The sequence below is a fragment of the Ascaphus truei genome, chromosome 19 (genome assembly GCF_040206685.1).
Source record: "Ascaphus truei isolate aAscTru1 chromosome 19, aAscTru1.hap1, whole genome shotgun sequence".
NCBI lineage: Eukaryota > Metazoa > Chordata > Amphibia > Anura > Ascaphidae > Ascaphus > Ascaphus truei.
Window position 1 is genome coordinate 32,268,638 of NC_134501.1, and position 134,809 is coordinate 32,403,446.

The 134,809-nt window shown below is 44.9% G+C and overlaps 2 protein-coding genes across 2 annotated transcripts; both read left to right on the forward strand.

Annotated features, from left to right (window-relative positions):
* The first annotated feature begins 3,346 nt into the window (after positions 1-3,346).
* On the forward strand, positions 3,347-42,094 carry LOC142470141 (chymotrypsin-like protease CTRL-1). Its single transcript, XM_075577098.1, has 7 exons — positions 3,347-3,422; positions 8,315-8,418; positions 17,963-18,042; positions 20,293-20,374; positions 25,743-25,923; positions 31,502-31,635; positions 41,902-42,094. Exons 1-7 carry the CDS (start codon positions 3,365-3,367, stop codon positions 42,061-42,063), a joined length of 801 nt encoding a protein of 266 aa, XP_075433213.1. The 5' UTR covers positions 3,347-3,364; the 3' UTR covers positions 42,064-42,094.
* A 10,293-nt stretch (positions 42,095-52,387) lies between these two features.
* On the forward strand, positions 52,388-89,381 carry LOC142470142 (chymotrypsin-like protease CTRL-1). The gene is made up of 7 exons (XM_075577099.1): positions 52,388-52,494; positions 53,339-53,442; positions 56,185-56,264; positions 59,787-59,868; positions 67,123-67,300; positions 78,005-78,138; positions 89,058-89,381. The coding sequence occupies exons 1-7, from the start codon at positions 52,437-52,439 to the stop codon at positions 89,220-89,222; spliced, it is 801 nt and encodes a 266-aa protein (XP_075433214.1). The 5' UTR covers positions 52,388-52,436; the 3' UTR covers positions 89,223-89,381.
* Positions 89,382-134,809: the final 45,428 nt, after the last annotated feature.

The following is a 134,809-nucleotide window of genomic DNA, read 5'->3' on the forward strand; positions in this document are numbered from 1 at the left end:
TTCACTTACCTTTTTGCTTTTGGAGCTGATATTCGTTTTTTTGTTCTACAACTAGTTATGCTCAGCAACGTAACACAGGAACTGCAGGATATTTAAAGCACACAGGAACCAGTCACAAGAGAGGTGGAACGGAGGTGCAGCCTCCGCGGAGGCAAGGATTGGCTGCAGGAGACAAGTGGGCTGTAAGTACTTGCCACGCAGCTGGGGAGCGGTGCACGACGTAACGTGCGTGTGCCGCGCGAGAGAGAGAAGCGTGGCGCGTCTGAGGGGGCGGAGCTAAGCTCCATGGCACTCTACAAGAGCTGCGCATTCACGCGAGCTCTGTAAGCAGAGCGGGGGGGTGCGCACATGCTGGTGCCAGAGTATAGGACTGCGAGACAACAGGTAAGGAGGGAACACGTCGCAGACGACGTGTTCCCTGATTCCTTACATTATATATATATATATAAAACAAATGGGGCAGCCGGGACTCCCAATGCCATAAACAGTTTGCGGTGCATGTCCTATACCAATAGTAAGAGAAAAGTAATCCACTCCAGCAGGAGCAGACACAAGACAGCGCTCAAAGGTAAGTAAGAAAACTTGTATTCAAAAATAAACATAGCACAAACATGACCACCGTTTCGGTCCTCGTGGGACCTTCCTCAGGTCCTTGATAAAGTGCTGTTGCACGAAACGCGTAGGTGCGTTTGTGTGGTCCTGTTATTGTTTGTCTAGCCTGCAATAAACCTGACCTTATTGCCATTTTGGAATTGCTCGCTTTTTTCCTTCTCTTCGGTCAAGTCTGAAGTTGGATTCCTCTGGCTGTGCTGTTCATCATCTGCAACTATCTAGTTAGATACAATGGGCGCGCTTCAGAGGGACCACGCTAGTCGGAGACCAGGAGGCAATTAGAGAGGTAGTGTCCAGGGAGTAGTGCTTCCCTGGACTAGGCCTAGTTTGCCCCTTAGGCCCCAGCTAGGCCCTGAGTCCCTACCAACTTGTGGTTGCATTGTCTTTGCTCATGGGTGCACCACCTAATTATATATATTAGGTTTTAGGGATAAATTCAATTATCTGGTAGTAGAGCTCATCTCAGTCTCTTTTTTGCAACTTGTGGTACTGTAGGGAAGGCCATCAGATTGCAACGCTCACCTTAGCCCTGATAGTGAGAGGCACAGCAGCAGTGAGAAGTGCCGCGCGGTTACTTGTGGCCTGTGGTCTGGGACCAGACCATCAGTTACTAAGAGACTCTTTGTGGTGAGACCCGCCTTCGCGGACGGACCGGATTAACATATCTCGGTGGATCAGACGAATCCTTTGTGTTGTTCAGTGGTACCTGGGTACAGGACTGCCAAGGGAGGTGTCTACAAGAGCACCAACGGCCACACACACACTGTGGATAGCGCTACTCCACACACCTTGGGTGGGCTTGACTCTGTTGACACCAGGCGGTTAGGTGCCCAGGGCACCTCAGTACTTTGGGGGATTTCACCGGGGTATGTAGATGTATTGTGCGTGGGTATTGTATTGTGGGGTCTATACTGTTATTATGTGTTAGAGTTAAGTGTATCAGTAAAGATCAGTTATTATACCAGTCTGTGTATAATTATTTACTGCATGTATTGGGTCCTGTAACGGGTTATCCAGCTGTGCTAGGATCCCTTGCAGGTGGAGGTGCTGTCACCCGATAGAACACGAACACTACAGGCTCCCAGTGGCGGAGGATCAGACCTCTAGACAGGTACGCAGCATGCATAGTTCCCTTAGACACGGGGAAAAGGTGGCTGCATGTGTATATGCGTGTGGGGGAATTTTGTGTGTGTGTGGAATTGTGTGAGGGTCGAGGTTGTGTGAGGGAGGGGGGAGGTGGGGGAGAGAGGTAGGAAGAGTAAGGAACGGAGTGAGACATGGGGGGGGGGAGATGAGGACAGTAAGGGTGGGGGAAGTGTGAAGATGAGAGAGGGGACTTTGAGGGGGGGGAGAGCAAGGTGTGTGACAGGGGGTGTGCTTGCAAGGCATGGGAACCCAATGGAAATAACATTATTTAATGTTTTTTGTTCAGGGGGCACTTTAAAAAAAATAGCTGGGAGCCCCAAAAAATGTAGTAATGCCCCTGGTTTTTTGCATCTTTTCTAGTTCCATAATGTCTTTTTATGGAGTGGTGCTCAAAACTATACTCCATTTTCAAGGTGTGGTCTTACTGATGCTTTATAAAAGAGGCATTATTATGTTTACTTCCCTTACATCCATTGGCCGTTTAATGCAAGATAAGATCTTGTTTGCCTTTGCAGCTACTGCATGACTTTGGGCACTATTGCTAAGCCTGCTGTCTACAAGCACTCCTAAATCCTTCTCCACCAAGGATTCTCCTAATTTATCCCCATTTAATTTGTAAGTCGCCTGTTTATTCTTGTTTCCCAAATGCATAACCTTACATTTATCTGTATTAAACCTCATCTGCCATTTACCTGCCCACGTTTCCAGTCTCTCCAAGTCCTTCTGAAGAGAAATTACATCCTGCTCTGATTCTATTACCTTACACAATTTAGTATCATCAGCAAAGATGGAGACTTTGCTCTCGATCCCAACCTCAAGGTCATTAATAAACAAGTTAAAAAGCAGGGGTCCCAGTACCAATCCCTGAGGTACTCCACTCACGACTTTAGCCCAACCTGAAAAATTTCCATTTATGACAACCCTCTGTTGTCTGTCCTTCAACCAGTTTTCAATCCGAGTGCAAATATTTTTACCGAGTCCAATTTGCTTTATTTTTTATTCTGAACTCTTCTGTGGAACCGTATCAAAAGTCTTTGCAAAATCCAAGTAGACCACATCAACTGCGTTACCCTGGTCTAAATTCCTACTTACCTCCTCAAAGAAACTAATAAGGTTAGTTTGGCATGATCTATCCTTCATAAATCCATGCTGTCTATTACTAATGATTTTGTTTTCCATGAGATATTCCTGAATATTATCCATTACTAAACTTTCAGGTAGCTTCCCCACCATTGATGGCTTCTACAGATAGGTCTGTAATTCCCCGGTTGTGATCTAGCTCCCTTTCTAAATACTGTATGCTGCCGCCGTCATTTCTGATTTTAAGAATCTAAACGCCTGCCTCTTCCTTTCCATTTCCTCCCCTACCTGTTTATTTAGCCACATTGGGTTATTATGTGCAAAGATGGGACTACTACTTAAATAACATGTACATTTGGAAAGCGTTTATCAGCTCAAGGTCCTGGAGCAGGTGGCATAGAGGACATTTCTCTGGGCAATGTGGCTATTAATGTTACACTGAAGGTCATTATAACTTTACAGGACTATAAAATGAAAGGTGTTAGACTGAGAAAGAGTATTATCAGGATCCTGCCAGAGAAAGAACATGAGCATGGGATTTCTGTGGCTTTTTTCTTGTTTAGCCTTAATTGGCAGCTCATACGGTAAGACCCTTTGATTACAAAAAAATAGTAATTGCTAATATTTTCATTTTAGTAAAAACTCTGAATTTAGTTTAGTCCTTACAGAGCCTTTAATAAGGAATTTTGGCTGAAACCGACCTGCTCGATTGCTTCGCTGGATATAGAATAAGCCCCTTTATCAATTGTGTTTGACAAAATGGGCACCATTTACTAAGTGGTGCTTTTCCATAAGACACCTTCCATTCACTTGTATGAGCTGTAAGGTGCCTAACAGCACTAGAAATAATGAAAATGCCTGCTAGCTGCTGCACTCAAAGCACCCACATTAATTTACTAGACAGCTGCTGCTCAATTGTATCAATCGTAGTGTGTGTGTATGTGTATATAAGTACAGTATATATATATATATATAAAATCCAATTAAAGAAAAAAACAGAAAGGTCAAATTGTCTCCACCAGAAAAAATATATGCAAACAAAGAAGGTGTGTGTTAACCCATAACACCCCCAACCTTTCTGTCCCTATAGGGACCTTCTTACCTTTACTTACCTTTAATTATACAGTGTATATATATATATATATATATATATATATATAAATATATATATATATATATATATATATATATATAGTTATTAATGCAGTGAATAAATAATGATTAATAGTATTTGACAGCTGTTGAGAGAGTCATTAAATGCCTAGTTCAAATGCTGTCACCACACTTGCAGTTCACTTAAAAAAAAAAGTCTAAATATTATTGTATACTGTATACTGTACCAAGAAAGGAATATGTTCTGTAATATTATCTTTTCATGTGGGTATTTTTGCCCAGTTGAGTTATTTCCACAATGATACTAGATTGTGTAATCTTATCCCACTTTACTGTGCCATGGCTGGAGGAATTTAACATAGGTAAGTCATTATTGGCCAGTAATTCCCTGTTCTTTTATGTGTTTTTTTCCCATTAATAATATAGATACGTTTATATTTTTATTTGTACCTTAACTGTACATAGTGTTATTGAAATAAAATTGTACACACACAGTCAGCACCGACTCCACACACATACTGTTCAGCCACCCCATCCACACACAGACGCAGGGCCACCGACAGGGGTGTGAGCCACACACCCAATCCAGAACACCCCCCCCCCCCCCGAATTACACACAAAATTGTCCGCCTCACTTTTATGGCTATTTACTTTTCTGCCCCTCCTTACATCTTAGCCCTAATTTTTAACTATATACCATCCAGACTCTTGTGTTCTGCTCAAAGATGTCTTCTCTCCAGGGTCAGCTTGGACTTTTGTGGGGCTCGGTGCAGGGTATTTTTTGGGGTCTCTTACCTTGTCCGGCGTGGCATCTCCTCAGCATTATGACATTGTCAAGGCAAGGCAACACCATGTGACATAACGTTGTCATGGCAACATGACACCATTTAACATTGTGGCGCCATATCAAGGGGACATTACAGAAGGAGATACCACCAGACAATGTAAGAGAGTTACAGAGACCCCGCACTCTCTCCCAGCAATCAGTTTAATTGTTGTGGGGAAGAGCCGAGGCCTCTGTAACCGCGGGGCTCGGTGCAGTAGCACAGATGGAACCACCATCAAGCCGGTCCTGCTTCTCTCTACCCCTTTCATATCTAAAGCCCTCTCCTGCCTTAAACCTTTCTCACTCTCTGCCCCACACCTCTGGAATGCGCTTCCTCTCAATATCCGAGTAGCACCCTCTCTATCCACCTTTAAGACCCATCTTAAAAATACACCTCTTTAATAGAGCATATGGGTACATAGCTAGATGGCTGATACTATACAACTCATTCATCAACCTTGGCCCCTTGCAGACACACTTACCAGAACACCCTCCTACTGCCTCTGTATGTTCCTCATTCTAAAGACTTCGATTGTAATCTCTTTGGGGCAGGGATTCCTTTTCCTAATGTTACTTTTATGTCCGAAGCGCTTATTCCCATTATGCGTTATATTATTACATATGTCCCGTGCATTACTGCTGTGACACGATATGTACATTGATGGCGTTATATAAAGATATACTGTCGCGGCCGAGTTTATTCTTACCTTTGCCCAGTCTCGGCCGTGACAGTAACCGGGCGCGCGCCGAGGTGTCCCGGGCGCGCCGGAGCCTCAGAGGATCGGTCCTCCGATCAGGGCTTCCCCCTCCCCTCTCCGGGTCCGCCGGAGCCCCCCACCGCATCCCCCACATTAGGAGCAACCCAGGGCTCCCTCGGGGAGCCCTGGGCACGCGCGCACGCTCCCGATGAAGCGTGACCGCGCATCGAGGACGCGCGGCACGCCGAGGGAAAGCAACGAGCAAGCCGGGACACCTCCCGGCTTGCGGTACTAGCCAGGTAAGAATAAAGTGTGCCGCCAGTGTACATACATACTTACATACTTAAGAAAAGTGCTCTGCCAGTAACCACTGACTGCAAACAATAAAACAACCTCTGCCCTTTAGTAAATGTAGTCAATTGATTATTGTTTGTCTCCCTTTTGCTAGCATGATACATAGGCGCACATCCACTCATTTAATATGATGCTAAACTAAGTTTACGCCAAATAATCATACTGTAGTATTCACTATATTAAATAATGTGACAGTCAGCAGGGTTTACTCTCATGGAAAGAATGCTGATACAGGTGCAGCCACGAGTATTCTAACACTTGCCTTGGAAAATCTGCGGCAATCTCCCAGTAATGCTGCAACATTTCTGCAGACAGACGGTCCATCGGATTAACACAGCGGGGGTCCCTGGCAGTCCCATTAAAACTGACCAGGGATCCCTGCTGTGTTAATCCGATGGACCATTAGTCTTTCTGCAGAAATGGCAGAGAAATGTTGCAGCATTACTGGGAGATTGCCCCAGATTGTTCAAAGCAAGTGTTAGAATACTCATAGCTGCATCTCTATTTACAACAGCGGTTAAGCGAAGTGATGTGCAAATTAGCCTAAATGATAAACATCCCGGATTCCCTAAGCTCAGTTAAGGAAAGACTGGGAAATAACGTATCATTATTTATGTCATACCTAATTCTGGAGCTACTCCCACCCAGACCTTGAGAGAGAGTAAATATTGATACAGTATGTGCCATGCGATCCAGGTAAATACCAGGTGAGCTGCGTGCTCGTGACTTGAGTATGACACAGATCATTATTTAATGAATCAGCCGTTGTTCTGTTATTCTGTGGAGAGAACTGCTTCCCCCCCTCTCTCCCTCCACCTCTCCCCTCTCAGCACCCTTTCCCCCTCCACCCTCTCCCCAGCCCTATTTCAGGGTCTGGATTTCAGCCCTATTTCAGGGTCTGGATTTCAGTCATACCAAGACTTAAATAATATCATGTCATTAGACAATAATGCAGCATTAGCCTGACCCAAATGAGGCATTAACCAAATTCTAACGAGCTAAATCACGGCTATCATTTTTGCATAGAAATATTTTAGTAAATACAGTAAGTAGTTATAACTCATGGAAAATACCGGCCATTCCTGTTTTAGGTAACATCACCTTATTTGACCTGATTTAATGGAGCTTAGTGATTCCAGGCCTTACAAATGTAGTCAACGTTATTGTGAACCAAAAACGTTTCGATGTGAATAAAAATGTCCTGGCACATAGTAATGTGGCATCTAATTGTTATACATTATTTACTTGCAATACCAGTGTTGGCCACTCAGTGTCCCATGGTCACTTTATGGTCTTGTGCTAAACTCCATGTTCTTCAGTAAAATGCATATGCGTTCCCGGGAGATGCGTGCGCGCAGTGCGTGCTGTACATACTGCAAGTAAGTGTTTTATTAATCACTGTGGGAATATGCGTGCTACGGCTCCCTGCACAATAGTGCCATTCTGTGCAATCCCGGGTTTAAAGTTGCATTAACGTTGCCTACATTTATATATACAGTATAGAGAGAAAATGAGGAGTTAGTTCTTACCTGGCATAAGGTGATGTCAAATTTGTATTATCGTTATTTCTTTACACTTGTCCCAGATCCACAAAGTATAGTCCCAAATGACTTTTTATACCTCCTCAAACGCACCTTTATAAAACACGTGGAGCAAATACTGTGCATAACAGGGAACACACGTGAGATATCTAGAACCAGAGGTGGATTTCCCATTAGGCCCGATAGACCCGGGTCTAGGGCGGCAGCATTTTGGGGCAGCAAATTTCCCTTCTTTCCCCCCATATACAGAGGCCCTGCTCTCTTCCTCACGGATTGCCGGGGGAGAGAGTGGGGCCTCTGAAACGTTCTTACCTTCTCCTGAAGAGCTGCCCTCCTTCAGCATTGCGGTGCCAAATGACGCTGCGACGTCACATGGCATCACTTTGCCATGCAACGCAACTCCATATGACGTCACGTTACCAGGGCAACTCAACGCCATGTGACATTGCAGAATCATTTGACACCGCAACGCTGAAGGAGGGTGGCGATGCAGGAGAAGGCAGCCCTGGAGCCACCAAGGTAAGTGCCTTTCAATCTGCCACTGCCTAAGGACATATTCTAATTTGGATATACAAAGGACATTCAAATTATTAATGATCACATTATTACCTCTCACTTTATCAAACCCCATATTCCAGGATCTGGATGGGAGTAACGCCATCTTTAGGTAAGACAGGAGTAACATGAGGCATGTTATGTAAAATGAACGCAAGGAAGTGGCAATGGATATTTAACGGCTGTTATTTTTGTATATAATTGGCTTTGTGGATATGCATTAACCTCAAGGAAAATAACGTCTGTTAATTATTTTTATTAGGGCCCATTATTAGCACTGACTCTATAGTATGACAAAGAAATGTGACATATTTCTGACATGTGACACCAATGTATAAAGAGAGAATAATGGGCATGTTTAACAGGTTGCTTTTGATCTTTATCTCTAGCCTGTGGAGTCCAATCCATTAGACCATCTATCAGTAACTATAACCGAATCGTTAACGGAGAGAATGCCGTTTCTGGATCTTGGCCGTGGCAAGTGTCCCTTCAGGTAATGTTCTTGTACTTCATAATGGCTCCAATTCATTACATTGTAGATACTGTAGTTTATCTTGATGCCTGACATTTGTTTGTTGATGCCTTTTTTCCTTTGCTGGACCAATCTCTATTGTACCTCTGCAGCGGTCATTCCACTTCTGTAACAAGATATTCATACATTTATTAAGCATGCCAAGCATAAAAAAACTAGCTACAGTACATAAAAAAGGCATATATATCACATATTGTTTCAGTATCCGGCAGCACATCTTAGGTAACTGAAATATACTGTACATAAAACCTATTCTCACAGCGCAAAGGTACAAATAATGTCATTTACTGACATACTCGGTATGCTATTTTTTTTAACAATATTTATTAATACAATAATTCACAAATCCGCAACAGCACGAATTAGAAAAAAAGTAGGTCCAAGAATAAAATGAGGTGTTAAGTGAATAACAAACAGCAAGCAGCAACAAACATGTATTGGTGTGCTGTAACAAAATGATGATTTGATGCAGAGTTATCTATGTTTTGATGTTTCTAGAGACAGGGTGGAAGATATATAAAGAGAGGGTAGCTAAAAATGGGAGGGGGCAGCAAGCAGAGGGTGCCGGGAGGGAGGCATGAGAGGGTGGAAGCAGTAGGGGTAGCTGAGGATGGGAGGAGATGCATGCAGCAGAGGCTAACTGGACGGTAGGGCAGCAGAGGCTAACTGGACGGTAGGGCAGCAGAGGGTGGATGGGTAGAGGGCAGCAGAGCATGGATAGTGAACAGCAGAGGGTGAGGTATAAAGGGCAGCAGAAAGTGTATGGAGAGGGGAAGTAGATGGGGCAAGAACTGTAGGTGTGCAGTAGAGAGTGGACTTACCTGACACTTGGGAGCACAACATGCCTGTCCCCACATACCTGCTTCATCATGTGCCAGTCACTCACACTAGAAATGCTGGACTGCAAAATCTCAGTGCTCTACAGCAAGTGACAGCCACCCGGTGCCACGACATCATGGCCCACCCAGCACCGACATCATGTCCCACCTAGTGCTGAGGCATCATGTCCCACCCAGCACCGACATCACATTCCATCCAGCGCTGACATCACGTCCCATCCAGTGCCGAGACATCACATCCCACCCTGTGCTGGGACCATGCCCCACCCAGCGCCGACATCACGTCCCACCCAGCATCGAGACATCACATCCCATCCCACCCAGTGCTGAGACATCACATCCCACCTGGCACTGAGACATCATGTCCCACACAGCTCCAAGACATCTCATCCCTTCCAGTGCTGAGGCATTACATCCCACCCAGCGCCGAGACATCCCATCCCACACAGTTCTGAGACATCACGTCCAACCCAGGCTGTGACATCACGTCCCAGCCAGGGCTGAGACATCACATCCCACCCAGCGCAGAGACATCACATCCCACCCAGCGCTGAGACATCATGTCCCACACAGCTCTGAGACATCCCGTCCCACCCAGGGCTGTGACATCACATCCCACCCAGGGCTGTGATATCACTTCCCACCCAGTGCCGAGACATCACTTCCCACCCAGTGCCGAAAAATCACATCCCACCCACTGCTGACATCATGTCCCACCCAGCTCTGACATCACGTCCCACCCAGCTCTGAGACATCACGTCCCACCCAAAGCCGAGACATCACATCCCATCTCACCCAGTCCCGAGACATCATGTCCCACCCAGTGCGGAGACATCGCTTTCCACCCAGCGCCGAGAAATCACATCCCATGCCACCCAGCGCCGAGACATTACGTCCCACAAAGTGCTGAGACAGCTCATCCCACAAAGCACTGAGACATCACGTCCCATCCAGCACGAGACATCATGTCCCACCCAGCTCCGTGACATCACGTCTCACCAAGCGGTGAGACTACACATCCCACCCAGCGCTGAGACATCACGTCCCAACCAGCGCCAAGACATCACATCCCACCCAGCGCTGAGACATCACGTCCCACCCAGCGCTGAGACATCACGTCCCAACCAGCGTCAAAACAATATGTCCCACCCAGCGCCGAGACATCACGTCCAAACCAGCGCCAAGACAAGATGTCCCACCCAGCGCCGAGATATCACATCCCAACCAGCGCCAAGACAACATGTCCCACTCAGCGCCGAGACATCACATCCCAACCAGCGCCAAGACAACATGTCCCACCCAGCACCGAGACATCACATCCCAACCAGCGCCAAGACAACATGTCCCACCCAGCGCTGAGACATCACGTCCCACCCATCATTACAAGCAACAGGACACTGGTGGTGGTAGAGTGTCCTGCCACATTGATTTAGGGGCCAGCCAATCTCACAGATTACAGGCGATACAGCCCATCTCCCATGAGACTGGGAAGAAGGATATGAATCCAGGAAACTAACAGTAAATCTGTGAGACAGGGCTGTATGAGCACAAATCTGTCTTATTTATAAGAAATTAGGAACTTCAGTGTAGATTTGTCTACGCAATCTCAGGGACTTTTATATTGTGGGGAAAATGAGCAACATTGCTCTTTGACTTGTGATATCTCTCTCTCTCTCTCTCTTCTTTGTGTTTTAAAAGTCTGTCATTTGTAGAGATCGGATTTTTTTTTGCAGAACTTCAAATCCGCCGCGGATTTCTGTGGCTCTGTCTGAAATAGGCCGGTTCAGGTTTTTCTACAGTAAATCCAAATCCGTTTGCGGATTCCGAATCCCTTAAATACTCTGTATGGCGAGGGAGAAATAAGTCTCTCTCTTTCCCTCTCCCACCCGCAAAAACAAAAATATTTCAGGGAATTTAGATTTTGGGAAATCCACAATCAGATGTATGTATGTGTGTATGTCTTGAATTATATAACGCCATTAATGCACATACAGTAGCGCTTCACAGCAGTAATACACATGATAATCATATAAATAACAAATAATATAAATAACACATAATGGGAAGAAGCGCTTCCAGATATAAAAGTGACATTTAGGAAAAGAAGTCACTGCCCCCGAAGATCTTACAATCTGAGGTTGAAAATCAAATCCGATAGAGGATTCAACAAAATCCGCGTGGAACCGATCCTATGGTTTTAGTTTGTTTATTTTCTGTTCTGTTTAGGAACACAAGATTGCAGCTGCATATAGAATCATATTGCACATTGTACATTTAACCAGCCTGTTGCTAGGCAACCCTGACTTGTTTGCTATTCCGACAAAGTAACAACTTGCCCGCTTGTTATTCCCCCCAAGTAGAAGTGTTTGAAGTTGTTTGTTAGATTGTATGCTAACTTCTTTGAGTTACAGCTCCCTTTAGCTCCTGAAAAGAAATATCTTAACCCTATCTTCCCTGTGTGGTTATCAGAGGAAAAATGGGACACTGTTACCCAGAGGTGTTACAAAAACATTTGTGAACATAGCCAATGCTTTCCTTGTGTGGTTATTGACTTCACATGTAAAGTCACATGTAAAATATTCTGATACGTAATATATTTAAGTAATAATCCCCTCAGAACAGGGCATTACTGGCCAATAATGCCCTGGCTGGAAGAGATGAAGGTCCGAGGCGAAGCCGAGGGACTCTAATCCAGCCAGGGCATTATATAACTTTTGTATAGTTATCTAATTTTTTTAATTAAAATAAAATGGTAAATACATGAAACCACCTCTATATACGCTTACACTGCAGATATCTATATCCACACACTGCCGCCCCCTCTGTGTACACACACACACACACACATAGCAGCTCAACACACAACGCAGCAGATCTACACACAAACTACTGCTACATACACACAAACAGCACTGTAACAGGGGAGTTATCCCTGTTCAGGTAATGTGCCTCGAATCGAGCAGTGTGGTGGTTAACTGCTGGTAGTGAATTAACAAACACCACCTGCCTGATTAGATTGCTTAGAAAAGCCTGTCTTTTGAGACAGGAAGTGAAACTCCTTAGCTCACACCTGAGCTGAACTTGGACACAGAGCAGAGATTGTTCCTAAATCTCACACAACTTGTGAGACTGACATGGGGACAGTTGTCTTGAGCATCTCAGAAGAAACGGCAGTGCTGCTTTCAAGACACAGGGGAAACTTCTAAACCTGAATGCTGACACACCCTGAGGAAAAGGGAGCAACCAGGGACAGAGAAGATTTTCCCTCCAACCCACTACAAACAGATAAGACTTTCATTTACAAGACTTTTTATATCTGTTCATTTCATGCTATATGTTTGGGGCTGGGAGACATGCTTATCTAAAGGGAGTGGTGGATTGCATAGTATTTCACTCGAAATACTAAGTGAATAGAAGCTTTGTTTACCCCTTGTTTGGATGGTTTCCTGATATTAAGGAAACAGGCGCAATAAAAGCCTTATTTAATTTCACTATAACCAGTCTCCCTTGCATACCTCTGTGAGCGTCCGCCTACAAGCACACCACACACAACACAGCAGCTCTACACACACAAACTGCTGCTGCACACAAAAGCACACCACACACACACAGACACACACACAACTCAGCACCTCTATACACACACACACACACACACACACACACACACACACACACACACACACACACACACACACACACACACACACACAACACAGCAGCTCTACACACACAAACTGCTGCTATACACAAACTGCTGCTGCACACAAAAGCACACCACACACACACAGACACACACACACACACAACTCAGCACCTCTATACACACACACACACACACACACACACACACACACACACACACACACAACACAGCAGCTCTACACAAACACACACACACACACACACACAAACACACACACAAACACACACACACACACACACCAGCTCTACACACACACACACACACACACACACACACACACACACACACACACACACACACACACACACACACACACACACACACACACACACACCACAACAGCTCTACACACACAAACTGCTGCTACACACAAACTGCTGCTTCACACAAAAGCAAACACCACACACACACACACAACACAGCACCTCTACACACACACACACACGCACACACACACACAACACAGCAGCTCTACACAAACACACACAGCAGCTCTACACACACATACAACATAACAGCACAACACAACACACACTGCTGCTGCTATACCCATAAACACTGCTACTGACACACACACACAATCAAAAATGCAGCCACTTACTAAATGTTGCAGACTCTCTCCCCCCCAATTCAACTGAATTTGCTCAGAAAATCTGTCAGCTCGGGAGGGGGAGGAGTCAACCCGTGGCTGATACGTCCTGACCAATCCCCTGCCCTGTCTCAGAGCTGCTACTTCATTCAGACGAATCTCCTGCCCTGTCTCAGCTGTTCTGAAAGCTGATTGGCTGGAAATAAACACATTGAAAACTACACATTGCAAGCTTCTTAAATTCCGGGCATTACTGATTGGTTAAAATTCCGGACATTATCCAATCAGAGAGCAGGGTTTTCAATAATACCTGGGATTTTACTGCTTTAGCCTATAATTATAGTTATTGTATGAATTACTATAGGTCTATTTGGCCACTCTCGGGATTTACAAGCCCATTTCGTTGCTGGCTCTGCCATTTAGATTATTGATATTGTACTCAGTCAAAAACGGTGGACTGACCGCTTTATACTGGTAATGTATTCTTCCCTAATTGACCATCTCTAGCAAAACCAAACTCAGAACTATTCTGCTTTATATATTGCCACATGAGGTTACTTGACCTTAACACACCTCATACAACCATCATGTACCAGAAACTTCAGAGATGTCTGCAGGCAGGTGTGTGCTTCATCTGCAAAACTTCACACAGATTACCTGTTCTCCCTGTGCCAGCTTCCACTCTTCCTTTCTCCAATTCACAAGCCGCTCCTGGTCTGTAGTTGAAGTTACCTTTTTAGCATGGTCCCTCTTGGCCAGGTTATCGGTCATTAAAACCCACATAGTTAAATCCAAAAGACAAGATACAAGTTACTAAAATAACAACACTGCACCAAATGTTGTATCAAAAAGGAGAAAAAAAAACTATATGAAAAACCACACAAGTGGCCTGCACAGAGGAAAATAATACAGTGTATGACAATATAAAGCAATCAATCATCTATAGAAAAACCCTTACATAAAAAATGGTTTTTGAGTTCCATTCTCAAATAATGCCTCTTGTCAAAGGTACGTTGAGTTAGGGGTAACCAGCATTTGAATACCCCTCAATAGCTTCCCAGAAGTACACACTAGCTTGGCAGCCACGTATGACATCAAAGCGTCCGACAAATGTCATGGTGTCAACATGTGCATAGGAATGAACTCAATGTTAGGCATGTTAAAGTCAAACAATAGTGTAAAACACACATATAAAATCAAGTTTAAAAATAACTTGTGCAAAATCTACAACCAATACACTGTAAAATCGGGACATTATCCAAAAGGAGTTGCACACCTATACAGTTCCATATTCAAAAGTTGTTAGATTTACAATACATCCGCAAATATTCTAGTGATGTGTATTGGTTAGGTACAATACTGCACATCCTCAAGTATCCCTAGTGATGTGTCCTGAATATATCACAAACAAGTGCTAAACTAGAGGTGGAGGAAACAGAAAAGACAATAAAAAGTAATATTAAATATATGCACCAACCATATAAATTCACAGAATGTAGGGGTGCATATCCCCCAAAATAAACTACCTGCCGGCATGCAGATCTTGCACTAACTTGTGTGTCCCAATGGGATAGGGAAAATTAGTATTTACATGTAGACATGAGCGAATCCGTCCATATCCGTTTCCTGGATTTTCGCTGATGTTACCCCAACAATTAGTTTCACGATGTAAAATCCGCATACGATTTGGATGGTGTCAATCCACAAGGATTCATCAAAAAAACGCCATTAGATACAATCCATGACAGATTTGTAGCACCAAATCTGCGGATTCAGAATCCGCCAACGGATTGCTGAATCAGCGGTTTATTATCTACAAATCCATCCACAGGGACCGGGATCCGTAGAGTGTATTGGTCATAATATTTTTCTTTTTTTTTTTTTAAATCGTCAAAACGCGAATTGCCCTTTTTGAGATTGATCCACTGAAATCCGCGGACCAAAGGAACCGGCAGATCTGCCGTGGGTCTGAATCCACCCGAAAAATTTGCCCATCTCTAATTACATACAGGTATACCCCACATTAACATACGCAATGGGACCGGAGCATGTATGTAAAGCGAAAATGTACTTAAAGTGAAGCACTCCCTTTTTCCCACTTATCGATGCATGTACTGTACTGCAATCGTCATATAGATGCATAACTGATGTAAATAACGCATTTGTAACAGGCTCTATAGTCTCCCTGCTTGCGCACAGCTTCAGTACAGGTAGGGAGCCGGTATTGCTGTTCAGGACGTGCTGACAGGCGCATGCGTGAGCTGGCGTTTGCCTATTGAGCGAGATGTACTTACTCGCGAGTGTACTTAAAGTGAGTGTACTTAAACCGGGGTATGCCTGTACATCTTATTTTCAACCCATTTGGCTGAAAGAATATATGTATTTAAAGAAATCAGTATAAATCCTTATCACCATTTAATCCCAAAGGAGTCATGAAATCAAGTTTGTTTATCCACCCCCATCCCTCTGTTTTAGTAAAACGTGTCTGTCATCACTCCTGCTCGAGGTGAGAACCTGCTCTATGATCTTGTAGCGTAACAGGTTAACAGAATGTTTAAAATCCCTGGAGTGTCCCTGAGAACGGTTCAGATTGATGCCCAAACTGCAACTAAAAAACTCTAATACCAGCGTCTCTGAGACATGTGTCTCGGTTGCGCCACTGACATCACACTATCTGACGTCAGATAGTGTGATGTCACGAGCGCGACTTAGACACAATTGTGATGGTTGGGGGTTACCTGGCTCTCAAATAAAGGTTAAGCCCGTTTTGGTTACCCCTAATCCGTGTATAAGGGTCCAAGAGAGTTAGCTCTTGGGCCCAGTAACATTGTATCTTTCCAATTTATTACCAGTAATAAAAGTATTTTTGTGTTTTTCCCTTTCCGGGCATGCCATTGAGCAGGGATTGCTAGAGTGGGAGTTTTAAGGTTTTTTTTTGCTGAGGAACCGTTTACAGAATGTGTCTAGGAGGTTGGGGTCCGGAGTTGTCGGTTCCCCTATAAATGTATCCGGGAATCATGCCTGATTCCCGGATACATGTAGGCATTTTGGTCCGGCAATACCTCCCCTTGAAAAAGCAAGTGTGACTCACCACAGGATACCCTGCTTCAGCATAGCCCAGAAAGGTGAATGAGGCACATTGGTGAACAGGTATCCACGTATCTGAGGGAATCCCTAGGTTAAGGGGGGTACCCCAGCTAGTGCCAAGGTTGTTTTGCTCGACCAGATTGAAAGCGAACAAGTGTTCATGACATACCTGGTACTGTAAGTCATAAGGGCACCTAAATTACCAGGGCCCATGCTATGACCGATACATAGTTTGGCATTCTAAAAGTTAACATATTTCAGGAACAAAGCAAGAAGGAACATGGGACATCACATAAGTGTGCATAACTTGTGCAAAACATATGTATACTGTAGATACACTTTACTTAAACAACATTATAATGTTTACTCATTCCTCATGTGTGGTCATAATACTTGCTTATAGCAGTATCATGTTACATAGTTACATAGTAGATGAGGTTGAAAAAAGACGTACATCCATCAAGTTCAACCTATGCTAAAATTAGACAACAGATACTTTATCCTCTATCTATACTTATTCATTGATCCAGAGGAAGGCAAACAAAAAACTCCAGTGTCATATCATCCAATGAAATCTCATAAAGGAAAAAATAAATTCCTTCCTGACTCCAAGAATTGGCAATCGGATTAATCCTTGGATCAATCCCTTCTCATGTATACTTATTTGGTATATCCCTGTATCCCTTCCCTTTCTAAAAAAATGTCCAACCTTTTTTTGAACAAATCTATTGTATCTGCCATCACAGTCTCCATGGGTAATGAATTCCACATGTTAACTGCCCTTACTGTAAAGAACCCTTTCCTTTGTTGCTGGTGAAATCTCCTTTCCTCCAATGTTCCATTGGTGAGAGCATTCACCACCCTGATGCGTTTCGCAGCATCACCCCCACTTCACAAAATGTTTGTAATCTCCCATATTGACCCTACTATATGGCATTTTTGTAGGTCTGTTTCTTATAAGTAGTCCATGGGGGGATGCAGGAACTAAAGCTTACTGTGGTTGCATGGCCTCCATTTCTTTCTTTTATTTGACTAATTTCTTTGTAACGCTCTGAAGATGCATATTTATTACACATGTATGTATCTTCTTCATGCACACTTCTATAGTGAGAGGTTTTGAAATTGCTATACAGTACATACTGTTAAATCTGTGAAGGAAATATCTCAAAGTCCTTTAGAAGGTATCACAACCTTCAATGAATCTACAATTCTCCAAGACCAGTACAGCTGCTAGAACTGGACACTGCATAGCAAATAATAATAATGTATTCTCTTGCTTTTAAGGATGGATCTGGCTTTCACTTTTGTGGTGGCTCTCTGATCAATCAATACTGGGTTGCCACTGCTGCTCATTGTAATGTAAGGTAAGGCTAATTTACTAATTGTGAGCTATTTATTCTGGTTTTACAATGACAAATGTCACTGTATATTTTTAGATTGTAATAAAAGTAATATCATATTTTTAATCAAAGGTAACATAAAATTACTTCATAATTTACTTTGAGGTGTGAGAACCATTGACATATGCAATCGTTTTGTCAATATGAGTAAATATGGGGCTTTGAGATGTATAAACAATTCTTTTGCTTGCACCTGCCTTATAGTACATTGATAAATCTGAAATATAAAGGTGCAATAACAATTTTCCAAAGGAAATCCCAAATTAAAGGAAAAAAACACGATGATGCTTTGGCCGTCTTTCTCAGACTATAAGACATATGGAAACGTTACAAATCACAGCACTTTTTAAATGTGAAATATGAATTTGTGGGAATACATTTAATTTAGAGATTTTAATTCTGGATTTATTTTTACAATTTGTGTTTCTGAAACTCCATGTTTAAGTTTTTCAATACTTTATCAGACACATCTCACATACATGTATGGAAATGACCTAAAATAAAATGGTCTCTATTTTGCTATCATTTTTGTTTTCAGAAACAATTTAATTCCACTGTGCCTAAGTAATTAATTAAGTCAAATGAACAATCAGTCTCTAACTTGATGGATGGGTGCTATAGGCAACAAGTACAGTAGCCATGTACACTCTTCATATTGTAACGGCCACTATCCCTTGTTTCATTCCCCTTAAAAAGTTTTATTTAATTTTCATTATTTGGTGAAAGAAAACTTTATCTGATGAACAATGATAAAAGTAATGTCCAGTCCCAGTTTAAGCATGGACCATCATAATATAGTCAGTCTCAGCTTTTTCTTCTTATAAATAAAACATACAGTATATGGCCTGTAATCCTCTGGACTAATTTTTTCGGTAAATTAATTAAGATAAAAACGTTGACTCTGTAAGAGATGTGCGCAGAGGTACATATAATGGAGACCGATTTGGGTGAAATTACATCTTGGTTTTATTGAGCCTGTTCCTTTATCCGGGCAAACATACAAAAACAACAAAATAACAAACCCCTTTCCCTTTGTAAGGGCTAACTTACTGCCCCAGACCCTATCTGCAGGACTGGAGGGATATTCCCATTACCAGCCTATCACCCCAAAGTCTCAGGAAGTACCTTAAGCAGGTGGCCCTCCATGTCAGTCTCTGGCAGGTTCCTGGGTCCTCTGTGTCCAGGAAATATAGGTCTCTGGTTGTCTCAGTGTCTTGATCTCAGCACAGCCTTTGTGCTCAAGACAGTGTCTGTGTGCAGGCTTCTCTGCTCTCCTTCTGTCAGCCCAAATGTGAGCTAAGGAATCTCTCTCCTGTTTCTCATATCAGGCTTTTTACAGAGCTCTCATTATTCCATGTGAAGATTAGTTAATTGAGTGGCTGCAATTAACTAGCTCTCTGCTGGATTTAGAGGCAGTGCCTCTCAAACAGTGATAAGTTCCTGTTACAGACTCCCTGATATTTTTTAACCAAACTAATGTGCTTCTGATTGATAGATCCACAACGTCACAGGGAAACTGGGAAAGACCAACATGACTACCAGTGAATAGACCACTTCCATGTCACCACCTTGGAATGCCTACGGCTATTCTCAATAATTCTATGTGTTTTTAGGTGTCTAAAACCAGAATTAGTCAGACAATGTCTATGTTATGCAGTGTTCAATAGTTACATAGTAGATGAGGTTGAAAAAAAGACATACGAGTACGTCCATCAAGTACAACCTATGCTAAATTTAGATGACAGATACATTATCCTATATCGGTACGTACAGTATATTGATCCAGAAAAAGGCAAACAAAAAGCCTCAGTGACATATCATCTAATTATATCTCATAAGGGGGAAAATAAATTCCTTCCTGACTCCAATAATTGGCAATCGGATTAATCCCTGGATCAACATCATTCACATATTTACTTATTTGGTATATCCCTATATACTGTACCTTTCCTTTCTAAAAATATGTTGACCCTTTTTTTGAACATAGCTATTGTTTCTGCCATCACAGTCTCCATGGGTAATGAATTCCACATTGTAACTGCCCTTACTGCCTAACTGCCTTTGTTGCTGGTGAAATTTCCTTTCATCCAACCTTAAGGGATGACCCTGTGTCATTTGTATTCCCCTTGGGATGAATGGTATTAAAGAGTCAGTGATTATTGCTGAGCACAGAATAATTTATGTCATACTTACTAATTCGTTATGTTGCTGCAGCCCAAGTCGTCATTATGTCATTCTGGGTGAACATGACCGCTCCTCCAGTGCAGAACCAATTCAAGTTAAAAATATTGCAAAGGTAAGCAAACAGCGGAATACATGTATTTATCTTGTGATAGTAGTTTAAGATACATTGCAGTTACACATATGACTTAAAACATTATTGAACCATTACTAATTATTCACACTTTATCATGAGACATTTGTAGACTTGTCTACTGCACCGACACACTTTATTCGAGCAAATACCCGGTATGTACCTGGCAGATACCTGGAATGCGCCGCTCCTCACCTCTGACAAGCCCCGTTGCATTTGCCTTCCCAGCCTGGGTTCATGCCTGGCTGACGGGCGGCTGATCTGTTAAATGTTAATGATTAGGATTTAATAGGCTGCAATGCTTCGCGTGTCTACCAGATGGCATAAATTCATGAATTGTAATGCAGTATATATATATGTACTGTGCAGTATTGCAGCCAGCGAGAATAAAATGCTTCAATCCCTGCCGGAAAATACCTCAATTCACTCGGGCAGAAAACAGTCATAAACCTCAATACACCCGGGTATACCCGAATTCGTGGGACTAGCCGAGCTCGAATAAAGTGTGTCGCCAGTGTAAGTCCTATTGTATGTAGTATTGCTCACCATCATTCAGTCCCACTTACCATCATTCAGTCCCACTTACCATCATTCAGTCCCACTTACCATCATTCAGTCCCACTTACCATCATTCAGTCCCACCTACCATCATTTAGTCCCACTTACCATCATTCAGTCCCACTTACCATCATTCAGTCCCACTTACCATCATTCAGTCCCACTTACCATCATTCAGTCCCACTTACCATCATTCAGTCCCACATACCATCATTCAGTCCCACTCACCAAAATACAGGGATACAGTATGTTAGAGATGCAATCAAGGTAAAAGCCATTGAACATATTCACTAAGCGTTGCAATATTTTAAGATACTTTCTGGCATCAGAAGACAAAGAACTTTGTGTTCACAGCTGCATTCAATCTGTGTTGCCCCAAAGGTGGACAGCCTGATGGGGCTCCCCAAAAGCTGCTCCCCTCTTCACAGGACCAGCGTGCTAAGGGTTAACATTTGCTTGCACTTTGTGGAACATCAATCCCACCCACTGGAATGTCAATGAGTTAAGAATACAAAGAATGTTGTGTTCAAAGTTGCATTAAATCTCAACACCCCCAGTGTACATCTGCTTTGCCCCAAAGGCGGACAGCCTTTGGTGCAGCTAAAGGGTGTGAGCTCTTTGCTTTCGTTCGTTGATGTTTGGTGATGTTAAAGTAATGTTAAAGTAATGTTAAAGCTGCTCTATTTCAATCTGAAACTCACCAGCCCCTTTATCCCCTGTATCCAATTTCCAACTTTATCTCTCCATGAAATGCCTGTGAATTGAATGTATAACCCTGTTCTTTTAATGTAACCATGTAAATTTATAACTCTGTGCCCAGGACATACTTGAAAACAAGCGGTAACTCTCAATGTATTACTTCCTGGTAAAACCTTTTTATAAATAAATAAATAAATAAAATCTGGTGTGTAACAGTTACATACACCTATAATAGATACTATCTATAACTGTGCATGCCTGTTCACGTATGTAACTGTATTTGTAACTACTGTATGCATTATTTGTCATCATAACTCTATGCCCAGGACATACTTCAAAACAAGCGGTAACTCTCAATGTATTACTTCCTGGTAAAACATTTTTATAAATAAATCAATAAAAGAAGTCACCGTGGCCCATATTTATTAAGCAGTTGATTGCCTTAGGACACCTTCTGACTTTGAAAGACACTTATTTATTTATTTAAAAAATGTTTTACCAGGAAGTAATACATTGAGAGTTACCTCTCATTTTCAAGTATGTCCTGGGCATAGAGTTATGATGACAAATAATACATACAGTAGTTACAAATACAGTTACATACGTGAACAGGATTATACATTATAAACAAGACATTGCATGCACAGTTAGAGATTGTATATATTATAGGTGTATGTAACTGTTACACACCAGATTAAAATGTGAGACATTTTTACTTTTGAAAGAACTTAGACTGGTGGTGGCTGTGAGAGTCTCTGGTAGATTCTTCCAGTTTTGGGGTGCACGGTAAGAGAAGGAGGAGCAGCCGGATACTTTTCTGAACCTTGGGACCACAGTATTTTGGAGTCAGATCTCAGATGATAAGTGCTGCATGTGGTAGGAGTGAGGAGCTTGATCAGACAGATGGGGAGCTTGCCCATAAAGTATTTGAAGACAAGACAGGAAATATAAACTTTGCGCCTAGACTCAAGTGATGACCAATCTAGTTCTTTGAGCATTTCTCAGTGATGTGTGTTGCATTGAAGAACAAAAGGGCACATTGAATTGAAAAGGGTATCAAGTTTGCTAAGGTGGGTTTGGGGTCCCGAGCAGTATACTATGTCCCCATAGTCGATAATTGGCATTAGCATCTGCTGTGTGATACGCTTTCTGACCAGCACACTTAGGGAGGATTTGTTCCTATAAAGTACACCTAGTTTGGCATAGGGTTTGGATGTCATGGTATCAATGTGCATCCCAAATATTAAATGGGAGTCAAACCATATGCCCAAGTATTTAAAATTAGTAACAGGAGTTAGGGTGGTGTTAGCGTTGGTTCGGATCTGGAGCTCAGTCATTGGAAGCTTTAAAAATGTAACCTTGGTCCCAAATACCATTGTTACAGTCTTGTCAGTGTTTAAAACAGTTTGTTTTGGGAAATCCAATTTTCAAGTCTCAAAAAGTCAGATTGAAGTATGTGTTCAAGGACAGAGAGGCTATGGCTGTGTGCATATAAGATTTTGTCATCTGCATATATGAGTATGGAAGCTCCCTTATAAGCTGTAGGAAGATCATTGATAAACACTGAGAAGAGTAGGGGTCCCAGAACAGAGCCTTGCAGGACACTACAGGTGATATCAAAGGGGTGGAGTTAGAGCCTGAGACACATGTTGGGATCAACCTGATTGGTAGGAATGAAACCAGTTTAAAGAATTCTTCCCTATTCCAGAGCACTTGAGTTTGTTAAGCAAGATACAGTAACATGATCAACAGTATCAAAAGCCTTTCCAAATATAGGAATATTGCACCAGTGAGTTGTCCCCGTTCCATTCCACACTGGAATTCATTGAAAACTTTTAGCAGGGTAGTTACCGTGGAGTGTTTGGGGCGAAAGCCAGTTTGGAATTGGCTTGGGAAATTTGTCTTGGTATAGTAATCGCTTAATTGGGAGTGGACACATTTTCCCATGACTTTGGATAGTATTGGGAGAAGAGAGATTTATTGACCTGTAGTTTGAGACAGTGTTTTTGTCCCCACTTTTGAAGATTGGGACAACTCTGGCAGTTTTCCAGGTCTTAGGGATATGGCCTGCAGACAGAATAGAGTTGAATATGGAAGCAATTGGTTTAACAATGGCTGGGGCACCAAGTCTTAGGAACTTAGATTGCAGTAAGTCAGTCCACATTGGTTGCTTAGTTTTAATTTGAGGAGCGCTTGTGTAATCTCCTCTTCAGATACTGGGAAATTGAAAATTGTGAGCAGTGTTGGGAGACGGTGGGGCAATAGGGGTACTCTCAGAATGAGGTTCATGTTTGTGGTTTGGGTTGTGTTTTGCTAATAAGTTAGTAGCACACCCCACAAAGTAATCATTGAATGCATTTGCAATGTCAGTGGGGTTTGTCTTAATAGTATCCTCCTTAGTGATATTACTTGGTTGTTGATGGCTAGAAGGCTGGAATATGTTGTTGATAACCTTCTAGAAGTTAGCTGGGTTTAATGTATTCTGGCGAAGATTGTCAGAGTAATATTTTACTGTTGCATGCCTTGTTTGCCTTGTGCACATATTCCAGAGGGAACTGTAGTTATTAAAATCCTTGGTAGTGCTAGTTACTTTGTAGCTTTTTCAGAAGACATCCCTGAAATGGTAGAACGCTATAAGGTCAGGTGTAACCCATGGAAGGTGGGCTCCCATACTCTTAATCTGCGTAGTGGAGCATGGTTATCACACAGTTTTAAGAACTCGGATTAGAAATAGTGGAGAGCTGAATCGGTGGACAGGAATTAAGTCGATTCTGTACCAAGGGCAGTGGGTAAGGTCAGCCAGAAACTGTTGTGGGTTAAAGTTTCTAAATGTTCTAGTGCGGAGAACTTTAAGACTCAATTAGGGTGGTTTAATGTTCCTTACACTGTACACTATTGCATGGTCACAGAAAATGTCAGGAAGGATGCCAGAGCTCATGGAGTTGAATAGGTTGGAAAGTATCTTATGGCAGACAACCGCTTCATAAATATGCCCTATTACTGTATGTCCCGTTCAAGTGAGTGAGCCAGAAGTGTCTTCTGGTAAAGTTGTAGCTAGGGTGGCAAAGGAGTTGCTAGGATGGGAAAGGCATAGCTAGGGTGTGAGAGGCGTAACTAGGGTGGGAGAGACGTAGCTAGGGTGGCAAAGGCGTAAAAATGCATGAGTTAAAAATGTAGTCTTCAGGGTTGGGTCGATGCATAGTTGGTGGAATAGGAGGAGGAGCTCATGCGGAAAGAACCTCACCCTGTGCTCCTTTGATGCCAGCCCACAACTGTAAATGCCCCAAATAAATGCCCTGCCCTGCCTCTCTCCACACCCCTGTTTTTCTGCTTTTGCCCCTCTGCAGCAAACACCTCCAATCATCAAAGCAGGCAAAAAATGGTGCCCCACCTTATCTAAACCCTGTATTCTGGTGCTGGAAGGTGTCTTGTAGCATAGCCCCACCGTCTAAATATGGGCTAAAGCGTTTTCAGTAACCCTGTCGGGGTTGTAACCCTGTCAGCGAAGTGGCAATGTCATACCCCAATTACATAATGGCTTCCTTGGCTTCCATTGCTGGCCATTTTGATTTCCTGAAAGGAAATATTACATGCACTTTAAAAGGCAAAAACCAGGAGTTCCTCAGAGTACAATTCTGCCCTGAACACCATTCCCCACCCAAAAATTCTGAGATAAAATGAAAATGCAACATTTAAAAAGAAGAGGGTTTAAAATCATTATGAGTAGTGGAAAACTAGTTGGTAAAAACTAGTCAGAAGCCAAAAGTAAATGTAAAAATTACGGTGACATTTTGCTGCAATTAAAACACCTATTTTTTACTCAAATGTTTACTTACAATTAGAGTGTTACCATTATTTAAATGTTTATAAGTATACCTGTAAATTCCAATTTTTCCTTTTCTTTTTCAAATACAATGCAAAATGCTTAATCAACAATTCAATGATATAATCTGTTTTCATTCGGGAACCCTATGGGAATAAGGTTACTGTGAGATGCCATAGGTGACACATGTTGAGAAACATTGTTCTCCTATATGAAAAGGGTGCAGCGCATTAATTTTCAACATTGCATTGCTGGATTTATGTCTTTCAGGCCATTACTCATCCATACTGGAATTCCAACACCTTCAACAATGATATAACACTTCTAAAACTGTCCACTCCTGCCACGTTGAACACTCGTGTGTCTCCTCTCTGCCTGGGGGCATCCAGCGATGTCCTTCCATCTGGCATCGTATGTGTCACTACTGGCTGGGGACGTACCAGTGGCAATTGTATGTATTGTCTCTTTACTTTATCTGTATTTACATTTTTCATTGCAAGAAAATGAAACGGAAAATAGATTTGACTTAGCGGGTATCTCATCGGGTGGTTAACAATTACTTAACCTTGTGTCCCATAAAAGCCATTAAAAAATATATTGTGACCTACAGGTGCGCCGACGAGTATTCTAAAACTTGCCTTGGAAATTCTGGGGCAATAGCCAGGTAATGCTGCCAACATTTCAGTGAAAGTTCTGCAGATAGACTAATGGCCCATCGGATTAACACAGCGGTGGTCCCTGGCAGTCCCATTCAAACTGAATGGGACGGCCTGGGACCCCTGCTGTTTTAATCCGATGGGCCATTAGTTTTTCTGCAGAAATGTCACAGAAAATGTTGCAGCATTACTGGGGTATTGTTGGTGATTGCCCCAGATTTTCCAAGACAAGTTTTAGAATACTCGTCGGCGCACCTGTACAGTACATACAATTTTTTTCAAATAAAGCAACCTGTAGTGCAGCTTCGAGAGTTTGAGCTTAGAGAAGTTCCCCATCAGACTTGCACCTAAAATGACTTTTAGGAAGTCCAAAGATATATTGGGGCCTACGCTAGAAGCCTTAATAATCCACTTACAGTATCTAGGCTTTTTAGCTGTTATCGGCCAAAAATGCCTAAAGCAATTCAGTAAGCGTTGATAAGTGGGTTGAATCGTCAAATTTTTCTGCCGTCAAAAACAAATCGCCAAGTGTGCAGTGATAAGCCACTTATTGGCAGTTTTTGAAACTCATGCAATTCTAGTAGCCTTGATAAGGTTATTGAGGCTTATCAAGGCTCTAGGATGGTGATTTCGTCCCAAAATCCTCTTGCCAAAAAAAAGTTGGCGTGAGGCTGCCAAGAAACTTCAGAGGCGGCAGGGAGGGAGAGACAAAATGCATTTTTCCTGCATAGGATTGATGCCGGGAGTCTCCGGAGCTGATACACATTAATACCAGCACCGGAGGCCCCCGGCATGAATCCAATGCATGAAAAATGCATTTACAGGCAACTTCATTACCTTAGCGGCTAACCGCTAAGGCAATGAAGGGGTTAACCACCAGTGCCATGCTTATTGTGGGTAGCAAGGGTGGGTGAAGCTGGTATTTGGCCCTTGGTGGACGTTTAGGCCATGCAGGGGGGTTGCGGGTAGAGTAAACGCCTTCATTACCATAGCGGGTAATACCGCTAAGGTAATGAAGGGGTTAACCCCCTCCCACTAATACCGGTAGGCCTAAACTTCCATCCTTGGGGCTACTACCCCCTTCACCCAATCACCCACAATAAACAAAAAATAAACACAACAACCCTACTACCCACCACCTCTACCACCAACAACCCCCCCTAACACATACAGTACACTAATGGGCAAAATTACTATTATCCAGATATGGGTAATAGCTAATTTGCCCATTCTAAAATCAAACATTAGTCAGCCAGCATAAATAAAGTAAATAAACCTTTCTACTTACCCCTGCCATCATGAAGGGCGTCCTCGTCGGCATACTTCAGGTCCATGTCCTCTGTTGACATGAAAAAAATACAATCTAATGGCCCCTAACCCCTTATACACTTTAGCGATATAATAACCGCTATAGTAATTAAGAGTTTAACCCCCCTCCCCCGCTACCCACCCGGGAGGCCTAACCACTCACCCCGACCCCACTATACCCACCCTCTACCATTGACTGGCACAGTGGTTCATCTATAGCAGCCACTATAGCAGTCAATGGTCAACCTAATAAAAATCATTAAGGCCAAAAATACACAATAATAAAAGAAATACACAAGCACCTAAACACCCCAAAATAAAAGAACTAAAAAGCTGAAAGTACACATCAATAAAATGAATCTATCACCAAAACAGCCAAAGAATTAATTAAATAAACATCTATCCGACAAATCAATTTAAAGAAATAAAATCACTAGCCAACAAATCAATTAAAGAAATTATAAAGCTAACCAACAAAACAAATCAAGAAGATTAGGCGATTATCACGTCATCACGAGAGGCGATTATCACGTCACTGCTCCTTACCAGTTTTGGGAATTCGGAGCTTTCTGAATACCGTGATAGCAATGACGAAAAAACTGGCAGCGTAACAGAACCAGCGAGTTGGTTTATGAAGGCTACTAGCATAGGCCCCACTGTATGACTGATCTGGTGTAAGCATGGGCCTGGGTGTATCGTATCTCGATCGGTGTGGATAGATTGGCTAAAGGTGCTAAGAGACAAGACTTGAGGGAGTAGGCAGTATCACCTGAAAATATATTGGGAAATTGAAGCTTTAATGTGGGGCAAATAATATAAATTATTAGTAAGGTGTGATGGGAAGAACAATGAGTTCACACCTCTAGGCTCAACAAGTGGGTCCCCTGATAAGCGCCAAGCTTTTCCTGACTTTGGTAATTATTTAAGCCACTGGTCTTGTTTAACAAGATTATATCAGCGTGTGAACACCATCTCCAGTGCGAAGCCAATGTAACTTCACATAGGCAGTTTTCTGAATGAAAAGATTAAATCCATTTTATTTATTAAACATCATAATGTAGCAGCAATGAGCGCGGACTTACAAGTATAGCGGTATCACCACCCTACACGTTTCACAAACACAAAACACCTTGTGGGGGCGTGAAAAATGTAGGGCACGGGGGGTCAACTCCAGTCCTCAAGGGCAAAGGTTTTAAGTATAACCCTGCTTCCTCACAGGGGGCTAAATCAGTGGCTCAGTCAATAACAGCCACCTGTGCTGAAGCAGGGTTAAAACCTGACCTGTTAATGGCTCTTCAAGACTGGAGTTGATCACCCCTGATATAGGGTCTTGATACAGCTGTTATTGTAATTCCACACCTATTGCTGCTATGATGTGAATAAAGAAGATTGATTTAATCAAGAAAACTGTGTATGTGAAGTTACTCAAAAAAAAGTATCCAATCCGAATGTGCATGCTAATATCAGGGTCTAATTTTGACAAGGTGCCCCCATTTACCCCCATTTAGCGCGTGTGCACTGATATTTCGCTACAACTCAACAATTGTTACCCAACTCCACTTTGTGCATTGGATATTCCCTTCGTAATGTTTCCTGAACCATTTGGTCTCTGGAAGAAGATAGCAGCTGCCCATTTATTCATTACACATTGCACAGCGCGAGGGGCATGACCTTTATAAGTGCGTCAGAGGCATGACCTTTATACTGTAAGTGCGTCAGAGGCATGACCTTTATAAGTGCATCAGAGGCATGACCTTTATAAGTGCGTCAGAGGCATGACCTTTATAAGTGCGTCAGAGGCATGACCTGTATAACTGCATCAGAGGCATGGCCTTTATAAGTGCGTCAGAGGCATGACCTGTATAACTGCATCAGAGGCATGACCTGTATAACTGCATCAGAGGCATGACCTGTATAACTGCATCAGAGGCATGACCTGTATAACTGCATCAGAGGCATGGCCTTTATAAGTACGTCAGAGGCATGACCTATATAAGTGAATCAGAGGGTGGTGACAAGTGCTGGCTTTTTTTTTCAGGCTGCACATCTCAAGGCTAAGTAGTGATAGAAAAAAGAAAAAGGGGGAAAAAACCCTGAAATGTGCAGATTCTGTTTCTTCTCTTAAACTTTGTACAGATTGAGCCACGAGTATTAGAACTCTTGCCTTGGAAATTCTGGGGCAATCTCACAGTAAATGCCTCAACATTTCTGTGAGATTCTTAACTTCTCTAAAGTTATTTTAAGTTTTTCAATTGAATTATTTTGGTTTCTTAATGGTTTTTATGATTTATACTGGTTTTAATGCTTTATTGTGCCACATTTTTGTGCCACATTTTATTTACTCTTGTGTTAAAGTTAACAAACTCATTAGTCCTGGATAGAGATGGATGATTTTATTTTGCGGATCTGAACGCACCTCGGATCGTCCGGTTCCTTTCGTTGGCGGATTTCCGCGGCCCAGTCTCAAAAGAGGGAAATCCGACTTTTCTGAATTTATTTTTCATTTTTTTTTATCACTGACTGATTAATTTGAACCAAAAAAACATAATCTGTGATCAGCAGATGAGGAGGAGAAGCCAAGGAGGAGTATAATAAAAGTGCACCCCAAGGACATACGTTTATTTTTTGGAATCATCAAAATTATTATTATTATTATTATTATTATTATTATTATTATTATTAATGGGTTGTTGTAAGTGTTTTAGAAGATTAGCATTTTTTGAAATGCTGACCTGCTATGGGACTTTTAGTTAATCCCTGGGTACCGCCTACAGGAGTCAGACCGTCTAATAACTACCTGGTTCTAATAAACGCTTCTGGAGCTGGAATTACCGCGGCTGGCACCACAAATTGCAGGGGTTAATTATCTCCTTGGCTAGCCTGCAGTTACTTACTTGATCTTACCCTCTGTCATATGATGATTCACAAACCACAATGCCATCATCCACATTATCTTATTGCCAAAACAAGCCATTTTGGCATCATATATTATTCTATCCTATTTGAATGTTGAACATCTACCAGTTGTGGTCCCGAACAAGCCAGCCACTTAAGTGCCATGTGTGCTATGCAAGGCAAGAAGTGCTACACCCATCCCTAACATCTTTGTCAGAATTGACAATTGCCATCTGACAGCCACCCACCAACTACATTCCATCCATGTTCTATGTAAAAAAAAAGAAGGTCAGTGTCTGCATCAGTAACACATTCAATAGACATGTAAATCTATGTATGCATAGTTTTGATTAAAAAAATACCCATACAGCTCTGAGTCCTGATGATATATTTAAATTATGACATAATGTGATAGAGCGGTTGCTAACTCCTACACTCCCTCCCAGTCCCAGGGCACTAGAGCTTGGATATGTGGTGGGGTATAACGTTTAAAACTAGCAGTAACACTAGGCAACAGGCAGCATGGTTGATACACTTTTCTTGTCTAGCACACGTACTCTATTTAATTAATAGTCACATGTTTCCTAGCTCAATGTAGAAATGTGAGTAGCATTTATTTGATTGTTGACGTAAAAAAAAATGTGCTCACTGTAGACAATGTTAAATTTTTTATTACTAAAATTATGTTACACCGGATACAATTTTTAATCCGCTAACATTTTTTATCAATTTTTTATTTCCTATGACAGATTAATCCATCATACTTTTTTTCTTAAATTACAACGACGGGTTAGGAGTAAACAACTGTGAATGAATATACTGTAGGTTAATCCTGCCGGGGGGGAAAGAGGCTAGTCATTCAAGCACAAGTTCTCCCTAGGCACTGCTGGGCTTAATTATCATATTCAATATGGGTTTTATGTGCACATACAGTAGTAGAATTGGTTACTCAGATGTCCTCCTTAGTATAGGTTGAAGTCCTTTAATGTGTAATGATTAAGAACTTAAGAAGCCATTTGGAATTTGCCACTGTGAACATAATTTTTTTGTTGGCTAGTGCCACTGGACCTGAAGTTGTATGCCTTATATGCTAAATTCGGGGGGCGGGGGGTATTGTTGCTTTAAAGTAAAATTAATTACCCTTATGATTTTCTCTTTTTCCCAATGGAGCAAACACAAGCCCTGCACGTCTGCAGCAAGTTGCCATCCCGTTGGTCACTGTAGCACAGTGTAAGCAGTACTGGGGCAGTAAAATCACCGAGACTATGATCTGCGCTGGAGGTGCTGGAGCCTCCTCCTGCCAGGTAACCCTCAACTCACAAGAAGAGAAAACCTCCAGCATACAATATGGACACTGCATATTTATCAACTGGGTGCAAACCTTTAGGGTCGTTTGTTCCAGTCCTTCATTTTAAACTCACATCCCATTCCTTAGCAATCCAGAAAATCCTGGATTTGGTATTTAAAAAAACAAAAACAGGACTATGAATCCCAGCAGACTTTTTTGGTAGGATTAAAAAAAATCAGAACTTAAGTATACTGTTAGTTGAAAAGTATGGAACAGACTTGTCTTCAAAACAAATGAAGCACTGTAACACATTACAAAACAATGTTACATCATCTAGCTGTCTAGTAACTGAAGTGGGGTAGTGCCACTTGCTCATATAAACATGTCACTTGCCTGTGGAAAGAATAGGTAATCACACAGTGATATGAGACAAAAGAGAGATGCAGGAAAGTCAAACAGTCCCACGTTTTAGCTTACTACTGTATATCTGCACACTAAAATTATATCTGCACACTAACTCTGGAAACTGTTACTTTCAGGGGTCTAATTAAATATGGTCAAATTTGCCCTCGTAACATGCCACTGCTGTAAACCTATTGTCATCCTAAAATTGGCCTGCACAAGGGAATGAAAGTCTAAAACTGGTTCCAAGGTGCAGCCAATGGAGGGGACATGCGTAGCCCTTTAAATTTACAGAATGTTTATAGACTTTCTGACCATATTAACTAAACAGTGCTACTCTATAAGTCACCTTCCAGCAAAGCTACATAAATCGTCCCTTGTAGCCCCTTCAAGTAAATGGTCTGTAAGATGTCTTCCAGTATGTACAGTAAGATGTCTCATGGATTAGCAGTTCCTCGTAAATATGGCCCTCTTGTCTTCAGAGCCATGTGCTCAACTATACCATCAGTCATTTCATCCTGGATCCAGTCCTCTGTAGTCTTGAACAGAAGAGGAAGTCCTCCTCTTCTAATTAGATTGTGGCCTCGGAGGCACTCAGGTGAAGGACTGCAGAAAAACGTAAACCATTTTGGGAACATTCTTAAAACAGCACAAGAGAATCATAGCAGTTAAATATTGAAGAGCCATATTTACTAAGTAGTCTTCAACCACAAGACCCATTCCCATGCCCAAAGCCACTTTACAGCCCTTTCAAGTTAAGGAGCAGTCAACTGTCTTAGGTGTTTATTCTGTAAGCTCCGTTAGCGCTGAACCGAGTGATCTGCACGGAAAGTCCCATTGACTTGAATGGGGTTTTCTGTGAAGAACGCATGATAAAACACTAATGGAGCTAACAGAATAAGCCCCTAAGTGCCAGAAGGTGTCTTGTGGCAGAAGACTTCTTTGCATATATATGGGCCTAAATGGTGGGGGTTACCGCCATTACAAAAACCAATCTAATAACGATCAGCATTTTAAAATACATTTACTGTATAGTTTCTAAACATGGTAACCAGAAACGTAGCCATTTCACTTCCTTTCGTTTGCACCTTCTGTGTGATGTCACTGTGTTTTGGTCATGACCGGTTTTTCCTTTCCACATGGTGTGTTATTTAATAGCACTGCTTAGTAAAAATTGATCAATGTCTGTGTTTCTTGTAGAAACACTGCCCTTCACATTAGTATGATAACCTAAGGGTAGCAACTAGCACCGCAGAATTGGCTTCCTGTGTGGTATTTAAACCTGTTTTATGGTATGAATTGCACGTGTGTTTTGCAATAAACTGTGTTCCAGGCAGCAAAGAATTTACATATAAAGAAATCTGAGATGGAAAACGTACTTGTAGAAACCAGGATCTATGGTTTAATTGTTTCTTTTACAAAGTGAACAGTTGAAAAGTATGTTTGTACAGGTATGCCAGGGAAGGAAAATGTTTAAGTAGTTACAGATGATGATGCCTTTAAAGCATGGGCACCCAGTTCAAATGCCAGTTTCAGCTCTTGGGCAAGACATTTTAGGGGATATTTATAAAGATGGGGTACAGCAAATAAAAATCCCACCAGTGAGCACATTCACAAGTTTCAGACAGTTCCACAAACCTGCCTTCCCCCATAATCTCTAAGCATACAATGCTTCCACTGCAGCAAGGGATTCTGGGTAATGACATGCAAATGAGCACTCACCGGGTGTATGTTTTTGCTTCTGATCCATTTTAACATGGATTCCTATAATCGTACGCCTGCTGTATTGCACAGCTTTTTATTACAGCCTGGGTGAAAGAAGTATATGGCTAGTAAACCCACTCACAGACAACTGTTTTGACCTAGCAATGTGAATCTGGTTGCAGTGGTAGTACTGTATGCTAAGAGATAATGGGGAAAGGCAGGTTTGTGGACCTGTCTGAGATGTGAATGTGCTCATACTGTAAGTAGTATTTGTATTTGCTGCATGCTGTACGTTGCAGGGGTTTTGCCACTTGTTTACTCACCTAACTTACTTTGTATAAAGATGGCATAATCTAGTCCACCTGATGAAAAGTCCATATGGGACCTGAAACGTTGTTTCTCCTCTGTTCTTGGCTGTTACAATACTAGAAATGAAGAATTGCATTGTGAGTTTGTGAATAGAGCTGTACTTTGTACCTCTGTTTTAGAGGAGACCTGTATTTTGAGGAGTTTGATAATCTAGTCCTTGACACAAGAAGTCCTAGTGCTTCTTTTCGCACTCTCATCAAATGTATGGAACATTGTTATTCAAGTTCCTTACATCTGGCACTGATTTCTTATGCACATATCTCACCTGAAACTTGGCTGATACTGTATAATTGAGTATAACTAAGAAAAATGATAACTTTAATAATTGACAGGTGTATTTCTGAGCAACCTCACACGTAAGTGCTTTAATAACCTTTTCATAATAACCACTCACAAACAGGTACAAGTTGTTGCAAAATACCTTGATACATTTCATGCTAAGGTTGGGTCCATGGTGGGTCCGTGCGTGCACGTGACTGTGCGAGGGGCTTCACGCTTGGCTGAAGCGATTTGTGCCCTGTAGTTGTACGTGATGAGGGGGGCGTGCCGTGGGCGTGGCCATGACATGGAGCTGGTTCAAACTCATTGGGTGAGACGCTCACGTGACCCGGCGGTTGCACGAGGAAACAAATGAATGTGTTTCCTCGCGCATCGCGAGCGCCGGCACCTCTGGTCACACGCTCAAAAGACAACCTCATAGAGGCACGTCAATGTGATCGCGCCGCGCGCGCTCCGATGAGCAGTCGCGATCACCATGGATGCGACCTAAGAGGTGCAACATAAAGACGATATTATCAGGACTCTCCATTGTCCTCATACATTTACTCCTCTATTTCCCTGTGGATCAGGGACCAATATTAAGTGATTTTTTTTTTTTTATAACTTTCATTTTATTAGGTGAGGCAATACAGACATGTTAACACAAACCATTGGCTTACAATGCGTCACCTTGTTTCCATACTTCTCCTCCAATCAACATACAAAACATAACGTGACAAACCGGACGAACAAAGGAACCAGGGACCGGGGGGGGGGGGAGGAAGGGAGTGGGGGTGTGGAGAGCGACACTGGCGGTTTGTGGGCTATGCTAATTGAGGCCTTCCTAATTAGGGTCGGGATCGCAGCTCTTTACGTAGCTATACGCCTACTTGCCTTTATTAGTTCGTGATATCCTGTAGTGAATTCTCCTTTTCGACTTCGCTTACCCCAGTACCTAACGTCCAGGATCCATTTCGCCACCGGAGAACGCCTTTGCTAAAAATCATTGCAAAATGTTGGTAAGATCAACCCCCGGGATGTCTGTCTGTGTCAGCCAAGGTGACCAAACTTTTAGAAAAGTTGTGCCGGTGTCGTTGACCAGACTTGTCAACTGTTCCATCCGGCAGACGAACCAAATTCGATTTCTGATTTTGGGTATAATTGGAATTTGTGGTTGCTTCCACAGTGCTGCGATCTCGCATCTGGTGGCAGTGGCAAAATGCGCCACTAGTCTGTGTGTTGCGTTTGAGAACCCCTTGACCCGCCGGCCTAACAGGAACAGCCACGGGTCCAAGGGGACCTCGATCTCCAGTAGACGCTGTAACCACGTCTGTACTTCTTCCCAAATCGGGGCCACTTTTGCGCACGACCACAGCATGTGTAGCAAGTCCGCTCTCTCCCCGCACTGTTTGGGGCAGAGCGGGGAGTAGCCTCTGACAAATTTCGAGAGTTTTGTTGGGGTGTAGTACCAACGCATGAGGACCTTATAGGCGTTCTCCTTTAGCGTGGTACAGATAGAGCTCTTCGCTGCTGCCTGTAGGATCCTATCCCAGTCGTCGTCCTCTAGTGTGTCCCCTAAGTCGGCTTCCCATTGCCTCATATAATTAAGTCTAGGAGTGTCAGCCGTCTCTGGACAGATCACTTCCCTGTACATTCGAGAGGTTAGTCCCCGTGTGTCCGTTTGTCTGGCACACAACTGCTCAAAATTTGTTCTCCGTGGCCGAGTTGGGGTCCTGGAATAGAAGGCCCTGATCTGCAAGTATCTAAATAATTCGGTATTCGGAATGTTTTTTTCCTCTTTTACATGAGCGAAGGATTTAATTACACCCTTGCTGCCGAGATCATAGAATCGGAGATAGCCTGCTTGGATCCACTTTGTGAACTGAGCGCTATTTAGGCCAGGAGCGAAATCTGGGTTGCCCCATATGGGGGTCATCAATGACCGCTGTGTTGTAAGAGAACATCTGAATTTAGTGGCCCCCCAAACTTTCAGGGAATTTTTCATGGCCTGCAGTGGTGTAGACATCCGTATGTGACTACTCTTAGGTAGCCATATCAGGTTCTTCAGATCTACCGGGGCGCAGCACTCCCTCTCCAGTGCCACCCATCTCCTAAGGGTCGGGTCTGTGTGCCACTGCAGAATCTGCGTTAATTGAGCTGCCTCGTAGTAAGCGAACAAGCACGGCACGCCCAGCCCCCCTCTTGAGGTTGGCCTCCTCAAGATATCTTGTCTAATTCTGTTTTTTTTTTTGTTCCAAATGAATTTTGTTATTGCGGACTGTAAAGAGAGGATCTCTTCTCTTGGCAGGGGAATCGGGAGGGTCTGGAAGAGATACAGCACTCGTGGGAGAAGATTCATTTTAACGCTTTGTATCCTGCCTATCCACGAGATGCTATATTCTGCCCATCTCCGTAGGTCCTCCTTTAGTGTCTTAAATAACTGTGGGTAATTTGCCTTATATAAGGTTTTGTAATCTTTGGTGAGGTTAACCCCTAAATATTTAATCGAAGAGGGCTGCCATTTAAAATTGAAATTGAGTCCAATTAGTTTTTCGGTTGGTTTAGGCAGATTTAGATTGAGAGCTTCTGATTTGGCCTGATTAATTTTGAAACCCGAAATTTGGTTAAATCTTCCTAGGATTGAGAACACATTGGGTAGAGAGGTAAGAGGCTGTGATAATGTCAGGATCACATCATCCGTGTACAGGGCAACCTTATGTGATTGCTCTTTAAAAGTTATGCCCTTGACATCTGGGCTATTCCTAATGTGTGCCGCCAAGGGTTCTATACATAGGGCGAACAGCAAGGGGGACAACAGGCAACCCTGCCTCGTGCCACTTTGAATCTGAAAAAGCTCTGAAGGGAAGCCCTGATGCCTCACCCTAGCTGCCGGCCCCTCGTACAGTGCCATAATGGCCTCCAATAAGCTTCCTCCGAAGCCAAACGCCCCCAGCGTCTCTTTTAGGTACGGCCAGTCAATCCGATCGAACGCTTTTTCGGCGTCCAGACTGAGCACCATCGAAGGAATATTTTGCTTTTGGGCCAGATCAATAACATCAATTATTCGTCTGGTGTTGTCTGCCGCCTGTCTGCCACTAATGAACCCCACCTGATCTGGATGGATCAGCTTGGGAAGGACGATACCCACTCTATTAGCTATGAGTTTTGAGAAAATTTTAATGTCTGTATTGATTAAAGAGATGGGCCGGTAGCTCTTACAGTCTGCCGGGTCCTTTCCAGCTTTGTAGATCAGTGAGATGGACGCCTGGAGCATCTGCGCCGGGAAGGGAGCTCCCTGTAGTACCGAATTAAAGAGTTTCAATAGGTATGGGGCGAGTAGTTTTATGTATTTTTTGTAATAGAGGTTGGAGTAACCATCTGGACCTGGCGCCTTGGCTGGCTTAAGAGACTTTACGACATCTGTCAACTCTTCCAAAGAGAAGTCTACCTGTAGTGCCTCTCTTTCCGCTCTACTCAATTTGGGCAAATTTGCCTCTTTCAGGAATTCTCGAAGATTTTTGTTTGTTTTTTGGTTGTGGATAACCTTACCCCCATCGTACAACGACTCGTAGTAGTGCTTAAATTCCTCTACGATTCGCGTAGGGTTGGAGGTAAGTTCCCCTCCCTGCGTGCGGATTGATTGTATTTGATAATTTGGTTGTTTATTTCGAAGTTTCGTCGCTAGAAGTGTGTCTGGCTTGTTCGCTTTCTCAAAGAATCGGCGTTTCGTCCAGCTCATTTCTTTTTCAGCGTGAGATGTCAGTTTTAGATTTAGTTGCTTTTTGGTATCTTGGATCTGGGTCAAGATTGCCTCGTTTTTTGAGGTTTTATGTATTGCTGTCAGGGAGGTCAATTTCCCCTTCAGTTCCTTAATCTGACTCTCTTGTTCTCTCTTGCGTCTAGCAGCTAGGCACATGAGAGAACCGCGGAGGGTAGCCTTATGGGCCTCCCACAGAGTGGCAGGTGAGGATACACTTCCCTCATTCTCTTCAAAGTATTCTCTAATTTTGTCTGCAATTTCGAAATCAAATTTAGGTATTTTTAGCAATAGTTCATTTATTCTCCAGTTCGCTCTCGGTCTATCTCGCAGCTGTAGCTCGCACCGCAGCTCTATGGGTGCATGGTCTGACCACGAAATGTCGTGTATGCCCGTGTGGGAGACCATCGGGACCAGTCTGTTGGATACAAGGAAGTAATCTATCCGGCTGTAGCAGTCATGGGGGTGGGAGTAAAAAGTAAAGTCTTTGGTCCGTGGATGTTGTTCCCTCCATATGTCTACTAGCTGACAGTCCCGGAGTCCATGGGAGATTGTTAGTATGTCTCGTTTTTTGGACTGGTTAGGGGCTGTGCATCTATCTAGTTTAGGGTTTAACGCTCTGTTCAGGTCTCCTGCTAATATGATTTGGCCCTTTGCTTCCCTCTGTAAGCGCCTGAAAAAAAGAGCAAAAAACTCTGTTGCTTGTTCGCACGGGGCGTAAAGCGAGACTAATGTGATAGCTTGACCTTGGATGGTACCTATTAGTATAATGTATCTGCCCTCAGGATCTATAATTTTCTTTTCTAGCTCGAACAGAAGGTTCCTGTGGAATACAATGGCCACCCCTCTCTTTTTCATTGAGGCGGAGGCTAGATATATTGTGGGATATTCCTTATCTATATATTTGGGGTAGCTTTTTTTGGAGAAATGGGTCTCTTGAAGGAAGAGAATGTCAGCCCTGTACCGCTTATAATCTTTAAAGGCTAACTTACGTTTAGCTGGGTGATTCAGTCCCTTTACATTATGGGAAAGGCAACATATCTCTCTACCCATTTGGATCGGTGTCTGAAGGCTGCTCTGCTGTGGCTGTCAACCTCTGGTTGGGATCCTGCTGCGAGGTCTTCTTCTTTTTCCATTCTGGTGGGGCTTTGACTTCCGCTGCATTGATGACCTCCGTCGCTGGGATGGGAGGTGGGGGGGGGGGGGGAGGGTAAGACATGAGAGGGTAGGTACAGACATAACACAACAAGAAAAACACTGTTTAAATGAACATATCCAAACAGTATGGGCTCCCCATCAAGACTCCCCAGTCCTGATGTAGAGTCCAGCGCCTTCGGGGAGCGTGGCCCCATTCCCTTAGGGCCCTTACCCTCATTCCCTCCCCATAGGACTTTGACAAGATACTGGGAGACCCTCCATCCCAAATCCTGTTCTTGGCACATGCCTACCTCGGGGTATAGAGCTCTCCCATACCCTCCGGCCCGCGCTCTTTTGCTAACTACCATCTGAAGGTCTATCTAGACAAGTACTTTAACTCTTGCGTATCTGTAATTAACTGTAACATGTACTTGCTCGTAGACCTGAATTAATAGATAGGGTCGTGTGTGTTTTTTGGAGCTTAACCTAGAACTGTAACTCGAGTTGTGCCTTTTTCTCGCCTCCGGCATAATTTGCAACCCCTAAGTATTCTTTTCACTTTTCCCATATTTGTTTCTCTGACTCTCCCTTAGTGTCCTGCTATCTATATCTCTCTTATGGGTAATGCTGCAAGCAGCATTTCTGAGGAAACTAACTGATACCTATTGGGGGCCCTCTCCCTCCGTTCCCCCCCGTCGCGTTATCATTATAGTGCCCGTGTCCCCCTGCCTCTGCGTCATATTCAGTGTCTCCGCTCGGGACTTATCCGGCCTTTAACCCGCGTCATGCATACAGCGACTCTGAGGTGTCTTCATCCGCCTGCAGGGGCTTTCGCGGCTTGTGGTCGTGCTGGTCATCTCCGCCACCTCCAAGATGGCGTGGGTGCTGCTTCCCCTGTGTGGAGACTTCCGCTTCCGGTTTCCGGCGGCGGCCATTTTGGATCCTTGAAGAGTTCGAGTAGGAGGTGCTCTTCGTTGCTCCCGCGCTCCGGCCATTTCCTCGCCTTGCGCTTCACGGTGGGGTGCAAGATTCAGCATGCCAGCCATCTTCTTCTGCCCGCATGGCGGCCGCCAAAAAGTGAGTCTCTGAAGATCTTTCGCTAGAATTTCACTCTTTCTTGGGCGGACACAGCGAGAGGACGTAGATTCTTTTCCAGGAATTTATTGCAGGTAATCCGCATGGGGCTGCGATCTCTGTGTGGGTGTTGGACACTTTCCTGACAGTTCCCACCTTGGCACAACGTGGTTTTTTTTTGTTTTTTTAACGGTTAACTTAAAAACTTAGAACAACTTGTTTTGGGTAACAAACACTTAAGTTTTATTTCTGGCATCATTTCGTGCGCTTTGGTTTTGGGGTGGACGGTCCGCCGGACCATTCCGGTTCCGGGGCCGTATCTTCCTCTACCGCTCCCATCGGGGGGCTGTGTAGGCCAAGTGCTTTCAAGAATCTTGGGCCCTCTCCGATATTTTTCAGCATAAGGGATTTACCGTTTTGTGTGACTTGGAGTCCGAACGGAAACAGCCAGCGATAACGTGTATTTGAGTCTCGGAGCACTTTGGTTACTGGGAACAGGGTGCGACGCCTCGCTAAGGTAAGGGGAGACAGATCTTGGAATATTTGTAATTTATTGGCCTCGAATTCCACCACGGGCATTCCTCTTGTTAACCGTAGTATTGCTTCTCGGGTGGAATAGTAGTGCAGTCTGAGAATTATATCTCTCGGTTGCTCGTTCTGTGTCGGGCGTGATCTGAGGGCCCGGTGGCAACGGTCCATTAGAAGTTTTTCTTTTGGGCTGTCCGGCATGATGGACTCTAGCCATCTTTCAGTAAAGGCCTCGCAGTCTCCGATCTCTTCTGAGACTCCGCGGATCCTAATGTTATTCCTCCGGTCGCGGTTTTCCGCGTCTTCTTGTCTATCTTTAAGGTCGTCTATCTGTACTTGTAGGTCAGCCATTTTTTTATCCGTTTTTCTCCCTGCTTTAATTGTAAGATCTACCTTAGTTTCTAGGTCGTCTGTGCGCGTCCCCAGTTTTGTGTGTTCACGTTTGAGCTCTTTAATGTCAGCTTGAAGCAGTTTTTTCAAGTCCATGTATAATCGCTCGAAGTCACAGCGTCTGACTGGGAGTTGGGATTGATTATTGATATCTTCATCATCTCCTTCTATCTCAGTGTCTGTGTCGGCCATTTCTCTGGCTGGGGCACTTTCTGCTGCTCCACCGAAGTATGTCCTTACATCTGCCAGCTTTTGTTTTTTTTGCCCTCCCGATTTCTTTGGCGCCATCCTGGTATGTTAATAGTTCTCCGGTTAGAAGTTTGAAACCCCAGATTTAATTTTTTGGTAGTGTTAATCAGTATTTTGTGATCGCGCGGGACGGAGCTAGTATTCTATGCTACCATACTCCGTTCCTTCGCGCATGCGCCTCCTAATATTAAGTGATTTTAAGCTGTGCGCGTATTCCGTTCGCTGTCAAGCAGTTTTTCTTTGGCTTAGGAAGATTTCAGTTCCTTATAGATAACGACTGCACAGGAGATTGAATAGGGGCCTTTGAGGCAGGGAATTAAACATGGAAATGCATTTAGATAACATGTGCACACTGTCAGTGCTACTGTATGTAACATACTGTTATTTTGACACATTCACTATATTTTCCCACAGGGTGACTCCGGAGGACCCTTGGTGTGTCAAAAGGGATCTGCATGGACATTGTATGGTATTGTCTCCTGGGGAACCGGTAACTGCAATGTGCAAGCTCCAGCCATGTACGCCCGTGTGACGTACCTACGCAGCTGGATTGACCAAGTGATTGCCACGAATTAGAGAATAAACTGAAAGCAGAGGATCCCAATAACACTATCTCGTTTTTTTTTTCTCATGCTTCCTTAGTTTATGAAACTGATCTCAAAGGCAATGTACACTGCAATAGGAAAGTGATGTGTTCTTAGGAAGACAATAAACAATTATGTTGATGAATTCCATAAAAAATGGTGGAAAACTACACAACAGATTACATTTAATTTGCTTCAGTAGCAGCTAAGACTAGGAATAATCCAGATAGGACCAGTGTCATTGACCACTATAGTAACACAACAATGCGATATTGTATACTGTAACGTAGAACATCTAACTTTTAAATCATTGAATTCAGCAACAGAAATGTGCATCACTTTTGTTGCTTGAACAGAAATGTTTATTGGAAAGACTGCATGGATCAATGCAATTGATCCTTGTAATACTGTACTGTACAGTATGTGCATCATTCCAATTTAATATTAAATATAACATATTGTCAAGTTCCAGAACTAAATTCTTAAATCACAATGTATGAGGAAATTAACCAGAAAATTCCAGGTGCTCTGCATTTTTCAAAAGGACATAGAAAAACGGGGTTATTGATCCGCGCTCAGGCTTCCCACAGTCTCTGGTGTAAACCAACTCCTTCCTTTTGCTGCTTCTGTGCGTGGAGATATTCCCCTTCTCCACTGAAGATCCACCAAGCATTACTCCACAGGTAGACCAGTCATAGAAAACAAAAGCACAGAGCGCACCGAGGTTGAATAATATTATATTAAAAGTGAATTCAAATAACAAGTATTAACTCACATATAATGAATCTGTTATCCAGTGAGATCCTAAGTGGTACAGTCCATGCTGCCTCGTCCGTGGGTAAAAGGGAAGCAACGCCGAGCTCGAGACAGTCTATCCCGCGCGCTGGGATCGAGTAGTGTCTCCATCTTGCTCTGCACTGCTACTTCCGGGTATGCTCAGTACCGCGTAGTCCGTGTGCTGTTGTGTGCACGTCTCCCAAGTTCACAGTCTCTCTCTCAAGTCAACTGGCAATTAGCCAATGGGCTGATTTGCATGTAGTGCCCACAGTGCTCTTACCACAACATGTTTCGCAGACTAATCTGCTTTGTCAGGAAGGGCCTCCAGCTGTATTGTACCCATTTAAAATTGTCTCTGACAATATGGCCTGAATCTGGTCCCAGACCGCAGGCTGTACTTCACCACTTGTGCAGTGCTCTGCTGCTGATGCCTCTCACTGACACGCTATGGGGAAAACGTCCCTATCTAAGGCCTTTTCCTGCAGCATACACAAACTACAGTGAGTCAGAGGATCTATCTTGGACCTGGGGGAAATCTGGCCTAGTCTCTGGACATCACCTTCGCCCTCTATGTCCTGCTCATGACTGGCATCGTCCATGCATTCGCGACAAACACCTTTCCTGGTCGTGAATCCAGCAATCCTATTGGATGAGACTGCCCACCTGATCGGGGCCCTCCAGGGGATCCTGGAATATGTAGCTCCCCTGCGGAGCATTACAGAACATGGCCGCCGCTGATCTGCTGCACTACGCATGCGCCCTGCTCTCTAATGGCTGCCGGGGGTGGGGACCCTTCTGCGCATGCGCTCCTAACTGTTATGGTAGCCTCCGCTTGTTGGGTGCACCGCAGAGCCTCCGGAGCAATGGAGCTACCTCTCCTTGCACGCCCGCCGCCCTGCAGTGTTCCCTGACAGCCGCATACAATTGCTCCTGCTGCTATCCCTGTAGTCATTTCCCCTCCCGCAGCCTGGAGGTAAGAGGGGGACCTGGCTACACAAAGTTACATAGTAGATGCGGTTGAAAAAAACCATCAAGTTCAACCTATGCTAAATTTAGACGACAGATACTTTATCCTATATTTGTACTTACAGTATATTGATCCAGAGGAAGGCAAACAAAAACTCCAGTGAAATATCATCTAATGACATCTCGTGAGGGGAAAAATAAATTCATTCCTGACTCCAAGAATTGGCAATCAAATTACTCCCTGGATCAACATCCTTCCCATATTTACTTATTTGGTATATCCCTGTATACCTTTCCTTTCTAAAAAGAAGTCCAACCTTTTTTTGAATATATCTTTTGTATCTGCCATCACAATCTCCATGGGTAATGAATTCAACATTTTAACTGCCCTTACTGTAAAGAAACCTTTCCTTTGTTACTGGTGAAATCTCCTTTCCTCCAACCTTAAGGGATGGCCCTGAGTCCTTTGTACTGCCCGTGGGATGAATATTTCTTTTGAAAGCTCCTTGTACTGTCCCCGAATATATTTGTATATAGTTATCACTCTTAGACATCTCTTTTCTAAAGTAAAAGAATCATATTTATTTATTTATTTATTTATAAAATGTTTTACCAGGTAGTAATACATTGAGCGTTACCTCTCGTTTTCAAATATGTCCTGGACATAGTTAATATAACAAATAATACATGGTTACAAATACAGTGACATAAATGAACAGGGTATACATTATATACAATAAATTGCATGCACAAGCCTCTCCTTATAAGTTACATTGTCACCCCCTTTATTAATTTGGGGTCTTTTTTCTGCACTTTCTCTAGTTCCCTAATGTATTTTCTAAGGAGTGGTGCCCAACATTATACTCCATATTTAAGGTGGTGTCTTACTAATGCATTATAAAGGAGCACACCCACCCATTGGGATGGGCTCCACCATCCTCTGGTGTTTCTATTGGAATTCCACATCAGCAATTGAGAGAGTTGGGAAGAAGCATTGAATGTGTCTGTTCCTTTATTAATTGTACTCGTGTTCGGGGAGTGGGGGGGGGGGGATACGCGCGGCAGTTACAGAGCCCCAGCGCTCTTCCCCACGGAATTTAAATTAAATGCCAGGGGAAGCGTGAGGCCTCTGTAACTCCCTTATCTGTTCTCTGCCGGGTCTTCGGCGACACGTCGCCATGGCAAATGATGCCGCATGTCAAATGACACAGCGGGTTCACAATGTGACGTCACATGACCCGCGTCGTCATTTGACGCCGAGTCCTTGGAGAGAGGGGGCGCGAACGCTGGGGCTGCTGGGCAGGGGGGGCGCAGCTCAAGAAGTTTACGCACCCCTGGTGTAAACTATAAATGGTGATGCATAGAGAATACATTATTTAATATTAATCCTGTGGCCTGGATGAGTAAAAAAAAAAAGTCCAGTGGTGGTGATATTACACACTGAGCATTTACCACATCTAAAGCTTCCTGTTTAGGTTGAAAAAATGTGTTCTCTTTGGTATAGTGTTTTGGGTGGTCAGCTCTTACTGAGTGATCTGAGATCATTTCCTCTTTTATAAGCCGACAGAGGCGGAGACTATTTCAATGTATAAAGAATCCTATCTATACAAGGAGTGCCCGCTGCCGTTCTATTTTGCTGCTATTCATCCCAATACGATCTACTATAGGAAAAGATCCCGGATAGCATTTGGTGCACCCACATATGTTTATACAGTATAGTGAGTATTGTAGGGCATGTTCAACACACCATTTCTGTATTGTGTATTGTAGGTTAATAGCCTAACAGAGCTGAGTGCATCTGGCCCTTAGTTTTTAAATAAGGATTAAATGATGAATGTGACTAATAAAATAACATCAGTCACATTATTTCTATAATCACAATAGTGTGTAAACTCTGAACTACTGTACAGGTCTCGATATCCCCTTCTTTAGTCAATCATTTAAGCCTTATAGATATATATATATATATTGCCGCTATATTTGGGAGGAGGACAATACATCTAACGTCTAACCAGAGCAGATTGTAATAGGAAGTAAATCCCCTGTAGCTTAATGTGCATGGGCTTGTCTGTGCGTCTCCTTCGCGTTTTCGTAGGGTTCACTCGCAGCTATTGATCCTGCATAGTGTGCAAAGGGAAATCAGGCACATCACATACGCAAATAGTACAAATCAGCCATACACCGCTGCAAAAAAAGTTCATTTCGAAGACCAAGATTAGTGGAAAACTTGAAAAAATATAACTTTTTTAACCTTTCATATAGATGTAGCAAGACTTACTGTTTTTGGTGCTGCTCGAACCCAAGTTTAAATCCCTTGCATTTATTTGCAATTTGCGGTACAGCGATTTCTACTGAGTATAAGAATCATACTGTACAGTACTTCTTCAGCCCATTATAAATGATCTCTATGTCCCTAGTACAAGTCCAACAATCTAGGAACCATTGAACACTTTCATTCATCTTCTTCTAAAACAAAAATAAAGTTGAAATTCATTATAATTTATAATAAATAAAATTGTATTTATTTATCGGCCCTCTTCTTGGCTGGAAGAAGTCCTAGAGTGGGCGTGTCATTGATCGGGCAAAGATATTAAGTATATCTTGGGATGAATAGTTCTTTTTAAAGCTCCTTGTACTGTCCCCGAATAGATTTATATATTTCTGTAGTTATCATATCCCCTCTTAGACACCTCTTTTTAAATGTAAACAAATCTAATTTAGGTAGCCTCTCCTCAAATCAGATTATCCATCCCTTTTATTAATTTGGTGGCTCTTCTCTGCACTTTCTCTAGTTGAATAATGTATTTTTTATGGAGTGGTGCCCAAAATTGAACTCCGTATATCTCCCAGGGTACCTTATCTATGCTCCTTTTTGAGCACTAGTGTCTCTCCCTAAGTTATTTGGAGGAGGATTGAGGGGATATGTACAAGTGGAAATACCATTACATTGGTAGTCCTCTCTCCCTCCTCCCACTACACAACATGTGAAGATACAACATGACATGTTATATTCAAATAAAGAGCCTCCTCCCCTACATGTGTAGAGGGACATCCATGATATTTTATATGCAAATGAATACCATCATCTCTTCACAATTGTGGAGACACCTGCAATATCATAAGTAAATGCATACTTTCCCTCACCCTTCACAACATGTGGAGAGACACCCATGACATCTTATATGTAAATAAAACCCTCCTCACCCCACACAACAAATATCTTCCTTCCTTTAAACAACATGTGGAGAGACAATGATGATATATTATATGCAAATACAGACGCTTGATACACTACACAAAATGTGTACAAACATCCAGGACACCTTACATGCATTTGAAAACCCTCCCACTCCCACAACATGTGGAGAGACCAAGGACATCTTGTGTACAAATGAAGACCCTACTGCTCCCTTTACAAAACATGAGGAGAAACACATTTGGAATCTTATATGAAAATGCATACAGTACTTCACTCAATCTGCACAACATGTCATTGATACCACTCCTTTGGTACAGTCCAAGCCCGTTATCCCAAATAAGTTGATTGTGAAGTTTATAGTGTTTAAGTGGTTTACAGCCGTGGTACTGGAAAAAAAAAAGGGATAGCATCCCAGGGCACCTGAGGTTTAGTGAGCATTAGATCCGAAGTCAAGACCTCCGAGAAGGACGTAGGCAACAAAGAGCCGCCTCAGGTAAAGCAAGGAAGTCCAGTATGGGTGTTTTAGTCTTAGACGATGACCATATGAAGACCAAAGAGGACACTTTAGGCACCGGACAGAAACCTGCGAGTAAAGACTCTGTTTGAAAGGTGAGAAAACAGATGTTATCTGGTACAGCCATAAGCAAGGCGAGCAGTGAATCAGACTTAGGGACAGAATTTTGGGATTATAGCTGGGTACCTCCCACCCAGAGGAAAAAAACAGAAAGCATGGACTTAACTTAGGAGTGGGGGTCCCAGGTTCCAAGGTCTCACAATACTGTGGGAAAATCAGTGCAGAATACAACTGTTTTAAACATACTGTAGGGTCCTCTGATTTGGTAGCTACAGAAACCTTCCTGAAAGGTAAGCCAAGATTTGTGGCAGGAGTAGGACAGTCAGTAGTATGTAACCCAACTATTGTGGAAAAATCAGTGACGCACTGTATAACTCCATCTTGAACACTGGGTCTCTTGAAACTAAAGAATCACCGGGTATTACCGAAAGTTCCAAGTGAGATAAGCCTGAGTTCGTAGTAGCGGACATGTAGTCTGTAGCGGATACCTCGAATACTGTGGGAAAATCAGTGAGAGACAGTATTATCTGAGGAGTCGGAATCCCAGACTCTAAGGCTAAGCGTGGAGTTATAGGGGATTTAGGAAGGGAAAAGCGGTGCTCAGCAGTGAGGAGCTTAAAGTCATTCTTGGTTAGCACAGAAGCTGTGGGATATTCAGTGGAAAAACAGTTTGTGACAAGGATAGTCTCCCAAAGATTCCTATTAACTGCACAGCAAGGCTGCTAAATTGAATAGGGGTTCAAATACTCCCTAACAGATAGTATAGGTAGGCTGTACGGGGTACAAATAAGTAACCGCTCCCAGCACTGTGGGAGGACAGTTACCAGTAAAAGCCTAATGCAGGCCAAAATAATAAAGATTTATTGGTAAACAAACGACACATACTCAACGACGCATACTCTAATCATCTTAAAAACAATTAAAACACAGAGTGATGGGTGGCACCAAAAAGGGAATAGGGTGGATAATCTAAGGTAGGTAATCAAATATTCCCTAATATAGGTGACTAGATCTGAGGTAGGATAGAGAGGTGTCTATCTGAGTCAGGGCAGGTAGGTATATATAGAGAGATATAACAAGTGTCCATATGCCTAAATATGCTCAGAGAAATGAGAGGTAGAATCAAAAGCAGGGATTGTGGCAAACTCTTCTTTTGACTTAAGAGGGAAAAAATCAGTTTGGTAATTTTCAGGAGAAGGGGGTACATCCAAAGGTTTAGTAACAGGCCTAGTAGCGCCAGGCAACCATCCAGTAACAGCGTAGTTGGCGATCAGAGGGTCACCCTTTTTTATGCACTGATCCAAAGCTAGGGACAGTTAATGGATCATACTTTGAACCTGCACCAGTTGCACAGGATTCACTTTTAACCAGGTAACAGAGGAACCAGGAGAAGGGACACAGGAGATCATGGTCTGTTTTAACTCCCTAAGGTGCTGGGCCTTAATAAGGAGATCTTTATGGAGCAGTCTTTCAAACGGAGTAAGACCTTCATACAGGGATGGGATTTCAGGCGGGGGCATTATTTCAAACAGGAACCGGTCTGCAGATAGTATTTCAGACACGAGCATTCCCACCCTCACCCCATGGCGGTCCGAGTTTGTGGGGCCGAGCATACTGTCACACTTGTGCTCGCCACAAATCTGGACCGGACCGCGGGGCTGAGATGGGGATGGGAATACACCGACCTTAGGCCACGAAGCTGGTCCTGGATTGTGCAGTTCATAGTCGTTCATAGCAGGGTCAGGGTTGGCGAGGCCAGGGTAATCCTTTGACATGCCAGGGTCTGGGTTGGAGACAGTAGAAACATTGATATCCAAGCAGGGTTTTGGCAACGGCTCTGCTTCAGCGTAGGAGCAGTAGCAGAGCGGGAGTGGCCTCCGCGTGAGGAACGGGAACGGCCCATGGTAACGGTCACAGCAAAGGGAGAAGGCAGACCAGACTAGGCACACCGCAGAGCAGCGCTGGCAAACCAGCACTTCAGCACAGGAGTCCAAAACAGGCCTCTGCGAGGAGAGAGAGTAACAGACCTTAGGACTCAGAAGGCAGACCTCTGCTATGGGAAAAGGCAGCAGGTCACAGGAACCAGGAATAGGGGTTAGGAACCAGATCTAGGAACCAGAATAAAAGAACAGGACGGCCAAACAGGTAGCTTGTGTAACATCCTATGAGAAAGGACTATGCTTGGCACTTGGCACTGACGCAATGTTAGAGAATAGTATAAGAAGGCCAGCGGGCCAATCACAGGAGAGAGGTGTGAGGGCATTCCTCCAATGAGAGAGCAACGAGGCAGGATTGCAGTAATTGCCAGCACAGGTGGATGTGAGGGGAGGTTGTCTGGAAACAGCACAGTTCTGTAAGGAAAGGGTTTTTATAACTTCAGGGACAGCATAAGGTGCAATGTCTGCCTTTTAAACCAGGGGTTGAAAACTATCAAGGGTTAAAGCAAGCAGTGCACGAGAGTCAGAGGGAAGGGGATTAGACTTGGAAACTGGGGCTATAGAAGGTTCATCCTCAGGATCTAGGTTGGTGACAGTGGCTTTGGGGTTACAGGAATGCACAAAGGGTGTCTCAAAGGGTTTACAAGCAGGGGTTAAAGCAGAAAAAACATCCAATGAGAGAGCAACGAGGCAGGATTGCAGAAATTGCCAGCACAGGTGGATGTGAGGGGAGGTTGTCTGGAAACAGCACGGTTCTGTAAGGAAAGGGTTTCCACCAAACCCAGGAACGGATTCCTTACACTGTATCAGTTTAGTTGCGATCAAGAGCATCTCCAATTAAGGTGTTTGTAGGAGTGAAAGCAAAAGACCACAGAGGTGAGTGGAGACTATTAAGTGAAAATGTAAATTGTTTTTATAGCTAGTATTAGCAGCACCTATAATTCCAAGTGCCTGCTACCATTTCATCATCAGGTCTCACAATTTGGTACTAGCCCTTATTAGCTCCATTTTTCGACTGGTTAAGATTTAATTCTAGACATTATCTGCGTCTATAAGCCACCAATAGGTTTTTTTTCTAATTTGATGTTGTTGGCCTACAGTATATGGCACCTTCCTTAGATTTTAGAGTGCACCAACAAAGAGGATTCCTGTTCTTTCTCTCTCTACCTATTCCCTAGCTAATTACATTTTGATCCTCAGGTGGCACCTCGATTCAATTCAAAAGTTTTATACAACATTCATAGTCAGAGCGAAGCTCCCTCCTCCCCCTTCCCTGTTCAGCTACCACGTTTTATATCTCTTCTCAAATGGAAGTTCATTGTCGTCTACTAGACAGAAGGATGGGGCAGGGGAAGTGAACCTTCTGCAGTGAGATTGGTCTGTATGGGACACATTGACAGTGCCATTAATGTCCTTCCGCTTATATGTCCTATGTCTGTTATGATGATGACTTTGAGTACTATTTGTAGCTGGATCATCACTTGTACCAACAGCACCACTTTGATCTTATTTAACGTTATCAGATTCAGCACCACCACTACCTGCACCACTACGACCTGCACCAAAACTACGTCCAACTCCTCTTCTCCTTCCGCTCTCTACGTCTACTTTCCAAATAATTATTCAACAGCGTATGGGACCTATTCAGGTAGCTTCAATGTTATCACTGCAGCATCAAACATGTTGGCATGTTCCTACCGTAGGGTATGAAATGTGTGGAAAACAGTATTCAGTTAGATATATCGCATGTTAGATACTGTTTGTTAGCACAAGAAGCCATACCGCACTAGTTTGTATTTGCTTTATGAGCAAAATGAAATTCACGTTCGATTTCGCTCCAGCAGTCTGGAAGAACTACGCAGAGAGAAGCTGCATCTCCCTGCACAGCTCTTACAGGCGATCTCCCTGCACAGACAAGCTGCATCTCCCTGCACAGCTCTTAAAGGCGATCTCCCTGCACAGACAAGCTGCATCTCCCTGCACAGCTCTTAAAGGCGATCTCCCTGCACAGACAAGCTGCATCTCCCTGCACAGCTCTTACAGGCGATCTCCCTGCACAGACAAGCTGCATCTCCCTGCACAGCTCTTACAGGCGATCTCCCTGCACAGACAAGCTGCATCTCCCTGCACAGCTCTTACAGGCGATCTCCCTGCACTGAGAGAAGCTGTAGCTCCCTGCACAGCTCTTACAGGCAATCTCCCTGCACGGAGAGAGCTGTGTCTCCCTGCACTGCCCTTACAGGCGATCTTCCTGCACTGAGAAAAGCTGCATCTCCCTGCACAGCTCTTACAGGCAATCTCAATGCACAGAGAGAAGCTGCATCTCCCTGCACAGCTCTTACAGGTGATCTCCTTGCACAGAGAGAAGCTGCATCTCCCTGCACAGGAAGAAGCTACATCTCCCTGCACTGCTCTTACAGGTAATCACCCAGTTTTTATTTGAATTTTAATAACATAGTATTGAAGCAGGGGGTCTCCAGAGCTGAACCACATTCATTTCAGGTCCAGGGACTGCTTCTCGAGGTACAGACCTCCATATTGGGTGTTGGTATCTCCTACAAGTTTAAATCTCCTGTGTCACGGCCCACATATTCAATATACAGAGAAATAAAAGGAAAATGCACAGCCACAATCGCATGTTCTTTGGACAAAGCTCAGTAGATCCATCGCCAACAAAGTCATTTTCATCTGTAATTTCTCCCATCACCTCTGATAACAGTAGAACATCATCTGGTGCCAACATTTTGATTAATGGAGCTTTTCATAGATTGAGGTGTGTGCTTTGATTGGGTAAAATAAAATTGGGTAATGTGATATCTGGGGTGGACGTAGATATCTTGCTCGGTCTCAAGGTGAGACCCTAACACATAAAAAGGGCAACACGAACCTCATTGGGACTTCTGATACTCAACATGGCTTCACTGTGGGCTCTTTCACTTCTGGCTTTTGCCAGCAGTGTTTCCGCACAAGGTGAGTAATCCAAGGGTTAAATGATTGGGGCATAAGAAGGTGGAAGTATAGGTGACATTAAAAGACAAAATTAGGGAGCAACACAGATAAATCAGGGAATGGGTGATAACAGAGGGAGCAGGAGAGTCAGATAACATAGCACTGATACACAGTCTAAATACAGGGACATATATACAGTATATACTGTATGTCAGTGTATATAGGCTCACTTGCCCTATCACACTCCCCTACTGTAGGAGAAATATTTACATGTATATATGTAATTATATTAACAGATTTTCATATAGACACACACATTCCTATATATTGTTATAGATTGCTAAAAAAAATGGATTTTTGCTTACATAAATACTATTAACCTATGGATATGGAAATTAAAAAGTTCAATCGTTACAAGAAAATAAAAATGCCATTTTTTTGGGGTCCAATGCCAATTTTTGGGACCCCCCAAATTTCCATCATTGCGGGTTGACATTTCAGTTGCGGTATATTTTGAGAAAGTGATCTAAAGGAAAGTCCTGTGGTGGTATTGAAATGTCGTCTATAACTGTAATCTCAGAAGTGTTTTCATGCTGGTCCATTAAATGCTGTCACAACATGCAACAAACATACGGCCACATGCAGGGGTTTCCCCGCAGCCTTCCGGCGTTAACTCCCATTCATGTCAATGGGAGATAACAATGGAACGAGTGCGATAATCTGTACTGGCCGGTGTAAGAGACGGCTTAAACATGAGCGCAGTCCCATAGTATTAGAAGAAAATATTGGTAGCGTGAGCAGAAACTAATAAAAGTAATAAACATGCTGAGACAAAGAAGGTACTTTTCAAGAGCCTCCTTTTTAGACTGTGGGGTTCCAGCCGTCCCACCTGCTGTGAAAGATTATAACCGAATCATCAACGGTGAAGATGCTGTTCCGCACTCCTGGCCTTGGCAGGTTTCATTCCAGGTAACTAACATCTCTGAATTTGGGACTGCTAATGTTAACGGGTGGTCCCACCTTGAACTAAACTGAAACAATGGCATTGGCATCTTATACCTTTATCCGTGCTGAGGAAGCCTGAAACACATTAGGGATCACTCCGGCCCCAAAGGTTACATCAATTATTATCATTTATTTTGTTCTTTTTGAAACATGGTAAATTGAAACATGGGAGGGGCTGGATGCCCTCTCACCACCAGCTTTTTCAGATGTAATATGTTGAGAAGGACCTTGCTCCTCAATCCCCTGGTGCCAGAGGAGCCCCTTCCTCCTTTCCATTCAGGAGGCCAGTGTTAAAGAAACCTTTTTTTGTCATTTTTCCAAAGAAACATAAACTGCTACATTTTGGCATTAATTGTAATTATTTATTACTAAATGGCGGCGTTCCATAAGACCTTGTAAAAGGCTGTACTGCACAGCCCAAACGTCAGAAAACCTGGGACAATAAAGCATTACTGCTTACGTCCGTGTGCTGGCTTCTTCCTCTTCCAGCACTGATTACTACTGAGATCCTAGGAGCTCCCTGATTGCCACGCACCGGCAGCTAAGCTCCCCACCTACCTCCTATATTGTGTGCATGCATCATCCCCACTGTGCCGTTCCATAAGACACCTTTCAGCACTTGAAAGCAACTTAAGACCCATACAAAGGTGCCGATTTATGCAACGACGCTATGGGCTGTCGCAGGGGTGCTCAACTACTGTCTTCAAGTTCCCCAACAGGGCAGGTTGTCAGGATGTGGCTCAATCACCACCTGTGCTGAAGCTAGGATATCCTGAAAACCTGACCTGCTGCGGGAGCTTGAGAACTGGAGTTGAGGATCCCTGGGTTTGCGCGCCAGATTCAGCTTTCACTCCAAATCAAGTCAATAGCAGTTAACGCCGGCTCAGGCACTTAATGAATCTGCCTCAAAGTGCGTTATAGAATATCCCTGCTTAGTAAATATGATGTAAGAATTTTGGTAGCTAATAAGAACTGCCCCTTAAACTTTCTTTCGACATGATAAAACCTGCCTACATTTGAAAGTCACTTGTTTTGGTTCTCTGACCCCTGTTCCATCTGGTGAGAAGAGGTTAATTCCCCATTAATGATCATTATCTAGTTTGTGCCAATACTGAATAAAAGATGTATGTCTGAATTTCTGTTCCATTGTGTTATTGATATTGTAGATACAGTATAAAGAAGTCTTTTTTTTATAATAAATATTATGTTTATATACACTGTGTACAACGATATTTATTCAATCTGCTTTCATCTTCATCATTCTAAAAATGCTGGGTCAAAGGGGTTATCATTAAATATTTTTAGAAAGATAAGGGATGAGATACAGTACAATAGTTCTCAAATGATCCCAATGGACACCAATAGGCAGATAATAACGTAACCTGTACAGTTTATGCCATATGATAATAACGTAACCTGTACAGTTAATACACTGCGAAAGTATCTGTGTTCTATGTCCATTGCTGTGTACTGTATACTAAGTTGCACTCAATGGCTTGGAGCCTAATTCTAAAGCCTTGGAAGTGCAGTCGCAAACTAAATAAATGTGATGGGGGTGAATTTGAGTGGTTCCTGTTTTGTAAAACATCTGTAATTGTATAAGTATTATACATATTTTTAAAGCTTTCATTTAATACAGGGACTGTGTTACTCTTTAACCTTTTTTTCCCCCATGGTAATTTAAGTTAAACACTCACCCTCCCCTGTCGTAGGGGAAACTAGGAAAGGGGACTGGGCAGGGTAGAGTATTAGAATTCTAGTTCTGAATGACATGTTGGGATCTATTTATAGATACTGCACCAACTAATATATATATTGGAATGTTATATATATTTTTTTATATAAGCCAAAATAACCGCTAACCTTATTACTGAGATATATTGACCCACGTGGATTACTATCCACCATATGTGTGTGTAACCCATCATAGGAGAGACAATTGTGTGCAATGATGATTCAGATGTCTTGCGAGAAAGATAACTCAACTTTAAGACAACTGTAATGTTTTTGCAAACCTGATATCCGCGGTTTCAAATCAAGTGTTGGTGGCATGAAGCCAAAATATTTTGGGATGCAATTCCCCCACTCTTAAACTCACCTATCAACCCCATTCTTTACCATCACCAAGATGGCGGATTTCTCATTAGGCTCGAGCCTAGGGCGTTAAAATTTGGGGGTGCAGAATATAGGGGCGGCATGTGCGATCGGCACTTGCTAGCCACGCATGCGCGATCTACACTTGCCAGCCGCTTGTGCGTATGGGCGAGCACGCATGCGCGGCCAGTAAGTGACGATTGCAAATATGCATGAGCTGCTGGCAAAAACCGATTACGTATGCGTCAACATGACATCACATGGCGCCGCTTTGCCATAGCAATGGGATGGCGTGCCTCTGGAGGATGAGGGCGACACCAGGTAAGTGCCTAAGGGAGGCATGTTTTTAAATCCTACACTGGTTACACAATAAGCAGTGTCTTTTTTGGGGTTCATTAATAAACTATCCCACACAAGGGCAGCTCTCACAAAATACTTCATTGTCATTGTCAAGGACTAAATTATACAAATTTCAGTCTTCAGGGCTAAACACAAAGTTAAATTCAATGGCATCATTCTAACATCAAAATAAAAAGTGATACCCTGCCATAAAGAGCTTCTCTCTCTTTATAATTATATAAATAAATGTCCCTTTCCTTCTCTTACCAACAGGACAGTAGAGGTTCTCACTTCTGCGGTGGATCTCTCATCAATGAAAACTGGGTGATTACAGCTGCACACTGCTCAGTGATGTAAGTGAAACCATATATACAATAGAGAGAAAGAGAGAGAGAAAGAGAGAGAGAAAGCGAGAGAGAAAGCGAGAAAGAGAGAGAAAGCGAGAGAGAGAGAGAGAGAGAGAGAGAGAGAGAGAGAGAAAGAGAGAGAATGAAACTGTGCAGGGAAGGAAGGAAGAAACATTTAAGATAGAGAGAACAGGTGAAGTGTGAGTTAAGAGTGCAAAAAGGAAGTGAGATTGTGTAGATTAAGGCATGTATTTAATAAAGGGGAAGGGCAGTGGGAACAGCGCTAATGCTAAAAATAACAAATAGTAACACATATGTGACTAACATAAAATATACACACTTTAAATGTTAAAGTGGGGGCTGAAAAGGAAAAAAGGTTCACACAAACCAATACAGACAATAAAAACAAATAAACCGGCGCCTCCAAAAAGAAATATAAATATAGCCTGACCAAATATAAAGTCCAATACGGCTGGGATGAAGTCCAAGGCAGATTCTTCAATGAAGTCTCATGGAAAGACAAACAAACAAATAAGACAAAAACAGAAAAAAAGAAAAAAAGGGAAAAAGATCATAGTGCAACTAAAGACAACTTAAACAAAAAATCACTGATAAGGTTGACAAGAAAATAATTACAAATTTAATGCAAATAAATTATAATATATATAAAAACAACAGACACTTGAATGTTGGGCTGGAGACACTATAAAGCGTTGCCATCCGGTAGGGATAAAATTGAAACCCTACTTACAGCAAAGCTGATGATAATAAGCCCGTATCACAGTGTCCTGTTCCTAAAACCGAAGCCTGGTAAGTAGATGTTATATTTGTGGATACTAGGAAACAGCGTTCCTAGTGCACCGTGCTCAGCTGTAGGGAATCTCTAGGCGTCTAATTGATATAGACCCTCTAAATGAGGAAGGCAGGTAAACACCACTCTCTGCAAATGTATATGTGAACAGTGTCTCTATTCATATCTCCTAAGATGTGGGGAAACTGTGCTTTGTTGGTGAGAGTCAGTAACAAATCTCTGACCTCCCAGTGTACAGTATATAACTTTCCCCTGGAGAGAAGACACAAAATATATGACTCCCAAAGCGTAATGAGCTAATGGGGTACTCACAGTGGAGAGTTGTCTTGTGCGGTGAATCCCACGGCGTGCATCACGTTGAGACAGGCAAACAACAGGATATCCTCACGGAAGAAAACGGAGCATAGCAATGCAGCAATAAGGGGGCTAGATACCGGTATAAAAGTCCTTTATTCCATGGTAGACATCATGGCATGGGATAGGTTAAAAATCTCGAACGCGTTTCGGGCCGTCGCCCTTTGTCAGCCTCTAGAGATCCACGATGCCGGAAACTGCCGCTGCTAACACACTCACGGATGTGCTGATGTGTGGGGGGTGACACAGGTGAAGACCTGGACCCAGTGCTGCCGAGGGATTTGCCGAGGTGATACACGCAGACCAAGAGGTCTCGCGATAGCTCGGTGACGTCACCACTTAGCGCAGAAGCAGGGGAAGTGCCGGACAGAGACCGGGGAGCTCAGAGAGCTCAGGCTGGGTATAGGGAGGACAGAAGGGCTACCGGGGGAGAATGTCAAAGTCTCTGCCAATAAAAACCACCCTACGCGTTTCGTGACGTCAGTCACTTCGTCAGAGCCATCCTGACGAAGTGACTGACGTCACGAAATGCGTAGGGTGGTTTTTATTGGCAGAGACTTTGACATTCTCCCCCGGTAGCCCTTCTGTCCTCCCTATACCCAGCCTGAGCTCCCCGGTTTCTGTCCGGCACTTCCCCTGCTTCTGCGCTAAGTGGTGACGTCACCGAGCTATCGCGAGACCTCTTGGTCTGCGTGTATCACCTCGGCAAATCCCTCGGCAGCATTGGGTCCAGGTCTTCACCTGTGTCACCCCCCCACACATCAGCACATCCGTGAGTGTGTTAGCAGCAGCAGTTTCCGGCATCGTGGATCTCTAGAGGCTGAGTTATAACATCTACTTACCAGGCTTCGGTTTTAAGAACAGGACACTGGGCTACGGGCTTATTATCATCAGCTTTGCTGTAAGTAGGGTTTCAATTGTATCCCTACCAGACGTCATCGCTTTATAGTGTCTCCAGCCCAACATTCAAGTGTCTGTTGTTTTTATATATATTTTAATTTATTTGCATTAAATTTGTAATTATTTTCTTGTCAACCTTATCAGTGATTTTTTGTTTAAGTTGTCTTTAGTTGCACTATGATCTTTTTCTCTTTTTTTCTTTTTTTCTGTTTTTGTTTTATTTGTTTGTTTGTCTTTCCATGTATTTAATAAAGGGGCTTATGCAGAGAGCAACATAATATTCAGGTACAATGGCAATAAAATAGCCAGTGATTAGGCTTTTTTTCCCCCCCTTATGCACGGAACACCGTTACCCGCGTTTTTAAAGTTTTGAAAATTTTGACGAGTTTCACTGTGCGTGAAACTCGCCATGCCGAGGCGCGCGGTCGTTGGGAAACATAAATCATTCCTGTACTACCGTGGAAAGACGAACGCGCGCCTCTCGCGAGACCCAGAGCTGCTGATTGACAGCTCTGAGGTTACCTCAGTCCCCTTCATGTACACAGCACAGCACCGCCGGCGAACAACAGGTACTTGCCAACTTTAGATGGCGGATAGAAACGCGCCATATAATGTGCCTGAATGGCGCGTTCATTCGTATCGGCCCTACTAGAATACCATGTAATTTATAAATGGCGAATAAGTGATTCTCGCCACGTACGTGGCAATTTTTTTTGCCTACAACACACTTCTGGCGGATTCTTTGAAACTCGCCATGTTCTCGGCAATAAACATTTTCAAGCACACTTTTTCGCCAAATCCATGGCGAAATTCACCTTCTCTCACGTCTCTGCATAGGCCCCAAAGTCTGAATAAACAGATTCAGCTCTTGGGATAGGTGTTACAAATTGGTGTTAAACTTTGAAGGCAGCCATATACCGCTATGTATTGGAATTTAATGACCATCATCAAAATGAAGAAATGGACAGATTACTCATTTTGATACTAGGTTCTGATATCTTTAACACGCGCATTAAATATGAATTATTTTTTACGGTAATGCATTTTGCTTCCTGTATTGTGGGTTGAAGACTCTAGGTCAGGAGTGGCCAACTTCAGCCCTTAAGGGCCACCAACAGGTCAGGTTTTAAGGATATTCCTGCTTCAGCACAGGTGGTTGTCAATGGCTGAGCCACTGATTGAGCCTGTACTGACGCAGGGATAGCCTTAAAACCTGACCTGTTGACCTGACCTGTTGATGGCCCTTGAGGAATGGAGTTAACAACCCCTGTTCTGGGACGTTGTGTTTTCCGATACTGTGTTGGATGGACCACTTGACACTTTATGAGCAGATCAGACATTAGTGAAATTAATGTTATATTGCTATGAGTTTTCAATTAATTGATTTTCAGAAAGGTATACTATATCTAAAAATGTATCAAATACATGTCTAATGTGTTTCTATTTCGCCTCTACTACTTTAGTCCTAACAGTGATAGAGCTGTTCTTGGAGAACAAAACCGAAGATCAGATGAAGAGGACATACAGACCATTGATATAGTGAAGGTGAGTTACTCTAAGTGCCCAGGTCCTACATTAGCTGTTTAGAATGACTAAAGTCTTTATGTAACCAGCCAGAGAAAAGTATGCTTTGACACACCAAGATTTTGAACCCTATGAGAAAATTGTTAATCGATTTTCTTACATTTCACACATTGTTATCAAGGAAAGTTTACATTGGCTGGAGGAGTGTTTCTGGTGCTAGGAATATATTGAAGGACACAGAGAGGTTATAAAATGTACATTATATGTGTATTGCTTATGCTGAGCTCCACTCTAACCCATCATAAGCAATGCACATACAGTATGACAAAATAGGTGCATATTATTTTAATACATTGACATTAAAGCAGCAGAAGTCTATCGTTGACTGAGCCACTGATTGAGCCACCTGTGCGGATACAAGGATATCCTTAAAACCTGACCTGTTGGTGGCTCTTGAGGACTGGATTGGCCAACCCTGTAGCAGCCTATAACTCGATGAACGATCACTCTTTTGGTTTAGAGAGGTCACTGTAGGTACTGTACTGTAGGTGCGTAAAGAAGACACACAACTTCAATATCTGGTCACTAAAAAGGAGCTAACCACCCTAAGTATCCTCTATTGTTTTTACAGAATTGGAACCTGGGGTCCTCCAGAACTAAAACATACTATTTTCTTCTCCGGGGACCCCCTGTACCTGAGATACTTACTGATGAAGTTACCAGTATTGTTTCCTGGTTTTTAAAGGGGATTTAAACAATTGATTATGTTGTAGCTCCCTCTTGGCCTGAGATTTGGCAGCCATTTTGTTTTCCCTGAGTGAGATTTAAACCCATAAAGGCTTAACGTGCCTTGCCTTCAATTTTACCCCACCTAAGCAATAGAGACAACCCCATTTATTTATTGTGGACGTAAAATTAGGTCACAGCTTTATTTCTTTAACAACATAGAAAATAAATTGTCAGTCAGCCCACTAGTCCCTTAATGCAGATGACCCTGTGTGTCCTGCAAGTAATATGGCAGGAGATCCTTACTCCTCATTCTACTGGTCTCACCCCCCCCCCCCCCACCCTCCCCCCCGCTTGGGATTGCTCCCCGTTTGTGCAGCCTGGGCCAAACCGCATAAGTTAGCGCCCAGACTTGGGCAGAGGTACAGCTCCATCAGGGAAGTCTGCCCAATTTCTTCTTGGGACTTAACTGTGACGGTAGGGGTAGCCTGGCTCACAAATAAAGGATAAGCCCAATTTTGGTTACCCCTGCTCCGTGTATAAGGGTCCAAGAGAGTTAGCTCTTGGGCCCAGTAACATTGTACCATTCTAAGGTACTGTATGTATTAAAGGTATTTTTTGTGTTTTCCCCTTTCCGGGCAGCAATCACACAGGGATTTCTGGTGCATGAGTTTTAAGGGGGATTTTGCTGAGAAAGTGGTGTCAGAATCTGCATATCAGGTCAGGGACCGGAGTTACCGGTTCCATGATAAATGTATCAGACAATCATGCCTCATTTTCGGATACATGTATACACATTGCCCAGGCCATATCTCTCCTTAAAAACGTAACTGCGACGCACCACTAGGGTACCCTGCTTCAGCATCGCTCAGAAAGGTGAATGAGACACAGAGGTGAACAGGTATCCCTGTAGCTGAGGGAATCCCTAGGTTAAGGGGGGTACCCCAGTTAGTGCCAAAGTGTCCCAGAACCTGTACTGGGTTTGTGGATGCCCCAACCGAATATGAGGTAACCCAAAATGTATGCTGTAATAAAGTATGGCTTATGGTGTTTTTTACATTTACTATAAGGCTCTATGCAAACCGCCTGGGCATATGTGTAAGGTGCCAGCTAGTCTGCATAGAATCCGTAGATGAAAGAGGGAACGGGATGTTGAGAGGTGTCGGGGTGCTAAGTGGACGGGGCAGGGCGGAGTACTGGGTCCGGAGAGCGGAGACCCCCAGTAGTGGCTAGCTCTGGTCTGCTAGACTCAGTGGGGCCTGCCTGTCCCCTTTTTGTTCCTTGTTTTTATTATGTAGTTACATAGTTACATAGTAGATGAGGTTGAAAAAAAAAAGACGTAGGTCCATCAAGTTTAACCTATGCTAAATTTAGACAACAGATACTTTATCCAATATCTATACTTACTTATTGATCCAGAGGAAGTTAATTAAATCTTTTCTATTTTTGCATACCGGTGAGTTGTTAGTGCATTTTTTCAGGTCCGCTGACCATCCAATCCCCTGCTTCATTTTTTTTTTATTCAGTGGGGCCTGCCCAGCGGGAGGCAATTGGCTGGCTAGGAAAAAGATGGCGATCGTAGGTGCTTTTCCTATTGGCCAGAACATTTGTCCCACCCGTGGCCATCCCGAGCCGGCTCAACATGCCCCCTGCCCCTGACATCTCAGCCAGATGAGCCATGCTCTGATTGGCTGCTGAGAATAATCCCTGAAATGCTCTGTCCATGTTAAAACATAGGGCAAAGTAGTCTCTAAAAGGGGCTACCACAGATCAGAGCTCTCTCTCTCTCAGTCTGTTCAGACTTGTAGATAGTCTTGGGACTGGTCCAGTGAAGCGCCAGTAAGGTTTCCCAGGGGCATTGCGATGCCAGTGACGAGTGAACAAGGTCAGCCTTTGCTGAAGCAGGTGCCTTGCATCTAGGAAAGCCAAGTTTTTACCTCCAGACCCAAATGAAGTGTGTATATTCTCTGTATTTTGTATATCTGTGTGTTTCCGTGGTCCAAATAAACCTCCTTTTACTTCACTGCCTTTGTTTTGCCTTGCGACTGATCCCTTAAATATAAATGGTGTTAAAAGACCTCTTCTACCGTGACATTAACCACAGGCCCAACCGCATAAATTGGCACCTGTCTTCTTAGCATTTCCCGGCAACTTTAAGCCAGTTAGCATGAGTGTTCTACCTAGGCTGTGATGAGGGACATTGTGACAGAACCTAACAAATATGGTTATCACAATGCATTTCTAGGGATGAGAGGGTGGGAAATTAGAGAGTTATTATTTTTGGATCAGGGGAGCGGGGTACTTAAATGATACCCTTTTCATTTTATACTAAATCGGTTTTACCCCGCCCCCCCCAAACCTCCAGTTGGCACAAGCAGCAAAATTTGAATAACCTCGTGGGGTGAGATATAAGGTTAGCAGATTGAAAGAAAACCTCGAGAGGGCACTGCAGCCCTTATGCGAGCAACGACCCCATCCCGAGGCCTCTTCTTCATCTTTACCTGTACGTCTCTCAATAACCAGAGAGTTCTTAGAGCTGAAAAGAGTGGTTTGACTAAGCAAAGAAAGGGGGTAAAAAAAAAAAAAAAGTAGGAAGTACTGCTTATTTAAGAAAAGATAAGGAGACCAACAGGTGTCTATCAAAATGCCTTAAATATCCAACAGATTGCAAGATTTCCTATCATACCATATTTGGGAAGATTTAAAGAAAAGGGCTAATATTCAAATATACAGTATAAGTCTATACAGTTGTGTGAAAAAGAAAGTACACCCTCTTTGAATTCTATGGTTTTACATATCAGGACATAATAACAATCATCTGTTTCTTAGCAGGTCTTAAAATTAGGTAAATACAACCTGAGATGAACAACAACACATGACATATTACACTGTCATGAATTATTTAACAAAAATAAAGCCAAAATGGAGAAGCCATGTATGAAAAACTAAGTGCACCTTATGATTCAATAGCTTGTAGAACCACCTTTAGCAGCAATAACTTGAAGTAATCGTTTTCTGTATGACTTTATCAGTCTCTCACATCGTTGTGGAGGAATTTTGGCCCACTCTTCTTTAAAACGTTTCTTCAGTTCATTGAGGTTTGCGGGCATTTGTTTATGCACAGCTCTCTTAAGCTCTCTTAAGGTACCACCACAGCATTTCAATCGGGTTGAGGTCTGAACTTTGACTGGGTCATTGCAACACCTTGATTATTTTCTTTTTTAGCCATTCTGTTGTAGATTTGCTGGTGTACTTGGGATCATTGTCCTGTTGCATTACCCAATTTCGGCCAAGCTTTAGCTGTCGGACAGATGGCCTCACATTTGACTCTAGAATACTTTGGTATACAGAGGAGTTCATGGTCGACTCAATGACTGCAAGGTTCCCAGGTCCTGTGGCTGAAAAACAAGCCCAAATCATCAACCCTCCACCACCGTGCTTGACAGCTGGTATGAGGTGTTTGTGCTGATATGCTGTGTTTGGTTTTTGCCAAACGTGGCGCTGTGCATTATGGCCATCTCCACGTTGGTCTCGTCTGTCCAAAGGACATTGTTCCAGAAGTCTTGAGGTTTGTTCAGATGCAACTTTGCAAACCTAATCCGTGCTGCCATGTTCTTTTTAGAGAGAAGAGGCTTTCTCCTGGCAACCCTTCCAAACAAACCATACTTGTTCAGTCTTTTTCTAATTGTACTGTCATGGACTTTAACATTTAACATGCTAACTGAGGCATGTAGAGTCTGAGATGTACCTCTTGGGTTTTTTGCAATTTCTCAGAGCATTGCCCAGTCTGACCTTGGGGTGAATTTGCTGGAATGTCCACTCCTGGGAAGATTGGCAACTGTCTTGAATGTTTTCCACTTCTGAATAATCTTTCTCACTGTAGCATGATGGACTTTAAATTGTTTTGAAATGGCTTCCCAGATTCATGGGCAGCAATAATTGCTTCTCTAAGATCATTACTGATGTCTTTCCTCATTGGCATTGTGTTAACACACACCTGAATGCTCCAGACCAGCAAACTGCTAAAACTTCGGCTTTTATAGAGGTGGCCACACTTGCTGATGATCAATTAATCAAGGGCATTTGATTAGCAGCACCTGTCTGCTTCTTAGCATCTTATTTCCTATGGAAACTGTAAGGGTGTACTTAGTTTTTCACACATAGCTTCTCCATTTTGGCTTTATTTTTGTTAAATAAATCATGACACGGTGTAATATGCCATGTGTTGTTGTTAGTTTGAGCTAGCTGGGAATGTGTGTTAATCAATTTCTGACTGGTATCAGTTGTATGGAGGTAGGTGGCACCTCCCCCCAGAGCTCACTCCTCCTCACCTTTTTAACTTGGGAGGTCTTTTCACTTTGCTGCAAAGAACAGGATTTACTATGGTTCTTTCCCCTCATAATGAGGTAAAGGGAAGAGTTCACAGTGTAGTGTAGGACCTGCATTAATTTTGGTTATACCTTGACGTGGTATGCAGGCTTATGACGCTTTGACCAAAGAGTTAACTAAATAACCAAGTAAATATTATTATTATTGAAGTATTTAAACTTTGTACTTATTACTTTATATGTTTTGTCAATTAGATGTAGCATTGGGCACTCCTGTCTTTTGTTGTATACTTCAGTATTAGATGATATCTTTTTTATTTGGACTAACAATTTATGTCATAGGACAAGCTTTCGAGAGTTCTCCTCTCTTCCTCAGGTCAACAATTAAGTAATAATCCCTGAAGAACAGGTCATTACTGGCCAATAATGCCCTGGCTGGAAGAGTTGAAGGCCTGAGGCGAAGCCGAGGGACTTTAACCCAGCCAGGGCATTATTGGCCAGTAATGCCCTGTTCTGAGGGGATTATTACTAGTATAGGCTAAATGTAGGCTTATTTCATAAATAATAGACACTTTTGTATAGTTACAGTATATAGATTTTTTTATTAAAATAAAATGGTAAATACATGAAACCACCTCTATATACTCTTACACTGCAGATATCTATATCCACACACTGCCGCCCCCTCTGTGTACACACACACACACACACACACACACACACACACACACACACACACACACACACACAAAACAGCACACCACACACAACACAGTGCCTCTACACACACAACACAGCATCTCCTATACACTCACTACACAGCACCTCTACACACACAGCAGAAGCTCTACACACACACAAACTCTGCTGCTACACACACTGCTACTGACACACACACTGGAGCTCTATATACACACACACACATCAACTCTACACTCACACAAACTGCTGCTACACATACAACAGCACAACACACACACTGCAGCCACAATCAAAAATGCAGCCACTTACTAAACTTTGCACTCTCCCCCCCAGCTCTACACACAACACAGCACAACACAATACCTCTACACCCCCCCCCCACCCCCCCCCCCACACACACAACACTGCTCCTCTATACACGACACACTTACTTCTTTGCAGTCTCTCTCCCCCCCCCCCCCCCCCAATTCAACTGAATCTGCTCAGAAAATCTCAGTCATCTCGGGAGGGGGAGTAGTCAAACCGTGGCTGATACTTTTTGACCAATCCCCTGCCATGTCTCAGAGCTTTTACTTAATTCAATCCAATCCCCTGCCCTGTCTCAACTGTTCTGAAAGCTGATTGGCTAAAAATAAACAGATTGAAAACTGCATTTTGCAAGCTGCTGAAATTCAGGGCATTACTGTGGATAATGCCCGGAATTTTAACCAATCAGAGAGCAGGGTTTTCAATAATGCCCCGAATTTTACTGCTTTAGTCTATAATACTGATTAACAAAGGAATCTATAGTTCACAAATATTTACAAGGGCAGCCCTCAGGCCCACTCTGGAAAGATCCCAAATTGTCTTGCACGAGATAACTCAAATCTGGGCCAATCTCCCTCTTTAGTTCTATCTCCCTCAAACCAGATGTTAGTGACAGAAAGCCTCTAGACAAAATCACCAGGTTACATAAGGAAGGATAGTACCACCTGGAAAAGAGTTACATGGTACTGCTGCGGCACAGTTTATTCGAGCATTTGCCCGTTCTGTGCCGCAGCAGTAGCCTGGCGCGCGCCCGAGTGTGACGGGCGCGCGCCGAAGCAGCGGAAGAGCGCCCTCCGATCGGGGCGCTCTCCCTACCGCTGCCGGGTCCGCCGGGTCCCCCGGAACCCCCTGCCACTGTCCCGCGATCGCGGGACACCAGGGCTCCCTCGGGGAGCCCTGGACGCGCGTGCAGGGGGCGCAGGCTCCCGAAGACGCGTGACCGCGCGTCTATGACGCGCGGCACGCCGAGGGGCGGCCACTAGCAAGCCGGGAAATCTCCCGGCTTGCGGATCTGGCCGCACTGCGATAAAGTGTGTCGCCAGTGTATATGGTTAATAAAAGATTTGCCATGTAGACCCTTCCACCCAAAAGGAATATCTAGGGACAAACTAAAAAAAAAAAGCAGTTAAGACATTGGAGTCCACATTACTGTACATAATGGGACAGGTATGTAATAGTTCAGATATAATAATGTCGTGTAACATTTCTTAAGACTATAGCTCATCCAGAGTATAATACCGAAATATCCACTGATGTTGCCCTTGTGAAACTGAAAAACCCAGCCATCATACAACCTCACGTGTCACCCGTCTGCTTGTCCTGCCTGAATGATATTTTCCCAGAAGGCTTAAAATGTGTCACCACTGGATGGGGACGACCCAGTACAAGCTGTAAGTAAAAGTTTTCCTTACCTATTCTGTTAGCATTTATATTGTGTGAAATGCCTACAGTATATACGTGTGTAGCCCTTTTTGTGACTGCCTGCATTAAGGAACTACGGGTGTTGCATATACCTGTGGCTTCAGGAGCTCTGAGCCTCCGCTATGTGGGAGCCTGGGGTCATACCCTTACTTATCGCGGTGCAGCGCCTCCACTTGCCCAGGATCCCCATGATAGAGAATATACCCTAAGCAAGAACATAACAACCGTATTGTGCAACAGCAACCTTTTATGTAATTTGCATAATGAACAGACTAACTGCAGAGTATATATATATTAACGTTACACACACACAGTGGCTCGGCCACACCTTATCAGGGATAATGTTCTGTACACACAGGTGGCTCTGCCACTCTCTCTCCCTAGGAGTATGTCCTGTAACCAGTATCTGTATTGTACCATATGGTATCACACTGATGCCCCAATTAGTTAGTGGGAGGCGGGATCAGCGCCTGTTGACCGGTGTAGGTGCACTTGTAGACAATGATACCTTCCGGTCACTGCGGTGACCGTCACACACCACATAGGGTCTTTAGCGTTGTTCCAGCCTTCCGCCGACACTCCGTTATGTCGCGCCGTCTGTATCCAATCCAAGATGGCGACCGCAGCTCCGCAGCTCAAACCGCACTAAAGGGAAACGTCCCTAACAGCTATGGCCGTCCCTACAAAACGGCACCCTACGATGACAGGGGAATGCTCCTCGGGCCTGGGGAATGTCTCTCACCTAAGCGGGAAGGTCACTGACCTTCCGCTCACGCACACGAGGTTCCGCCAACCTCCTCCTTCTCCTCCCTCTCGTGTCTCACCCACCGCCCACACGCATCCGGTTCCTCTATCCAGAGTCTCACACCTAATTGGTCCTCAGCCTCAGCTGACTCTCTCACAGTTCAGAGTTCAGAGTCTCTACAGATTGGTTGCCCTTCGCGCGCTTCTCTCGCGCATGCGCAGCCTAACTTGTACACAGTGACCTTGCTGGCAAAAGGACAATATGGCGTTTCCTTTGTAAATAACAGCGCGGAACCTTTATATATATGCACATCCTTACATTCTCCCCTCTCCAGAATCCAACGTCCCCGCTGGTCTATCTAAACCACATATATATATATTTACACGACCCTCTCTTTCCTAGATTAGGTTACACATTTCGTTAAACAGTACCATCACAGATTGCATCCTATGCCGAGCCCACTGCTGAGCCTCATAATGGGGTGCCCCAAATTGATCATATGCCATCCTCATGGGAGGCTGACTGGTTCTTTGACTTCGCCGAGGTTGATTCTCCTCTGCTTCCTCTGCAGAATATCCAGTCTCAACTGGTATTTCCATCTCTACCCTTGAGGGGTTTTCAGCATTAGTACAGTCTCTTTGGGGTGTGAAACAGGGACTTTGTGGATCTAGGGACTGACTCACTGGAGTCAAATGGTCAATGTTCGGACCAAGAGGCTCTTTACCCGTGGCTCCTTCGGGAGATGCCTCCACGGCCGGAAGGCCCCTTTGAGAGGTTCCTTCCATTGGACCCTCAGAGGGGGCAATTTTTACAGTCTCTGGGCCATCCTCTGTGTGTTCAACTTCCCCATCTATGGGCGTGGCTGGGACTTCCAATTCGTCATTCCCTACTTGAGGTATGGGAAGTAGATGATTCCTATGCCACACTTTTACGCGGCCTTCAGAATCCTTGATCCGGTACACAGGAAGACCAGGCATCTGTGACTCCACCTCATACACACCCTCCCGCCACCGGTCTGCCAATTTATGCTTCCCAGGAACACCTATGTTGCGTAAGAGGACCGCATCTCCGGGGTGAATTTCCTTGTGACGTACTTTGTGATCGTAGCGCCTTTTATTTCCCGCATTCAATTGCGCTGTCGTCCGTTCAGCCAATTTATAGGCCAGCTGTAAACTGTCCCTTAGCCGCTGTACATATCGAAAATGCGTCCTATTGGATACCCCATCGGTAGATATCCGCAGGCGCACATCCACCGGTAACCGGGCTTCTCTTCCGAACATCAAAAAATACGGGGTATACCCGGTGGACTCATGTCGGGTACAATTATACGCATGTACCAATGCCTCGACGTGTTTACTCCACTCCGTCTTTTGCGGGCTCGTCAAAGTTCCCAACATATCTAACAAAGTGCGATTGAACCGTTCAGGCAAAGCATCCCCTTCGGGGTGGTACGGGGTAGTACGCGACTTGGCAATGTTCAGTAGTGTGAGCAACTCCCGTATCAGTGTACTCTCAAAGTCCCTGCCCTGATCAGAGTGAAGACGATTTGGTAACCCATAGTGAATGAAATATTTCTCCCATAGTACTCGAGCCACCGTTACGGCCTTCTGGTCTTTCGTAGGGAACGCTTGGGCGTACCTAGTGTAGTGGTCAGTGATCACGAGAACATTACTAACGCCCCGACTGTCGGGCTCGATACAGAGAAAATCCATACACACCAAATCCATGGGACCCGAGCTTTTCAAGTGTGCCATAGGGGCCGCCCTGGTGGGCAGTGTCTTTCTTTGTAAACAGCGATTACACTTCCGACAATGTTGCTCCACGGACTCCCGCATTCTAGGCCAATAGAACCTATCCTGTAGTAGCCCAAATGTCTTGTCAATGCCCAGGTGACCATGGTCATCGTGAAGGGCCCGGAGGACTAGGGTTCTCAAACGTTCCGGCAAAAACAGCTGACGCCGATCGGGATGGTTATGATAGGGTATCACCCGATATAACAAACAATTGTCCATTTCGAACTTCCCAAACTCATTTGACAGGAGTTTCACCAAATCTTTGGGGGCTCGCTTCAGTATAGAAGGGTTGTCTTGTTGTACCGCTTGACGGGCTAGCTCCACTATGGGGTCTTGTGTTTGATAATGCACTAGATCCCTCCACGAGATGATATTATCTTCAGTGATGTTCATCCCTTCTCGACCTTGATAGGCCCGAGGAATAGCCCGCGAATGACATCCCAACGAGTCAACAACCCGTAATTCCGAGAATGCTACGTGGTCGTCGACTACCGCAGCCACGGAGCAAAGGGCACGAATCCCGGGACCCGGTATCTCTTCCCAAACTTCCTCATCAGGGGTGGATTGAAGGCCCGGTCGACGAGACAGGGCGTCGGCACCTATGTTGGTGGGTCCGGGTTTGTATTTAAGATTGAACCTGTAGTTGGCTAGAGCAGCTAACCAACGGTGTCCCGTGGCGTCTAATTTGGCAGACGTATTTATATAGGTCATGGGATTGTTGTCCGTACGTACTTCGAACTGCACCCCATATAGGTAGTCATGCAGCTTATCCACCACAGCCCATTTTAGCGCCAAAAATTCCAGTTTATGGACCGGGTAATTCTGTTCGCTAGGGGTCAAGCTTCGGCTCGCATAGGCCACCGGATGTAGCCCGGTCTCATACTTCTGATGCAAGACCGCTCCTAATCCGCTAAGGCTAGCATCGACATGTAGGACATATTCTCGTTCTGGGTCCGCATAGGCCAAGACGGGAGCCTGAGTGAGGCTGGCCTTTAAGTTCTTGAAGGCCTGTTCACATTCTGGAGTCCAGGTCTCCCCAAAGGGCGTCTGCGCCGTGATGCCTTTCCTCCCGGTTTCTCCCGGGTATACTTTTAGAAGATCATTCAATCGCTTGGCCTTGCTGGAATAGCTCTCAACGAACCGCCGATAATAGCCACAAAACCCCAAGAAGGACCGCAACTCTTGGACATTTTGAGGTCTAGGCCAATTCACCACCGCCTCTATCTTCCCTGGGTCGGTGGATACTCCATCAGCCGATACAATATGACCCACATACGTCACAGAGGATCGACAGAACTTGCATTTGTCCAGGGACAGTTTTAGACCCTCCCCCTGAAGTCTATCCAGCACCTTCATCAGTCTCTCGGAGTGCTCCTCTAGAGTCCGCCCGAACATGATAATATCGTCCAGGTACACTAAGCACTCTCGCGGGTTAAGGTCTCCGAGGGTTTTTTCCATTAGTCTCTGGAACGTGGCCGGGGCCCCGCAGATCCCTTGAGGCATGCGGGTAAATTGGTAAAACCCTAATGGACAGATGAAGGCCGTTTTTTCTTGGTCTTCCTGGCCCATGGGCACTTGGTAATATCCGGACCTGAGGTCGAGCACACTGAACCATTTGCTTCCCGTCAGAGCGTTCAGGAGGTCCTCGATCCGGGGCAGTGTATACTGATCGGGGATAGTACGGGTATTCAGAGTTCTGTAATCCACACATAGACGGACCGTCCCGTTCTTCTTGCGGACTACCACGATGGGTGAGGCGTAAGGGCTCCGAGATTCCTGCACGATGCCAGCCGTTTCCATCTCGGCGAGTAATCTCCTCACTTCTTCCACATCCCTGGGGGCAAGCCGCCGGGAGCGTTCCCGGAAGGGGGTAGCGTCGCTCATTCGGATGGTATGGTGGGCACTGCGACTGCACCCCACATCCATATCACTGGTAGAGAACACACTCCTTCGGTCGTGTAGCTCGTTCTGCAGTCTCTTCCTCCATTCATCCGGGAGTGGCGAGTCGCCGAAGTCAAATTCCAACACTGAATCAAAGGTAGTAGGTGAGCACCTAGATTGTCTCGTCGAAACCTTCTCCTCGGGAGTCACGGGGTATATCCTTCCCAGCGTCTGCCGCCGGTCAATAGTCATGGTGTACGGGGATATATTCTGCACGTACACCCAGGTGCGACTCGGAATCTTCCCGGGCCATTCCTTAACAGAGGCCAGTACTTTGTAGCCCAACCGTTGTTCGTCTTGGGCCACACTTTCCACGGTGAAGAGTTGATCCTCCGACCGTCGTCAGGGGTAGTGACAAGCAGCGACCATCATTCGTCCTTCCCCCGGGGGAATTTGAGTCAGCCCCCATTCTTGGCTGTAAAGGACGCCATACTCCTCTTCAGTCGCAATTTTACCGCAGACCTCTTGGAGGGCGGGGCAGGCCGCTAGGGCCAGCAGCGGGGCTTCTCCCGCTTCCTGCAAAAACTGGCGGAATACCGCGCGCACAATGTCAGCGTTGGTCCCCAAGATGATTGGGGCGCTGGGGTGGTCCTGAGGTTCAGGGCACACTAAGGCCTCCACTTCCATGGGGTGATGTTTACCCGTGTTCAGCTGGAGAATATCTAACTGCACCTTTACTACTCCGTCTATGGGGTAATCCTCATGACTCAATCCCCGTAGTCGCAAGGCATCCGCAGATAGTAACGGCAATTGGTGTAGGTGTTGGTCGTAGAAGGGCCGGTACACGATGGTCACTTGGGAGCCCGTATCCAACAATGCGGCGGCGTAGATGCCCTCGATAACTACCCGAATAATGGAGGCGGGGCCAATTCGGTGGCTCTGAGAGGGCGGTGATGCCTTTTCATCCTCCAGAGTTTGGCACGGCATTGACTGCGCCGGTCGGGACGACATCCTCCGCAAGGTGGGGCAGCGGGCCCGTAAATGTCCCATCTTTCCACATGCGTAGCACTGCATTTGGCTGAGGTAATCCTCGCCTCTCCTGGTTGGTGAACTTCGCCCGGTCAGGGGACGAGATCTGGGTGTCACTGGGGGGATGACATCCTCGGGGTCGGGATCCCCAGATTCGGGCACGTCAGGCTTGGGTTCCACTTTCTTGACTTCCTTACTCCCGGGCTGTGGCTTCTTCCCGGTGGTAGAATCGATGGATCGGTCAGCGCATGGATTTTTTTGCTCACAGGATGAAAAGAGAAAAATGGGGGACACGTGATTAGTGTTTAAATAGACAAAACATTTAACCAATAATACAATGTGGTTGTCTAAAATAGATCTTGTTTAAAATAAAATAAAATAAAATAAAAAATAAAATAGATAAAAAAAATATATATAAAAAATATATGTATATATATATATATATAATGGAGAGGGAAAATGTATATACCTTGGTTAAAAGCCTGAATTTGGGCTTGGATGGAAAGGTCTGAATAAAAACCACTTCATAAATTTAAAAAGTTTTTAAATGGAATTCTGTTGTTAATGGTGGGATGAGGGATGTTAAATAAAAGCTGTAAGAACGGTGGGGGCAGGTGATTGGCGCGCTCTTGCGCAGCCTGCTGCCAAACAGGGACGGTTGATGCTGTTAGTGCAGTACTATGCAGCCTACTGTCTGGCTAAAAATAGTGATGCTGGTTTGGCAATGTTCGTTGTATTTAAATGTTGCCTGAAGCAGTAGCTTCCTCCTCCTTCTACTTGGGGTGGTATGCGGTGCTAGTTTAGTAAAAGATTATAGCAAGATAAAATAGAGTTTCTGGTGTGGGGGTGACTGCCTACTCCTCCTAATGGAGGCGGTTCGCAAGTGACTTCTCTCCCGGGTGCCCGATTCAAAGGAAGGAAGGGCCAAAACCGGTGAGTGGATGAAAAATAAGTTTATTAGGTGCATAGACAGCAAACAGGAAAAACACTTACAATACAGCTTAGGCAACAGCCCAGCCTCAGCTCGATCGTCCGATGGCGCTCCTCCGACCGGTGTATCCCCCGTGATCGCGTCCGATGGCGGGAACCGGAAGGGGAGGGCTTACCGGATGTCAACAGGCTGGCTGGGTCCTTCAGGTAATGGGCTCCGGCAGGGAACTACGCGTTTCGCAGTGATGCTTCGTCAGGTTCCCTCAGGCTTCCCGGTGGCCAGGTCACGCCCTAACAACACCGTCTCGTGCGCTTGGACCCGATCCATTAGGTCGTGAAACGACAAGGCTTGTCCTGGCGTTAGGCAGCTACTGACCCGCACCGACACGGGGTGTAGGGGTAGGAGCCCCCTCAACAGCTGAGTGGTGTGTAGTCCGTTGGCTTGTATCCTCGGCAACACGCCTTTCCTCACCAGATTCCAAAGGTCCAGGTGTAGTCGCCTGAGAAAATCGGACACCATTTCCCCTTCCTTCTGGGCTAACGCATGGAATTTGGCCATCAAAGCATACGTGTCCACCGGAGCTCCATACGCCTTTGTCAGGCAGTAGATGAGATCTGCCGCATCAGCTTCTGGATTGTCATCTCGGTAGTAGTGCACCATGTGGGACGCGGGGGGCCGTAAGCACTCAACGATGCGCTGTCTGCGGACCGCGTCCGTGCAGGTCCATTCAGGCAGTACCTGTTCGGTATGATCCAACCAGTCCTCTATCCCTACTTCCCCTTGGGGCGTGGGTTTCTCACCGGAGAAGGCCTTTAACTTCCTGTACTGGAGCGACTGGGTGGTGTTGTGGAGAGCGGCGGCTATGGCAGGAATAGAGGTGTCTCCCGGTAAGCTATCCCCGACTGCGGGGTAAGTGTCCAATCTTGATAAGCTAAGTCGGTTGAGGCCAGACCGAAGGCCGGACGGGGTGGGTGAGGAGCCTAGGTTCAGGGCTGCCGGCCAGCGAGGGTGCAGGCAACGGTCAGGGGAGTGGTCGGGGCCTCCGGTCGCGGCACCTACGGCGGGTGTATACTCTCTCTGTGGGGTGGAGGTGGCCAGGGGCGCAGGGGTGTCCGCCTGGACTATGGGGCAGCGCACCCCCGGGGCCTCGGGCAGTAGCAGTATACGGGGTAACGCCTCGGGGCATATATCTTGTTCAGTGGCATACAAGATCCGGCGCCAGGCCTGGTCGCGGTCATAAAAATGGTCTTGTACTTGGGCATTGTCCAGGAGCGGAAGCTTTTGGACCTGCTCGGTCACTGTGCCTAACGAGATCGTGGCGGGGACATGGCCCAGCGCGAAAGCACGGTTCAGGGGAATCCCGCGCCGCTGGGCCCACTTGCGCACCTTGAGCGCCGAGGGCACCGACATGATGTGGGTTGGTTGCACAATAGAGACAAAAAAAAATGTGGGGGCACCCCAGGTCTAAGATCTCAGCAGCGCCTCCAAATGTAGCCCTTTTTGTGACTGCCTGCATTAAGGAACTACGGGTGTTGCATATACCTGTGGCTTCAGGAGCTCTGAGCCTCCGCTATGTGGGAGCCTGGGGTCATACCCTTACTTATCGCGGTGCAGCGCCTCCACTTGCCCAGGATCCCCATGATAGAGAATATACCCTAAGCAAGAACATAACAACCGTATTGTGCAACAGCAACCTTTTATGTAATTTGCATAATGAACAGACTAACTGCAGAGTATATATATATTAACGTTACACACACACAGTGGCTCGGCCACACCTTATCAGGGATAATGTTCTGTACACACAGGTGGCTCTGCCACTCTCTCTCCCTAGGAGTATGTCCTGTAACCAGTATCTGTATTGTACCATATGGTATCACACTGATGCCCCAATTAGTTAGTGGGAGGCGGGATCAGCGCCTGTTGACCGGTGTAGGTGCACTTGTAGACAATGATACCTTCCGGTCACTGCGGTGACCGTCACACTCCACATAGGGTCTTTAGCGTTGTTCCAGCCTTCCGCCGACACTCCGTTATGTCGCGCCGTCTGTATCCAATCCAAGATGGCGACCGCAGCTCCGCAGCTCAAACCGCACTAAAGGGAAACGTCCCTAACAGCTATGGCCGTCCCTACAAAACGGCACCCTACGATGACAGGGGAATGCTCCTCGGGCCTGGGGAATGTCTCTCACCTAAGCGGGAAGGTCACTGACCCTCCGCTCACGCACACGAGGTTCCGCCAACCTCCTCCTTCTCCTCCCTCTCGTGTCTCACCCACCGCCCACACGCATCCGGTTCCTCTATCCAGAGTCTCACACCTAATTGGTCCTCAGCCTCAGCTGACTCTCTCACAGTTCAGAGTTCAGAGTCTCTACAGATTGGTTGCCCTTCGCGCGCTTCTCTCGCGCATGCGCAGCCTAACTTGTACACAGTGACCTTGCTGGCAAAAGGACAATATGGCGTTTCCTTTGTAAATAACAGCGCGGAACCTTTATATATATGCACATCCTTACACGTGTATATATAAGAATATCATTATCATCATCGATACTTGTCGATCCACTGCTGGGTGAAGGCCTCCCCAATAATCTTCCACGTACTGCAGTGGCAGGCTTCCCTTCACCATGCTGCTCAAACAAATTTTCTGAATGAATCTTCCATCTTATTTTTGGTATCGCCTTAGTCTTTTCATTTCCCTTGGAATCCAGTTGAGTACCATCTTTGTTCAACAATTGCCATTTCTTCTTGCAATATGCCTGACCCACTGCCTTTTTAAAATTCTTTAACCTTGGTCACTCAACCCTCAGTGTCCCCAAAGAACCCTCCCCCAAGGCGGGATCAGCGCCTGCAGGTACCGGTGTTGGTGCACTTAGTATAATACCTTCCGACTGGTCCAGCAGCCGGTAACTGTATTTCAGAAAGGATCCGCCGATCCAGCGTAGTCTCCTACGAAGCTGTACTTGAGTCCAGCAGCTTGATCCCAAAGCACCAATCTCACTGCAGCACACGAAGACACAGTGTCCCTGTATGCTGGTATCAATAAAGGGTATGCTGTCCCTATCTATGGGCGTTCCCTGCAGTACCACAAGCTGGTGGTGACTCAGGGCCTGCACTGGGGCCTAAGGGAAATCTCTGGCCTATGCAGTGGGTCACCGACCCCTGCAACACACACCTCATCTCCCCTTGCTTCCCCGGGGCGCACTGGCTAGCGTGGCCTCCGCAGCTAGCTTCCCTTCCTCCCTTTCAGCAATCCTCATCTTCCAATTGGCTCCTGAGTCCCCTCTGACCTTACTGAGGCTCATGGGAGTTGTGGTTCTGCTAAGAGCCTCCCGCCTATTGGTCAGCCGTTCGCGCGCTTACTCTGCGCATGCGCGACCTTCCAGGAGCTCCCTGCAGCAATCTATACTGCGCATGCGCAACGATCCATCATGGCGACGCCCTGTGCTAGCCGGGCCGCCGCTGAGCCTCGGTGACACCCGAACGCTGCCTGCTCGACCCCCCACCCTCCTGAAGGGCCAGCTGACCTGTCGCTTGTCCCTACAGCACTCGCAGCTAGGTACAAGAAAAGAGAGGTTCAGGGGAGCACCACTACATTTGTCTTTCTCCTACTAATGTATTATTATATCTGTGTTATAATCTGCATTTAGAGTGCTAAGAGGGCATCAGTATATTTATTTTCAACAATATTTAGTTTATGTATTATTTTGATTTTGACTATTAGCGCTACTATATTTGTTTGTTGATATATATATCAACAAACAAATATAGTAGCGCTAATAGTCAAAATATATATACATACCATTTGGTGGTTGAAAAAGGCAACAAGAAACCTCCACTTGCCACACACACACACACACACACACACACACACACACACACACACACACACACACACACACACACACACACACACACACACACACACAGCCAGACACACACACACACACACACACACAGCAAGCCACACACACAGCCAGCCACACACACACACACACACACACACACACACACACACACACACACACACACACACACACACACACACACACACACACACACACACAGCAAGCCACACACACAGCCAGCCACACACACACAGCCAGCCACACACACACACACACACACACAGCCAGCCACAAACTCACACAGCCAGCCACACACACACAGCCAGCCACACACACACAGCCAGCCACACACACACAGCCAGCCACACACACACCTTAGAAAATATTTCCCACACATTGTTCCAAAAAAAATTTCAGTTAGATATTGAGCTATTATGTTTTATTTCTAGCAATGGCTTCGGCTATCACACTCCAACAGGTAGCGCTACCTATAGTGGGTGAGGACGTCTGCAAGCAGCTATGGGGCAGTGCTGTGACTAAGTCCATGATCTGTGCAGGTTCTGCTGGAGCTTCCTCCTGCCATGTAAGTATCACACAGTAAAGGCACCAGTCTAAGACCAGCCATAATGGCATAGCACAACATAGCACAGCATAGCACAACATAGCACAGCATAGCACAACATAGCACAGCATAGCACAACATAGCACAGCATAGCAAAACATAGCACAACATTGTGATATGTGAAAGACATCCTGTGCTCTAAAGTATAAATAACTTTAAAGCAGACCCACAGAGCTCTGAAGATAACATATCGTTATGTGCTAACAGGAATCTTCAAAGCTCACTAACGATGCATTAAGTGCTAAGACGGCCCGCCATTAACTTTAACAGCCGTTAGTGATAATGATATTAAAATAAAGTGTGCGCCACCTCAATGCATATACACAGCCGGCCTTTGCAGGTAACCCGGGCTTAACATGGTTTACATGAGCTTTGTAAAACTTTTGGAATATAAGATATACTCATCCCATTGTTGTCCAAATCATGCCATCCATTATCTAGCCTCCATTCTTAACCGCTCGAGTGCTCCCCATGCACAGGAATTATTGGCAGTGTAGTTCCCTACTCATAGTGGTTTACTGTGCTCGGATTTTTGCAGATGCCCCATCACACCCAGAATATCCTCCTGGCACGCTAGTAGTGTATTTTCAGGTGGCTTAATACACAAGTTGGAGTATTAAATCACATCTGTGTCCTGTCCATTCTTGGTGGAATGCTCTCTCATAAGAGGTCTGTTTTTTCAACTCTCAAAATTCTGCATGGTACTGTACACCTTACACTGGGATCCAGTGGTGTAACTACATTTTGTGAGACCCCCATTGTAGAAAATATTCAACTAAATAAAAAAATATTTTCCACTCGGGTCCCCATGTCAGCGGCATTGTGAGCACCCGTTTCTCACACACAAACCTTACTCACATCACCACTCCCCCATGTATTTCTATCCCTCACACTCCCCCATGTATTTCTATCCCTCACACTCCCCCATGTATTTCTATCCCTCACACTCCCCCATGTATTTGTACACCTCACACTTCCCCATGTATTTCTATCCCTCACACTTCCCCATGTATTTCTATCCCTCACACCCCCCATGTATTTCTCTCCCTCACACTCCCCCCATGTATTTCTATCCCTCACACTCCCCCCATGTATTTCTATCCCTCACACTCCCCCATGTATTTCTATCCCTCACACTCCCCCATGTATTTCTATCCCTCACACCCCCCCATGTATTTCTATCCCTCACACCCCCCCATGTTTTTCTATCCCTCACACTCCCCCCCCATGTATTTCTATCCCTCACACTCCCCGCCATGTATTTCTATCCCTCACACTCCCCCCCATGTATTTCTATCTCTCACACTCCCCCCATGTATTTCTATCCCTCACACTCCCCCCCATGTATTTCTATCCCTCACACTCCCCCCCATGTATTTCTATCCCTCACACTCCCCCCCCCATGTATTTCTATCCCTCACACTCCCCCCCCATGTATTTCTATCCCTCACACTCCCGCCATGTATTTCTATCCCTCACACTCCCCCCCATGTATTTCTATCCCTCACACTCCCCCCCATGTATTTCTATCCCTCACACTCCCCCCATGTATTTCTATCCCTCACACTCCCCCCATGTATTTCTATCCCTCACACTCCCCCCATGTATTTCTATCCCTCACACTCCCCCCCATGTATTTCTATCCCTCACACTCCCCCCATGTATTTCTATCCCTCACACTCCCCCCATGTATTTCTATCCCTCAAACTCCCCCCCATGTATTTCTATCCCTCACACCCCCCCCCCATGTATTTCTATCCCTCACACTCCCCCCATGTATTTCTATCCCTCACACTCCCCCCATGTATTTCTATCCCTCACACTCCCCCCCCCATGTATTTCTATCCCTCACACTCCCCCCATGTATTTCTATCCCTCACACTCCCCCCATGTATTTCTATCCCTCACACTCCCCCCGTGTATTTCTATCCCTCACACTCCCCCCCATGTATTTCTATCCCTCACACCCCCCCCATGTATTTCTATCCCTCACACCCCCCCATGTATTTCTATCCCTCACACCCCCCCATGTATTTCTATCCCTCACACTCCCCCATGTATTTCTATCCCTCACACCCCCCCATGTATTTCTATCCCTCACACCCCCCCATGTTTTTCTATCCCTCACACTCCCCCCCCATGTATTTCTATCCCTCACACTCCCCGCCATGTATTTCTATCCCTCACACTCCCCCCCATGTATTTCTATCTCTCACACTCCCCCCATGTATTTCTATCCCTCACACTCCCCCCATGTATTTCTATCCCTCACACTCCCCCCATGTATTTCTATCCCTCAAACTCCCCCCCATGTATTTCTATCCCTCACACCCCCCCCCCCATGTATTTCTATCCCTCACACTCCCCCCATGTATTTCTATCCCTCACACTCCCCCATGTATTTCTATCCCTCACACTCCCCCATGTATTTCTATCCCTCACACTCCCCCATGTATTTGTACACCTCACACTTCCCCATGTATTTCTATCCCTCACACTTCCCCATGTATTTCTATCCCTCACACCCCCCATGTATTTCTCTCCCTCACACTCCCCCCATGTATTTCTATCCCTCACACTCCCCCCATGTATTTCTATCCCTCACACTCCCCCATGTATTTCTATCCCTCACACTCCCCCATGTATTTCTATCCCTCACACCCCCCCATGTATTTCTATCCCTCACACCCCCCCATGTTTTTCTATCCCTCACACTCCCCCCCCATGTATTTCTATCCCTCACACTCCCCGCCATGTATTTCTATCCCTCACACTCCCCCCCGTGTATTTCTATCTCTCACACTCCCCCCATGTATTTCTATCCCTCACACTCCCCCCCATGTATTTCTATCCCTCACACTCCCCCCCATGTATTTCTATCCCTCACACTCCCCCCCCCATGTATTTCTATCCCTCACACTCCCCCCCCATGTATTTCTATCCCTCACACTCCCGCCATGTATTTCTATCCCTCACACTCCCCCCCATGTATTTCTATCCCTCACACTCCCCCCCATGTATTTCTATCCCTCACACTCCCCCCATGTATTTCTATCCCTCACACTCCCCCCATGTATTTCTATCCCTCACACTCCCCCCATGTATTTCTATCCCTCACACTCCCCCCCATGTATTTCTATCCCTCACACTCCCCCCATGTATTTCTATCCCTCACACTCCCCCCATGTATTTCTATCCCTCAAACTCCCCCCCATGTATTTCTATCCCTCACACCCCCCCCCCCATGTATTTCTATCCCTCACACTCCCCCCATGTATTTCTATCCCTCACACTCCCCCCCCCATGTATTTCTATCCCTCACACTCCCCCCATGTATTTCTATCCCTCACACTCCCCCCATGTATTTCTATCCCTCACACTCCCCCCGTGTATTTCTATCCCTCACACTCCCCCCCATGTATTTCTATCCCTCACACCCCCCCCCATGTATTTCTATCCCTCACACCCCCCCATGTATTTCTATCCCTCACACCCCCCCATGTATTTCTATCCCTCACACTCCCCCATGTATTTCTATCCCTCACACCCCCCATGTATTTCTATCCCTCACACTCCCCCCCCATGTATTTCTATCCCTCACACTCCCCCCGTGTAGTTCTATCCCTCACACTCCCCCCCATGTATTTCTATCCCTCACACTCCCCCCCATGTATTTCTATCCCTCACACTCCCCCCATGTATTTCTATCCCTCACACTCCCCCCCCCCCATGTATTTCTATCCCTCACCCCCCCCATGTATTTCTATCCCTCACACTCCCCCATGTATTTCTATCCCTCACACTCCCCCATGTATTTCTATCCCTCACACTCCCCCCATGTATTTCTATACCTCACACTCCCCCCCCCATGTATTTCTATCCCTCACACCCCCCCCCCATGTTTTTCTATCCCTCACACTCCCCCCCCATGTATTTCTATCCCTCACACTCCCCGCCATGTATTTCTATCCCTCACACTCCCCCCATGTATTTCTATCCCTCACACTCCCCCCCATGTATTTCTATCCCTCACACTCCCCCCCCCCATGTATTTCTATCCCTCACACTCCCCCCCCATGTATTTCTATCCCTCACACTCCCCCCATGTATTTCTATCCCTCACACTCCCCCCCATGTATTTCTATCCCTCACACTCCCCCCATGTATTTCTATCCCTCACACTCCCCCCATGTATTTCTATCCCTCACACTCCCCCCCCCATGTATTTCTATCCCTCACACTCCCCCCATGTATTTATATCCCTCACACTCCCCCCGTGTATTTCTATCCGTCACACTCCCCCCGTATATTTCTATCCCTCACACTCCCCCCCATATATTTCTATCCCTCACACCCCCCCATGTATTTCTATCCCTCACACACCCCCATGTATTTCTATCCCTCACACTTCCCCCCATGTATTTCTATCCCTCACACTCCCCCCCAGGTATTTCTATCCCTCACACTCCCCCCCATGTATTTCTATCCCTCACCCCCCCCATGAATTTCTCTTCCTCCCTACCTCACACTTCCCCAACGTATTTTTCTCCACCCCTTGCATTCCCTCCATGTATTCCTCTCCCTCACACTATCCTCCATGTATTCCTCTCCCTCACACTCCCCCCCCACGTATTTCTCTCCCTCACATCCCCCCCTCATGAATTTCTCTCCCTCCCTCACACTCCCCTATGTATTTCTCTCCCCCACATCCCCACATGTATTTTTCTCCCTCCATCACACTGCCCTCATGTATTTCTCTCCCTTCCTTCACTCCCTCCTTCACACTCCCTCTATATTTATTTCTCCCTCCCTTACATCCCCCGTATATTTCTCTCCCTCCCTTACTCCTCCCCCCTTTTCTCACTCCCTTTTACTCTTCCTCTCTCCCTCACACAGCCCCACCCACACTCAATTCCCCCCTACCCTCACACCCAATTCCCCCCTACCCCCACACCCAATTCCCCCTACCCTCACACTCAATTCCCCCCTACCCTCACACTCAATGCCCCCCTACCCTCACCCTACCCTCACTCAATACCCCATACCCTCACACTCAATACCCCTACCCTCACACTCATTTCCCCCCTACCCTCACACTCAACTCCCCCCTACCATCACACACAATTCCGCACACGCACACACAGCTCCCCAAACACACATACACAACTCAACACACACACACCTCTGCACACACACACTGATCTTTCTGAGACATGCGAATGCGCCACAAGTAGTATTTTTACATATTGTACCATATTCTGTACGGGGGAGAGTTTTTGTCACTTTTATTACCCATCGTACCTTTTTTTAATGTCTAGTTAACAGCTTTGCTGTGCATAGCCAGCAACCAACCTTGCACTGATGAGACCCAAAAGGTTGAAACACCTGTCTGTGAATAGGGTTACTGGCTGTGCACTTCTTTAACCCATGCTGTGCTGAGAAGCTGTGAAATATGGCAGGCAGAAGATTATAGGGTCCATGTTAAAATGAGTGACACACTGTGCTCATTTGAATATCATTAACCAGAATCCTTGGCTGCAGTGGAAGAGGTTTGCTAAGAGATACTGAGGAAGGACAGGGTTGCAGACCACAAATTATATTTTTATTTACAGCACAAATGTACTATATTTTTAGGTGACAGGGTCAAATGTTTACTTTCTGCTAGACCGTGGTTCTAACTCTTTTTCAGCCGACGTACCGCATGGACTTCACGTACCCCCTTTCAATGGGGACTTAATTTATTTTGTCAAACTACATGTAATCGGCATTATAAAACGACAAGCATGAACGTAAAGGCATACTCCCAAATGACAAACAAATCCTGGCAGTGCTTCTTTGATATGATAAATCTATGGGTGAAGCCAAAATTCAACCCTTGAAAAAGAGTACAAAGTAAAAAAAAATTCAATGTGCATCTTAAGTGATCTCCCTGCACAGAGAGACGCTGCATCTCCCTGCACAGCTCTTACAGGCGATCTCCCTGCACAGAGAGCTGCATCTTCCTGCACAGCTCTTACAGACGAACTCCCTGCACTGAGAAGCTGCCTCTCCCTGCACAGCTCTTACAGGCGATCTCCATGCACACAGAGAGACTCCATCTCCCTGCACAGCTCTTACAGGTGATCTCCATGCACAAAGAGAGCTGCATCTCCCTGCACAGATCTTACAGGCGATATCCCTGCACAGAGAGAAGCTGCATCTCCCTGCACAACTCTTACAGGTGATCTCCATGCACAAAGAGAGCTGCATCTCCCTGCACAGCTCTTACAGGCGATATCCCTGCACAGAGAGAAGCTGCATCTCCCAGCACAGCTCTTACAGATGATCTCCTAGCACAGAGAGAAGCTGCATCTCCCTGCACAGCTCTTACAAGTGATCTCCCTGCACAGAGAGAGCTGCATCTCCCTGCACAACTTTTACACAGGATCTCCCTTTACAGAGAGAGCTGCATCTCCCTGCACTGCTCTTACAGGCGATTTCCCTGCGCAGAGAGAAGCTTCCTCTCCCTGCACAGCTCTTACAGGCGATCTCCCTGCGCAGAGAGAGCTGCGTCTCCCTGCACAGCTCTTACAGGCGATCTCCCTGCACAGCTCTTACAGGCGATTTCCCTGCGCAGAGAGAAGCTTCCTCTCCCTGCACAGCTCTTACAGGTGATCTCCCTGCGCAGAGAGAGCTGCGTCTCCCTGCACAGCTCTTACAGGCGATCTCCCTGCACAGCTCTTACAAGCGATCTCCCTGCACAGAGAGAGTTGCGTCTCCCGTCACAGAGAGAGCTGCGTCTCCCTGCACAGCTCTTACAGGTGATCTCCCTGCACAGAGAGAGCTGCATCTCCCTGCACAGCTCTTACAGGCGATCTCCCTGCGCAGAGAGAAGCTGCCTCTCCCTGCACAGCTCTTACAGGCGATCTCCCTGCGCAGAGAGAAGCTGCATCTCCCTGCACAGGTCTTACAGGTGAACTCCCTGCACAGAGGGAGCTGCATCTCCCTGCACAGCTCTTACAGGCGATCTCCCTGTGCAGAGAGAAGCTGCCTCTCCCTGCATAGCTCTTACAGGTTATCACGCTGTTTCATTTTTTTGTGCATAGTATTGAAACAGGGGGTCTCTGTAGCTGAACCGCATTCATTTCAGGTCCAGGAACCCCCTACTTTCTGAGGTACAGGCTGCTGTATGTGGTGCCGGTATCTCCTGCAAGTTTAAATGCCCCACGTGACCAGGATATTTAAATTTGCAGGAAATACCGGCACCACACGTACACCAGCCTGTACCTCGGGAACCAGTGGGTCCTCGGACCTGAAATGAATGCGGTTCAGCTTCGGAGACGTCTGTTTCAATACTATGTGCAAAAACAATACGCAGCGATCTTCATTACTTTAGTGGCTAATGGCTAAGGTAATGAAGGGGTTAAACTTCAGTACCTGGTTTGTTTGTGGTAGAAGGCTTGGGTGAAGAAAGTTGTTGCCACATGGTGGGTGGTGAGGCCTCCAGGGAGTGGTTAACCACTCACTCTTCTTTGCGGTTACAACCACTATGGTAATGAAAGTGTTAACCCACCCCCACAAGGCCTAACACCCACCTTGGGTCAACTACCCCATTTAGCCTCCCCCTCTACCACCAACAAACCCCCAACCCCAGGCAAGAATGGCCAAAAGGCCTATTAGCCAAATAGGGATAAGAGCGGTTTTGCCCATTTAAATATACAGTACTGCACATTGAACTAAAATACAATACAAATTACTATACAATCAAAAAAAAATATACAGTAACTATTTAATCCATTCATTGTAACTGTGGTTATCTATGCCTTCAACAGGGGTATAGATAGCCACATTGACAATCAATTGGCACATTAGTACCCACCCCCTCTACCCCCAGCAAACCCACCCAACACAGTAATGGGCAAAATACCTATTAGCCTGATCTAGCTAATAGCACTTAGCTCATTCAAAAATTATCAATAGCTAGAAACCCGATAGTAATTAAAAGTTGTACTTACCCATGCCAGGATGAAGGCCATCCTCAGCTTGAAGTACAGCATGATGTGCAGAAGTTCACAATCCTTTATGGCTTAGAAGGAGTAACCGGTGAATAGATCTTATCGTATTTTTTTTTCTTCTTTCTTCTCTTCTTTCTTGAACAGGTTCAGGAGATGTTGACACACCATCTTCTTCCTGTCAAATGAGATATGACAGGTTTTATATAAGATGTGACGTCACCTTAAAGGTAGAGATGTCCGACCAATCACGTACTATATGCTTTCCTCCCTTTAAAGGTGACATCACATCACCCAAAAAAAAGGAAGGCATCCCATGGTACTGTACATCCAACAATCATTTTGGTGGATGTACGATGTGATTCCCTCAAGTTTGGTAGAGAACTAATTCTATGCCAAACCTGATGCCTAGACACATGGTACATCCACCAATCGGATTCGTGGATGTACTATGTGTCTGTCAAATGTGACGTCACAGGCCTTATATGTGTATCAACATTTCCTGTACCTGTTGAAGAAAGAAGAGAAGAAAGAAGAAAAGAAAGAAGATAAGATCTATTGACCGGTGACTCCTCTTCAACAATGGAGGATCGTGGACTTCTGCGCATCATTCTGTACTTCAAGCTGAGGATCATTGCTTCATGGGTCGAGTTGATTGGAGCCGCAGTTGGATGAGGAAGATGAGCCTTCATCCCGTCAAGGTAAGAAACACATTGATTGATTATAGGTTGTGCATTGATTGCTAATGTTGCTCTCTGTGTCTTCATTGAGGGTAAAAGTAACTATAGCATAGCCTCCCCGCCGCTACTTCTTTTTCCTGGGCCCTTCCAGTGTCAGTCCTGTTAGGAGCAGGCAGTGGAGAGGTTAATTCCTTCTTTAGGTTCTGTATGTGTATTACAGACTTGGATACAATTCAGGTTTCCAAGGACAGGCCTAGCAACCACCAGAGAGTGTCAGCCTGAGAGATGGATACTGATTGGTTCATCCAAAAGCAGTGCTAGCCAATCAGTATTCAACCTGTTCTGATATGGGACAGGGTTCCAACCCCCTATCTCAGGTTATAAATTCTGACACTCTCCTAAATTCAGTGAGTTCTAGAAGAAGTTATGTCTGGAGTGTGATCCTGATCCCCTCCACTTGTGGAGTGAGGAGCCTCTTCCTCCATCCCACCACGGGATGGGAGGGAAGGGTAACAGGCCTGAAAGGGGCCAAATGCCTGAGTCAGGGCTCTGACCAGGAAAAGGGAGAAAGGAGAGAAAAGGGATTCATCTGTGTTGCTGTCTGATCATCTATCTGCAATAAAGCCAGTTGTACCCAGCATCATTGTCATTACTGTCTGCTGCCTGCTATGTAAAGGAAGATCAAGGTGTCAGCATGGCCCATCCTCTGTCCCTGCAGAGGACCTGTGTTGACTGAAGGCACTGCACCACTGAGAAATAAGGTAGCCGGCACCCCTGTTCTGGCTCTCCCCTTACCATCGCGGAACACTCAGCCCTCCTGTTCACCAACAGGTCACAGCCCAACACACCTAGAAGTAGCTGGAGAAAGCATACCCACCTCAATCTCACTTAGGGTAGGGGAAAAAGGGCTACATAACCACAATGACAATCAATGGATTTCTTGCCTAGTGTTTGTTTTTATTTTATTGCAATGTTGATATTTATTTATTTTTGTGTGTTTTTTTTGCTACACAAATGGGCAATTAACACTATTAGCCATATTTGGCTATTATGGCTTTTGCCCATTTGTGTGTGTGGTGAAGGGGGTAGAGGGGGAGGGTGGTGGTGGTAGTTGCCCTGGGTAGGGTGGTTAAGCCTCCCGGTTGGGAAATGGGAGGGGTTAACCCATTTATGACCATAGCGGTCACTACCTGCTAAGGTAAATAAGGGGTTACTGGCCAGTAGCTAGTTTTTTTATTTTAATGTTGGTACCAATGAAGACGCGGATGAGAATGAGGATGGCCTTCATTCTGGCAGGGGTAAGTACAACTTTTCTTTGCTATAAGGTGGCTGGCTATTGATTATTTTTGAATGGTCAAAAGCACTATTGGCTAAATCTGACTAATAGGGATTTTGCCCATTATTCTATGGGGAGGGGCTGGTTTGTAGGGTGCCCATTGATTGCCTATGTGGCTATCTTTGCCCTGTTAAGGGCATAGATAGCCACAGCGACAATCAATGGATTAAATGGCTAGCGTATTTTGTGATAGTATTGTTTTAGGTATTGTTTTTCCTTTTATTGCACTATGCAGAATTATACTGTATATTTGAATGGGAAAAAGTACTATTAGCCATATTTTGCTAATAGGGCTTTTGACTAGTCCTATGTGTAGTGTTGGTGGTAGAGGGGATGGGTGAGGGGGTAGTTGCTCCGTGGTGGTTGTTTAGGCTTGACGGGGGAGTGGGTATAGCTAGAGAGTTAACCCCTTTCTTACCTAAAAATCTATAAACTATACAGGCTGTTACTGTTATGCTACCCCAACTGGACCTGAATGACTGCTATACCAGTAGAGATAAGTCAGAGGGTGGTATCTCTCTTCTCCCCTGTATATAATCAACAGATAAACTATAAGGGGTTAACCCAAGTGGAGATGATTGACTATTATAGTAGTAGATAAGAGAATATTATAATAATAGCAAGTTACTGGCCAAAGTCAGATGAGGGTATATGTCTCTGTTCACATATATACTGTATATATCAGCACCATTGTAGCTTAATTAATAACCCCTATGTCTCTATATTACATTATCTGAAATGATCAAAGTTAGCTGCATGCAGGAAACCAGCTCAATCTTATTCAACCTGGACTATAATTCCCAGAGCAAAACATACTGTTCACCTGTGCAACAAATCACAATAGCCCCATTTGTTTTCTCTCCCCCTCCACAGGGTGATTCTGGTGGACCACTGGTTTGTCAGGTTGGAGGACCATGGCACCTTGTGGGCATCGTTTCCTGGGGATCTTCCTCCTGCAATATTGGGTTACCTGCTGTCTATTCAAGAGTGTCTTATGTACGCGAGTGGATTGATTCAATTATTGCGTCAAATAATTAAAGTTAGAAGCATCAAATGACAAGATAGCTCAAAGTTTTAGCTTTGTCATATATTATTACATATTTTCTGCTTATTACAGCTTTATATCATTCACTGGATACTGCGTTTCACAAAATGTTTAAAGTCATAAAATAATAAAAATAAAGCAATGAAAATGGCGCTTTGTTTTGCATCTTTTGTTGCAATGTATTGAGTAACACACAGAATACAGTCACCAGGGCCACTAACAGAAAGGGTAATCCAGATCCAGTGTGCTGGGCCAAGTGACGAGAGGGGGTATAGTCCAGACTGATCACATCCAATCTTCCAGCCCCTTCCCACTCAACAATCGGGCTAGTCCCGCTACTAAATAAAACACATGAGGTCCATGTAGTGGCTGGAACAGAGCCTCATTAATCTTGTCAGGGGGCCTGAGAATGAGTCAACATTCAATACCCTCATAAGACACTAGTGAGATAGTGACAGCATTGTTCTGTCCCAGAAGTCATTCATTTATAATGGTAAAGCATGGAATCAAATGCTGTCTCATGGTTTTATTCATTAATGCACTAGCCATGTTATGATCATCAAAGGTGCAGTCATTCCTCTGGCCAAAAGGTATGCTGATCCTTTAGCTCCTTTATTTTGCGTGATGTCACTGTGTAGTGCAAAGTGTCCTCCTCTCTCCTCCCCCTTCTTCTAACTGGTTCTCTGGCAAAAGAACATTTGACTCACATTAATTGTGCAATTCAGGTCCCCGGTTAAAGGGCAACTCGTAATGGCCAAAGGAACCAACAATGTTACATATTTCATTTTACCTTTAATTATTTTTTATATTTGATATTTACACTATCATGAGGTTACCTTCACATGGAGTGGGATGTATATATTAATGCTTACTATCTATTTTCTAATATTTCTCTTAATATTTTTATCTTTCATGCCAGAAAACTGTCCCACTAGGGGGCGTAGCTTGTAGCCGTGCAGAATGGCTGCTTAACTTCAGAACTCCATTTGCATACAGCAGATTAGCAGCTAACTGATTAAATAATTCATTTCAACCAATCTCAAAAATGGAGGAAAATATTCATTAATATAACATGAAATACCAGCAAAAATAATAATAATCATCAAGAACACACCCATTTCGTGAAGCAGAGAGACTCTGAAGCTGACCCAGCCTCCCCACATGGCCCACGGTAAGAGAAGGAGGAGCGGCTGTCACGGGAGACCAGGAAATGTAAACCTTTATACCGGGATCATATCAATGAGCAAAACCAAGGAGTAAAACAAATTGCATTTATTCCTTAGAAACAGACATACACACAATGAATTACAATATGCAGAAGAAAAGGGAGGAGGGGGGAAGGGGGAGAGGGGGAAGGGGGAGGGGGAGGAGGGAGAGGGGGGAAGGGGGAGGGAGAGGGGGGGAGGGAGAGGGGGGGAGGGGGAGGAGGGGGAGGGGGAGGGGGGGAGGAGGGGGAGGGGGAGGAGGGAGAGGGGGGGAGGGGGAGGAGGGAGAGGGGGGGAGGGGGAGGGGAAGGGGGGAGGGGAAGGGGGGGGATGGACAACAGGGGGGACAACAGGAGGGAGCAGCACCCCCCCCAAACCACAGCAGCACCCTCCCCCCCACACCCCACAGCAGCACTTACCTAGCATCTGCAACAGTTGATCTGTGCAGAGAAGCTGCGAGGGGGAGGAGAGCTCACGCAGCCTTTGCTGGGATGTCAGCTGTTTCTGAGTTCCTCGGCCAGGGATCAGCTCCCTTCAATCCTCCCCCACAGTAACAGAGATACAGACAGGGAGAGGGGGGGCTCTCCCTAAGCCCAGCATTGCAGCAGCAGCCCCCCCCCCAGCCTCCCCCGGCCTTGCACCGTTCCTCCCCCCTCCTAGCAGCCCCACGATGCACCCAAAGGTGGGCTGACAAAAAAAGGTAGGGGGGGGGGGGCTGTGTGTGTGTGTGTGGTGTGTGTGCAGTGTGTGCTGGTGCTGTGAGTGTGTAGTGTGTAGTGTGTAGTGTGCAATGGGCAGTGGGCAGTGGGCAGTGGGCAAAAAAATTTTAAATTCGGGGTCCATGCTCAAACCGTGTTATAAGCGGGTCGCGCTATAACAGGGTTGAGCTGTATATATATATAGACAAATTAAATGACGAAAGCTGCAATAGAACCCCAAATCAAGCTACATAATGGTATTTGTCACCCTGCTCACCCATTTAGATTGGAGATACAGGACATTAAAGGAAACTGCTACAGATTTTTCATTTTTAACTGGATCGGCTATTCAAGAAATGGAGGAGAATTGGACCTGTGCAGCCAATTCAACATAGACATTTTCTTCAAATAGAATTTTTGTTCTAAGGTGAAATAAATGTAGAAAGTACTTATGAATAAAACTACCACCATGCAACGCCCTGCGGAGGAGAAGGGGGACGGCAGCTATGGAGGCGGCCGCCACATGTAAGCGCCTAGGGGAGGTGGACGTGAAAAGAAACACGGCATACAGTACTGTCACCAATTCACCAAACACATTGATACTGTAAAAGTGACCGAATATAATAAGATCAAAACTTTGATCTTTGGAATAAAAGCTTTTTTCCTATATTGAGTCCGTGAGAGTGCCTGTTTACAACAGTGCACCAAGCAAGTTTCTCTCTCTGTGTATGCATGGTTGCATGCTTAGTGTGTGACGGGTGGAAGCTGTTGTCCCTCAAATAGCTGGCTCTGTCTGTCGGTTTGCAGTATACAGAAGTCTGTAGTTGGTTGTTCTTTATAGTAATGGTGGCAATCATCTACAGTAAAGCCACCCGCTCCAACCGGATACGCTCCGATACAGCAGACAGAGGCCAGCGGATTGAAGCCGTGAGACCGGATTTCATAAACCGTGGATATAACCACAGAATTGTAGACCAGCAAATCCACAAAGCCACCAGAATACCAAGAAGCGATCTCCTTGAATACAGACAGATAGAGACAAGCGACAGTGTAGCTTTAGCACAGGCCTGCACAACATACGGCCCGCCTGGCTTCTCTGTGCGGCCCCCCTGGCCTCTCTGTGCGGCCCCCCTGGCCTCTCTGTGTGGCCCCCCTGGCCTCTCTGTGCGGCCCGCGATGAGTCCGGCCGGGCACCAGTTTAATAAATAAATTTTAAAAAATAAATAAAAGTTTAAAAAAAAAAAAAAGTTTAAAAAAAAAATGGCGGCGATTCCCTGCGGTTCCGGCACGCATGCGCAGGGCCCACTTCCCCCCTCCCTGCTCCCCTGCCCCCCGCTCACAACATGGGATGGAGGGGGAAGTCACAGCCAGCTGAGCTCCTCTGCGGCCGCTCCCCCCCCCTGCTCCCAACGTGGATATGTGCAGGGGGTGATGTGAGGTGCAGCCAGGGGGTGAGGTCAGGTAAAGGGGGTGAGGTGCAGGGGAGGTGAGGTGCAGGGGGTGAGGTGCGGGGGGGTCATTGGAGGTGCAGGGGGTCATTGGAGGTGCAGGGGGGGTCATTGGAGGTGAAGGGGGGTCATTGGAGGTGAAGAGGGGTGTCATTGGAGGTGCAGGGGAGTCATTGGAGGTGCAGGGGGGGTCATTGGAGGTGCAGGGTGTGATTGGAGGTGCAGGGGGGGTCATTGGAGGTGCAGGGGGGGGGTCATTGGAGGTGCAGGGGAGGGTCATTGGAAGTGCAGGGGAGGGTCATTGGAAGTGCAGGGGAGGGTCATTGGAGGTGAAGGGGGGTCATTGGAGGTTCAGGGGGGTGATTGGAGGTGCAGTGGGGGTGTGATTGGAGGTGCAGGGGGTCATTGGAGGTGCGGGGGGGTAATTGGAGGTGCGGGGGGTCATTGGAGGTGCGGGGGGTCATTGGAGGTGCAGGGGGGGGTCATTGGAGGTGCAGGGGGGGTCATTGAAGGTGCAAGGGGGGTCATTGAAGGTGCAGGGGGGGTCATTGGAGGTTTAGGGGAGGGTGATTGGAGGTGCGGGGGGGTGATTGGAGGTGCGGGGGTGATTGGAGGTGCGGGGGGTAATTGGAGGTGCAAGGGGGGCGAATGATGTGAGGTGCAGGGGGGAGAGTGATGTGAGGTGCAGGGGGTGAAGAGTGATGTGAGGTGCAGGGGGGGGAGAGTGATGTGAGGTGCAGGGGGGGAGATTGATGTGAGGTGCAGGGGGGGAGAGTGATGTGAGGTGCATGGGGGGAGAGTGATGTGAGGTGCAGTGGGGGGGGAATGATGTGAAGTGCAGGGGGGTGGGATGTGTGTGGTGTGCAGGGGGGTATTGTGTGTTTGATGTGGAGAGGGAGTATTGTGTGTGGGTGAGGGGGAGAGATGGGGGTATGAGAGATAGATGGGGAGTATCGTAAAGGTTGATAGTGAGGGGTTCTGGGGGAGATATATGAGGATGATGATGAGACTTGCTGGAGGAGAGATGATGATGATGATGATGATGATGATGATGATGATGATGATGATGATGATGATGATGATGATGATGATGATGATGATGATGATGATGATGATGATGATTTTACCCGTGCGGCCCAAATTTTTTTTCCTTGGAGCAGTTCGGCCCTTCTCGCTTTACGAGTTGTGCAGGCCTGCTTTAGCATATAACCCACACCTAGAAGCCCTACGCAAGATCGCCAGGGAACTACAACCCATTCTCCAGGAAGATACAAGACTGCAACAGGTCTTCCCTGAAACACCATTATTATCATACAGACAACCTCATAATCTCAAGAAAATGATGGTGAGGAGTAAAGTATTCAACAGTACAACTGAATGCGGGACAAGACCATGCCAGGACGTAAGATGCAAATGGTTGGTTGTGGAGCAAGAGACCCGGATAAGAAAATAAATGAACCAGGCAGATCTGAGCTGGCAGGACATGTGAATACTTTATTTACTTTTACAGCTCCACAACCAACCATTGTCAATGCCAATTCTGTACAAAGTTTACAACATCTGCAGAGGAAATGACAGTGACCCCCACGCACAGCCCTAAATACTGACTGGAAAGGGAGACCTCTGCAAGGAACCAGAAGGGACCCAGGCAGGAGCCAGGAGGAGTCCCCCAGCCCAATCAGAGACGGCCACTAGAGAAGCAGGAAGAAATGCACATCGGAAGGAAGAAAAAGAAGGAAAAGAAACCTTGATGCACCAGCACTTGCACAAGGCCGTGTAAGTGATGATCTATTATTCCAATAGATTTTTACACTAGTAACTCCCCACTACCCTCTAGACAGCAGATCCACTTGGGTACACTGTACCCCACCGGACCCCTGTCAGGAGCTATTACCATTTGTAACTTGTACTGCATTATCCCTCACCCTGTGCTCCCCCATTTTTTGTGTCTGGCCACAAGATGAATGATCTGAGGGTGGCCATACTCAAAGGTAATCTTAGAACACCGAAAGAGAGACGGCTGCATGAATACAAATGTATGCAACTGTTTGGGACACTTAGCGCTGGCCTAAACCGAGACCGAAGTTCTATGAGTCACTACTGACATAAGAGAACTCTCTTCTCATGAGGCCATGTCTATACATACTGCGCTATATATATGCACACACAGCTGTCTCTTACACATACAAATACTTTATGTAATTCCATCCCTATATACCAATAGGGACCACATAGTATCTACACACACTTTTAGTAATGCTACAGCCTCTTACATTCCACACACACCTTTTGTATAGTGCTGTGTACACTGTGGGCTCTTTACCGATTTATTTTTACATACTTACACACACACACACACACACACACCCCCACGCACGCACGCACGCACACATACTCTTAGATCACTAACATTCAGGGACGATTTAACACCAAGTGATAAATCGCATACTACACGTGGGGTGTGGGGTGTGGGGTGTGGGGGGTGTGGGGTGTGGGGTGTGGGGTGTGGGGTGTGTGGTGTGTGTTTGTGTTAGGTTTCAGTTACAGATAACATTCCTACAGTATATGCACTGTTTTCGAGTTTAACCTTGCCTGCTTTATTCAATGTACCATCGCCGGAAGAAGAGATCAGTGCATCTCAAAAGCACGCACAAATAAAAGTATTTTGTTAGCCACAGACAGTGTCTAACAGTCTATTCATTTTTTGATTTTATATATATATTTTATTTTATATATATATATATATATATATATATATATATATATATATATATATATATATATATATATATATATATATATATATATATATATATATATATATATATATATAAACATTTTACAGAACAACTATAGGAACTTTTATTCTTAATGGTGTACAGAAAAATATTTTCAATTTGTTTTACTACCATATCTGTGCCATCATAGACACACAAGAATTAGCTACATTTCAAATGTAACCACATGCATTTTGCATGTGGGATTTGTATTTGTGTTGTTACACTTATTTCTTGCACAATACCCGAAGATGTGGAAATTATTTGCAGCGAATACTGCGCTTATGTGCGGCTTGGTTTCAAAAAGAGCGCCTGGAACTGGCGGTCAAATGGCATTTGGTGGTGCCCCTCAAGGCTCTGTTCTGGGGCGAATGCAAAACAATGGGATGTGGGGAAAGGTGAAGGGGATGGGTGGGGAAGTGGATTGGGCGCTCCCAAGTGAACCAATAATGTTGTTGGGGATACAACTAATATCACACAATAAACACCAATAGTGAAAAATAAATAAGTGTAAAGTGCAGCTCAACTTCCTCTGATGGGACAGTTCCGGGTCCCAGAAGGGTAGATTGTTTCTTGGAGATGAGGAGGAGCGCAGCAGGTGTAGCAAAATATGCAAAAGAAAATAACATATATAGTGCAGATGGTAAACACTGTGCAGATAGGTGTAATCTATAGTATAGTTCTCCTGACGAAGCATCTGGCGAAACGCGTAGAGTTTACAGTGAGGGAACAAGCTCTGAAGGACTGGCAGAACTCGATCTAAGGTCTCTTCCATTGGGAACTTCCGCCCTCAGCCGTGACGCGATAGCGGAAGTGACGCGACGGCTGTGACACACGCGGAAGAGAATCCTGGATACTGTGAAGCTGCCTACACCTGCACCACCATACAACGAGCTGCGGTTCTCTCCTCCACCTGATTTTTACATGGCGAATGTGAGTGTAATATACTCGTGTTATTTGTTTGAATAATACAATATTGGAATAGTATGCACTATTGTGGCTTTTCTTCTTATCCATACATATCCGTACCTTGAGGGATTTCCCTGCTACCATTCAAAGGGCTCCAGTCAGAGAGAGAAGGATCTCTGACATGTGATATTTTCTGCGATCTATGTGAGTTCTATACTATAGATTACACCTATCTGCACAGTGTTTACCATCTGCACTATATATGTTATTTTCTTTTGCATATTTTGCTACACCTGCCTGCGCTCCTCCTCATCTCCAAGAAACAATCTGTTCTGGGGCCCCTACTCTTCTCAGCGTTCATTAATGATCTTCCCACAGCTTGTAAGGAAGCCTCAATACACATGTATGCAGGTGACACAATCCTATATGCACACAGCCATAGCCTCTCTGACCTTCAACACATACTTCAGTCTGACTTTTTGAGACTCGAAAACTGGATTTCCCAAAACAAACTGTTTTTAAACACTGACAAGACTGTAACAATGTTATTTGGGACAAAGACTAAATTTGTAAAGCTTCCAGTGACTGAGCTCCTGATTAGAACCAACACAACACCACCCTAACTCCTGTCACTAGTTTTAAATACCTGGCCTTATGGTTCGACTCCCACTTAACATTTGGGATGCACATTGATATTCTGACAACCAAGACCTATGCCAAACTAGGGGTACTTTACAGGAACAAATCCTCCCTAAGTCTCCTGGTCAGAAAGCGTATCGCACAGCAGGTGCTAATGCCAATTATTGACAATGGAGACATAGTATATGGCTCGGCACCTCAAACCCACCTTAGCAAACTTGACACCCTCTACAATTCAATTTGTCGTTTTGTTCTCCAATGCAACTACAACACACATCACTGCGAAATGCTCAAAGAACTAGATTGGTCAACACTAGAGTCTAGGCGCAAAGTTCACCTTTCCTGTCTTGCCTTTAAATTCTTCATGGGCAAGCTACCCAGCTACCTGAACAAGTTCCTCACCCCTACCACATGCAGCACCTATCACCTGAGATCAGACTCCAAAAGACTGTTCATGGTCCCAAGGCTCAACAAAGTATCCGGACGTTCCTCCTTCTCCTACCGTGCACCCCAAAACTGGAACAACCTACCAGAGACTCTCACATCCACCACCAGTTTAAGTTCTTTCAAATCTAAGGCTGTCTCACATTTTAATCTGGTCTGTAACTGTTTCATACGCCCATAATATATATTTTCTTTAACTGTGCATGCAATGTATTGTATATAATGTATACCCTGTTCATTTATGTAACTGTACTTGTAACCATGTATTATTTGTTTTCTCTGTGCCCAGGACATACTTGAAAACGAGAGGTAACTCTCAATGTATTACTTCCTGGTAAAATATTTTATAAATAAATAAATAAATTTCAGGTCGATTTGAATGGGCGACTGCAGGCGCCGGAGGAATTGTATACATTACAGCACATTCTTTTTACAACATCTTTGTAATCGAATATCTGCTCGCAATTCAATTTTTTTGCCTAAAAATACACAAAGAATTGTGACACATTTGCCGATTGCTACACAATACACAATCCTTTGGGGGTCATGTTAAAAATCACACTTCCTGCCTTCTTATTATGTACCAGTAGAGGTCACTCTTTGCCTTTTGACAAACGAGGACAGCTTATAAATGATAGGTGCAGTTCTTGCCAACAGTACAGTATATATGCATGTGTGTGCCTGTGTGTATATATGCATGTGTGTGCCTGTATGTATATATGTATGTGTGTGCCTGTGTGTATCATGCCTGTGTGTATATATGCATGTGTGCCTGTGTGTATATATGCATGTGTGTGCCTGTGTGTATATAGATGCATGTGTGTGCCTGTGTGTATATAGATGCATGTGTGTGCCTGTGTGTATATATGCATGTGTGTGCCTGTGTGTATATATGCATGTGTGTATATAGATGCATGTGTGTGCCTGTGTGTGTATATGCATGTGTGTGCCTGTTTGTATATATGCATGTGTGTGCCTGTGTGTATATATGCATGTGTATATAGATGCATGTGTGTGCCTGTGTGTATATATGCATGTGTATATAGATGCATGTGTGTGCCTGTGTGTATATATGCATGTGTGTGCCTGTGTGTATATATGCATGTGTGTATATATGCATGTGTGTGCCTGTGTGTATATATGCATGTGTGTATATATGCATGTGTGTGCCTGTGTGTATATCTGTATTTGTGCGAGTGAGGGTGTGCATGGCAAATCTGTTAGTATCATTGTGTATATTATTGTGTCTAGTTACAAAACTTGTGAATCAGTGTCTCTGCCCCAATCGCCACTACCTCTCATGTGCAGAAGTCTGTAAGTGTATCAGTGCGTTTTAATTAATTTGTGTAATGAAAACTCAGGCATCAGGTGCTGACACCAGGGGGTTTTAATAGCAATAAATGGCAGAGGACACAATTACCTTTTTGCTGCTAAGGTGCCAGCGAAGCATTTCTATGCAATGTGTTGTTTGCTCCACTAGTAGGATTTAAAAGTTGTGCTTTCAAAATATTTGTCCTCTCTGACTCCCCTGGCAAACCTGTTAGGAGTTGCAATAGAGGTAAAAGTATGTCTGCTATTTGTACCATCTGTGAATATATTAAAATGATACATTGAATGGCTTTTCAAACGGAGTGCCAAAGGCAAGGTAAGCAGCGGTCCCGAAGTTAGTATGGCTGTCCAAAATCTGTAGGGTAGATCTGTAGGGTAGGGGTTCTCCACTTTAGTTCTCAAGACCCCCCCAAACAGGTCAGGTTTTAAGGATATCCCAGCTCTAGCACAGGTGCCTCAATCAGAGGCTCAGTCTTGTCTGATTGTGCCACCTACGCTGAAGCAGGGATATCCTTAAATCCTGACCTGTTGAGGGGGTCCTGAGGATTGAGAAGTCCTGCTGTAAGAGATGCTCCAGATAGGCCGCATTGTAAAATGTCCCGAATCTTGGAAACTTTTCCTTTTATGTTGCACCCCATGTTTAGAAACAGGTCCGTGTGTAACAGGCGAGATGCACAGGGAGATTAATAAAAAGGGAGTGAGGAATTAAGTAAACTCTTTATTAAGATACAGAGAGATGTATTAAAATGATATACTATATACATCTTATAATTTTTCAGTATAAATATAATTAGAGTTCCTTTTAATAAGTGGAAAGTGATAACAAAATAAAAATAAAACTGTTTCTATTAAAGAAGCATTACCCTTTAAATCGAAATGTTCCCCTCACCCCTAGGTGGGAAGCAGGGGGTCTCCGGAGCTAATCCGCGTTAATTTCAGCTCCGGGGACCCCTGCTGCCCGAGGTACTTACCTCCCTGAAGGTGATGCCAGTAACTAATGCAGGTTTAAAGGACCCAGATCCATTACAATAGTGGACCAGTCATGATGGACACCCTGAGGCATGGATAGGATTAACCAGCACTACTCTTGTGTCAAGAGTAGCTGCGGCCCCTAACCTAATTATGTTACCGTTGTGTAAAGTAGGTTTTATTGTCACAACGAAAAGGGAAAAAAGGGTTATTCCCTTTTTCGGAAGGATCGAGCAAATAGAAGAGGAGGTGGAGTATATTTATATGTTAAACCGGATTTAAACCTACTATAAGGGAAGATGTTTGTGAAGGGAATGATGAAAATGTAGAGACTTTGTGGATAGAAATTATTATTATTTATTTTTTATTTATTATTTATAAAATATTTTACCAGGAAGTAATACATTGAGAGTTACCTCTCGTTTTCAAGTATGTCCTGGGCACAGAGTAAAACAAAATAATACATGGTTACAAATACAGTTACATAAATGAACAAGGTATACATTATATACAAGACATTGCATGCACAGTTAAAGAAAATATATATTTTGAGCGTATGAAACAGTTACAGACCAGATTAAAGTGTGAGACAGCCTTAGATGTGGAGTTAAAAGTATAAAGAAAATGTTTGTGGGAATATGCTATAAACCACCAAATATCTGCGAGATTGAGGAAGCTAAAATAGTTTTGCAAATGGAGAAGGCATCAAAACTGGATCATGTTTGCATAATGTGGGGTGCGGGGGGTTAATCATCCAGACATTGACTGGGACAATGAGATTAGCGTTACAACAAAAGAAAACAGGTTTTTAGGGGTGCTTAAAGACAATTACATGACCCAAATTATTGAGGATCCAACCAGGAGAGGGGCAGAACTGGATTTGGTCATATCAAACAATGTACAGTAGAAGTAATAACAAATTTTAAAGTCCTGGAACATTTGGGTATCAATAATCATAACATGGTCTCATTTGAAATAAATGATCAAAAAAAAAAACAGATTACTTGGGTTCAACAAAGACCTTAAACTTTAGAAAGGCAGATTTGAATAAACTTAGGACTAATCTACAAGTAATACATTGGGATGATGTTTTTCCAGTGAAAAATGTAGAAGATAAATGGGCAGTCTTTAAAACATTGTTAGAAAAGCACACTTATCAGTGTATACCCTTGGGTAATAAGTATAAAAGAAATAAGTCAAAACCAATGTGGCTAAGTAAACAGGTAGGGGAGGAAATGGACAAGAAGAGGAAGGCGTTTAGATACTTGAAGTCAGAAGGGACGGAGACATTGTATCAGAATTATAAGGAATGTAACAGAAATTGCAAAAGGGCAATCAAATTTGCAAAAATGGACAATGAAAAAAGAATTGCAATAGAAAGTAAGATTAACCCTAAAAATGTATTTAACTACCTTAATAACAAAAAAATCAGAAAATAAAATATAGGACCCTTTCAGTGTGAGATGGGCAGACAGATTCTTAGAGATAAGGAAAAGCAGAGGAATTAAACAAATTCTTTGCCTCTGTGTTTATCAGGGAAGAATCAATTTCAATAGTATTGTCTCAGGAGGAAGCCACAACCTCTATATTAACGAACAATTGGTTAATTGAGGAAGAAGTTCAAACGCGGCTTGATAAAATGAAAGTAAATAAGGCACCTGGCCCCGATGGCATACATCAAAGAGTTCTTAAGGAGTTAAGTTCAGTAATATCCAAACCATTACATTTAATATTCAAGGACTCCTTTTCCATAGGCTCAGTACCACAAGATTGGCGTAACGCATATGTGGTGCCTATATTTTACAAGGGAGCTAGATCACAACCGGCGAATTACAGACCTGTAAGCCTGACTTCAATAGTGGGGAAGCTACAGTACTTGAAGGTTTAATATGGAGAAAAAAATTCAGGAATACTTAATGGAAAACGATATTATTAGTAATAGTCAGCATGGATTTATGAAGGGACAAATAAGGCGGGTACAAGCGCACATACTGTTTGAGTGGAAACCCAGTGAACACACTAGTGATAAAATAATGAAATATATTATATTACATATGGAAGCAGTGCAGCTCCAGAAAAGGGACTTCAATCTAAAGTCCAAACAGGGCACGAAATCAAAAGCATATTAAAAAAACAGGAAAAATATAGTGCAATATTGTACAGCTAATTAATTAGTTCAGTGATAATTTATAAGTATCTCACTCACAATTATGAAGATAAATATAGGCGGTGCGGTTGTTCAGTCACCAACTCATAGTTGAATTCTTCAAACAGGCTATGACTAGTATCCCTCAGGAACAGGATAAGGTGAAGGAACACATATGTGGAGGAACAGAAGAGAGACAACACAAATTATATATATGTAGCCCTGTGTAGTTTTGGGGTTATAGATCTTTCTCCTCCTGTGCAATAATCCCTGGTAAGGGCAGGTTGCCAGGAGTAATCATGTGGTTTTCCCTCACACTCCTGTGCTGTGTTGTATTCAGTGAAGGTAGTGTCATCAGGCTCTGTGTCCAATTACAGGGATACAGGGGTGGTGCCTATTGGAGCTATTTAGTGCACAGCACTTCCTGTATTTAGTCAGTGTCTCACCCTCTCATGAGTGAGACTAGTTGAACCCAGCAAACTGCAAGGGCTCTGGCAGGTTTTGTGGACCTCCCTTAGGGGAGAGGTGTGGGCGACTATTCCCCTTACTCCATCAGGGAGTAAGGGAAGAGCAAGGACAGCTTCTAGGGCCCTGACTAGGAGTGGTGTCCAAGGACTTCCTTTGGGTTGGCAACCTATTATGTGCGGATAAAGACCGGCTGCAATGATGGGCAGTCGGCTAGTGTCGGCTGTAATAAAAGATGCCAAAGATAAAGAATGCTTCTGTCCTGATTGTGGAGTCACTCGGGAAGAAGGTGCACACAGAGGTTCTCTTTCTGAGACTCCTCACTACTACGCTGGGGGTCTGGAAAAGATGGAGGCGCTGTACCAATAGTGAGTATGACTCAGCCATACCTGGAGAGCCAGTCCTGATGATATCCCCCATAACATCGCGGGAGACTCATGAGTCCTGTAAGCCAGCAGGTGCACCACACTACACCTTATGTAACATGGGTCAGTTTCCACAGAAGGGGGTCAATATGAGATTGGGCCAGGGAAACTCCGTTACATATAGTTTGTTTTTTTATATACTGTAGTAAAATAAAGGTAATACACTTAAATAAGTGCTGTAGAAGCAGGCATATAGACCATCCTGGGACAGATGGTAGTTGAGGACTGCAACACTCCTTCCTGATATGTACAAACACCTGTGGTGGCCACCCACAGAGAGCGATGTCCAAATACAGGAAGGGGGAAAAAAACAAGAAAAACTTGGCCCAAGATCCTGAGCATAGTTCACTACACACCTTGGGGTCTCTATAGGGTCTGCACGCTCACCCAACGCGTTTCACTCATTGAGCTTCATCAGGGGTTAAATTCTAATGTTCTGCATGCCTCTCTCTTATTTTAAAAGTCCCTCCGGTATCACCGAGGTTCTGACGTCATTGCGCATGACATCAGTGATGTCACGACGCTCATAACGTCCTGCGTCATTAATTAATTATACATTAATTTATCAAAAATGTAACATGAAAAAATGTATTGTGAAATCACAGTCAGCAAAAGGAAATGCAGTAATATAATAATAAAGATACTAAAAGTACCAATGTTACTGTCTATAAAGGTGTCAAATGGATAAATTCTCAACAGTTCAATCAAATGGTGAAGTCTGGAAAAATCTTTTCCAATGGTTGTCCTCCTACTATGTAGAGAAAAAAGAGAACAGACTATTGCACGGTGGACAGAATCAGTGAATACTTTTCTTGCAGAGGTAGAAATGCCTACTTACAGGATATTCTGTTGATACATGTGGTGGATACAAGCTGTGCTTTAGCCAAAGACCTCTCCTGAATCCATGAACCCCACGTGGTGCTCAGCCGTCTCCAACACACTTTACGTCCACCAGGGCCGCCAACAGGGTTGGTCAGACGGGGTTGGCGTCCCAGGCCCGGTGAGTCGGGGGGGCCTAGCCAGCCGGCACTGCAAGTTGGGCCCGACCTCTGGCCAGGCCCGTCTGCCAGTCCTCTCACGGCCGGGCCCCGGCTCTCCCTTAGCAGCAGCCTGCATGACTCTATCCCTCTGTCCCACATCAACGGCCTCTCTGACTTCAGCGCTCTCTGCTTCCGGAGCGGAACAGCATGAGAGGGAGGCCTGTCGGACGCTCGGCATGGGACAGAAGGATAGCGGCATGTAGGCTGCTGCTTAGGGGAGAGTCGGGATCCGGCCGCGAGATTACCGGCAGCCAGGCCTGGCCAGAGGTTCAGCCCAACTTGCAGTGCCGGCCGCCTGGCCCCCACATTCATTGGACTAGGCATGATCATCCACAAGGTAAGTCTTTTTAAGGGTGGGGTGGGAGTCTTTTTTTATATGTATTGTGGGATGGGCTTTATTTAAAATATGTATTGGGGAGGTGGTTTTTTTTTTTTTTTCACAAATCTTTTTATTAGATTCAATTTCAGCATACAGATGATCTTTTCGTACATTTTCTGTTACATACATATTATATCATCGTATATTCTATAAACAATGCTCACAATGTATTTTTTTTTTTTCTCAGCAAAACTCATATCTAATGTAACCTTGCATTCTCACTCACAGTTTTTTCCAATCACAATAACCTATGGTCATTCCATTTTGGCTTTTCCAGTTTTGGTCGCCTTATGTCCCCCCTATGTCATTTCCATTGTTAGCTATATTTTCCGGTTCAATGCCTAACTACTTTAACGTCAACTTCTAACATAACTTGTCGTGTTGGTACATTTTTATTATCTTCCTTCTCACCTTCCCCTCTCTGGTGTTTGTTGTCCTGTCCCGTCCGTTGTCCTCTTGTCTCTGTCCTCTATGAACCAATGCCACCTCTGGTGAAAGTCTTCCTTTGTTCTATTCCTGTCTATGCTTGTCTCCAGTTTGTCTATCGTCATTAGTTTGTACAGTGTGTCTTGCAGTTGATCTATTGAGGGCTGTTGTGTTTGTAACCAGTTTGTCATGATGGTCTTTCTTGCCGCTAATAGTATAACCTCAGTGGGTCTGGTCACCAGTCTGCTGATTTGTTTGCCTTCTGTCCAATTCTCTATGTTCGCGAACAACATAGGTATTTGGGTCTTTCTCCCATGAGATTTTTCTTTTTCTTTTCATGTATTGTAACACTTGATCCCAAAATCTGGCTATGTGTATGCAGGTCCAGAGGCAATGTTTAAGGTCTGCTTTGGGTGCCTTGCATTTGGGACAAAACGTGGTGTCCTCTGTCCTAGTCTTTATCTGTCTTATGAATGCTATGTAGGCATATGTATGATTTTGTATTGCATTTCTCTCTATGTCTCTGACGGTATAATGTTTTGTACCCTGTGAGTCCCCTGAATTAGTTGTTCCATACTTTGTATCTCTGGGAAATCTTTTTGCCATGCCCTGAGTGTGTTGGCGTGTGTGAGCTCCATGCTCTGAGTGTGTTGGCGTGTGTGAGCTCCACGCCCTGAGTGTGTTGGCGTGTGTGAGCTCCATGCCCTGAGTGTGTTGACGTGTGTGAGCTCCATGTCTTGATCTCTTACAATGCTTTTTTCTTGTGCCTTCAATTTAAAGTAGTCGTCTATTGTATTGTTTTTTAATACAGTTATTTTATAGTTTGTTAATTTTGTGCAAAAGCTCATTAGCTGTGTGTATGAAAATGCGTGTGTAAGATTTTGGGGAATGTCCCATTTTTGTGCAAATTCTTGGAATGTCGTGTATTCCTGTTTGTCTGTGTGTATCACCTGTTCTAGGCAGCTGATACCTTTTTTTTTCCAGATTTGGAATGTTGATTGGGTGTACCCTGATATAAATTTGGGGTTGTCCTGGATAGGTATAAATCTTGAGATTGTGTAGGAGAGGTTAAACTTTTTCCTGACCGTTTTCCACATTATTATGGTGTCTTTGATTAGAACGTTATTTCTTTGTGTTGCTGGAATGTCTCCCCATTTTGTGTGTAATAGCTCTCTCAGGGGATTCTCTGGTGACAACTCTTTTCTAGTTCTAGGGAGGAGTAGTGGTAAGTTTCCTTTATCCAGTCTCCTACATGTCTCATTATGCTTGCTAAATTGTAATTTCTAATATTCGGAAGATTGATGCCTCCCATTTCCTTTGGTAGCTGTAGTTTTTTTAATGCTATTCTGCTTCTCTTACTTCCCCATAGGAACTTTGACATTGCTCTATTTACTTCAGTTATGTCCACATGTTTGATGAGCATGGGGAGAGTCTGCATGGGGTATAAGAGTCTGGCAAATTATATTATTTTAATCGCGCTCGCCCTCCCAAAGAGTGACAGGGGTAGTGTCTCCCAGTTTTTTAGATCTTGCACTATTTTTTTATAATTGGTTTGAAGTTTTTATCGTATAGTCTGGACATCTCTGCCTCCAGCATTATCCCCAGGTATCTAATGGGTTTCTTCGTTACTTTTATTGGGAATTTATATGGTTTTCTTGTGTCTGGGGGTTCCTTAATGTACATCATTTCTGTCTTAGATATATTTATTTTAAAACCTGCAAACGACCCAAATATCTCTATTTGTTGTAATATCCTTTGGATTGATTCATCCGGGTTCGTCATGAACATTAGGATATCATCAGCAAACATTGATAATTTCAGTTCGTTTTTGTTTATCACGATTCCCTTAAATTCCTCCATTTGCCTTAGGTATATTGCCAGTGGTTCTATTGCTAGGTAAATGAGCAGGGGTGACAGCGGGCATAATTTTGGTAAATATTTTGGCGTCTTGATTGATTAGGGATATTGGTCTGTACGATTCTGGTCTCAAGGGGTCTTTCCCCTGTTTGTGGATTATCATGATGTGGGCCTGTTCGCTTGTTTGCATGAATGTGGCTTCTTTGAGTACCTTGTGATATATTTGTTGTGGCGGTTCTATCAGATCCTCTTTCAGGATCTTATAATATTCCCCTGACAGACCATCTGGGCCCGGGGCCTGGCAGTTTTTAAGGTTTTGGATTGTGTCCTTTATCTCTTTTTGGGTTATTGGGGTGTTTAAGTTGTCAATATCTTCCTGACTTATTTTTGGTATATTGATATTTTTGAAAAAGTTTTCCCTTGCTTCTATGTTCACCTCCCCTTCTCTATATAGTGTGCTATAGTATTCTTTGAACACCTCATTTATTTTTTTTGCTTCTGTAATTATTTCTGTCCTTTCATAGATTCTGGTAATGGGTTTAGTTATAATTTCTATCATTTCTATAATTTCTCATGAGGTTTCCAGTAGCCTTCCCGTCTTGTTCCCATGTCTGAAAAATTTGGCTTCTTTTATTGATTTTTTCCCTTTTCTTTTTTCTCTAGCCATATCTCGCATGTGGATTTTTTCTGATTATATCTTTCTTTATTTTCGGGTGTTGGGTCTGTTTTGAATTCTCTAAATGCTTTGCTAAGTTCTTTGCTTGCTTTGCAAAACTCCTGGGTTGCATATTTCTTCCTTCTAGCTATATATGCCATGATATCACCTCTGATTACTGCTTTTGATGTTTCCCAAAAAAGTATGGGGTTCATCTTGTGTTCCTGGTTTGTATTTTCAAATCGTTCCCATGCTCCTTTTAGATAATTAACAAAATCCTCACTGTTACTCATGTAGTTTGGGAATCTCCAGATGTTCGGGCTTGCTCTACCTAATCCCATGTCTAGGTCCATGCGGACCATCGCATTGTCGGATATGATGATCTCTCCCATATCTATGTGTGTTATTTTGTTCAGTAGGTTTGGTGTGATAAGGATTGCATCTATTCTTGAAAATGTGTTGTGTACATTGGAGTAGAAAGAGAAATCCCTCTCCAGTGGGTTGAGTGTTCTCCATCCATCTACTACCCCTATTGCTGTTTTAATCAACCGCATATTTTTTGTTTGTATGTTGTCTGTGGGTTTGCTACCCTTTAGACGTGACCTGTCCAAGAACGTGTCCTGGACTGCATTCCAGTCACCCCCCAATACAATGTTTCTGTGTTTAAATCTCAGTATGTTGTTTATTATCTCCTGGAAGTATTCAGATTTATGGTCATTTGGGCCATAGACATTCCCTAATAGGTAGTCCGTTCCTCCACTCCTGACTTCTGCTACTACTAGTCTTCCCTCCCTATCTCCTTCTGTTTTGATTATTTCTAGGGGAGATTTTTATTTATGAGTATGGCTACTCCTGCTTTTTTTCCTACAGCCGGGGAAAAGATACTATGTCCTACCCAATCTCTTTGGAGTTTGCTGCTTTCTTTTGAGTCTAAGTGTGTTTCTTGTAAAACGGCTATGTCTGCTTTTTGTTTTTTTAGATAGTTTAATACTTTTTTGTGTTTTATGGGGTTGTTAAGTCCTTTGACATTCCACGTTATTATTCGTGTATGCATTTTATATTTGTCTGTTTTGGGTACATTCTGTGTGTTCGTTCCTTATCCCTTTCCTGGTTCTTATTAATGCAGTTCTGAGGGGTCATGTGTCTCTCTGTTTTTTCCCAACACTCTTTGTTTTTTTTCTTAATCCGGCCTGTCAACATGATCTCTGCCAGTAGTTATTAACTTGTAACTCTTAACTTAACTTTTTAACTTGTTAGTCTTTTCTTGACTTCCCTTTTTTCCAGAGATGTATTTCCTCACTTCCTGTATGTCAGGTGTGTCTCTTTATATGTGCACTTTGTTGTCCGCGTCCCTGCTGGGGTTTTTTCTCCCCCTTGCATTTTTTTGACCCTTGGATGTCTTGGCCTTATGTCTTAACGCAGGCCTGCCCAACTCGTAAAGTGAGAAAGGCCGAACTGCTCCAAGGAAAAAAAATTTGGGCCGCACGGGTTAAATCATCATCATCATCATCATCATCATCATCATCATCATCATCATCATCATCTCTCCTCCAGCACCTCTCATCACCATCATCATCATCATCATCCTCATATCTCCCCCAGAACCCCTCACTATCAATCTTTATGATACTCCCCATCTATCTCTCATACCCCCATCTCTCCCCCTCACCCACACAATACCCCCCTCCACCTCAAACACACAATACCCCCCTCCACATCAAACACACAATAACCCCCTCCACATCAAACATACAATATCCCCCTCCACATCCCCCCAGCCCATTCCATGTCAGCATCCCCCCCCACAAGTCAGCATCCCTCCCATGTCTCTCTTCCCTCAATATGACACTCTCTCCCCCTCCCCTTAATGACACTCTCTCCCCCTCCCCCCAATATGACACTCTTCCCCTCCCCTCAATATGACACACTCTCCCCCTCCCCTCAATATGACTCTCCCCCTCCCCTCAATATGACACTCTTTCCCCCTCCCCTCAATATGACACTCTTTCCCTCTCCCCTCAATATGACACTCTCTCGTCCCCCTGCAACTCACATCACACCCTCCCCCTGCAACTCACATCACTCTCACCCTCCCCCTGCAACTCACATCACTCTCTCCCCCCCCTGCAACTCACATCAGTATGTGACCCCTTCCTGCACCTCACATCACTCTCTCCCCCCCTGCACCTCACATCACTCTCTCCCCCCCTGCACCTCACATCACTCTCTCCCCCCCTGCATCTCACATCACTTCCCCCCCCTGCCCCTCACATGTCAGCAGCCCAGCCCCCCCTCACATGTCAGCAGCCCACCCCCCCTCACATGTCAGCAGCCCCCCCTCACATGTCAGCAGCCCACCCCCCCTAACATGTCAGCAGCCCACCCCCCCACCAGCCCGTTTTTCACCCCCCCCCCACCAGCCCGTTTTTCACACCCCCCCCCCTACCAGCCCGTTTTTCACACCCACCCCCCCACCAGCCTGTTTTTCACACCCCCACCAGCCCGTTTTTCACACACACACACACACACACACACACACACACACACACACACACACACACACACACACACACACACACACACACACACACACACACACACACACACACACACACACAACACACACACAACACACACCACACACCACACACCACACACCACACACCACTCTTAGATCAGCTCAGCACATCCTCTCTCCCCGGTACTAAGCCCCGCCCCCGGCATGCTCTGACCTCCCCGGCAGCCTGCTATTGAAGAAAAAAAAACACACGGCTGCTGCTGCCCCCGCGCACCGCTAAACCCGGGGGCTGGGAGGGAGGGGGAGGGAGGAGGGATGAATCGCCGCCATTTTTTTAAACTTTTTTTTTTTTAATTTATTTAATTAACTGGCGCCCGGCCAGAGTCATCGCGGGCCGCATGTTGTGCAGGCCTGTCTTAACGGCTTTGTTTGTGTACGTAATTGTTGAGTTGTGTTGTCTCTTTTACTTTTAACTTTACCCAGTGTTTTCCCCCTGTTCCTCTTATGTGTGGTCTGTGTTTTTGGGGTTGGTTTTTCCTGCTTTTGCTGTTGTCTTTACCTTATTGTTTGTTCATGTGTTTTTGTGTCAGTGTACCTTACGTCAGCAGCAGTGTTTCTCGTCTCTGTCCCTCTTGGGATCGTTTTTTTCCCTCTGCTGTGCTTTGTTTCTCTCCGGATGCTGTCGTTGTCTCGTTCTGTCTGGGTCTCCTGACTTCCCTTGCGATATTGGTTACACATATTTGATAAAAAAACAGTAATGAAACATATTTGGGTTAGTGCATGACATTAGCATATTGGTATAGTTAAACATTTGCTTCGTATTTCTCCCTCCCCCTCTCTCCCTTCCCAACCTTATCTCCTCCTTTCCCTCCCTCCCTCTAGCCCCCCCCCTCCCTCTCGCCCCCCCTCCCCTCTATCCCCCTCTCCCCCCTTCCTTTTCCTGAATTAAGTAATATTTCACATATAGTCCGGGATATGAATGTAGTAGGTTTGTGTCTTTTTTTTTGTGTGTGTTTGTAGTGGGAGTTTGCCGCTTCTGTGTTGACCATCTTTACAGCCGTCAGCCATCCGAGATTTTATATCCTCTGTGGGTTTCCCCCCTCATTTCAGTCCTCCTCTCCTCTTGTCGCATGGTCTCGCTCGTTTGTTCCTCCACCCGATGACATCTCCGTCACATATTTTTCTGCTTGTCCGTGCGTTGTGAATGTCTTTATTCCTGTGTCTGTAAAGATCCATAATGTTGCTGGATATACCAGGGCAAATTTTCTTTTTTGTCTGAATAAAGTGGTGCATACTTTACTGAAGTCTCTCCTTTTTTGCGATACCGCCACTGAGTAGTCCTGAAAGATCATAATTCGCTTTGACTCATACATCAGTGTCTCTAGTTCCTTGAAGGCCTTGATGACTCTCGTTTTATCATTGAAATTTAGGATTTTTGCTATTATGGGTCTAGGTTTGTTCTCATGTTCTGGTCTCATGATCCCCATTCTGTGCACCCTTTCCACCTGTAGCGTGTGCTCAGCAGCAAATCCTAGTTGCTTCGGCAGCCATTTTTCACAAAAGTCTGCTAGTTGGTTATGTTTTACAGTCTCTGGTACTCCGATAATTCTTATGTTACTGCGTCTAGACCTATTCTCTAGGTCATCTAGCTTTTCCTCCAGCATGATGTTTTTTTTCCGCAGCTCTTCAACTGTTTGGTTTGTCTCTGAGAGTTCATCTTCAATAGTGCTTATTCTTGTTTCTGCCTCCTCCACTCTTTAGGTATGTGCACTCAGATCGATTCTTAGCTCGTCTATGGACTTTCTTATATTTTCATTACTGTGTTCTAGCTGTGGCAGCAGCTCTCTGACCACAGCCTTAGCTATAATTTCATGGTCTGACCTTTTCTGCTGCTGCTGCCTGTCTTCTCTCTCGCTCCGGTCTGTGTCCTCGGGAGCTGCCTCATGGCCGTCGGCCATCTTGGATTCTTCCCTCCGTCTCTCTGCCTTGTCCTGCCTCTGCTGTTGCACTTTTGGCGCCATCCGACGGGACTTAGAGAGGTATTTTTTCCATGCAATGGGTACCTCTTGCTTTGGGGGTCTGGGCTGGTGTCTCTGCTTGGGGTTTTTCAGTCCTGATATGTCTATATCGTCCTGATTTCAGTCCTGATATGTCTATATAACGGTTATCTCTGTTTTCCCCACGGACCAGCGGAGCTCAGTGCAGTGCGTCTTACCGCTCTGGCGCCATAACCAGAAGTCGGTGTTTTTTTTTTAAATATGTATTGGGGTGGTCTTTTTAATATGTATGGGGGTCTTTTTAACATGTATGGGGGTCTTTTTATATGTATTGGGGGTGGGGTCTTTTTTATATTATTTGGGCTATTCTCTAGGTCATCTAGCTTTTCCTCCAGCATGATGTTTTTTTTCCGCAGCTCTTCAACTGTTTGGTTTGTCTCTGAGAGTTCATCTTCAATAGTGCTTATTCTTGTTTCTGCCTCCTCCACTCTTTAGGTATGTGCACTCAGATCGATTCTTAGCTCGTCTATGGACTTTCTTATATTTTCATTACTGTGTTCTAGCTGTGGCAGCAGCTCTCTGACCACAGCCTTAGCTATAATTTCATGGTCTGACCTTTTCTGCTGCTGCTGCCTGTCTTCTCTCTCGCTCCGGTCTGTGTCCTCGGGAGCTGCCTCATGGCCGTCGGCCATCTTGGATTCTTCCCTCCGTCTCTCTGCCTTGTCCTGCCTCTGCTGTTGCACTTTTGGCGCCATCCGACGGGACTTAGAGAGGTATTTTTTCCATGCAATGGGTACCTCTTGCTTTGGGGGTCTGGGCTGGTGTCTCTGCTTGGGGTTTTTCAGTCCTGATATGTCTATATCGTCCTGATTTCAGTCCTGATATGTCTATATAACGGTTATCTCTGTTTTCCCCACGGACCAGCGGAGCTCAGTGCAGTGCGTCTTACCGCTCTGGCGCCATAACCAGAAGTCGGTGTTTTTTTTTAAAATATGTATTGGGGTGGTCTTTTTAATATGTATGGGGGTCTTTTTAACATGTATGGGGGTCTTTTTATATGTATTGGGGGTGGGGTCTTTTTTATATTATTTGGGGCTTAGGGGTATTTTTATATGTATTGGGGGGCTTGGGGAATTTTTATATCTATTGGGGGCTTGGGGGTATTTTTATATGTATTGGGGGGTTTGAGGGAAATGTTATATGTATTGGGGCTTGGGGGTATTTTTATATGGGTTGGGGTATTTTTTATATGTATTGGGGAGGGTTGTTTTTTTATATGATGTGTAAATATGTATATGTATATACTGTACCCTATTTCCTCGATTCTAAGACACACCTTTTTCTGATTTTCACATGTCTGAAATCGAGGTGCGTCTTAGAATCGATGTATTAAAAAAAATGTAAAAAAAAAGTTTCTACAGTAATAACCCACTCTTTTCACTTACCATTTCTCAGGAGAAGTCCCATGTCAGCGGAGGATAAAGCGGGCAGCAGGTCTGCAGATGGTTGAAGATGGACAGCGGGTGGGAGTGCGGCGAGAGTGCAGCGGCAGGACAGGTCCCAAGTTGGCGTGGCGGCAGGAGATCATAATATCAGGAGAGCTGAGCAGGAGCAGAGCATCATTGGGGAACGACATGAGAGGTACAAACTGTAACCAGAAGTCAGCTACAGGGTCAACTTCCGGTGTTACCGTTGCACCTCCCAAGCCGTTCCCTTATGCCGCTCTGCTCCTTCTTAGCTCTCCTGTTATTATAATCTCCTGCCACTGCCACCGCCCGCTGTCTTCTTATCTTCATTCACCTACAGACTTGCGACCTGTCCTGCCGCCGCACTCCCGTTCGCTGTCCATCTTCAACCATCTGCAAATGTGGGACCTCTCCTGTCGCCACCGCCCGCTTCATCCTCTGCTGATATGGGACCTCTCCTGAAACATGGAAAGTGAAAAAGTAATTCTCCTTGATTGTAAGGGCCAAATCGATGGCATCGTACAATCAAGGAAATTCGGTATATATATGTATGTATGTATGTATGGGGGTTTATATGTAGTTTTTTTTTAATGTGTATTGGGTAGGTGGGTTTTTTGTATGCATTTGGAGGGGTGGGGGAAGTTGTATTTATTTGGGGGGTGGGGATTTTTTTTGTATGTATTTGGGGGTGGGAAGTTTTTTGGTATATATCTTGTGGGGGGAAATGTGTGAGGGGGAGGGAATGAGTGAGCGTGGGGTAATTGACGGAGGGAGAGGAGAGAGGGGGTGAGTGAGGAAAAGAGGGAGTAAGAGTGAGAAGCAGCGGAGAGAAATACATGGGAAGAGGGGGCGGGAAGAGAGGGGGCTCGTGAGGTGTGAAATGGGCGGGCGGCTCGCAATATCGCCGACAAGGGGGGGAGGGCCCTGCTTAAAATGTTTGTCCTGGGCCCCATGATTTCTGTTGGTGGCCCTGAAGTTCACACACCATACACCGGATGATTTTGCCCCAAAGTAATACAAATAGAGAAAAATGATGCAGTACTGCGAGAACACTTTAATAAAAATGTATAAAACAAGACTAATCACACTTACAATGTGTCAAGTCTTTTCTGTAGTTACAAAGTTGCCGTCTGCAGCATGAAGCAGGAACTCTGCATTCAGCAGAGGTAGGTCGGCGTCTCTCCTCTTTCCTCGCGGCCGCGGGTTGTCCGAGGCAATTAGAGTCTCACAGTCTACCATTACATTTGAAAAAGAACCATAACTCTAATAAAATGGGTCTTACAAACTTGGGACTAGAACAGGTAAACACTAATTGGAGAGGTGGAAATAGGACATTACATCTATCACAAGGTGAGTCCTTTTGGATACACCATTTGAACACATTGCAAACACACGGCTTAAATGTGGACTTTGATATTAATGCCTTTTTAGTGTGATTTGTTCAGTATGTAAATCCATTTATGTCCTTTTCCACCTTCATTCATATTTTTCCCTCCAAATATATAGTAAAATAAAATGTATTTTTTATTTTATCGATTGTACCAAATTATTTCTCTTAAATATTTTTAAGCATTTTCCCTGTAGGTCTATATTCTGTATTTCACAATACTTTTGACATTTTTTAGTGGAACAGCACATATGTTACATTTTTGATTAATTAATGTGTAATTATATATGTAAATATTTTTATCAATTGATACTGTATACATTTTCATTGAATTATTATGCTTAATTATTAGGTTCTAATCCATATATCCTTCCGTTTTAGACTGTGTCTGCATCTGGGAGTTTTCTATCCATTTTTATCTATAAAGTTGTAAGGGATCCGCCCCTGGGTTTGGCTGGAACTCATTCCTTACAGGGCTGTGGAGTTTCCAGACAAACCCTCCCTGCTCCTGCAATCACTGCACTCTGCATGCCTCCTGTGCAGCTCTGTCCCTATTCGCTAGGTGTTGTATATAGAGTCAACCCTTCCCCCCCCCCCCCCCAAGAAGTTGCTGAGCATAAACCAAGTTCTACTTGGATGTAACTGTGTTTGCCACAAACACCCTTGCCTTAGCCGTGCCTATTTCCCGTGCTTAAGCGCTGGAGTTCCCAGCAATTGCTTCTTGGTTCCTCTGGCCTGTCTGCATATACTCCTTGCAGAGGCCTGCTTTGTTGTTCCTGTTGCCTGTCTGCATATTCCTTGTGCAGAGGTCTGCATTGTTCCTGTGGACTGTCTGCATATTTCCCTTGCAGAGGCCTTCATCATGGTCTACTCTCGTTCTTCTGGCAGAGGCCATTGCTACGTTGCAGCTTCTACGCTGAAGCGCTACGCACCTACCTTCCTGTTGCCGAACCCTGCCTGTATCCAGGACCATCGCTCCCGTGCCGTCTGCCTTGACCCCAGCCTGGATAACGTTAACCCTGCCTTCTCCAACCCTGACCCCAGCTTGTCTACGGATTACCCTGTCTTCTCCAATCCTGACCCGGCTACATTTGACCACGGAATACGCACTCCGGACCTGACTCCATGGCCTAAGGTCGGTGTTTTGACATCCCCACCTCAGTCCCGCGGTCCGGTCCCGGTTTGTGGCGAGCACGATCGTTACAAAAGTGTTTTGAATATTAGTTATTAATTATTTCTATGTGGTGTTGTTTTTTTAATAGACAATGTCTGTTTAATTTACAGTGTCCCTATGTCTGGCACCTTATTGAGGCTTTCGTTGCACTGTCAGTATGAATCTCTGCCTGCCCACTCTTTCAAAAGCTGCACAGTGCTTTTCTTTGTTTACATCTGGCTACTTTGGTCACCGGGTGTGACGCGGGACGTTATGAGCATCGTGACATCACTGATGTCGTGCGCGATGACGTCAGAACCTCGGCGATACCGGAGGGACTTTTAAAAGAAGACAGAGGCACACAGATAAAATCTGCATCGCAGGCCAAAATCCGCTGACGGATTTGGCTGGTTTTAATGCACACGGATTCACCAAAATCTGCCATTGGATACAATCCATTGACAGATTTGTAGAATTCAATCCATGGATTCAGTAATAACTTCTTATGAATCCGCCAACGGATCGCTGAATACACTGATTGGACTTTGCAAACCCGTCCACAGGTTGTGGAATCTGCGGAGTACATTGGCAATAATAATAAAAAAATCCGCAAAAAGCGAATCGCCCTTTTTGAGATTGATCCGCAGAAATCCGCGAACCAGAAGGAACCGGCCGATCCGCTGCGGATCCAAATCCGCCACTGAGGTCGTACTGCGCAGTGACAGCCAGGAAATGTGGGTGGAAGATTGGATTTCTGGGGGGGAAGACTTTCTTATGTATGTTCTTGAATAAAGTAATAAATATTGTTATAAAACATTGAGAGATCTATACTATGTTTCTGTGCTTTACTTTAATGGTGTCTTCAGTTTTCTAACATTGAGCGTATGGGAAGAGGAGGTGGTTATGGGTGTCCTGTAAAGGACTGGGGCTTATCTTATACAGTACTATAAAAAACGTGCGTGACTAGCAATATCCTCTGTATGCATTGAGCTGAGCTTTACTACACATTAGCACCACCTATCGTTAATTCACAGAACTACAGCGGCTGCAGAACACCTCTGGGCAGCCTCGTCATGCACTGAAGTGCAGAGGCATTTAACTTATTTACCCACGGGAACAGTGAGTCTTGCTATATCTGTGTCTCTTTTTTTTATTTTCTATTCCGTGTTTGACAGGTATATTACTCCCTTCAGACACTTATTTGTACTGTACCTTTAAAAACCTTTTTTTTATTCATTTTGCAGGGGTGTTGCTAGGGGGCAAAGCAGCTTCCTCCAACCTGATTGGCTGCTCCAGTGTAATGCATAAGGTGACCATATTTGTCCTGGCAAAAACCGGGACAAATGTCACGGATGCACAGTCGGCACTTGCCGACTGTGCATACGCGAAGAGCGCTTGCCATCCGCGCATGCGTGATTGGCACTTGCCGGCTGCTCATGCGCATGCACGATCAGAGCTTGCCGTTCGCGCATGCGCATGAGCGATCGGCAAACGTTGATTGCACATGTGCAGCAGACAAGTGCCAATACCGCATGCGCGGCCAACGGGATTTTAAAACCGGGACCGCACCGCAAAAAGGTCGGGATAGAGCCCTAAAAAACAGAACTGTCTCGGCTAAACCGGGACGTCTGTCACCCTAGTAATGCAGCCAAGCAGGAGGAGGTGTCAGGAGCCTGCGGGTGGGGCCACGGGGAGGAGGAAACAGAATTGGGCAGAGGGGGTGAGAGAGGTGTGTGTCTCAGGTGTGTCGCACCTTTCACCATTGTGTCCAGTATTTTTGGAGAAGCCACCAGGCAACCCGAGTCCCTTAGTGTCCCCTTACTCCCAAATTTACCTGAGGGCCACCTTGTGTGTGGATCTACAGTCTTAGTTCACACCCATGCTGCAGGTAAATGTAAAAAGTAAAGTAATCTGGGCAGTGTTAGAACTTTCCGTGGAAGCACATAAATTTAGTCCCCGGCTTGGGGCCTACCTATGGAGCTCGTAGCCCAGCCAAAACCCTGCCATTATAGATAGAGAAGGACTCAGTGCTAGACGCCCTTTGAAGGGAGCTGTTGCCTGGGAACAGTGTAGGGGAGGTGATATGTCCCTGTGCTGGAATGAGGGAAAACAAAGGAATCAGAGTTTAGAAGCAGAGTTGGTACAGAGAGAGAAACAGAAAGCAGAGAGGCTGTGACAAACAGGCACAGCACAGAGAAGCAGGACAGTGCAGAGAGGCTGTGACACAAACAGGCACAGCACAGAGAAGCAGGACAGTGTAAAGAGGCTGTTACACAAACAGGCACAGCACAGAGAAGCAGGACAGTGTAAAGAGGCTGTGACACAAACAGGCACAGCACAGAGAAGCAGGACAGTGCAGAGAGGCTGTGACACAAACAGGCACAGCACAGAGAAGCAGGACAGTGTAAAGAGGCTGTTACACAAACAGGCACAGCACAGAGAAGCAGGACAGTGTAAAGAGGCTGTGACACAAACAGGCACAGCACAGAGAAGCAGGACAGTACAGAGAGGCTGTTACACAAACAGGCACAGCACAGAGAAGCAGGACAGTGTAAAGAGGCTGTGACACAAACAGGCACAGCACAGAGAAGCAGGACAGTGCATAGAGGCTGTTACACAAACAGGCACAGTACAGAGAAGCAGGACAGTGCAGTGAGGCTTTAACACAAACAGGCACAGCACAGAGAAGCAGGACAGTGCAGAGAGGCTGTGACACAAACAGGCACAGCACAGAGAAGCAGGACACAAACAGCACAGAGGGTTACACCAGCACAGGACACAAACAGCACAGAGGGTTAGTGGACAAGAGCTGTTAACCAAACTTCAAAAATAGCTCTGGTCACTGCCCTCCCTTGGTTCGCTCAGGTGGAATCTAGAAAAGGAATCCTGTCAGCATAGGGTGACCATATTTTCCCCAGGACAAATTTCACGCATGTGTGAATGGCGAGCGCTCACTGCGCATGCGCAAACAGCGAGCACACACCATCGTGCATGCGCACACAGCGAGCACCCATCGTGCATGCATACACAGCAAGCACCCATCGTGCATGAGCAAACAGCAAGCACCCATCGTGCATGAGCAAACAGCAAGCACCCATCATGCATGTGCAAACAGCGAGCACCCATCACGCATGTGCAAACAGCGAGCACCCATCACGCATGTGCATGAACGGCTGGGAACTTGCCGACAGCGCATGCACAATGGATGCTTGCTACCTGCTAAACCGGGACGTCTTGTCACCCGATGTTAGCACCAAATCTATAAGATTACCAATCTCCCAAATTCCATAAACCCACTACACATGTATACATATGTAGCAGGGCCACCCCTGACTACTATTCTTCCCAATGGGCTGGCAGTAAACCCTGGTAGTGGTGGTGTAAAGATGGTCAGCGCAAACCTCATGGACCTCACGATATTGATGGAACCGGATGGAGTTAAATAAATAAAAAACGAATAAAAAAGGAATAAAACACAGTATTAGTGCATCATATCCACATGTGTGGGGGATGGGAGGGGGGGGGGAGGTGTGGAAGGAGGATACGCTGGAAGGGTTGATGGTGTTTTTCCACTATCTAATCAAAGAATACATAAATATATGGATTCAGTGACTCACACGGGTCTCCTCCTCCGTTCTTGCTCCCACTGGCGCGTCCGGCAGTGGAACCGGAAGAGGGGATCTGCACCGGATGTCCTGCAGTGTGCTGGGTCCCTCTCTCAATGAGCTCCGGCAGGGAACAACGCGTTTCGCAATAGGCTGATGCTGGGCATAGAATTTGCTATAGAGTGTGAGTGTGCTTTTTGTTTTTGTCTATTGCTTTTTGTCTATTGCATTTTGTCCAGTTCATTGTGTCATAGATTGTTTTATACCTTTCACAACATGTATGCATGTTTTATGCTCATGTCTTCAATGTTTACCCAATAAAGACCTGTTATATTGTTAACCCCGGTTTGCACACATTCTTTTTGGTCTTCTGGGAAACGGGGTGAGGAGACACTCACACACCACACCTATCGGGGGATATTTTGCTGAGACGACCAGACACCATCCATACAGGACACCACCCTCTGAGGGCAAGAACTCACATTAGGCCGTGTGTGTTTTATGTGTATTGAGACTCCATTATATGAGTCTGCATTAACCCACTACAGTCTGCGTTGAGGGAGAGACACCACACAAGCCCGTGTGAGTCACTGAATCCATATATTTATGTATTCTTTGATTAGATAGTGGAAAAACACCAACAACCCTTCCAGCGTATCCTCCTTCCACACCTCCCCCCCCCCCTCCCATCCCCCACACATGTGGATATGATGCACTAATACTGTGTTTTATTCGTTTTTTATTCGTTTTTTATTTATTTAACTCCATCCGGTTCCATCAATATCGTGAGGTCCATGAGGTTTGCGCTGACCATCTTTACACCACCACTGCCACGCTAAGAAGGACACGGGGTTCCCTTCTTCAATGTCAAGCGGCAACCACAAAATCATCAAAAAGGGCCAGTATATATTTCTATATACTCTTTTACATCACAAACACAACTTCATATTCATATTTTTATTATTTTTAATAGAGTTAAGGCGTTGTAACATTTGTTAGCCACACAATCTAGGGAGCTCCCCAGTCCAAAGATCCAGTAAACCCTGGTACTCTCAGGTTGCCAGTAGTTGGTATGGGGTTTTCCCCCTCTCCTTTGGTACTGCACTTAAGTGACAGCGGGGGGTGGTACATCCTGTTGTAGCTGGGACAACGGGGTGTCCGCCTTCTGGCTGTATTTAAGGGCAGGACTGCCCAAAAGTTAGAGTGCTTTCCCCCACTTGAGGAAGGCAGGTCACACATTGGAGAGGCTGCATGTTGGGCCTATTCTATTCCTCTTCCCCTTAGGGGAGAGTGAGTGTGTACCTTACCTCCGCCTCCGTTAGGGAGGTGGGGAATAGCAGTGTAGTAATAAACCGTTCCTGTTTGTAATATACCTCCTGCCTGGTGCGTGACCTTACTGGGGGGGAGAGGTAATAAGTTATACCGTGGGAGATCACCTTCAGTTTCTGGAGCCTACGGCAGATGGAGGCGCTGCACTGATAATGAATACGTAGGGTATGAACCCCAGAAGCCTGTTCCTGTGTCCCCACTACCATCGGCGGACGACTCAGCCCTCCTGTGGCCAGCACGTATATGCACCACACAGTTATAAGGATTCGATTGTAACGGTGCTAACTTGTGAACAGTATCCTAATATAAATAAAATATGTTTAACAATAATATAATATACAACAGAAATAGATATCTTAAAGTGAATAATTAACGTGAACTGTGATCAATTAGTAAATAAAGTGACAAATAAATTCCAGCACCCAGTGTAAAGGTGCTAATTGAAAAGCTACTCAAAACCCTTGTTTAGACTGTTCTCTCAGTCTGTTCGGTTCCAGAATTCTTCAAAGATTCAGGGGAGCGCCAATGTTCACGTCATCGTTATGTAAAAGAATAATAAAAGCAACATGGTATGGTACAGTTTCAACCTGGTGTAACTTTCTTAAAAGTGAAAAAATGATCCACTCACACTTTTCTTCTTATTAGTAGACTCCTGAAGAAGTCGTACCGACGAAACGCGTTGAATCAGTGTTCAGTGTTCAGTCAATGCAAGTGTATGACGTGAAGTCCTGGCAGCCGGAGATCCTCCAACACAGCACTTCTGCCCTCAACCCTACGTACGTAGCCGGAAGTGACGCTGATAGGAGCTGAGACGCGGAGGTGAACAGCACAACGTGTACCAGTGAATTGTTTGTATCTACAATCGGGATTTCGTACCATGACTGCGTTTATATACCTTATGTGAGTGCACATCTATATGATTTTTTTTGTGATGATCTTCAATACACTTTGAGACGTATTGCGCTATTGGATTCCCTTGTTATTTCTTGGGTATATCTATTACGACTGAGAGGAGGAGAAAGGGGTCTACGTCTGTGGATATCCTGATCTATTTCTCAGTTCAGAGAGAGGAGTGTCTCTGTAATGCCTTACTAATAAGAAGAAAAGTGTGAGTGGATCATTTTTTCACTTTTAAGAAAGTTACACCAGTTGAAACTGTACCATACCATGTTGCTTTTATTATTCTTTTACCTAATGATGACGTGAACATTGGCGCTCCCCTGAATCTTTGAAGAAATATGCACCATACACCCTGTAATGGCTCCTATCTGTGATTGGGTGGGGGAAACACCGTTACAGTGTATATAGGAGAGGCACTCACCCGAATTCCTGTAGCACTCTTCCCACGGCTGTAGAGAATCTTGCAACACAAAGAGTATCATCTGCAAATAGGAAGAAGAAAGACAGGCCACCCTTTGAAACCCAAAGTCCAGACATACTGCCAGAGATATCACAGCATACATGTATTTCTTCATTTATTGCACATTTATTTCTTCCTATTAAAAGTCATGTGGTGGGCGCCTGACCAGCTTCAGCGTTGGCACACGCAACTTTTAAAAGGAATACAACTACTCATCTCACATAAGCATATATAGAAATAACGAAATGACTTAATTAAAAACACCCAAACCTTGTTACAGAAACGTCTTGTGCTGATAGATTGCTTGCAATTATTTTGGGTATCTACCTGGGACTGAAAAATAAATTGCTGCTTCCCCAAGAGTAGAGCCCATTTGTGCAAACACTTGGAACTGGCTTTGCAATATATATTTTTTAATTGCAATTTTGCTAAATAAATTGCAAGTGAAATCTTTATGCTTCAGCTTTAAAATAATTACACGGTATACTAAAGTATTATTTATCATTATTTTTAAGCAGCACTTTAAAATAGGTGCACATGGACAATTACAAACGAAAGTGAGCTGCATATAAATTAGGGAGAGGCGCATAAGCAAAACATGAGTGGTAGCATAGTGGAAATAAACCCCTTCCCCAAAGAGCTAACAATCTAATGGGATGACACGATATATACAGAAGCAGGAATAAATAGAAGTGCTTCAAACAATGAACCACACAAGGCTGGAGCTGGACTGGAACTTTGTGATGTCACACTTGTGTCACAGCATGAAGCTAAAGGCTGCTCCCAGGGTGCAGTTAGAACTGAAAGCTAAACAGAGAAGAGCTAACCAGCACACACCATTACAAATGTCCGTCCTTTAATTCATCACGTTAAAGTCCAATAAAGATTCGGGATTATGTAGAGACGCTCTGCTTCCGGATCCGGTAGAGACTTTTGCGGCGAGGTGGAGACGCGGCCCATTTCACCGGCTACCTGCGATTGTGGCACTTTTGGAAATCCTCAATTGTCGGAGCTCAACTTATGTTACTGACTTGTGAGTGTGGATGTCATCCTTTTATGTTACATAAACTTATTTTATACTCACCTCGGTGCGCTTCTGTTCCTCGTTTTTTCCCAGAGATTCAGTCGTGATGGGCATCTGGAAGGCCCCTGTTTTGGTAAAGAGCAGAAAGAGGTGCCTTTGAAACGCTCTGGGAAAGAAAGCGGCTCACACAGTGGACATCTTGATTACCCAACGTCCAATAAAGACTTAATATTATATGACAATATTTTCATGTGGTAAAATGCTAGCAGAGATGATACATTCCCAAGGATAATACCATTCATCCAATCTTGTGTGGCTGAACCCCACTAAAAAATAGGAATTCCAGTGGAGACGATGGATTCACTGAGCTCTTTTAAGCTATTTAATGTGACATTAAACTAATTCAACATCATGCAAAGGGCAAAACAGTAAATGCAAATGATCTCATTATAGTCAAAAATATATTCATCCCATGTTTAGGATGATTCATTGAAGCAGTAGTCCGTGCCGATCCCCTCTTCTGCTCCTTTCCCAGTGCTGTTTTTTATTTCTAAAATCTAATGGTTCATTCAGGAGATTTGTATTGTTGGAGTACAATTTTGGGCACCACTGCTTAGAAAAGACATTCTGGAAATAGAGAGAGTGCAGAGAAGAGCTACCAAATTAATTAAGGGGATGGACAATCTATCTTATGAGGAGAGGCTAGCTAAATTAGATTTATTTACATTAGGAAAGAGGCGTCTAAGAGGGGATATGATAACTACTGGTATATACAAATATATTCGGGGACAGTACAAGGAGCTTTCAAATGAACTATTCGTCCCAAGGGCAGTAGAAAGGACTCAGGGGCATCCCTTTAAGTTGGAGGAAAGGAGATTTCACCAGCAACAAAGGAAAGGGTTCTTTACAGTAAGGGCAGTTAAAATGTGGAATTCATTACCCATGGAGACTGTGATGGCAGATACAATAAATTTGTTCAAAAAAAGGTTGGACATCTTTTTAGAAATGAAAGGTATACAGGGATATACCAAATAAGTATGCATGGGAAGAATGTTGATCCAGGGAATAATCCGATTGCCAATTCTTAGAGTCAGGAAGGAATTTATTTTTCCCCTTATGAGATATCATTGGATGATATGTCAATGGGTTTTTTTATTTGCCTTTCACTGTTCAACTATTAGATATCATTATGTCTCGATCTCATGACAGTATGAATATATTAGTCAAGATTCCTCCCTGCTAGTTATTACGTATGGTCCACTCCTATACAGAGCAGACAGATCTAGCAGGTCCCTATATCTATATAGGACAACATCACTGAATCAGCTCCTCTTATCATTATTAGGTTCATATAAAGGTATATTAATACCTCACCTAGGATACTTCCAAGAGGTCAAGAGTCAGCTATAGGGGAACACGATAGAGACAAACAGTACATTTCACCTCACTTAGAGTCCACACACTAGGGAGACACAAGGAGCTTCTATTGTTTTTAAATAAGTTTTAATAATGATTAAATAAAATTCTATGTTGTTTGCTTAGCGCACTATAGGACCAGGATCTAATATCACTCAGGCCTGCGGTGCGCCTTAGTGGGGATCTTTTTGTGTTTCTTACACACACATCCCTTTTGTCTTTCAATGGATCAATAAGTAAGTATAGATATAGGATAAAGTATATGTTGTCTAAATTTAGCATAGGTTGAACTTGATGGACGTACGTCTTTTTTCAACCTCATCTACTATGTATCAAGGCAAAATTGCAGCAGATCCAGGGCCCCCAAAAAACTGCACTGGATGTATCAAAATAACAAATCTGAAAAATATGATTTCAATGAGACATTTTTGTTTGATACAAATGGTGCAGTTTTTTCTGCCCCAGAATTTCTCTGCTTTTGCTTTGATCCAGGACATAGGTCCCTACCGTATATACAAATTGTTTACAGACAGACTAAACCAGACGAACGGCATACAGATGTAACAAGACTTACTGTCCTTGGTGATGCGATGCAGTGTGGCTACAGATCTCGCGGTCCCAAGAACAGTGAGCTGCCCAGGAGGATGAACTGTGTGGGATTTCATGCTTCTGAATGGGACACCGCAGTGTTAATCGTTTTGGGCCGTCTGCAGGGACAGAATACCAGTACTCACCTTGCAGATGAGCTGCGAAGCCACATGCAGCCATCTCTCCATCTCTCTGTCTGAATCTGTGTCCCCGCAGTGCTGAAGGTGAGATGCTGGGCTGTATGTCCTTCCTCCCGGATGCGTAGATGCTCTTATATGGGTCTCTACATGATGAGGGGAAGGCTATATGGCCATATCTGCATCATCAAGTTGGCATAGAGAGCAAAGTCTCCATCTTTGCTGATGACACTAAATTGTGTAAGGTAATAGAATCAGAGCAGGATGTAATTTCTCTTCAGAAGGACTTGGAGAGACTGAAACGTGGGCAGGTAAATGGCAGATGAGGTTTAATACAGATAAATGTAAGGTTATACATTTGGGATGCAAGAATAAACAGGCGACTTACAAATTAAATGGAGATATATTGGGGGAATCCTTGATGGAGAAGGATTTAGGAGTGCTTGTAGACAGCAGGCTTAGCAATAGTGCCCAAAGTCATGCAGTAGCTGCAAAGGCAAACAAGCTCTTATCTTGCATCAAACGGGCAATGGATGGAAGGGAAGTAAACATAATTATGCCCCTTTACAAAGCATTAGTAAGACCACACCTTGAATATGGAGTACAATTTTGGGCCCCACTCCTTAGAAAAGACATTATGGAACTAGAGAGAGTGCAGAGAAGAGCCACCAAATTAATAAAGGGGGTGGTTAATGTGATGTATGCAGAGAGGCTAGCTAAATTAGGTTTGTTTACATTAGAAAAGAGACGTCTAAGAGGGGATGTGATAACTACCGTATATACAAATATATTCAGGGACAATACAAGGAGCTTTCAAATGAACTATTCATCCCAAGAGCAGTACAAAGGACTCGGGGCATCCATTAAGGTTGGAGGAAATGAGATTTCACCAACAACAAAGGAAAGGGTTCTTTACAGTAAGGGCAGTTACAGTGTGGAAACATTACCCATAGAGACTGTAATGGCAGATTTGTTAAAAAAAGGTTGGACATCTTTTTTAGAAAGGAAAGTGTCAGGAATCGGCGTTCTCCGCGCTCCCCACACAGAGTACTCACTTCCCTCGGTGATTCCTCTGATCAGCGCCGGGCGTGCCCACGCCCTCCCGCGCACACACCTGCACCATCCACTGGCTCGGTCCACACGCGTACTCGCGTTACGGAGCGCGCTCAGTCAGCACACTCTTCTTCCTGTCCCCCGGACCTCAGGCTCCGCCCCCGCAAGCCGCACGGGCATACTCATACTGCTTTATCTAGCTCCTCTCTGCTCTCAGTCTTTGCTCGACATAGTCTCTGCATGGAAGTACTTCAGGATTCTCTTAGTGTTTTCACAGGTTCTGACACAGCTTGTACGACTACCCCCTCTGGCTCTCGATCTCGGCATTCCTTGGACAACGCTCACTCTGATACCCCTCGAACCCGGCTTGGACTATGACTACAGAACTTCTTTAACCGGTACCGGCAAGTATTGCTAGCAAACACCACCTGGCCTGGCAACGTCTAATTCACCACACTCTGGACACGCTCCTTCTGCTGCGGGTGTGTGTTCCTATACGTCCCCACCTCAGTATAAGGGACGGGTCTGGTCTGCGGCAGCACCGGCGTAACATTATGTCGAGCCCACAAGACGCAGACCAGACTGACATCGCCTCCATGATGATGGCCATGTATCAACAAGTCCAGGCTCTAACGGACCAAATGGCTCTTCTCACTCAACAGGTACAGGACATTTCATTTCAGGCACCACCTGTTGCCGCACCGCCACTGTCGCCAGAACCAGTATCCGCCGCGACCTCGGGCCCGAAGATCCCGGCACCTAAACCATATGCGGGGGATCCGCACGCCTGCCGCGGTTTCCTCAATCAATGCGAGATCCAGTTTGAGATGGCTCCGCAGCAGTATTCCACTGGTCGCAAGAAAGTGGCGTATGTTTACAGCCTGCTTACAGGTAAAGCGCTGGCATGGGCCTCCCCAATTTGGGAACTACGTCCCGATATCACCCGCGACTATGCAGCCTTTAGACGAGACTTTCGACAGGTCTTCGATACCCCAGCACGCCAAGAAACTGCCTCTGACTCTTTGCTTGAGCTTTCCCAGGGACGTCGTTCCGTGGCCCAGTACGCCTTGGAGTTCAGGACCATAGCAGCTGAGACACGATGGGACCAGGAGGCTTTGGTTTCAGTCTTCTGGCGAGGCTTAACGGATTCCGTGAAGGACGAGCTCGCCTCACAACCCAGGCCAGGGCTTCTGGAGGAACTCATCTCCCAAGCCAATCGAGTGGATCAGCGCCTTCAGGTACGCCGCCTCCAGCGCCAGCTTCCACGATTTTTGCCCTTCCGTGCGCCTTCTCCCAGATTCTCTCCAACCCCAGGACCTGCCGTCTCCCCTCTACTTGCTCTGGAGGCTCCTGAGCCAATGCAACTTAGAGTCCAGCATTCCCGGACACCGATGCAGCAAGCTCGCCAAGCCGGTGGATTATGTTATTACTGCGGATCCTCCAAGCATCTGGTCCGTGAATGTCCACTACGCCCGGGAAACGACCGAACCCAGTGAGTATGAACGGGCACTCCATGGGTGCTAAATCTCCTTGTCCCCTTTCCAGGAAGGAACTTCCCAAAAAATTGACAATTCCCGTTTCTCTCTCGGGTCCTACCTTCCGCACCTCCACTGTGGCATTTATCGACTCCGGCGCGGGAGGAAATTTCATGGACCAAACCTTCTCTAAACAGAACCAGATCCCACTCCTTAGGAAGAAGTCTCCCGTTGCCTTGGTTGGGATCGACAACCATCCGCTCATCCCAGCATACATTGCCTTGGAGACTTGCCCCATCACCCTTTCCTCTCACTCCCACGAGGAGACCTTGGCCTTTGATGTAATCCACGCTCCTGGAACTCCAGTCACTCTCGGCTTACCTTGGTTGCAGAAGCACAATCCTCTCATCAACTGGACATCCCAAGACCCTATTACTTGGAGGTCAAAGTCAGAGGAGCCATCTCCACCAGCCATACTTCAGCCTCGACTGCTGGCAAATACCTCTGTTCCTGAGGTTATTCTACCTTCTGTTTACCACCAATTCCGGGACGTTTTCAATAAGGTACAGTCAGACCTTCTGCCGCCACACAGGACTTACGGTTGTCCGATCGATCTGGTTCCAGGTTACTCCCTACCCAAGTCCAAGACCTACCCCTTGTCGTTACCAGAATCTCATGCTATGGATGAATATATCCAGGAGAATCTCAAGAAAGGCTTTATTCGTCACTCCAATTCTCCAGCAGGGGCTGGGTTTTTCTTCGTCAAGAAAAAGGACGGGTCCTTGAGGCCTTGCATCGATTACAGGGGTTTGAACCGCATAACTGTTAAAAATCGTTACCCCCTCCCCCTTATTACCGAACTGTTCGATAAATTACAGGGGGCCAAGATTTTTTCCAAGTTGGACCTACGTGGTGCCTATAACCTGGTGCGCATCAGGAAGGGAGATGAATGGAAGACGGCCTTCAACACGCGTAGCGGACACTACGAGTATCTTGTAATGCCCTTCGGCTTATGTAATGCTCCCGCTGTTTTCCAGGATTTCATCAACGACGTCTTTCGTAAGGTAGTCAATATTTTTATTATAGTATACTTGGATGATATCCTGATTTTTTCCAAAGATTTCCAGGACCATATACGCCATACCTCCTATGTCCTTTCCCGTCCCCGTGAACACCATTTGTACGGCAAACTGGAGAAGTGCACCTTTCATCAGACATCTACTCCATTCCTGGGGTACATCATTTCCGATGAAGGTTTTATGATGGATGCCGGTAAACTTCAAGCAGTCACTGAATGGCCAAGACCCAATTCTCTCAAGGCCATACAACGTTTTTTAGGGTTCGCTAATTACTATCGTAAGTTTATACGGAGTTTTTCTACCATCGTGGCACCTCTCACTGCGCTCACCAAAAAAGGAGCTGATCCTTCTGCTTGGTCATATCAGGCCATCTCCGCCTTCGAGACACTCAAGGAAGCTTTTATATCCGCACCTATTCTCCGTCATCCCAACATTGAACTTCCCTTCGTCCTGGAGGGTGACGCTTCTGATTGCGGCGCTGGAGCCGTTCTTTCTCAGAGACCCACGCCTCAAGATAAGTTACATCCCTGTGCATATTTTTCCAAGAAATTCTCATCTGCCGAGAGGAACTATGACGTGGGTAACAGGGAACTTCTGGCCGTGAAGATGGCTCTTCAAGAGTGGAGACACCTGCTGGAGGGGTCGAAAGAGCCGTTTACTATTCTCACGGACCACAAGAACCTTCTGTACATAGAAAATGCTCGACGCCTTGGTCCATGACAGGCTCGTTGGGCTCTTTTTTTTTATCGATTCGATTTTCAACTTTCCTATATCCCCGGGACCAAGAACGTAAAGGCAGACGCACTCTCCCGAATACATTCTTCTGAAGAGAGACCAGAGGAACCTTTGGAGACCATCCTTCCACAAGAGAAGATTCTCGCCACGTCTACTTTCAAGAATCTTGACAAGATTTTGCACTCCCAGAGACGCATTCCCAAGGACTTGGTCGTTCCCGACAACAAACTCTTCGTACCTTCCAAATTTGTTCCAGAGGTCCTGTCTTGGGGTCACTCCTCTAAATCTGCAGGTCATCCAGGTTTTAAGAAGACTACTGATCTCATTTGTCGGAATTTCTGGTGGCCAAGGATGTCTCAAGATATTCTGGAGTTTACCCGCGCCTGTCCCACGTGCGCTCAAAGCAAGACTCTCTGTCAAAAGCCTCAGGGTTTTCTGTTACCTCTTCCAGTTCCCGACCGCCCCTGGTGCCAAATTTCAATGGACTTCATTGTGGAGTTGCCCAGGTCCAGAGGAATGAACACTATCTTGGTGGTCGTGGACAGGTTCTCAAAGATGTCCCATTTTATTCCACTTAAGGAATTACCCGCATCCCCCGCCCTTGCTGATATCTTTACGGAGCAGATTTTCCGGATTCATGGGATTCCTTCGTCCATTGTTTCTGAAAGAGGTTCTCAATTTGTATCCAAATTTTGGAGAACTTTCACCAAGAAATTGGGCATCTCTTTTTCTTTCTCTTCCGCCTATCATCCACAGTCCAATGGACAAACAGAGAGAATCAATTAATCCCTGGAGAAATACCTGAGATGTTTCATATCCGATTCCCAGGATGATTGGGCTCAACTCCTTCCTTGGGCCGAGTACACTTTCAATTCTGTTAAAAATGAAGCCACCCGGGAGTCGCCCTTCTTTATAAATTATGGGTTCCACCCCCCCTGCCTACCCATCTCCAACATCCCTTCTGGAGTTCCAGCCGTAGATGAACGCATTACTGCCCTCCAAACCGCATGGTCTAGGATTCAGTCTACCCTTCTCGACTCCTCCCGCAGATCGAAACTACAGGCCGATCGTCGTCGTCGTTCGGCATCCAGTTACAAGCCAGGGGATTTGGTATGGCTCTCCTCTAAGAATATCCGCCTCAAGTTACCATCTCCAAAATTGGCACCTAAATTCCTGGGTCCCTTCCCTATTAGTGAACAAATCAATCCTGTGGCATTCCGGCTCCAACTACCACACAGTATGAAGATTCCCAATGTCTTTCATGTGTCCCTCTTAAAACCATTCGTCACCAGTCACTTCTTTCCGGATCAGACTCGTAAACCGGACCCCATTACTGTCCAAAATAACGAGGAATACGAAGTTCACTCTCTTTTGGATTCTCGCCTATCTAGGGGCCAGCTCCAGTTCTTGGTGCAGTGGAAGGGCTTTGGCCCTGAACAGAGATCCTGGGTACATTTAAAGGACATTCATGCCCCGGCCCTTCTTAAGTCCTTCAGGAAAAAGTTTCCAGAGAAACCGTTCATGGACCGTCCTGAGGCCGTTCCTGAAGAGGGGGGTACTGTCAGGAATCGGCGTTCTCCGCGCTCCCCACACAGAGTACTCACTTCCCTTGGCGATTCCTCTGCTCAGCGCCGGGTGCGCCCACGCCCTCCCGCGCGCACACCTGCACCATCCACTGGCTCGGTCCACACGCGTACTCGCGTTACGGAGCGCGCTCAGTCAGCACACTCTTCTTCCCGTCCCCCGGACCTCAGGCTCCACCCCCGCAAGCCGCACGGGCATACTCAGGTTACCAACAAGTCTCACCTGGCCTGTTATGCCTGCACCAATCTGCAGTGTCTCTCTGTAGCTCTTCCTGTCCCGCCTCCGTTCCTAATTGGACCTTCCTGCTTTATCTAGCTCCTCTCTGCTCTCAGTCTTTGCTAGACATAGTCTCTGCATGGAAGTACTTCAGGATTCTCTTAGTGTTTTCACAGGTTCTGACACGGCTTGTACGACTACCCCCTCTGGCTCTCGATCTTGGCATTCCTTGGACAACGCTCACTCTGATACCCCTCGAACCCGGCTTGGACTACGACTACGGAACTTCTTTAACCGGTACCGGCAAGTATTGCTAGCAAACACCACCTGGCCTGGCAACACCTAATTCACCACACTCCGGACACGCTCCTTCTGCTGCGGGTGTGTGTTCCTATATGTCCCCACCTCAGTATAAGGGACGGGTCTGGTCTGCGGGCAGCGGCATAACAGAAAGGCATACAGGGATATACCAAATAAGTATACATTGGAAGGATGTTGATCCAGCGAGTATTGGCAATATTTGAAGTCAGGAAATAATTTCTTTGACCCCTTATGTGATATCATTGGATAATCGTTCACTGGTGTTTTTTGTTTGCCTTATCTGAATCAATATACTGTAAGTACAAATATAAGTGTAGCCCCCTGCAAACAGCACAGGCTATACCTATCTCCCTTCTACTGTGGTAAGCCCTGTTAAGATCAGGCACCAGTAATAATCCTGGGTTTTTCCTCCTTCATAGCCCTGCCCTGAGTGGTAGATGCAGGCCTGGACTCTGCTGCAGGCGTGAGCAAGAGGGGAGGTTCTGCTGACGTCACGAGAGGTGGGGCTAGCTCTATATTTAGCAGCCAACTCCGGCGAGTTGGAGGAGAGTGATACTGAGAGTTCTGTTATGCTCGGAGTTATGCGATAGTCTGCAGGGCAAGTAGTTATGCCATGAGTCGAAGAATCCTGCGGATCGGTCCGAGGAGTTGGAGGAGACCGCGGTCTTCCCTGCGCAGAGTGCAGGATCAGAGAGAGGAGTGGAGAGATATCAGCTTCCCTGAGTAGAGCTGATAGAGCTATAGATCTGGTGGACCAATGCCCTCACCCCACCGCCTGGGGTGATGGGGAGAATCTAAGCCCCACCGCGAGGATAACCTCGGGGATGGGCCACGGGGTATTGAAGCCCTAGCACAGACCATCCTGTCGGAGGAGAGACTTGGAGGGAAGGAGAGGAGGAATTATCTGTGTGGGAGGAGAGCGGAGTAATAAGTACAGCTTGGCTGTTGTTGTTGCGGCTACTGGAAGCCACTATCGTTTGGAGTTGCCGATCTGCCAATAAAAGAGACTATCCTTTGTTACCCAAAGACTGTGTGTGAATTGGAAGCTATTACCCTGGGACCCAAGGGGTTCTTCTATACAGGTCCTGTCCCATATCCTGGGAGTATAGAAGATGGAGGCGCTGCACCACTAAGAGAACATGGAGGCTACCACCCCAGAAGCCCGGTCCTGGCTCTCCAATAACATCGTGGGAAGCTCAGGCCCTCCTGTTTACCACAGGTATGCACCACACCGCATGTAATCCACCCTCATGTACCCTAGACACCACCGTAGAGTCTGGGGGAAGGGGGGAAGCAGGGTTACATAGGATAAAGTATATGTTGTCTAAATTTAGCATAGGTTGAACTTGATGAACGTATGTCTTTTTTCAACCTCATCTACTATGTAACTATGATTGTACCCTCTAATACCTTGGTGAGCAAAAAACGTTATTTGCATTCCCTCAACCTCTGGCCACCCTCTGCACCCACGCTCCCACTCTTCCCAGGGCAAAGAGAACGGAGATTTTTGCTAATCAGATCACAAATGTCCAGTGTAAGGAGAGGAGTTGGGCAGTATTCATCATTGTGCAGGTATTTAGAAGCTGACTGGAGGGGTTGAGGTAAAGTTCCTACCCACAGATGCAACATCATTGCCTGTGCACTATATAACTATATATTGCCTACCACTGCTCTCATACAGCACCTCTTACTCTGTGCTCTACATTTAAAACCTGTTCAGTCCATTCTCTTAGATTGTTTTGGCTAGACATTTCCATTAGGAGTTTGCAGTGAGAATTTCACTTACAGTATATAGCAATTGTGATCATTTTGCTGGAATAGTGCTGTGTTTCAAAGATCTGGCCAGAAAAATGTTATCACTGGGGGCCAGCCTTCACCTCTTACTCTACAAAACAATTGAAGCTCACATGGTCTCTTTCCCACACCTTTCCCTCATGATTGGTTGAGAAAATTCCCAGAGCTAGTAATTAGCTCCTTACTTATTGTAAGTGAACTGGAGATAATTTCGACTCTTCATCTGCTCATTCATTAAATAGCTTGGTGGAGGAGGAAGGCCTCCTATCACAAGCTCTAATAGGTTTGCAGGGCGATTCGATCATTGGTAAGGTCTGTGAGATGATTGATTCCCGGAGCTCCAAACACTCCTGGAAGACAGTCTGGGGAACGCGGTATGAACCCAGCCATCCTTTCAATGAAGGAACCTGATTTCAGTTTGATAAGTTATTCTTCTAAATGAGGGGCTTCTTCATCCTTTCTAATAGGACCAGCTCCTCAGTGATTCTAACGAACAAGCCAGCGTGAGTAAGACTTCTATGAAAGACTATAGTTCCAACTTCAAGTACCTGTTTTGGTTCTGGAGAAATGTAGATACTTTGTATGTTGTGGTAACTTTTAGGTTTAGAGTTCTTCACAGATTCAATTGTATTATTCTGGGCTCTTGAAAACTCATAGATTTTTTCTTAAAGTACAGTATATTTGAGAAGAAAAGCTTTTCAGCTGTCCCTTCTTATATGCCAAATACATGATTTAGGTAGTAGCTGTAGACACCGAACCCAAAGGAAAGAAGAAGCCCCCCTTATACATGTTATCCCACAGGAATGCAGAAGATAAATAATGTATGGGGAATTGACCACAGAAGATAAAACCAGGATGGGGGAATATGCATATGCAGAATGAGATATGAATGATGTAGTTACTTATTTTTTCAAGAATATACAGTATACGGGTGCTTATATATTCTGTCTCTAGACTAGGGAGCCTGATTTAATTCCCCTGAGGCGAGGATTTACTATTAATCCTAATTGTGTGCTGAGCTTAAACAAAATCTACTTCTGAGAGACGTCCGTCAGACCCGCATTCTTTCACTCTCCACACTGTGTAATTTAATCTACAACACCGGTGTGCTAAGCTAAAAGGGAACAGCCTATAAGGACTATTAATTATTATTGCCATCTGAGTAGGACTTCCAATAAGTATTATTTCCTTGTCCATGAAATGACCAGTTACAGAGAGCACCTGCACAAGCGCTTACAATCACTTATATACGATTGTTAACTCTGCACACAAGTTTCACTGGTCAATGCACCGATTTTCTGTTTCACATATTGTACACTATTTCCCCAGCTTTCCAGAAAGATTTTTTTAATGTTTTCACAGGGTGGGAGACGCCAGTTTTAAAGCCAGAAATGCAAGGATCCTGTGTGCACCCAGCTGCTGTGCTTGCCTTGAGAATGCCTCATCTGCTGGCTGTGCCTCTGTTCTTGGCCTGCACAGATCATGCTGCAAAATTAAGGGAGGCGAGGAACTTATTTTCAGTAATCAAGTCT

What these genes read in the sequence shown, in the direction of transcription:
- LOC142470141 (XM_075577098.1), top strand. Translation starts at nt 3,365, where the DNA reads ATGAGCATGGGATTTCTGTGGCTTTTTTCTTGTTTAGCCTTAATTGGC. An exon ending in GGGACGTACCAGTGGCAATT is followed by an intron (nt 25,924 to 31,501) that starts GTATGTATTGTC and finishes TTCCCAATGGAG; the next exon opens with CAAACACAAGCCCTGCACGT. An exon ending in CTGGAGCCTCCTCCTGCCAG is followed by an intron (nt 31,636 to 41,901) that starts GTAACCCTCAAC and finishes ATTTTCCCACAG; the next exon opens with GGTGACTCCGGAGGACCCTT.
- LOC142470142 (XM_075577099.1), top strand. Translation starts at nt 52,437, where the DNA reads ATGGCTTCACTGTGGGCTCTTTCACTTCTGGCTTTTGCCAGCAGTGTT. An exon ending in CTTGGCAGGTTTCATTCCAG is followed by an intron (nt 53,443 to 56,184) that starts GTAACTAACATC and finishes TCTTACCAACAG; the next exon opens with GACAGTAGAGGTTCTCACTT. An exon ending in CTGGAGCTTCCTCCTGCCAT is followed by an intron (nt 78,139 to 89,057) that starts GTAAGTATCACA and finishes CCCCCTCCACAG; the next exon opens with GGTGATTCTGGTGGACCACT.